At 41.1% G+C, this 110,517-nt stretch overlaps 5 protein-coding genes across 5 annotated transcripts; 2 read left to right on the top strand and 3 right to left on the bottom strand.

The window, feature by feature from the left end:
• Positions 1–32,685: 32,685 nt before the first annotated feature.
• On the bottom strand, positions 32,686–65,325 carry b3glctb (beta 3-glucosyltransferase b). Its single transcript, XM_084565393.1, has 15 exons — positions 64,797–65,325; positions 61,994–62,031; positions 61,854–61,893; positions 61,362–61,471; positions 49,968–50,044; positions 49,715–49,826; positions 49,408–49,544; positions 47,602–47,665; positions 45,414–45,530; positions 44,292–44,361; positions 43,032–43,145; positions 38,187–38,286; positions 37,640–37,759; positions 34,996–35,140; positions 32,686–34,231 (listed from the first exon to the last, which is right to left on the bottom strand). The coding sequence occupies exons 1-15, from the start codon at positions 65,005–65,007 to the stop codon at positions 34,097–34,099; spliced, it is 1,590 nt and encodes a 529-aa protein (XP_084421519.1). The 5' UTR covers positions 65,008–65,325; the 3' UTR covers positions 32,686–34,096.
• Positions 65,326–66,660: 1,335 nt separating this feature from the next.
• Positions 66,661–68,900, top strand: medag (mesenteric estrogen dependent adipogenesis). Its single transcript, XM_084564148.1, has 5 exons — positions 66,661–67,049; positions 67,131–67,258; positions 67,535–67,650; positions 68,208–68,375; positions 68,470–68,900. The coding sequence occupies exons 1-5, from the start codon at positions 66,847–66,849 to the stop codon at positions 68,482–68,484; spliced, it is 630 nt and encodes a 209-aa protein (XP_084420274.1). The 5' UTR covers positions 66,661–66,846; the 3' UTR covers positions 68,485–68,900.
• A 45-nt stretch (positions 68,901–68,945) lies between these two features.
• Positions 68,946–72,219, bottom strand: alox5ap (arachidonate 5-lipoxygenase-activating protein; the record flags this gene model as incomplete). The annotated part of the gene is made up of 5 exons (XM_084564149.1): positions 71,765–72,219; positions 71,588–71,669; positions 70,187–70,257; positions 69,187–69,268; positions 68,946–69,108 (listed from the first exon to the last, which is right to left on the bottom strand). Exons 1-5 carry the CDS (start codon positions 71,832–71,834, stop codon positions 68,946–68,948), a joined length of 468 nt encoding a protein of 155 aa, XP_084420275.1. The 5' UTR covers positions 71,835–72,219.
• A 1,561-nt stretch (positions 72,220–73,780) lies between these two features.
• Positions 73,781–86,892, bottom strand: uspl1 (ubiquitin specific peptidase like 1). Its single transcript, XM_084564709.1, has 9 exons — positions 86,736–86,892; positions 85,852–86,008; positions 85,180–85,302; positions 84,192–85,077; positions 83,665–83,775; positions 81,679–81,808; positions 78,515–78,640; positions 77,508–77,668; positions 73,781–75,901 (listed from the first exon to the last, which is right to left on the bottom strand). Exons 2-9 carry the CDS (start codon positions 85,975–85,977, stop codon positions 74,226–74,228), a joined length of 3,339 nt encoding a protein of 1,112 aa, XP_084420835.1. The 5' UTR covers positions 85,978–86,008; positions 86,736–86,892; the 3' UTR covers positions 73,781–74,225.
• A 3,487-nt stretch (positions 86,893–90,379) lies between these two features.
• hmgb1a (high mobility group box 1a) lies at positions 90,380–94,248 on the top strand. Its single transcript, XM_084564099.1, has 5 exons — positions 90,380–90,480; positions 92,717–92,883; positions 92,976–93,121; positions 93,262–93,436; positions 93,527–94,248. The coding sequence occupies exons 2-5, from the start codon at positions 92,737–92,739 to the stop codon at positions 93,674–93,676; spliced, it is 618 nt and encodes a 205-aa protein (XP_084420225.1). The 5' UTR covers positions 90,380–90,480; positions 92,717–92,736; the 3' UTR covers positions 93,677–94,248.
• The last annotated feature ends 16,269 nt before the right edge of the window (positions 94,249–110,517 follow it).

The raw sequence follows: 110,517 nt of genomic DNA, 5'->3' as shown, positions 1-110,517 counted from the left end.
CTCTTTGTATTTCTCTCTATCACACACGCACACGCACACACACACAAACACACAGCTAAATTCAGTTTAATTCACTGGTAAGGCTGTACACAATAACACTAAAACTAGAACAGCATTACACACACACACACATACACACACTCACACACACATGTCTTGCGGGGTCAAACTCTGGTACCAACATTGTGAGGCCTTGCTGCCCTTGTGTCCTTGTGGGGCCATTTTGAGGGTTAAATCCTGTTAAGACTTGGTTTTTACAGTAAACATTACATTTAGGGTGTTAGAGTTAGGAAATTGAGATGGTTAAAAGAAGGCGGTAGGGATCCCATATGTCAATTATTAAGACTTTTTGAAGACAGAAAGAGAGAGCCCAAAAAATATGACTGATGAGAAATAACAGCGTAACTGTGACCTGATCACACATTTTGTCCTGTTGCTCTGGCTTCCTCGTGAATGTTAGATTAACTAGTGATCCTAAATTGGCCATATGTGTGGACGTGAGTCCAACTCTCTCGTCACATTCTCCTCTCATTTGCATCGGTCCAAAGCAAAAGAAAAAAAAAACACAACAGAGTACTCCATTCTCTGCATGCACCAGTGTTTTGAGCAGCATCCAAAGTTGGAGACTGTTTTGGGTTTTGTGCCTCCTCGCTTGATTGGAACAGTTGCACTCAATTAAGTGCTGTGTTTCCTCCCACACAGTTGTTTTTGAATTTGCAACACGATTGCATTTCCACTTGGCCCATCAGACCATGATCAGTTCAAAATGTACTTTAATGTTGTCTAACACTATCACATATTAATGCTGGGTGTTAATGGAGATTGTGATGGTGCCTTTAAAGAGATCTGTTTATACGTGGTCACGTGTTCGACAGGTGAGGTTGAGACGAGCACACACCACAATGTAAAATATAACATTTACTTTGACAAGTTCAGCTCCAGAATTTCACATTTCATTTTTTCTCAATGACCTCCAGTAAAGAAAACTACTCCTAGAACAATGTGACATATCTGACTGCCCAGTGTCAACATGCTACAACCTAAGTGACAGCAAACGACAGCGAGGGACAATGAGTGACCTAGATACACACAGCACATGTATTGGATAGACACACGCTCGCTGTCTCAATGTACACCGACCCCCAGCTTCTTCTATCTCTTCATTCTTTGGGGATTCTTGTTCAGTTTTTTGCACATTATTTCCACACAGGAAAGTGTGAAATAAAAATGCTGCATGCATCCATGCTACAACACCTGCAGTTCTGCTGTTAGATCTTCTGTCCCTATGACAGAGAGTTTCAGTATTTGTCTAGACAGAAACTTGTGTTCAGTAAGTGGAAATGACAGCAGCAAATACAGGTTTATTTACTGCCTGAGCGAGTTTTTGTTTGACAAATGAAGACCCACAAGCAGTAAGCAGATGTGACCTGCACTTGGTCCAGCATTCAGCGGAGTTCACTGGGATCCTGTCTTGTAGAGTTAAATAAGATTGACATCATGCTAAATCGGGCCTCTATACATTCATGAATACGAAGCTACAGCAACAAATTGTAACCCTCTCCTGTCTGCAGCTTTATGTTTATAACATCTTCCAAAAAATGTTTCTAAACTATTTCCACAGTCTTAAGTGAGTTGACATTCCTTTAATATGAGTAATCCACTAAGACACCTAAAAATAAAGCTACCTTAAGCACCAAGAACACATAAATTCACAGGGAAAAGCACAGAGGCAAACTGCTGACAATGCTGACACCCACACATCAGCACATATCTGTATTTATTACAGGGAATAGTATTTTTAGGGGGGTTCTATTTCTTGCTACAGCCAAGAAATAGAACATGTGGGCGTGGTCCAGATCATAAAAAAGTATTTTTCCTCTGGTAGAAGTGTCCTCAGCAAGTGAATTTCAGTTATTATAGTGGCAGGATTGAGCTCGATTGGACAGTAACTGAATATTCTTGCCTTTTAAATACTTATGCTATCTCAGTTAAATCTCACTGAACTGCTTTCCAGGCCAAATACCTATTCTTTTACATTTTCTTTTAGATTGTCCGTTTTAGTGTCATTTCTGTGTTTGATAATATGATATACAGATTTGGCTCCACAGAATAAAGTTTTGGAAAAACTCTAAGGGTCATAAGAGACAGGGAAAAAATGATTTATTGATGTGGGAACATGAGATGATCAATAAGAGCAGGGTTTAGGTGCAAAGTGTGCTCAACAAAACTTTTTATGAGCTCTCTGACAAAATAGGACGTGAAGCAGTTTGTCTAACTATTGCTGCACATGTTTCAGTGCTGATCATTGTTTTGCTTGGGGAGGTCCAGAGCTGTCGTCGTGCTCATGGGGTCTTAGGATTTGTGTTCAGTTCGTTGGTCTTTGGATATCTAGGGAGTAAGGATCAAAAATAAACTCAGAATTACCACTTACTGGCAAAGGTGCAATCAGTCTACTTTAAATCAAGTTCAGATTTGGCTGACAATTTTTTTTTTATTTTGCTGCTGACTTGAATGAATGAATGAATGTGAATGTGATCATGTGAAATGAAAGCTTTGCCCTAACTGAAGTCACGCTTATTGTGACTGTTACTTTGTTTTTTAAAGTTTGCTTAAAAATAGGCCTTTTATCTGTGAATCTGCCCCTGGAGGCCGCATCCAACGGCCGTGTGAGTCCAATAACATCACTGTGAGGTTGACTTTAGAGTGGTCACTTTAAAGAAAGAAAAAAAGTTTGCCTATTTAAGAGTTTCACAGTTTGAAGAATGACAGCAGATACTATGAGCTTCTACTTTAGGCCAGCAGCGACATACAAACTTCACAATTGAACTGGGATTATAGACAAAGATGCCAGCAGTCTGTGGCACAAAGATAATTTGATCAGAAAAAAAAGCGTCAACCAATGAGGCTTTGATTTTCCAGCATACAGTCCCTATATAATATAATCAGACCACAGATTCCTCTGCTCTAAACTCAGATGGTGACAGTGAAGTTGATTGTCATTTTCATTTAGGTTATCTAAAATTACAGCTGCTACTTTGATGCGCATGTGAACAAAGGAAAGTGGGTTGCCAAGAAAGGCAACGCAGAAGATGAAGACGAGACCCTCGGTGAGCCAGAGTGAAAGACAACACCGACTTGAGATACTGGGAAGGGAGGACATTTTAAAGTAGCTGTGGATGGTTAAGATAAGAGGGTTAGAGAGAAAATTATGTCAGTGAGGACTGTTATATTATCATTTACTTCACAATTTGAGAAACTTTTACAGATATGAGTTTCAATATGTCAGAGAGGTTAAGAAAAAAAGAAGTCTATTGTTTTTTTTCTGACGAAGCCAAGCTGGGCTATTTCCTGCAGCATTATCCAATAAAGGAGAAATGAGTTGGCACAGTGCACCATTTCCCTGGATGTGACAATGAAGCAACAGTTCTTTTTCTTGAGCCTTATTTTTTAGTCTCACCAAGGGGCCTGGAGATAGAAATGTACCCTGTGCCTTCACACTCAGCACACAGTTTGCTATAACTCAAAAGAATTTGTACCATCAGATGACTGAAAAAAACAGTTAAACCTACGCGCTGTTAATTCTTTTGCCACTGGAGGATGTGGACTAAAGCTGTAAGCTCTGACACATAGTTGTTTCAGTGTGCAGCTGTGTGTATAGTCAATCATTCAGCAGACGCACGGCAACATTAGCATTCATTTGGAGCTGTGTTTGAATCCACCTGGTGAATGCAAGTCCAATATTCACTCCCGTTTGTCCTTCAGGAGTGTTTTTTTCCTGGAATCCTCTGCCTTTTAAATTTTAAAGGGTTGCTAAAATATGCAGTAAATTCCTTTAAAGCAGACAAGTTTGATAATTCGCTCTAAATTTGAATGTGTACTGGGTGGTTGTTTCCATTTAAAAAATAAAAATAAAAAAATAACAAAAATACTGAGCAAGAGGTAAGAAAGGGAAAACTTTCAGTCACAATATTTAAAAGATAAAAGTTCTGCTCGTCTTACAGTAAAAAAAAATTTAAAAACGGTGCTTGGTTATCTTCAAACAAACGTACGTGCGGACGAACCAACTCCTCGTTTGTGATCACAGCAGCTGCAGCACACCGTGTCTGCACAAGTTATGTTCTTCAGTGTAGCGGTCACATAATGTCCCAAGTTGTGTCCAAGAAGAACATGTCTGTGGTGATTAAAATCAAACGTGTGCATCGGCAGTGGAACATTAACACGCCCGCCAAATTTCACGGGCAACCTGTTGACATGTGTGGCAGACGTTGTTGCTTCAGAGTTGACATTTCCATCCAAAATGGAAAGAGCAGGTAGAAACATATATTTTTGTTAGAAAATGAGATCATTTCTAACCAGTAAGATTTTGATGTTCCTTGCGGTTTGTTGATTTTTGTTCAGGATGGGGGTACATGCGGGTAGACATATTTGGAAGATGAGTGTTAGTTTGTACGTTGTTCTGTTTTCTTCCTACATTTACTTATGTTTTTCTTGTACTCCACTACATTGTAGAGTCAAATATAGTACTTTTCAGGCCTCTCTATTAACTGTATATAGCGGTTTTGCTCCTTTTCATATTATCCACACAAAATATGATAAACCAATAAATGAACCAATACTAGAAATAAAAATACCTAGCAGTAGATTAAGTAGTTAAACTTAGCTGAAACCACTTTTATCAGCTGCAACATCTGCTGCACAATTTGTCATTGTGCAGCAGGAAATCACGAGTTTTTGGCACATGCCGTGTGCAGTCTAAAGTCAGATCACAGAATGATGGGGGGAAAAAGACAAATATTGTCTGGCTGATTTATTAAAACAACAATAGTTTGTTTTGTTGCCCCCAGAATTCTGTGATCTACAGTATTGAACCACATTTGCACATTGCTATGCATTTCTGGCTATGCATTTTTACTAAAATTATGACCAGACAGTGGTGCTCGATTTGCCATAGTTTTAAAATTGCACAAAAACAGGCGGTTCGTGAGCTGAAGCTCAGCACACATTCAATTTGAAGCATGTCCCAGGAAAAAAAAAATGAAATAAAATAATAACTAAAATAAATCTTCTTACTTAAAGTGAAAACTCGTAAATCATTTGTATTACATCAGCCTTTTTCATTGGACCTGACCCAAGTCAAAATTCAGTTTTAGCTTTTCCCGGACCTCAATATATTTTACATGTTTCATTGCATTCACTTTCGAAATATGTGCTGCCCTCTGCCAACTGGCAGAAAAGGGAGTGGGCTGAATTTCTATGTTAGAAAAAAAAAGCATCAGCAAAAGCATCAGATGGCTCAGAAGTACTAAAGAGACCGGGGGAACAACAAACAGCCCCTTCCTCTGCCCAGACTTAACGCACAGAGTGAAAAAAATCCCAATTAACTTTCGGCAGGGATCAAACCTCGCCATCTGCGGTGGAAGGACAAATGTATGTAACACACACGGACTAACTCGGTTCAGTGCACTCACAGCTTCACAAAGGTGTATAATCTTCTGGAGAGAGATAAAAACAAACAAACATGTAAGCTGATATTTATTCATGAGGAGTTTGTCAGTAGCTGGGCGGGAAGATTGGTTCTGTTCAGAGAATTGGAGCATTACTCTGCATCAGTGTTTGGAATTACGCCGTTTAAAAGAACGGCGTTAGGTAACGATGTTATTTTTTCAGTAACGGGGTAATCTAACTAATTACTTTTCCCGTCGTTACAACGCCGTTAACGTTACTGGAGGTTAAATGCAGTGCGTTACTATGCATTGATTGAATAAACGGTGTAATCCGAACGCACCCCTGGCTCACCGCTAGTGAGGAGGTGGGTTAATAACGAGGTAAGCGATTATGATTGGCTAAGGCAGAGTCATGTTTCATGGTAGCCAATCAGAGCCAGTGTTTTTACACACATGACAGCACACGCGCCACACACACACCCAACAGCTAAACAGAGATTCGATGAAGCAGCAGAGATGGCGAGTCAGGAGCAATCCGATGAAAAGTTGGCATTTTCAAGGTGGAGATATAAGCACTACTTCAATAAATAAAAAAATTCATTGTGGTCAAAGGGAGGAACGTGCATGTAATGTGTACATTATGTCCAGGAGCGAAGACTTTCTCGACATCCGTTGTAAGCAACTCTAATTTAATTTAGCGTCTCACAACGACACACGCATCTACAAAGCTAGTGGCCAAAAACACCGATACCTCCACCACAGATGACAGCTCGCCGTCTAAACCCTACCGAAATATAAATATTATAAAAATAAATTTAATATAAATATAATTATAAAATATATATATAAATATCGAAAGTTATGTACAAACACCTGTCTGTTCTAGTAATTTCAACTGACTTGTGAAAACTGCTCAAAAAAATCCAAATTATTTGACATATAGCAACTTTTTTTTTTTTTAACAGTAACGCAAATAGTTACTTTCCCTGGTAACGAGTTACTTTTATTATAGAGTAATTCAGTTACTAACTCAGTTACTTTTTGGAACAAGTAGTGAGTAACTATAACTAATTACTTTTTTAAAGTAACGTTCCCAACACTGCTCTGCATTTACCAACTTCAAAGAGCAGAAAACTGATGTGTCATTCGTCATCATCATGGTTCACGCAGGAAAATGTTACTGTGAGAAAAACCAGATACGTCAGGTCCTTTTATCTGGGAATGGATAGGCTAGGAAAGTTAGATCATCAATCAGTACATTCATGACGAAAACTACTAAGCTTCTTTAAAACACGTCTATGTATGGGTAGTGTTGAGACCCAAAACTGACAAAATGTAAGCGTAGTTATCAGCCAAAGATATAGATACAACCAGCTAGCTGACAAGAAAATGGAATTGAAATCACTCATCTGTTTATCTTTTAGCAGCTGATTCTTTTCCATTGCCTTAAGTAGATAGATAGATAGATAGGTTTTATTTGTCACATGCACAGTTATACATAGTACAATGCACAGTGAAATGTACTGTTGTACCTGCAGCCAGTAGTAAGAAAATATATAAGTACTACAGTAAACAGTAGTTACTACAGTAAACAGTAGTTTCACACAAGGTAAGCGATATAAGTGTAATGTACACCGATAGAGAAATAGAATATAAAAAAAATAAAATAAAAAAAAATGAGAATAAAAATAAAAATATCGACTGAATAAAAATATAGACTGGTAAACTTGGGAGGTGGGGGGGTAGTTGTATATGTACATAATTTACAGTATTAAATATTAAATATTAAGCAGCTACATGAATAAAGTGCAGTGATATTTTAAGCCCAGTTAAGGCTCAGAGTTGAGCAGGCGGATGGCATGGGGATAAAAACTCTTCTTCAGCCTCTCAGTCTTTGTCCTCAGGCAACGGAAACGCCGGCCTGATGGCAGTAGAGAGAAGAGAGAGTGTCCGGGGTGACTGGGCTGTTTCAGGATCTTTGTGGCCCTTAACCTGTCGGGGTCACATTACATTTCCATTCAATGAACTTCCAACAATTCCACCTGAGCCACCAGGAGATCGCATCAAACTAGGAAAAACTCGAGAAAAGAGAAGGTTATGCTGACTAAATATTTATCAGAACGCCAATGTTTCCATTTCTAAAGACTTTTCTAATTTATTTTGCTTTCTTGGACCAATCTCTGCCCTGCAGACATACGTTCACAGACGCTTACCATAGGAAAACTGGAAATACGTTGACTGAAATAGGAAATGCCACATGGAGGAAAACAGGAAGTAAATGTTACGTTTGGGCATAGATTCACCAAACAGGAAACTAATGGGCTGAAAAATCAAATAAGCCAGTGAAAGATAAATTAACAATACTATCAGTTTCAGAGATTTGTAGTACAGCAGTGTCTGCTTGAAAGTAAAAACACCCATCTGAGACTCCCCAGTTAATCATAAATAGTTGGAAGGCTATTCCCACATAGCACAATAAAAAGGAGATCAGGGGTTGTAAGTCATGAGGGCATGGCTTCACATTTCTCTGTCTACGTTCCTTGAGTTTTGGCTTGAAAACTAGGAAGCTCTGGCAGTTGGATGCAGCCCAACACAGGCACACACACAGAAACAGTTTAGGAACAACTCATAAAAACATGAAAAACAGCACAAGGTTTTGACCTGGCCTCCAAATTCACTAGATCCCAAACTGATCAAGTATCGGTGGGATGATCCACAGAGGCCCCTCCCCTCAACCCATAGGACCCAAAGGCCCCCACTAACAACATTGTGTTGCCAGACACCACAGGACACCCTCAGAAGGCCCATCTCCATTCTCTGATGAGTCATAACTGTTTTGGAGGCACAAGGGAGACCTACACAATATTAGGAAGGTGGTCATAATGTTATGCCTCATTGGTGTATATATACACACACTATGAGACAAGATTTATCACAGTGGCGGCTAACCTCAATCACAAGTTAATTGGAGAGAACAACATGCAAACAGATTTTTCATAGATTTTTCTGATTAAAATAATTCTGATTGAAGATTTCAGGTTAACTGTTTACATGACAAGGGGAAAAGTGATGACTATGTCATGCATTTGGCTATCTTATCTTTTTGCCACATGTCCTTTTTTATTTTCCTGCCGTCCAATAATCTTAGGGTCCTTTAATAGTTTGCATTAAACATAAACGTTCTACAGAGGACGAGTTCAGCTTGGAAGTTGTCCTTTTCGGTAAGTAGAGAAAGGGCTTGTGCGGAAAGAACGTAGCCGGAAATCATTACAGGGATCTATTTCTTTTGATCAATTTCTGTTGTGTCACTTTACTTTTGTTTTGTGCACTGCCTGTGATGTATGGGTTTATGGAGATTTACTTCTTAACGATAACTCCTTGCATTGTAGTCTTTTTAAATTTCTCTCTGGGAGAACAGTGAAAGTAAATTCTCTTTTATCTCTTATGAAAGCATTTAAAATGCAACTGATCAAAACTTCAGTTGAGCCTGTATATACTGATAGACATGTCTGTTGAAGTGCTAAATGCTCTGCTTGGGGTTTTAAATCGTTTGAAATCAGACTATTAGGCTCCATGTAAACGTATTGATCAGGAATATGTGTTTATACCTACGTACACCGACGAGTCAACACACTGGTGTTACAGGATGACGTCATGTTCGCATATGTTGCCGCAGTTTAGACTCTTTACCTTTTCTTTTTCCTGCGTCTTTCCATTGCCTTTGTACTCCAAAAACTGCTTTGTTTTCAGCCTGAACAATGTCCTCACACTAAATCCCTGCACATTTGTTAGCGAAGCGAGGAGAAAACTGCATAAATAATACAAGTAATTCCTATCTAGTCTAAGACCACAAAGATTCTCTTTTTATCACATTAGGAGCTTCTACACCTAGAAATGAAATACCGCTGACACACTGGGACTTGAGCTCAAATTCTCTGAACACCTTCTATCTCTGGCTCAGAGCGTCATCTCATTGGAAAAGAAGTCTTCTCACCAGATGGGGTGTAAATGAGTATGTAAAAATACATCTTACCAATCATGCACCAGTTTTCCCAGTCGGAGGGTGTCCAAGGTTTATTAGCCGGCAGTGCAATTTCCGCAACCGGTGGACACAAAAAGGGCCTTTGCGCACACACACTAAGCCACACAGACACACAGTGTATTGATTTTAAATGTGGAACAAGAAGAAAGTAGTGTACTTGTTATTGTAGATTGTCAGTGCACTCTACCGTGCTAAATTATTCTCACAACCACTTAAACTCCCAAAGGTTTTTCTGTAACGGCCTTTTTTGTCAAAGGACTTGTTTAAGTGCCTTCCAAAGGTTGGAGACCGCAGGTCCATGTTCATGCTCCTCTGCACCAAAAAAACCAAAATAAAAATAGATAAATTGGGGAGATAAATTCTATCAGAGCTTCTCTTTCACTTTAGCTTGTGTAATAGCTACACACAGACTTTCAAAGAGTCGTGCACGAGGAGCATGTGCCGCATGGATGCAACGCCAAGCCTGGCAGCCATCCATTCCTTTTAATGTAACTGGCTGATGCGGCGCAATATTCTCATAGGCTGCACACAAAATAGCTTTACCAGTCTCTAACTTTCACAAATATTTTGACTACGTGGAGCAAAAGAAAACAGGTCATAAAATGGTCCATGGGACCGCGGTCTGACTTCCGTTATTGAAGTCGCTGACATATAATGCAGCTGCAAGATTAAACTTTCCCTTCACTTCCTCTTAACTCCCTAAGTGCTCTTCTGCCTGATCAGTCAAACCATGTCATCTCAAAACATGATTTCTACTCATTAAAATCAGCAACATAAGAGACTTTTTTTTTGACAAAGCTTCCCTTTATGTTATAGTAACTGATACTGGTTGTCACATTTTCCTCTCTTTAAGGACAGTATTCACTTGTTGCCACAGCAGCGTAACACTGGATTCTCTGTGCGTTCATGCGAGGTTAGAATTATTGGGAAAAAATTAGTTTCTGACAGGAAGAATTTTATGTGAACACCCACCTAAGCTGGAACGGCAACTTGGTCTGCGAAAATGTTGGTGCACGACTTCAACACGAGCTGTTGACGTGAACATGGCAGACGTGAGTAACCCCGACCCAAGCTTGGCAAATGATGCACTTTGTTCACTGGCGAGCTACATGTTCATTTCTGACTAACGCCAAACTGTCGGTCCAATACAGACATTTGTTTTATGATAAGCAGCTGTTTCATGGCTCCATTGATTCTTAATTGCCACACAATTACTGCAAATAGCTATCAATGTGAGAAACAGAAATTAACACATCCACATTCCAACATTTCTGACCATAGTCAGCTCAGGAAATGTAACCATGCGTGGCTGGAGAACTATCCGTTCTCTATTCAAACACTCAACCGTGACAGCAGGAACATGACATGTTTACTTGTTTAAATGTTCCAGGAGTCTGTTGTGTCAAAGACTGAGAAGGACATAACTTGTCCACACTTGTCAACTCTGAACACAATCCAGGCTGCAATCGCATTCCCATCCAAGGTCGGGGAACAGGGTTGGGCCACCCCAGTCCAGTCTGTGGAACATCAGAGAGATACAGCGATGGGAAAGAAACGCAGATGTACACCATCTACAGGCATCATTTCTTTGACTATGATTGTGCATCCTCGTGGCTATTTAAGAGGGGGGAAAGAGCCATATTTTAACTGTTCAAACCAAAAATATGGTTGGATACACAGAGACTTTGCAATGGTTAAGAAATAAAGACTCTGTTGCAAAATTAATAACTTTAAAAGTTGGGTCTTGATGCAATTTTTTTATTATTAGTCAGAAAGTACACCATTAAACAGACAATGGTTTCTCTAAACAATAAGCACTCGTCTGGATGTTTATAGGAAAGTTAAGTTTGGTTAACAGACGTTTAGAAAAGACACAATAATTCCCAAAGTTTTAAAAAGTGGCATCTGATGTAATTCTGCCAAGTGTGAAGGACTCCATTATTAACTAAAATAGAGGCAGGAACAACCCATCTTCAATGAAACATAAAATAACAGGTACCAAAAGAAATCACTCTGACAACAAAGAAAATTATTCAAGTGCAGTCATGAATGCATGCCTTAAAGCTTGAATGAGACACAAAGCTCATGTCATAATAAAGCAGAAGTGACGGTCAGGTTTAACCGCCAGTAATAGAGTCACTCACATCAACACATCCAAATTTAAGCATTTTTGTTGCTTAGAGCAGAAAATAGCCTGCTGGTCTGAGGTCAGTCGGATCCTCTCCCCTCGCAGCAGCATGAATGACCTCTCAGCTTTCAACCTGGCCAAAAGAAATGGTTTCTCGCACTGAAACCGACAGTATACATCACATGCAGAGATGTTTTTGTGTGCTATGGCACAGAGACATGCCCACTGGTTCACACTTGTTCCCTGCATCATCCCTTCATTTATTCTTTCCTCAGACTTATAAAGTGAGGGGGAGCTGCAGGAATGAGATGTGGCAATGGAGGGTGTGACACATTTGCCACATGAGACGTCCTTATTCATTGTCTGTGCCACTGAACAGATGTGAAATTAATTACTTATGATATGTTGCAGTGTCGCCTCTCACTGGAATTTAAAGACGAACTCCCAATTAAATTATTTCTGTGGTGTAACACAGACTCTTCTTCGTTTATTAAAAGTTATTTCTTGAACTATACGCATTAGCAAAAACATGCTGTAATCTAGCTGGTATGCATCTCCAGGGAGCTGAGATGTTAAAAAACAAAAAAACTCTAACTTTGACTTTTTTTTTTTTTCTCCTGTACCTCTTACACTGGTGTCAGGTAATAATACAACACTACTGTTGGCTCAGGCCAGCTACCAAAAACATACTCTGTTTTCCACACATATTGGTCACTAGACAGGCTATTTTTGCACTATGATCCTATCTAACCTTCTCTGGAGAAGGTGGATTTTGTAGTTAAAGGTTTTGTCGTAATCTGAAGTATCCAAATAAGATGCCACCCACGTATATCTCACACAACAAACCAGATTTTAAGGTATAATATGGTCCTAAAACGCCTTTCAAAGGTGTAATATCCGTGGACTCCTCTAATTGCTACAACTTCCAGAGGGAAACACGTTCGGTAACACTATGACATCACGACAACGCAAAGCTGTTTTTACTACAGCAACAGCAGCTGTATGGCTAGATCAATTTGTCTAAAGGTACGTTAGCAACATACATTCATTCATTTTCTCTAACTTTAACTTTTCTCTAGCTTGTCCTCTGGAGGGTTGCAGGGGGGGCTGGAGCCTATCCCAGCTCTCATTGGGCGAGAGGTGGGGTACACCTTGGACAGGACGCCAGTCTATCACAGGGCTAACACAGAGAGACAGACAACTATTCACACTCACAGGCACATCTAAGCCAATTTAGAATCACCAATTAACCTAACGAGCATGTCTTTGGACAGTGGGAGGAAGCCGGAGTACCCGGAGAGAACCCACACAGACACAGGGAGAACATGCAAACTCCACATAGAAAGGCCTCGGTCAGCCGGTGAATTCGAACCCAGAACCTTCTAGCTGTGAGGCATCAGTGCTTAAGTTAGCAACATTACATTACATTAGGTAGATGTGATATAATGAGAATACAGGTGATTAAATCTAGATTTCACCTTCATTGATGCTACTTAGACGTGACCAAACTACATCTAATTATTTTATTGCACTGACGTGTTATGTTATATGTCTACTGGATAGACTGGATGGATATGGTCCCAGGGGGAAAACGAATAACTTGGGGATCCCTTCACTTGTCATTATCAGGTCAAAATCTGTGTCTTTTTTGTTTTTTTAACTTGTAAAGCTACTCACATACATCCACATCAGCCACTTTCTGTTTAGCACTAATTACCATTGGCCTCGTATGCCTCACAGAGCCGCTAGCATAGGTCAACTGTCAAAAACCTCCACACATATCAGTAAACTGCTCATACTGAAATCTACTTTTAAATTGACAGGCTGTAGGCGTTAAAATTTGGTTACCTTGGAGTACTCGCAAAAGTGCTGGTGGTTTTCACATCGGCCACTGCTGTACTATACTTTTTGTTTGCTAATCAGCATTAGCTTAGCGAACCTCACAGAAGTGCTAGCATATCGGCACAGCCTTAAACACACATAAGAAGATGCATAAAGAGAACGTGTGTTGAAATTGCCTCTATAACTTTATTTTGAAAGCATCTCTGTAGAACACAGTGTGTGCTCAGTGAGATTTGTACCGTACACAGACGGTAATCTTATCTTGAAAAAAAGCTCTTGGAATTTTCATCTTCTTGGCATTAAACAACAACAGCTGTTCCTCTTCCTCTGAGGGATTTGTAGTGTGGGATACATTTTGGCACAGCGCTCACAGAAAAGATAATTCGATACCATTTGATAAGGCTTAGAGAACTCCCAGCGCTAGGACGTACAATAAATAAATGGCCTCTGCAAAGTTGCACCGCCTACCGTCATTGCCGCACATGTGTAAACTGGTGTTAATGACTGCGGCCCATAAATGCCACCTAACTCTCATCACCGAGGTTAAATGTCATTTAAGCTGTCACAACCCATATGCACATGCAATATAATACCAAACATGGAAAATGGATGTACAACACAAACAGAGGCGAGACAGCAAGAGAGAGAAATAAAGACTTATTACATCCGTGCAGCAGACTGGCATTTTAACAGGAACTCCGTGTACTCTTTTATTCACATCACAGCATGGATTATTAACGGACCCATATGGGGCACAAATTTCCGTCCCCATTTAAAATGTCACAGGCAGGCCTGACAAAAAGCAGTATAGAATCTGTGAGATACATTATAGACCCTTTCTACTCCCAAATCTCTCAATAATTCCCAGCTTAATGCCTCCTTCAAGGCAACATCTCGACACAATGTGCAGCGAATGCCAGGAGTTATTCTGAGTTTAAGTGTTATTCAACTCATTGCTATTCCATCATTCTACTTCACCAGAACAAGAGGGAATATATCATCTCACTTGAATTTAAACTACTCTTCAAGTGAAAGTTGTAAAGGTCTGTCCAGCCGGAGGCTTGACCCCAAAGCAAGAGACAAAGCGCTGCATGTTAAAGTCAATACGATTGGGTTTATTAACAAAACTCAGCTGGGAAATAAATCCCAAAGCAAAAAACAAAAATGCAAAAAAGGTAACAAAAGGCGCTGGAAACTCCAGGGGCGAGGGAAACAAAAAGAAATCACAGAACGGCTGCAAGGGCAGGAATCTGGCTCTCTCAGGGAGGCACTGAAAAAGAGAAAAAAAAAACAAAGGAGATGAGTCTATATTTTCAACAGGAGAATTCCTCAAAAACGCAAGGCGAGACTCGAGAGCTGGCACAAACCACAACATGCAGAATTATCTGGCACTGGAGGGAAGCCACGGCCAGCCTTTTAAAGAGAGTTTATTGATAACAGGCCGCAGCTGAGGCAGGTGCTCCCGCCAGTTGCCTGCCCAGGTGAGCCTAATGAGGGAGAGAGAGTGCAGGGAATTTTACTTTATCGTAATAGTTTCATAATCGTTGGTTAATTTGGAAATATTAATAGGTAAATGCACAAAATGTATTTAATATAAAAAAAAAGTCAGTTTGGTTAATAAAGGTTTCTGTGTATTTGGTTCTTTCTTGTTTCCTGAGGAACTTAAAGGAACAGATACACCAAACTGACACGAAATCACGACTGGCAACATACACCGATCAGCCACAACATTAAAACCACTGACAGGAGAAGTAAATAACATTTTCCATCTTGTGACAATTCAATGTTCTGCTGGGAAACTTTTGGACCTGGCATTCATTCATGTGGATGTAACTTAGAGATGTACCTCCCACCTACAGTCCCTGACAAAAGTCTTGTCACTTGTCCATTTTGTAGAAACAACAGTTTATAACCTGACTTTTAATTAATCCATTGGTTTTAGAAATGGCTCATATGAAAGCTAAAACCCTCCCAAATTATGTTTGATATACTAAAATAAATTTGCTTCACTGAAGAAAGATTGATCATTTAATGAACACAGAAAGGTCAGATTTTGGCAAGACAAAAGTTTTGTCGCCTACAGAAAGTAATGTGAAAATTGAACAAATCATTTACTTCAAATACAAAAATATGATGCATAACATCAGTGAATTAAGTACTGGTGCTGTGAGATCCATATTTAATATCTTGTATGACTTCCATGAGCTTGAAGGACTGCATCCATGCGGTTCGACAATGATTCATACAATTTATTGATGAAGTCATCAGGAATAGCAAAGAAAGCAGTCTTACAAGAATAAGAAAAAGATTTGAAGAGACTGGAGATGTTTTTGACAAGCCAAGGTCCGGCAGACCCCGCAAGACAACTGCTCGGGAGGACCGTTTGTTGGCTCGAAAATCCAAGGCCAGCCCCTTTTCCACTGCAGCAGAGCTCCACCAGGCCTGGTCACTTCAAGTCCCCGTGTCAACCAGAACAGTTTGTAGAATCCTGTCTCGAAATGGCCTCCATGGTAGAATCAGTGCCCAGAAACCAGCACTAGACAAAAGGCAATTAAAAAAACGTGTGGCATTTGCCAAGGCCCACAGCCTGCTAAAAGGATGGACGCTGGAAAAGTGGCAGAAGGTGGATTTCTCAGATGAATCTTCGGTTGAATTACATCACAGCCACCGCAAATATTGCAGGAGACCTACTGGAGCTCGCATGGATCCGAGATTCACCCAGAAAACAGTTAAATTTGGTGGCGGAAAAATCATGGTCTGGGGTTACATCCAGTATGGGGGTGTGCAAGAGATTTGCAGGGTGGAAGGCAATATCAATAGCGTAAAATATCAAGAAGTATTAGCTACCTCTTACATTCCCAACCATAAAAGGGGTCAAATTTTGCAGCAGGATGGTGCTCCATCGCATACTTCCATCTCTACATCAAAGTTCCTCAAGGCGAAGAAGATCAAGGTGCTCCAGGACTGGCCAGCCCAGTCACCAGACATGAACATCATTGAGCATGTCTGGGGAAGAATGAAAGAGGAAGCATGGAAGACGAAACCAAAGCATCTTGATGAACTCTGGGAGGCATGTAAGACTGCTTTCTTTGCTATTCCTGATGACTTCATCAATAAATTGTATGAATCATTGTCGAACCGCATGGATGCAGTCCTTCAAGCTCATGGAAGTCATACAAGATATTAAATATGGATCTCACAGCACCAGTACTTAATTCACTGATGTTATGCATCATATTTTTGTATTTGAAGTAAATGATTTGTTCAATTTTCACATTACTTTCTGTAGGCGACAAAACTTTTGTCTTGCCAAAATCTGACCTTTCTGTGTTCATTAAATAATCAATCTTTCTTCAGTGAAGCAAATTTATTTTAGTATATCAAACATAATTTGGGAGGGTTTTAGCTTTCATATGAGCCATTTCTAAAACCAATGGATTAATTAAAAGTCAGGTTATAAACTGTTGTTTCTACAAAATGGATAAGTGACAAGACTTTTGTCAGGGACTGTAGACCAGACCAGGCATCCCCACCCCATAGCAATGACACTCCTTGATGGCAGCAGTCATCCCCATCAGGATGCAGCCTGACACAGGCACATACACACAAAAACAGTTTAACTAAAAAAAAAAAAAGACATGAAAAACAGCACAAGATGTTGACCTGGCCTCCAAATTCACTATCCCAAACTGATCAAGTATCTGTGTGATGATCCACAGAGGCCCCTCCCCTCAACCCATAGGACCCAAAGGCCCCCACTAACAACATCCTGTTGCCAGACACCACAGGACACCCTCAGAAGGCCCATGTCCATTCTCTGATGAGTCACAACTGTTTTGGAGGCACAAGGGAGACCTACACAATATTAGGAAGGTGGTCATAATGTTATGCCTGATCTGTGTAGGCAACGATTGTGATGTTGCTTGTGTCTAGACCAAAAAGTTGCACTTACGACACACTGCAAAGACTACAGTCAGCTGCCAAATGGCACATATGTTCTGCACTGGCATGAAAGGAAATTACTCTTTACAGCAGCAGGTGGCATCAATCCTTGTTTGTCGTGCAAAAGGGGAAACGGTAAGAGCTAGTAGTAGCTGAGAGGATAGAGAGCTAGAATCACAAACTGAGCTGGTCTCATGAATCTTGGCAATCAGTTCAACTACTGTTTATGCATTTTAGATGATGAAGTTGTTGTGAAAATAAGATGACGTAAAACGATAGTCTTGTATCAGCCTGACACCAGCATATGCCAGAACATCACAGTCATAACAGTAATGCTTTGCTGTAAATACTTCGCACTAAAGTCTTCAGGTAATTCAATTCAATTCAATTTTATTTATATAGCGTCAATAACAATACAAATCGTCTCAAGACGCTTTACAAAAACCCGGCCTGAAACCCCCAGAGCAAGCCTGAAGGCGACGGTGGCAAGGAAAAACTCCCTTTTAACAGGAAGAAACCTTGAGCAGAACCCAGCTCATATGGAGGGACCCATCTGCCTAAGGCCAGCCGGGTACAGACAGAAGAAAGAGAGAAGAGAACAGCAAAGAGAGAAGAGAACAGCAAGATAAACATACATCTGTCATAGATACACATATCTGACTAAAGCATACATGTGGAATCTTATGATACAAACTGATGATGTTGCATGACAGTTTGAAAATGTAAGAGGAATCACAGGTAGGTTGGAGAATTGTGGAGTAAAGGGTAAAATATTAAATGTACTGAAGCGTAAGAACAAAGTAGCAGAAAGTATAGCACGGATATATAGTAACTGAGTAAATGCACCTAGCTTCATGTTACCACTGTAATCACAGCTCTGAGTGTGTGTCAGGGCCTGTTAGGTGCTGGCACAGCTGACAGTCTTAGGGGTAATCAAACCTCCCTCCGCCAAACAACAAAACATTTTACAAGTATTGCTTGTGCTCTGACCTGACAGAGTAGGACAGCTCTGCAGCTTTCCCAAATCCTGTGGGGATAGAATTACTTTCCAAGGCTGCAAAAGTTGATTAACTGCTTCACTCCGATGTACTTCACTTTGAAACCTCAGAGCCCATTAGGACCAATTACAGCGTTGAGATCAACGCAGGTGTGAATGAACTGCAAATAAATGTACATGGAGTGATCGGACATGATTGGGGAGGGAGCCTCTGAGGGTGACAAAGAGTAGAGAGTCATGTCCCTGAAATATCTTGCGGCTAAATTGCTTTCTGCTCTCGTCTGAGTACTGTCATAGGACAAATTATGTGTCATCGGACTTTTAAGTGCAAAAGTTTTTGATCTTGAACTGTGACGCACTGACACCTACGTGAGGAACATATTCTCAAAGAGAATGCAAAGACGTGGTGAAGATATGTGACATTTTTAAACAGATCAAATTAAATAATATTCCAAAGCTGCCACTAAAGCGGAGAGAGCTGTAAGGAAGTAGAAGGAGTTTGGCCTTTAACAGAGACAGTGCCACGGATTAGATTGTGCAGAGATTTGGAGTTAGCCTATTGATCCTGCCTCATTATAAATCTGTTCTCATTTCTCACCCAGTAAAGTAAAGCAGTTAAGCTTTTTACTGTTTCAGTCTTTATTTAATCCTTACCAAATGTGCAAACCCTGTAAGCCAGTATAAAAGTATTATAGACAAAGCCAACCTCAATAAAGTTGTTACTGATTGCATGCTCAAATTTCAGGCTGTGGATTCTGCAAAGCACCTTGAGACCATTTGGACTGTATTTACATGCTATATACATAAAATTCAATTGATTTGAATTACATATTAAAATGAGGACTTGCCAGTATCTATTAGAATTCACCAACTCCTTGAAATAACTCCCATTTCTAGAAATCTTGGATAACTTTTCGCCCTAGTGTCAGTTTTATTGAAACACATGGACATCTAGCACAACCCTGACAAAAACAAAAAAAAGGTGTTTCATTAGCAGATGGTGTTTTAAAGCATCATGTGAAAAGAACGTGATTTTAAAATGTTGATGACTCATCCCAAACGCGGGGGCGTTTACTAACTTTGCTCTACTTAGCTCTGGTTTTACAGGAAAAGATTTAAATATGCACAAAAGAAAGGAGCGCTATGAAAGCGATTTCATGGGGACACGGGTTTTATTTCCAATCAGAGGTGGCAGCTGCGTTCTAATTAAAAGCTCTATAAATCTAAATTATCAGACGGACAACTGAATGGCCAGTTCAAGGGATCCCCTTCTGCGGTCCGATGCAGACTCTGAACACTGACAACAAACGCAACGCTCTTCCTCACATCAGTCACAGAAGAGGCTTTCTGGATCTCTCTGGATCTTTCAGGATCTTTGCACCTTTCCAGTAAGTTACAGACTGGACTGTGGCAAAGTGTCAGTGAGATGTGCCACTGTGATATGAAATAGCCAGTAGCATTCCCATCACACTAGATTTATGGAGAATTTAATAATTTCTCGCTGATAGTTTAAGGCCTTTGAACTCATATTATATTAGTATTTAATAATAAATTATAAAGGTTTGTCTTTGAGGGTCTTTGTACGGCCTTGGTAAGATGACAAAACTCAAAATCACGCATGACGTGGAAAGCATGAACAGGCCTTTAGTGACTGGCTGATAAACATAATGGAGATACTGCATGTTGTCGCTTTAGCCAGAAATTCACACCCTGTTGCGCTGCCTGTAAACTATCCAAAGGGTGAAAACAACAAAAGAACCTATGTCCATGTGCACCTTTTTAGTATGCACCGTTTTTTGTAAGCCAAACATAAAAGTTTTACTATACTCTCCTCTGTGTGCTCTCTGTTTTGTCGTCCTGCTTTAGCTCGTCTAATTTCTCCCCTGCTATTAATCAAAAGCAAATAATAAAAAAAGTGAAAGAAAAACAGAAAGGGAGAAAACACACAGGGAGTGGCATAGAGATTGTGTAACGTGTGATGAGCACATAAACACGGTTCAGAATCCCTTTCCCACTCTTTGTTCTTATGGAGACGGAAGGGGCCGCGGGTTAATTTGACTCAGGCGGGGAACCAACCTGATGAAATTACTCTGACCAGGTAGGTCTAATTCTCCAGCATCACGTCTCAAGGCTCTTTTCCGGAGTCAGTCCAATTCTCCCGGCACGCTCCCCTTTTAGGGCCCATTCTTAGGAAGTATCGGCATCTCAGTCTGCTGTTATGCGAATGATACACAACTTTAAATTTGTAGTCGTTCGGGAGATAATTAGATCTGCGTATATCCATATAGTGGGAGTGACTGGGGCACCGAAACGCAGCCTCTAAACAACGCATTATCTGCTACGAAACTCGTTCATTTCAACAAACTTTTGTTACTGTAGGCTAGTGCTATTCCCTGTTGAGTCCGGAGTTTCCTGTTATCATCATCCGGGTCGGTAGATTGACCTACAGACCCCAGATGATGTCTTCTGACCTGGATGATGTCATCTCTGAGCGCCGCGCACTCCCGCGACGGTCGGCTTGTTTACCTGTATTTTGCTACTGCTATGGTTTGGTTTATGGTAGGTCAATCTACAGACCCCGGATGATGATAACAGGTAACTCCGGACTCAACGGGGAATAGCACTAGCGTACAATAACAAAATATTGGTAAAATGAACGAGTTTCGCGGCATTTAGAGGCTGCGTTTCGTTGCCCCAGTCACTCCCACTATATGGATATACGCAGATCTAAATATCTCCCGAACGACTACAAATTACACAAAAGTTATATGGGTGAGTAAACGATCGTATTTTATGCCAGAAATAAGGTCCAGGTTGTAAAAAACAGTTGTTCCCCTTGAAACTTACTAAACTTCAACAAGCTGAGGTCATCATATTTGGACCTACGGGTGCCCGCGAGGCTGAGTTCCCCGCTTCTCTGTGTGGAACCCAAGTCTGATTGAAAGTCAGTAATTTTACATTGGACAAGATAAATTCAGGTCAAGTTTCTTCCAGCTGAGGCTCTTATCTAAAGTCAAGTCTTCCTTGTCTATTAAAGATTTATAATAGTCTCGTTTTGACGCCAGGTCTCTCTCCCTCGCTCACAAAAGTGTGCAGCTGGTCTTTTAACAGGGACAAAAATACATTTCTGTCGTACAAACCTCTCTTCCCAGTACATTTTAGGCTTGATTTTAAGATTTTCTGCAAATCACTACAAATCACTGAATGGACTCGTTTTTTTATTGTGCGTTTTGAATTGATACGGATATGTCTGCAGAGTCTTTACTGCTACATGCTGCAACACATATTACATCATTTGTACCACAAGATATTACAATTATTGATATGAGACCACATAAGTATAGTTTCTGCAACATACAGCTGTTCACATGGATCTAATCTGTGACCTTCTGGTTTCAACAAACCGCTCACAAAGCCTCTCATGTGTTCAATAATATCTCTGATTCCTACGTGAACTTTTATCAGATGTATTTCTCTGTGATCCAGGGACATGATAATGACTTTTGTTAATCATCAACTCAGCTGTGAAATGTATTCTCTCTGTAGTGCTGAGGCAGAGGAAACAAACAACAAGACAAAGGGGGAGCGGGAGGGGGAAGATCACAAATAAGGAAAGCGGGACATGCTGCTCTGATACTGTGATAATGAGCCTCCACTGTAGGCTACATGAGAGAGGAGCCCAGCCAGCTTTTTGACAAAGAATAACACACAGCCCCATTGTGGCACATGGTGCAGCACTACTCCAGGGAACAGTAGGTACTATATAAGCCAAAAGAAAAGCGCAAAGGCCAGAGATATCTACCTCCACAGCCTCATTACACACATCACATCATGTACTTCTTTATCTTATAAACGTATAGTTCCTTCTCTTTTGTTTTGGCCTTTAACAACATTTTTTATTCTTTACGCTACTTTGTCATTCAATTCAGACTGACTTCTCTTTGCTTCTTATCCCCAAGGAAATGTGGCAGCGGTTACTATATTTTTCCATATTTTTAAGACAGGACGGCAAAACCACTTTGGACATATTTTTGGAAACGGGGTCTTGGCTTCGGTCCTCTGGGTGGGTGTTTCCCTTGGCGGTTGTCGACTGACATCTCAATTCTGCTCTGTCAATGTCTGTGGTGTGTAACTTATTGGTAAATGTCAAACTATATAGCCTTTGAGTGATACAAGACTCTTTCCTTTCTTTTTTAACTCTCATATAGTAAGACTGCTGTTATTCCACTCTGAGGACATCAATGCAGTGAAAGAAAGAAAACTTAAAATGTTGTGGTTTTCATCCGAGTTTTCATCAAATATACACTCACCAGGCATAACATTATGACCACCTTCCTAATATTGTATAGGTCTCCTCTGTGGATCATCCCACAGATACTTGATCAGTTTGGGATCTAGTGAACTTGGAGGCCAGGTCAACACCTTGTGCTGTTCTTCATGTTTTCTGAGTTGTTCCTAAACTATTTTTGTGTGTGTGTCTGTGTCAGGCTGCATTCTGCTGGGGATGGCTGCTGCCATCAAGGAGTGTCACTGCTATGGAGTGGGGGTGCCTGGTCTGGTCTAGGTAGGTGGTACATGTCTAAGTAACATCCACATGAATGCCAGGTCCAAACGTTTTCCAGCAGAACATTGTATTGTCACAAGATGGAAGATATTATTTACAGTGGTTTTAATGTTGCGGCTGATCGGTGTATATATAAAATTCAGGTTGCCTTCAAAGATTTCACAACAATTCCGCACAGTTCTCGGAGAGTGCAGCGAAAAGGTACCAGGAAATGATCCAAAAAAACATCCACTCGCCCTGGAGCGTTGAAGGTCATCTGCAGGAAGGCAATCATTCAGACAAAAGGTGACAAAAGATAAAGTCTGAAAAACAAAACACTGGATGAATCGGAAGCTTACAAAGGAGGTGGCGGAAAGAATGTCAGACACAGCCTGAGGTCACACACAGGGAAGCGACTAGAAACTAGAATGGCTGCAATTGTTGCCTACAGAGTATAAAGACAATCTACCAACAGAGCAATGAACAGCCAGAGGTATAAATAAACTGACACCAAACTGGTGGGAAAACAACCAAAAATACAGGAAAAATAGAGTATATTAAGGTAAGTGATTACAAAATGGATGTAGGCTGCCAATCACTGTGAATGGCACTTGGTGCTGCAGAGTTTTAAATTGTCTGGTCTTAATTATCCCAACCTGCTTGACAAGCTTTAGAGAACTACTACCGTGATAATGCCTGGCAGTGTTGCAGTCACCTAGAAATGCAGCTAAGTACGTAGCTAAGCGGATAAAAATAAAACTTACCTCAAGGTATTTCTTCGTGTTGAAAGCGGAGTCTCTGGATGTGGAAAGCAGCTTTGTTTCCTGGTAAGGAACAATAGCACTGCCGTCTCCTTTGCCCTCTTTGAATTTGAATTAATCCTTTAGTTTCCAGAACAAAAGTGCTTTGGAGCCCTGACTGTATATCAGTTAAAGTCTTTAAAAGGTAATCCATTTATTGCAAGGTTGCTGTTAATTTGAAACTTTATCTAAATGCAGTTACTCATATTCTGTATTCTGAGTAACATATATTCTGCCTATCACTGCCTTTGGATGGTAAAAGCCTTGGACTTCCACAGAAATTGATGAGCACAGTTGCAAGCGATCCATCTGGATCTGCTGCATTACTTTTATACTTCTGACTGTCCATGACATTTTCCTCCCTGTTATAGATGTGGCTCTAAATCGGGTTGAGCACTCTTTTACTGAAAACCTGACATGTCAGTGGGTGAGGAGTCACTTGACAGTGTTTCACTGAGTTACTGGCAGTGTGTCAATGTGCATGGGGACGGACTACCATCGGAAAACGATGGAGTCATGCAGTAAAAATCCAAAATAAGAATAACCCTTTGCTCCTCTATGTCCGTGTACTCCTCCTGCTCCATCCTCCACAAACACGCCCTTCTCTCTGTCTCACTTTCTTTACATTTATTTTTTTGCTTCACCACCTGCTATGTTACTGATTTTAACTGTTCTCATGTTTCCCTTCTTTTCACTTCATCCTCACTCTGTTTTCTGGGCAAACTTTAAGCCTTTTTAGAATAACAGAAATGCACATTACGTCTTTCCCCCACAAAACAAAGCACAAACAATCATGAAGTATTCAGTAATCAGACTGTGATTCAGCTGAATTGTCTCTAAATTCTTTGTCATCATGAAAGGTGCTGAACATCTGGGCGGCATCTTTTTCCTTCCATGTGCATCAGATATGACAAATATGAATATGAATCAGTAAATTCAGTTTCTAGGAGACAAGTATCCAAATCATGGATAAAAAAAAAATAGCCATTATACATATTATACGTATGCTAACAGACAAAACACAGTGTGCAACTTTATAAATGATACAACTGATATTTAGAAGCTGTACAGCTAATCCCCAATACAGAAAAATGTTATAAAAATACGATTTCTTTTAAACCACACGGTCAAAAACCTCCTGATAATGGGAATATTTTTCAGTTATCACACTCAAAACTCATACCAAGATCATCGTGTTGGAATAGGCATCATACATTTTAAAATAAGCCGGATATTTGCAAACAATCAGAGGTTTTGCATAATTTGACGTGAATGTCTTTTTTGTTATTAATATTATGTCGAGCATTATCACATTGGCATATTTTTCTGTCATCAATTTCCAATTAGCACAGAAAATTTCACACTAAAGAAATGTTAATCACGGTTTTAGAATATAAATAGCTGAAACACTTCCAGCGAAAAATGGAAAATATCACGCTGCTTCCAAACTGTTAATTTTCTCCTCCACTTTCTTGGTTTCGTGAGCAGTAAGAGTAGACGCTACCTGCGAAGCTAGACGTAGCATTAAGCACATGGCTGCACATCGAAATACACAAAATGTAAACCTACATGCACACATGCAAGATTAAAATTCCTATAGGTTCACAATGGAAAGTTACCAAAACAAAATATTTCACCGGTTTGCTACAAGATTCTTCACAGTAATCCAGAAGAATTATGCTAATAGGTGTGCATAATTAGGCTGCATATGAATGCTGCCTCTGCATGAGTAATCAGAACCTAATGTGCCGTTTTTAACTGAATTTGTAGTCTAATGATAATATGAAGCAGATGAGTCGCTCAGGGAGGGTTGTATTTGTACCCCGACCTCTTTTGTTGCAGAGATTGGTTACAGTTTTGGAGGACGGCATGTCCTCTGTGACATGTCCAATGTGGCGTTTTAGTTCTGGTGAAACATTCCTCACTGACCGACAAAGCCAGAGATGTGGAGACTGATACACCTAATGGTACAAATTTAGGGAATGTGTATGTTGGAGGAGCAGAAAGGGACCGATGATGATGATGGGGTAAGAATTAAAGCTGAGCCTTGATTAGCTTTGCAGCAGTGAAGTGATTAGTCAAACACAAGTCTCCGCAACAAGATGAACATTGGTGGATGTGAGAATGTATCCATTCAAGTAATGCTCAGGGCAATATCCAACATCAAACATATTGGACTCCGTCAAGGTCTGCAGTGCAGCCTTGTGTGTATAAATCTCTAAAATGATTGGAATTTCACAGCAGCTTGGAGTTGAGTTGAGTTTCATAAGGACGAGACGCCAGACTAAAGTCAACGAATCAACTTCTGACATGTTGTCACAGTAGGGATCAAGCAAACAAAGTTAGACTGGGAGTTATTTATGTCAGAGAAATCTTAATAGTTCAGCATACACTGATGTTTTAGACGTGGCTTTGATGCATTCCCGTACGCTTGTGCTCAAAGCCAGGTCTATATAAAGTTTTATGGGTTTAGCATGGAAGAACTCGACTGGCCTGCCCAGAGCCCTGACCCTCAACCCCCCTCAAAACTGAGTCAGGCATTGCCCAATCTCACACCCGGCATCTCTAATGTTTTTGACTGAATTGGAGCAAAGCCCTCCAGACGGGTTTAAAAGTCCTCTGGAAAGTCTTTTTCAAGGAGAGAGGAGTCAGAATAACAGCTTTCGAAAAAACTTTTGGTGACAAAATAACCTCTTGAAAGACACAGTGTCCTCTTTGAAACACTGCTAAGCAATAGATTATCGCTATAAAATTATGTCAGTTTAAGTTGGCAGCGAGTATGGCACTGCTTATGAGAACCACAAACCACACAGCGGTTTCGATTTAAGACGTGAAGAGTGGTAGAGCAACCTGCGACATAATCCAGCTGTTTTGAGTGGAAAGACTTCTCTAATGCTTTGGTGTAAGACAGAAAATTACGTACTCAAGTTGCGATCACATTTCGTTGTTGGCAGTCATGCAGCAACTTAACTCAATATGCTGCCTGCCTTGAGTCCACGAGACGAGGAGATGAAATCTCCCTATTTTCTGCATCAAACCCCTCTATGCTTAATATCACTACTTCAGTCTCCAGTGCTCCTGTTCTTATTCAAGTGTGTGGTGGAAAAAGTGAGCGTGACCATCTATCTTCAGTGACAGAAGTCAGGTTCATTTGCACGTAAGTTCGGTATTACTAAAAAATATGTATGTGAATGGGTTGCATCCAGGACAGTCCTGGTTTAAAGCTCCTCAATACGACTCTATACAAAGCAGCGACAACAGCCTGCGAGGAAACAAGGCACAAAGCAGGCTCAGCACATTAAACGGATTTCTTAATACTCAAACATGAGTATTCATATTTCAGCACTTTGTAAATCACCCACATGAAAGCACCATAATGCATGAGCCAAAGAACAACCAAAAAAACAAATAAGCTCAGCGCAATGAGCAATGCAAATATTCCACAGAGAGCCTCACAGCATAAATTAGGAGCCAGCAGACACCATGACAGTGTGACAGTGCCCAAAAAATGATTAACCAGACGTGTAAGATTGCAGTAAATTAGCCAGTAGTGTCATCCGATATTTTGCCAAGGACAGAAACAGAGAATGACACAAGCCACAAGCTGTTGAATAGTCTGACAGTAGACATGATGAATATGTGACAAACGATTGGATTTTATCCTTCAAGAAGATCTTCTTAATTGTTGGTGGCTGAAATGAGCACTAGCACAAGTACAAAACTTACAAGCAGCAGCTTAAAGGCATGGACACACTAAAGGGACATCAAAGGACTAGCGACAACAAAGGCCAACTGTGCCGTCGCCTTTGTCTGGACCTAAGAGAAACCAAGAGCCGGAAAGACTAAAGCCAGTAACCAGCTGGTACATTTGCTCTCTGGCTACATGAAAGGAAATAACTCTTCAGACCAGCAGGTGGCATTAGTCGGTATTCCTTAAGCTTGTCACATACTCAGCGAGAAACAAGAAGTTTGTTCTCGCTTTTAGGACTATGAGATCAAGAAAAAGGTATACCGATCTCTACCCAGGCGAGATTAGCGGTCACACTGTGAATATTAGCTCACAGAGTGGCCACTAGCATTTCCGCTTTTCCGCATTAACCACACCCACTTCCAAATTCTGACCAATCACAGAATAGTTACCGGACACGACACAAGAAAAAAGTTCTGCCCGGTTGATGTGCTGAGAACAAGTTGCGAGAACTCCCAAACAAGGAGCGAGAACAAACTTCTTGCTTCTCACAGAGTATGTAACAGCCTTAAAGTGGCAGCAGTCTCGTCGCTCACAATCCAAACGGCAAACAATGCATTCAACAGGTGCACACTTCTAGAGGCAGTCCCTTCTAATGGCTACTACAAGCAGGAAGAAGTTAAAACTTTGCTGAAGTTGTCAAGTCCTCCAACTTCATGAGAAGAAACTGAAGTTGAAAGCGAGGCAAACTTGCAACTCAAAGGGGAAACAAGAAGAGCTAGGAAGCTAGGAAGAGCCACAAACCATCTGCCACAGAGAGCTGGCTTCTCTTTAGTGATCACTTGGTGTGTGTTTATTCTACTGTATATGATCATGTAAGTCACCGCTCTGAATCAGATGAAAAGAAAACTATATATATTTCAATATTCTATACATATATATTAAATGTTAAATCACAAGAAAGAACATTTGCAGTGCCGAAAACTGCCATTTGGACTAATTAAAATCTAAAGACCTTGAAAACAAACTAGTGCAGTTCTCTCATGAGCTGCAACAAAGGGCTTTCATTTGGTTGTTCATCTTCTGGACTGATTCTCTCCACCGGAGCCCTCTGTGGTATTATCTTTGTTCTCAATTTAAAAAACAAAACAAAACAAAACAAAAAAAAAGGAAATGCCAGGAAAGCTGGTAGGAGTGCCTCGTTTCACTGCCGGGCAGCCAAGAGAGCAGATGGATCTGACAGACTGAAATACTTCAGATGTGACACACAACACTTGTTTTTTGGATATAGTCAACATGACCACTGGTTCTTGTCATGACATAGATCATAAACTGGTGTTTTTCACTGCTTCTGCTTCTATGACTTATTCCTGACATTTCTTCTGACGGCCTATAGGTGAAGGTTCTTTATGCGTTTTGCAGATGCAAAAGACGGATTGTATTCCGGCGGAGAATATGCAACCGGCCCTGCAGCCACAGGCGATAAGAGGAATTGGGCCAGCCATGCATTTGTCATAGTTCTAGTTTTATCCTCCCACAACCTGGATTTAAAATGAAACAATGGTGTTGAACTGCTGACTCACGTCCATGCATCCCATTTTAAGGCAACGCTGCGGGACAGTGATGTGAGCGGAGAAGATGCCATTTGTGTTTTTTTTTTTGTTCTTTCCATAGCCTAAAAGGTAGTAATCTGTGCTCAGTGCAAATGAGGTGTTTCATTCGCAAATTCAACCAAGCAAAAACAAGGAAGACTGCAAACAGTTGCAGATAAACAAGACAAAATTCAGTTCAGTATAAAGGCAAAGCAATCCTGGGTTTTAACCATGCACAGCACCAAAGTCTAATAATTCTGACCCAGTGATTTATTTTATTTTTTTAGTGGGCACAACTTAAAGGGGAACTCCGGCGCAAAATGAACCTGGGGTTAATAACACATGTGTACCGAGTTCGACCGTTCTCTGGTATTTGTTTTCATGCATTTGTTTTGTTAGTCAAATGTGACCAGTTTTCTTGCAAACCGCTAATTAGCGTATAGCGTTAGCCTTCGGGGCACACCTACACATAAAAAGAAATCGCTATTTCTATACCACTAACAAGCCTCACAATATCACCACACTTACACGGTAGCATAACTAGGGTCTCTACATGTAAACCGAACCATTGAGAACTTTGCAAGTATACAGGCAGTTTATTAAAAAAGGAACACAGTACCGTTCATATCTGGCTCGCATATCCAGGCGGGCGCCATCTTGGGGAAACTGAACTGTCTGTTGCCGGAAGAAAGCACTGAGAGCATAGAGAAGCACTGAACGAAGAGAGTTCAGTTTCCCCAAGATGGCGCCTGCCTGGATATGCGAGCCAGACGCGAACGGTACTGTATTCCTCTTTTAATAAACTGCCTGTATACTTGCAAAGTTCTCAGTGCTTCGGTTTACATGTATAGACCCTAGTTATGCTACCGTGTAAGTGTGGTGATATTGTGAGCCTTGTTAGTGGTATAGAAATAGCGATTTCTTTTTATGTGTAGGTGTGCCCCGAAGGCTAGCGTTATACGCTAAATAGTGGTTTGCAAGAAAACTGGTCACATTTGACTAACAAAACAAATGCATGAAAACAAATACCAGAGAACGGTCGAACTCGGTACACATGTGTTATTAACCCCAGGTTCATTTTGCGCCGGAGTTCACCTTTAAGTGGAAGTACTTTAACAGGAATAATCCATTCATGCACTAAATTAAAACCTCCAACAAATACATTCTCGAGCCTCCAACAACAGATATAATGAGAGATGAAAGAACACGGTCCGATAAGAATCAAATCAAACCGCCTTCTCAGATGGCACCAGAGAAATAACCCGTTTGTTTGCTAATGAATCATATGACAAATAATTAAATCTGCCAGTCTGCAGCAGTGCCCCGAAGTCACAAGAGGGAAAAAGTGAAGTACGTAAGTTCACTGGTATTACTAAATCAGCGGGTTAACATCTTTGAGGGGATCTGTGTGTGCTTTGAGAGCGATCAATTACTCGTCTGCTGCATCGATATCTTACTTTAAAAGAAAGCTGTTTTCATCCGTCTTTGAAGCAGCATGGGGTTTACTAAATGTCAGAATTTCAAAATCGATACCCGCACAAATTCTTTTTAATTATAGTGAAATGGTGTAAAGAGAATAGAGCTTGCTGTACTTTCCATTTGGCTACACCTGGGTGGTTAAAAAAAACAGGCTGGTCAAGTTTCTGGTTTGGCCGTAAAACACCAACACGTCGCGCTCCACGGCGCCGAACAAAGACACACACAGGCAGACTGGCGTAAAGAGGCAAACAAAAGCTGCATTAGCGGCCTTTTTTAAGCAATGAGTGCATCAGGAAAAAGCGAAGCACGTGCACAACGAGAATAACCGTGTTACACTCCCAGGGTGCTTTTAGAATATCACAAAAGAGAGATCTGAATGAGCCCACTTCCGAACACATCCGAAACCATCCTTACATGGGAAGTTTAATTTGGAGATTATACGACGTGCCGTTTGTCAGCTCCTCCACCTTTTCACCACCATTCAGAGATTGCCGTTTTGACACCACTGGATGCGACTTTGATTGATGACGCCTGTTTGCTCCGTTTTCTAAAGATAAACTGTGACTAACGTTCGCCGAGAAACCCGTATCATAAACGTACTTAAAGCATAGAGAGCCAAGAATAACAGAAGAATCTCAGGAACAAGGCCCGCACTATGGAGAACATATGACATGAAGCAACCGCCGACAGCCGTGACTAAACCCTGTCTGATTTATAAACGGTCTGAGGCTCACTAAGACAAACTGCCTGTGTGTTGACTGAATCAAATCGATTTACCATTCAATGATGGAAATTGGAAGACGCAGGGAAGCACTGGAGGGAGAGTTACAGAACTTGAGTGATGCAACTTGCAGACTTGCACTCGGGTTTTGAGCAACACAGGCAAAGACTTTCCAGCTGCTTTTGTTTGGGAGCCGCAGAGCTTAAAGAGAGAGGGAGAGGGAGCGAGAGAGAGGGGGAAAGCGAGTTTATGAAATCTCGCTGCATTAATAATGGCCCTGTTGGTGCATGTGTGTGTGAATGAAAGCGCGACGGGAACACGGTGATCCATTTTTGTGAAGTTTGTAATGCTGCATTTACACATGAAAGAGAAATGCACCGATAAGCGCCGAACTGCACGACATCCCCGCAGCACAATCCTGATATGGGATTAAATATTTAACTTTAAGAAGAGGCGACTGGGGGACAAAAAAAAAAAAAGAACACATCAGTCCTGTCTTGCTTTAAGTTTTGTTCGAAACATTTCATCTGAACAGAAGCAGATTTATGTTACAAATCATGGCAATTTAACCGATATCATCAACTATTATTAAGCAATTATTCCCGGTTCATGTGACAAGGATGCATTTATTCTTTCTGCAAGAATGCTGATGATATATTTACAACAATAATTCCTAGCGTCACACAAAGTCTTGTGAAGAAACTGTTACTATGGGCATTCAATATCCCTGTCGCTATAGTAACCAGTGTCACAGTGACATGATACTAGGATCCCTATGAGGGGATGCTGGTCTCAAAGAAGGTGGCAAGCCAGGAAAAGTGAAAGACACACAGGCTAAGGTGAAGAAAAGGAAACACAGAGTCTCTTGTGAAATCCTCAATGAGTGGTATCCCCTGTGTGCCAATCAGCCGGTGACCTTAAAGGACGTCTCATTTTAGCCTTTCGTTTTGCATTTCTGTGCTTTTTGAAGCATGAGATGGAAGTGAGAGTTAAAGAAGCAATGAGGAAACTGCAGTAAAGTGATGTCGATCAAAAGCTGACGAACACCCGTCACTTGTTTTAACCGAAATGGTCCTCTTGTGATCAAATCTATTTTTTGAGTGAATATTTTCCACCAAAAATATGTTCTGTACGTGTGATTCTCACATCCTTCGCACAAACGTTTTTTTCTGATGCAAAAAATTAACACACGCACACAAAAAAAAAGATCTGTTAAACCCAATGAATATTTTATTTTGAAATGACTTTTAAAAAAGGATTTAATTCAAGGAACTGGCAGGTTTTCAGCAAACGATGCAAAAATATTCACATATTCACAAAAACAGCTGCAAAATTGCTTTTTTTAAATTTTATTTGATTTTTTATAATGCAGGCTTGTCAGCTGTGGGTTGTAATTACACCCATCCACGCACATCCACGCAGTTTTATGTTCACGGATCAAAAATAAAATTCAACCAAATTCTATCGAGCATTGCTCCTTTCACACACGATCACATTCGCATACGTTTTTCAAGAATAATTTAGTTTCCAAAATATACATAATTTTAAAAAAGCGCAAAGGAATGGTTCGATATTACGTATCTGTTTAATCAATGTGAAATAAAGAATTGTTACATACTGTTTAATGAGATAGAATATGTTAAATCAGAGCCAGGTAAATCTTTATGTTAAGGTCCGCAGACACCGTCATAGTTAGCTAACTGATTTCAGACTGGTATCGATCTTCTCATCTCAGCTTTCAGTAAGAAAACAAACAAGCAAATGTATTTGCCTGAAGCGTAAATTAACACAATGAACCCTTATGAACAGAAAAGGGGTTATGTTGTTCTTGTTGCTTGGTTGCCATTTAAAGTCAAACTAAAACAGAGGAATCTGAAAATCAGGACAATTGTGAATGCAGTGTCAAATGAAACTTTTGTTATCCTCTATACATATATAGTGAATTTTAAATCACAAGAAAGAACATTTGCAGTGCCGAAAACTGCCATTTGGACTAATTAAAATTGAAAACAAACTAGTGCAGTTCTCTCATGAGCTGCAACAAAGGGCTTTCATTTGGTTGTTCATCTTCTGGACTGATTGTCTCCACCGGAGCCCTCTGTGGTATTATTTTGTCTGCCTCTGTTCTTAATTTATCTTAGTAGCATCAGCATCTGTTTCTGTATTTTTATTCTTGCTTATTTCCTATTGCTTTGTTTGTATGCTTCCCTCCCTCCCTTGCAGATGACCGGGCTAAATAAACACTTTCACAGCACAGTTCAGTCACACGTTCAACCTCATTCAACATTTAATCACCCACCTGTTAAACAGCTTTACATTATCATAAATACATGAACACAGTCTGAATAAATGACATGTTGATTTGTGGTTTTGTTGAAATTTGATTTGTAAAGCGAAAGCAGTGACACTAAGACACTATTTGATGAATTCCCAAGGGTTTTGGCAATGTATCCACAGACTCCCCTCGCTTTTCCTCTTCTAGTATCACCACATCAGTTTTCCACTTTTCCCAAATACAAACCAGCGCTGAAGACAACAATCGTCGTCGTGTCCACATGCTGTTGGCTGAATTCAGCTCAAAGCAGTAGCTTCGCTGAGCCACTGCCGTTGTCAAACAGGGTCTACACATTGTTTGGACAGCCAAGGACAATGTAGGCCATTAAAACAATGAGCTAAATGAGGCTAAAAACCAGTGTGGCACTTTTCCATTGCACAAAATCATGCATGATTCAATGTTGGTGTTGAAATATTGATCAAAGCAGGTTATTTAGGCTTGTAAGAGTTATGTTTCAGGGCAAAACTTCCAGGTGCTGTTTTTTTTTTTTTTTTTGGATTCATTGCTTGTCTACAGTATATTTACTATATCTAATCAGTGTTTCTACAGTTCATCACGTTGGTGTGTGTCCTCCAGCCAGTATTTGTAGACAGCCATGGGATCTATATTCCAGTGCTTGTGGAAGGAGATTGCCTGCTGCAAGGAGATCAATGTCTCAGAGTAGTCATCCGGTCGGGCCTATAATATCAAAAACAAGCCCATATATGTGTCTGCAAAATGATTCAAGTTTCACTTTTTCAGGAGAATCCCACTGCGACAAACAATTTGTCCTTTGCCCGCGGGGTAGCACAGCTCAATATTCTGTTGTAATAACCTGCATAGCCCGCAGGCTTTCGTTCTGTCTTTAAACCACCTACATTTAGAGAAAGCAAACATGAAGAAGGCGTCCTGCTGAGCATCATCTGAAACTGGATAAAGGTTAATCTCTTAGATAGTTCTCCAAACATCTAAATCTGTCTGATATCAGCCCCTCTGAAACCTTAAATCTGGCCCACATCAACACTTGGGGCACTTTGGTCTTATTTAGTGTTATTCCTTGCTCGCCTCAGTGCAAGCAGGGCAACAGATGGCTTTGTAAAATGAGCAAAGACGCAGACACAAACCAGGTGAAAGTCTCATAGAGGATGTCCCACAAACTAAGTAGCTAATAGATTATTATTTGGAATTTACCGCAAAGAAAAAAGAAACATAAGCAGAGAAGTTTGTCCTGTTTTTTCCAGTATATATTTTATGACTTTTCTGCTGCATATCAAACTCCTCGTAGGAAATTAAAGGAAACTCTGGCAGCTGTAATATAAATACAGTGGTGAACAATGAGTCCTTCTGGTCTTGCTCTTTTAAAGTATATCTAAATGTTTAGGGCGTAACGGGCACAAGTGCAGTTAAGGGAGTTTGTCACAATCATGTTAAGAGCGCATACTTGTGTGTGTGTTGTTCTCTACCTGGTGAAACAGTGGACTGTGTGTGATGGGAACACGGAGGGAAGTGAAACACCTGCCCAGCACCATGTCATCAGGGGCATCATCAGTGTAGCAGCTGCAACCACTAGACAGCAGCCTGGACACCGCTCTCCTACTGAGCACCATCCTAAAAACACACACACATATACACTCATCAGGTATCCCAAACAATTGTGATTCATCAGAGAATGGACATGGGCCTTCTGAGGGTGTCCTGTGGTGTCTGGCAACAGGATGTTGTTAGTGGGGGCCTTTGGGTCCTATGGGTTGAGGGGAGGGGCCTCTGTGGATCATTCCACAGATACTCGATCAATTTGACATCTAGTGAATTTGAAGGCCAGATCAACACCTTGTGCTCCTAAACCGTTTTTGTGTGTGTGCTAGTGGTTGTACCGACTAGTCCACTAGTTGACTTTACTGCTGTGCCATGACGCACTAAGCAAGAAGTTGACTAGTTGCCGATCACGTGACAATAACAACTGTGAGAAGACAGTTGAGGAGCCCAGTGGTTCATTGCTTCACCTAGCAACAGCTCATCAAGTGTGTGGAAATACTTCACTAAAGATGAAGCCCCTTCGACCGTGACATTCAAAATATGTAAGTCAGTCCTGAATCTGAAAAGGCATCCGCTAACGCTAGCAGAGGAACGGTCCAAATCCTCTCAACAACAGTCAATTAACAACTTCAGTAACATATAAAATTTTGCCCACAAGAAAAATGCTTTGCATCTGGGGGTTACAAGAGGACCAAAACTGTCGTTTCTGTAAAACTGAAATTGAAGATATTTTGCATCTTTTTTGGTTTTGTCCACATGTGGCTATGTTTTGGATGACCCTGGAAAAATGGTTAGCTTTAAACTCCCTTGTATTTTCAATGTGCCCTCAAACAATCATCTTTGGTGAATTAAGAAATGGATGTCCAAGTGTTTTAAATACAGTTATTTTACTGGGTAAGAGATTTATTTTTGAATTGAAAGGAAAAGAATTTTTGACATTGTTTAATTTTCTCTCCCTTTTGAAACATTATTTTAAGTTAGAGGGTATTATCGCAAATAGACAGCAAAAGACCAAGGAGTATGAAAGAAAATGGTATGCACTAAGGCCTAGTTTAAAAGACTGAGGATAATGAATTGTGTCCCTTTTTGTGTGTGTATTTTCCTTTTGTGTTCTTGTGTTCTGTATTTATTGTTTCAATGTAATTAAAAAAAAAAAAAAACAACTTCAGTAACAGAGATAAGGCTCCTGCACATCAACAGTTTGTTGGTGAATTTCACTGTATAAAGTTATTAGACCATAAGCTGCTATACACGGTAAAGGTTTGGAAGATATACTGCTTTTTTTTATCCCGGGACGCTGTGAAGTACTATTAAACGCTATTGACGGTGACGATTTATATAGGCTAAACATATCTGCAGTGCATAGTATTGATAAGGTCATGTGTTTATGATCACTTCTGTTGTGTTCCATTAGTTGACATTGTTGCTGTGGTTGTAGAGCGTTTTTTTCTTGCTGAGCAAGAGCCACATATTAGAAGACGGTGTTTATGGTGTTGACGTGGTCTACAGCCAACAGTAGTTTGTGTTCAAGCTTCAGTTACCTTGCAGAAAAGCCTACATAGCTTCTTTTGTGTGAGATGCTACAATATGTATTCAGGTCAAGAATATAGATTTCATTGCTGCAAAGCATTACTTTCTACTGTGCTTTTATGTGTGACGTCATCGACTAGTAGACTTTAAAAAATCGGAAGTCGTTCAACCCCTAGTGTTCTGGGGATGGCTGCTGCCATCAAGTGTCATTGCTGTGGGACGGGGGTGCCTGGTCTGATCTAGGTGGGTGCTTCATGTCAAAGTAACATCCACATGAATGCCAGGTACAAAAGTTTCCCAGACGAACATTGTCATAAGTTGGTCAATGTTATTAACTTCTCCTGTCAGTGGACGATCGATCTATAGTTCTCCAAACATCTAAACCTGTTTGATATCATCATGTGTCAACCCCTCTGAAACCTCTGTGCAATGGGTTATTTGTCGTTCTGAAGAAAAGTTTTCCGTAATTCAGTATATTTCATTCAATATTGGTATGAAAGGTCACATACAAAGTAAAGCTTTTTCATTTGCTTTCCTGTTTCACTGTTAAAAACTTCCATAGGAGCTTCACTCCCACTTTAACAAGTTGCGGGTTCAGATAAAGCAGTAGTTGCCTCAGATAGAGCCATAATCCAATGTGGAATTAAAGTGCAATGTCACTTAACTGATAGATGCTGATTCCAAAAAAATATTTTCTCAAAGTGACCAATTCATTTCTCTCTAGAAGAACTACATTGTTTTCATTTAGTCATGGTGGTTTCAGTTGATAAATTCAGGCATTGTCATTAAGTCTGCCAGTGGATATTTTGATGAAATTTGGTATTTCTCTGACACACCCTGTCTCAGACTTTCAGAGCTTCTTTTTTTTAGAATGAGCAATCATCTTACCAGATACATGTTTGCGGTTGAGCTGAATCACAGAGTACCTCAGAAATGATGGTTAACTTCCAACCACTCTAAAGGGTTTCAACATTTTCGCGTTCTATCTGAACACATTAACAGCGACAGCGCAACCGTATTCCCTTCACCCCGCAACCTCACCCTCCTCCTCCCGTGGTGTAGCTGTATCCGTTCTGAGCCAAGCCGTAGCCGTATCTCTCCCCGAGGCTCACTGCTTCCTTTGGGTCGTAGCAACGCAGCAGACGCCGCAACCGGGGCAAACTGTACACAGGCAGATGATCAGATGTCAGCATCCAACAGGAAAAAAAAAGGCACACTTTTATAGACCAAATTGGTTTATGAACATGAGCAGAGGTGAGCAAGTGAAGGCACCTGTGTGAGCGTCTGCAGCAACCTTTTCATAAATAACAAGAAGAAACGTGAAGAAATTACCATTTAAATGTTCTTCATTCACTCTGAGGTGAGGAGTACAGGAAATTACATTTAAATGTATTGAAAAACTATGTTTAGTCAGGTGTATTAGTTAAGACTTTTTCTTATTTTCATTCATGCGATGCACCAGCAGCACACATTTCAACCTCACGATGTAAGTCAAGGGCATATTTAATTTCCGGTTTGTTTCATAGGTGCTATGCTTATGCAGTGGGCTAAACTAGCAGTGGGTAAAACAAAAACGGTTTTAAGTTACCTGATGAGAGTATCATCATCAACAATGAGCAGCCAGTCGGTCTTTGGCACAGCGCCACTCATGAACCGCCTCAGGATGGCAAATGTCTTCCCACAGTGTCCTTCAGGAGTAAAACACGCAGACAAAAAACTCTATTCGAGCAGCGGATCTGTGGTCATACTCAGGCATGCAAACTGGTCAGGGGTCAAAAAGGTGAGAAGAGTGTGAAGAGGGAAATGGCCACGAACACCCCCCCCCCCCCCCCCCCCTTGGTAAACAGAGATTTACAAAGACAACAGACTACAAATTCACTAATTTTTACCAAAAAAAAAACTTTTGAAACTGTTTTTCCTCGGGCCTGAAGGGCATATTTCACTGCCGGGCCTTTATTTTACTCAAGCACATCGCGGTCCAGGCCTTTATTGGAAGGAGGCCAGAATTAGAGGCAGGCCTTAATTTCTATTTGAGCAAAACGAACTACGAGTAGAATGAATAAAAACAAGATTTTGTGTCTATTTGAACCTATAAAATACTAGGTTCATTTATTGAAAACGTACCGTTACCATAACATGGTATGCATACAGAATATTAACAACAAATGAGCGGCGCGACGCGGTCGGAGCGCACTGAGGACAGTGAGTCCGCTGCCGGTCGGCAGTCGCGCCGGGAGCGAGTGGGACCCGTCCCTCCCCGCACGGAGAGAGGGCGCAGTGAGCACTGATTCCACGACCCCAGGGACCCCAAGTGAGATGCGGGGGGTCGCTGTAAAGCTCGCGGCCGGAGCCGACGAGCCACCTTCGCCCCGAGCACTTCCAGGTCGACCCAGAGCCGGTCGCGGCGCACCGCCACGGAGGAAATGCGCCCGGCGGGGGCCGGCCGACGCCGGGGAGAGGTCCCGCTGAGGGGATCCTCCCACACCGTGCCGCCGAAACCCTGACCCGCCGAGATGACCGGCCTTTATTTACCTCCGCTGACAGCGAGACCGGCAAATGTTGGAGACCCGGCCGCTAATGGAATACAGGCCAATATTAGAGGATTTACGGTATATAGAACATTATATTATTATATTATTAAAATATATTAAAATAAAAGTCAACGAGTAGGCTACCCCCCCCCCCCCCCCCCCCCCCCCCCAAATATTTTCTCCTCGGATTTGCACGAATCACATAAGTCACCCAATTTGGATTGAAAACGGCGAATTTCGCCGAAAGGTGAGGAGTTTGCATGCCTGCATACTGAAAAGACGGAGTATAAACACGGCTGGTTTTCTCATGCAACCATTCTTTGTTTTCTATCAGCCAGCGGAGAGCTTGTTACGAGTCAAGAGAAGGGCCATCTGATAGTCTGATGGTGAGAAATGTGTATTCAGCTGGCTCTGATTCATGATCATAAGCTGTTAGATTCACACAAACTTTCTCACAAAAGCATGATCTGAGAAAGATTGTTTGAAAAGTCAATAAACAGTACAGTACAAAGATATACACATGAAGATAGGAGGAGGCAGAGGCATCGCTTTTGCTTTTATTCCCCTGAGCATGCAACTAATGAGGTGCTTTAACAAAATGGATAAAAGTACACAGGATGTCAAACTACAAAGAAAAAGATGCTCTTCGCTAGTTGTGAGCACAGGTGGGTACACCTCCCGGGCATTTCTGCCTGGTTCATCTCCAACTGTGCCACTGTGTCGACTGCAATATTGTTAGCCAGGAGCCTTCACTGATGTTTTGCTCCTTTAATCCGAACTTCACGAGGTGGCGTAGCGGCATTACAAACGTATGTCTACCACCCCCTGCAGCCAGCCCCATGCTTTCTCTTTGCTTTTTCTCGAGGCAGAAGCTCCCTTAATTTTTATTTTTTTGCACTGCAAGTTTTTTGAAAGCCTGTCTCAGCTTAGAGCTTGTGATCAGAAGACACTTCAGGAGCCGCTGGGTGAATGTTCCCGTTCCCGAATGTCCTCCTCTGAAGCAAAACAGAGGTGAAAACTGCTAGGAGTATTATATGTGGGCCCTGAAAAAGTAGCTTGGCCTTGTATGGTGCATCCTCCACATAACAGGTTGTTCAGCTTGCCGGTCACAGCTCTTCTCTTACATGCTGTTCCTTGTCTGAAACCAGACGTGCCATCTCCTGGTCCTTCAGTTGACTGATGGCCTCGTCTCCTCTGTATGTCTCATTCCACTTGAGTCATGTGGAAACTTGGGCTTTGACAGACAGGTCAGGTCCCACAGGTTGGTCGGCCAAAAAAGGGATGTTCTTGCTGTCTACAGGGAAAGTGATGTTGTCATTCCTGACTCCTTTCCAAGTTGAAAGAGATTGTGGGATTTGGCAGATTTTTACTTTCATCGAGGCAGCAGCTACTCAAGACTTTTCAGCAGACTGGGAGTTGATGCTTCTGTCTGAAGGACGGCGGTGACGTCTTTCAACTGAGCTCCGTAAGGGTTGGAGTTGTTGACCTGACTCCTTAGACCATCTGTCCTCCACCAATTAGGAAGATCTCCAACGCTGCAGTTAAAGGATAGGAGTGAACTGCTATCTTTTTGTCCAGCAGATGCCAGGAAATTGAGATCTCCTGGAAGACCTGGAAATTGTTAAAGTAATTTGGGACTAAACTGGATCCACAACGGCATTTGGAAGAAGCTGAGAGTAAAAGTGATGAGCTGGAGAGGGGCAGACATATGGGCATTCCTGGGATGCAGCCAAATTGTGCGGAAGTTATATTTACTTGGCTGTCTGGATTTCTTCCCAGTTCATGGACAAGTGCACGGGGAAAAAGAAAAGTATAAGAGAGTGCGGGGAAATACAAAAAAGTCAGGACAGAGCATGTTATAGGAAGAATAATAGAATGAACAAGAGGAAGAGATGGGGGTGTGGTTGACACTGTATCAGATCCCTGTTGTGTGAATGGACTTCAAAATGCATGAGACAGAGTGACACAGACACATCTGTGATGTAATCAAGGGCGTCTCAGATAAGAATAAAATCAATACCAAGATAAAACTGGTGTCCCTCCCATTGTACCTGAAGCTGTTTTTTAGTGCAGTTATTGTTTTTTTCGCCCAAGTGCCTATTACAATCAAGTGTCATCTCTTCACTGGAAAGAGAAATTGCTTTGCAGTTACTGAAGTGATTTTGTTGGACTCCCTCGTCTTTTGAGTTGTTTGTCCATACACTGTGGTGCGCTTCAGAAGGTGCATGAGGACAAAAGTTACAAGCGTTATACCTCAGTCCTCGAGAGGTAAAATGACTTTCTATTTCCTGTGAGTTCACATTAGGAGCCATGCTTCTTTCAGATTGTCGAAAAGCTTTGGAAACCATCCTCCATATAACCTCACCACGTCAGATTAGGACATCAGATTAGAGCGACAAACCACTATCTGACAGACTGGGATATTTTATGTTCTGTCTGCCGAGCTGAGTAGCAGAAACACAGGAACCGGCTGCTTAAACTTCTTCTGTTCGTTTTTCATTCTCAACACGTTTGTCACTTTTCATGTCAGCAACTGAGCGCAATAAAATGAATGCCTTCCTAACAACCCACATTTAAAGGATCTCACCACCCACTGCAGTGTGCCAGTTTTTCACTTCCCTTCTCTTGCCACTGTCAGATTTGTTCCTGTCCACACAAATCTCCTGAGATCCAATGGGAGTATTTTCTTAAGTTGTGTCTCTGTGAAACACACAAAACCGCACTGGCTGTAATATGCTGCATGATTTCGCACTAGGGCCTTTAGATCATCCATCTTATTGTTCAGCTCACACTGCCCGTCCTGATAGAAGGGATGTACGGCTTATATCTCTTCTTCTCCATCAATCTCTGTGATCTGTACCCAGCTCTTTCCCCTCATCGTTTTATTACACCTCTCGATCTTCTCCGTCTCCTCCTCTGAATTTTGCAGGAACAGTTTTTCTGGTCCCTAGTCTGGCTGGCTTCAGAGTGGTCATCTGGTCTTCTGTGTGAACGATGCGAGCGTTGAGTTGTTGAATAAAATGGTCACAATATGGCAGAAAACAGAAAGTTTCCCACTCAGCATGTCAAGGGACAAAGCTGACCTACGCAACCATGCATACATTCATGTCAGCATTTGCAGGTCTCCTCAAGCTACACATCACCTATAGGTGATTTGTCTGCTACCGTCCACCAACCCATTTTCAATCTGCCTCTTGTGGCCAGTGTCACCATAGCTACAGGCGGCCCAATGTCCTTTTAGGGCCAGTTCAGACCTTGCATTAAAACCCAATCTGGCCGATCCGATCACGTTTTAGACAGGTGTGGACACCCCCGAGATGTAGTGAGATTGTATTTTAGAGATCCGATCTCTGACCACATTTGGAGTTGGTCTGGGTCGCCATGTGTCCAGATTCCTTTGGTAGTGTGAACACAATGCTTCCTGAGAATTTATAAATGAAAGTGTTTAATATGAGAACATGTGTGTGATTCTGTGTTAATTACTGATCTAGTCATGTTGATGTATGAGGAGAAGCGTGTTACGTATTTTCACAATCACTGATGTCTTTGTTTAACTTTATTACTGGACATTACGGTGTGTAAGGAAACTTCCAGGGTTGGCGTTATAATCTGAATTTTGTGCACGTCTAACTAAAGTCAGGGCAAAGATCAATAAATAATAACTTTACACCAAGGGTGTCAGCGCTGTTCTGGGTTCTGAAGCAGCAGTAGAGATCCATTAGACAACCGCTGCTGTACCAAAAAGGTGGTCACTTGCGATCGGATAGCCCAGATTGGATCTTAATGCAAGGTCTGAACCTGCCCATAATCTACAATTTCTTTCCCAGCTCTTTTCGGATCCCCATATTGCCCCCTAGATCTGAAAGTCAGTAATCAGTAAACATTGCTGCTGATAAACTCACCTCTCTCGGTATTGGGCAATCCCAGACTGATTGTAGGTATGGAGGGATCAGTGATATCGCTGTAATACTCTAAAAACCCAGCGTCTTTCTCCCAGGTTGCCTTCACGACTGGTACTGCCAGGGCAAAAGGGAGAAAGGTATAAAGAGACATGAGTGGGGATTCAAATTTAAGCTCAAACAACATCATCTCTGTGCCGTACAGAGCTGTGGTTACTGAATCACAGCTTGATAACTGCCAGATCTTCTAATTAAAAATGTCTACCGCTTCCAGCCAGAAGAGAGGAAAAAAAATATTCCAAATATTCTTCAACCAAGACACTGGATAACTACATGATCCGTCGCTGCAGTTTGAGCTAGACACTGTAGCTACAAAATAGTTATTCCCAATTACAGCTTAATCAAACTTAATTAAATCTGATCGAAGACAAGTGGGACAAACTTTGTATTCATTTATTCTGAAACGCATCCTTTAATTAATCAGTTGTACAGAGCACACGGTGACACCTTGCTATGCAATTCTAATAACCTGAATTTAATGTAACAGCCAAATCACCGAAAATTTAATCACACACTGTTCTTTCCACTTTTCATTATGTTCATTGCTTAAACAAAAAAATAAATAAATAAATAACTGGTCCCTAACTGCCGGCTCATTTTGACCTTAAAGCAGACATCAGTGTTTTGGATAATTACACAAACCATTGCAATTTCAGCAGACAGTCTAGATGAGCCTGTGAATTTAAACAGGTAGTTTTTACCTGACAGGTTAACTAGGACTGAATGACAAGCAGACTGTTTAGCAAGTAGACGGTGAAAAAGGCAGTGAAAAATATAAGCAGTGTAGTAAAACTTTTGCAGCTAAATGTCCTGCAATCTCCATTTTAATTTTATTCTCATAATCATCTCCCTCTCTCTTTATAGAGATCGTGGTGGCAACCAACAACATCAGAGGGTGCTTTTACAGTTTACACTAGATGACAATGAGGTAAGAGGAGGAGAAAGTGTATATAAATGTGAATTATTTTCTATTATTTGACAAGAATAGTTGAGTTACACTTCAGATCTACATCAGTAAAAATGTGTTTAATTTTTGAGCTCATTTTACTAATAATACTGCTAATTATCAGCTTAAGTAGGAGCATAAATCCATAAAATTAATTAATTTCACATTAATGGATTCATGCTTTTCAAATGCAGGTTCTCCCACCACAGCATTTCATAATACGTTTTAATGAGTAATTCAATGAGTGATACACTCACTTCGCGCTGAGTGGAATTTTTGGCAGGTTTTCACTGCAACAAATACATCGTTCTTCGACACTGGATCCCCCTAGAGAAGAGGAGAAGAGAAAGAGTATAAACTGTGACTGTAAAGGGTTGCATTTCAACAGGAGTGTACTACTGGATGAAATAGGCAGTTTGGTTTGAACTACATTTGATCTTCTCACACCGCTGATGAATTCCAAATACAGGCTGCTCAAAAATAGTCATGGTCAAGTCATAAATTAAATCATGTTCTGTCATAAGAAAGAATATGTGCTTCATGATGTATGAGCTCCAAACATAAGATCTACCTAGCTTTACTAAACATAAATCTTGCTTTCATATTTAAGAAGAGCAAAAATCAAGATTTTATGTATCAGTCAAGTTTGTCAGACGATCACTGTGAGCCCACTTCCTTTGTTAGCCTTGTGTCATTTATTCTGAAAAGCATCCGTTTGTATTTGCCCTGTTCCAAGTCAACAAACAAATGCTGCAGTCATCTTTCATCCCACAGTGCGGGGGACTGTCTACTCGGTTTCCGATTAGCCTCCAGTCTGACTCAGCTCAGTCATCCTTGCAGTCCCATAGGATCTTTCTATTAGTATTCCTGTACAACAGGCCTTGGCTGTGGCACAATGCTTAATGTGCTCACTGTTATAGATTTATAACTCAGCTGGACAGCTGAGTTATAAATCTATAACATTTAATGTACAATATTTAATGTTGTCAAATGTAGTTAAAAGTCGAATGTGGTTAAATGTGGTTAAAAGTGACTATTCCACACTAGAAGGATGACTAAACAATGTGCTCAGCTGACAACTGAAAACAAACAAACAGCATAAAATTTTGTGGAAAACACTGCGATGATCTGAGGCAATTATTGGAGACAGTTTAACAATTACAAGCCTCAAAACATACTCTTGCCGGTGTGAGTTGTACATCTAGAGTCCAGAAATACCATCACTCACTTTTAAGCTATTGATTAAAAAAATAATCTGAAATGAGGAAATGTCATTGTAATTTCATTCAGTGGTCACTTACACCCATACTCAAATACACAATTTAATGGTCATGTGCGTTCACCCAAACACACAAGAACTTAGATTTGATTATACATACACAGTTGGGCATGTAGTTCGTAAATGTGGTAGCACAGTTGTCTTTCGGCTCAGTGCAAAACTCTGGAACTGCTGTCAGCTGTGGACCATTTCCTTCCTCCCAAATATACAAAGCAACCTAAACAAGGACAAACATGAAGACAAACATGAGCTTTGCGGAATACCAGCTGTAGCTGTGAATCACAATATTTGACTTTTCTGAAGTTAAAGAAAGCTCAACTTTTACAAAAACTAAGAAGTTGCAAAAATACAGTTACATCTCTTACACACTGAGATAAAGTGCTGACATTAGTGCTACAATGACGCGTTGAACGAATCATCAGAAGTGTAGGAATTCTTTAAACAGAGACATGATAAAATTCAGATTCAGAAAAATGTATTTGTCCCCATGGGACAATTTAAGGCACAAGTGAGCAGCATGATCTGTACAAGACACTTTTAAGGAACAAAAAAACAAAAAAATAGAAATACAAAGTATATACAAAAAAAACTATGCCATAAATGTATTAACTATCCAAACTGCCCATGGACAGTAATCAGTAAACAGTGGAAATACTTTGTTCGGAATGGACTTTGTGAAAATGAAAAGGCCTACTAGGGCAGCACAATCACTACACAACAACATTTCTACAGAGACAATCCCCCAGCTTTGAGACCTCCGAACAAGACAGCAGTGTCAGTATTTGGACTGGTGACTTTTGTCAGATGCTTGATTGGTAGTCAGTGCCTGGGTGTAGCAGTTGTGTCCTCATCATTGTTTTTCAGACAAGAACTGAACAAACACTCCCTAGAGAAGATGCTAATGGATACTGCAGCAGTACTGCTCTCCGGTGCATTTGTAAGTTGTGAGCAGCTTGTTTATGCACACACACTCAGCTCCAAGCCAATGTGGTACAGGTGCATTTCCACTTACAATCAGCACAAATGAAGTTGAAATCATACTCAACACAGCGCATGCTAATTATTGGCAGAATGTAGTAAACAACATATTTCCTGATTAAATGACTTCTTAATTACTATATTTCGTGAGAAAATGTATAAAAGGCTGACGCTAGAACTTGTAGTTATTATTTATTTAGCAAAAGGATTTATTGACAATTTAAATCCAAACAAATTAATGGATGGAAGAAATAATCATTTGTTGCAGCCCTGACTGTTAAACTTATGGTCAATAATGTGGTATAGAATCCACACACACACAAGTTTTTATGGCTATCTTTGTGAGGACATCCATTGACGTAATGCATTCCTAGCCCCTAACCCGGACCTTCTCAATGGCGAACCCTAACCCTTACACCAGTCCTAACCATAACCTAATTAAAACCTTTACCCTTAAACCAAGTCTCAACTCTCAAAAAGCCTTACAAAGTAGTGAGGACAGCCAAAATGTCCTCACTTTGCACAAATGTCCTCATTTGGATAAAACTTAAACTGGTCCCCAGAAAGATAGCTGTACAAAAACACACACACACAGCTGAATCCACATACATTCACTTAAATGGCAAATGATTTAAGTTCTCCAAGTTTTCTCTAAGACATTTAAGAATTTCCAATGCACAGCTCAAAGTTTAAGACTCACGTTATGCATTTCAATGATACCAGTTCTTCTCAGTTTAATGAAAGGAAGAGTAACGGTGTGAATTCATGTCTGTAAATAAAAATACAACTTTACTTTGACCTTGAGTTTACTCTAATGTTAAGACAAACCTTCAAACACTAAACATGAGAAAAAAACACACAAAAAAAACGCACATAATCCTGTGCTTTTTAAAGAATGAATTGCTGCTTGTGCTGCAAAGGAGTGTAACTGACTCCTCATGCATATTCAGCCCCCTCTTGACGCACACTCACACTCACACTCACACACATACACGTAAATGTTTAGCATTGATAACATAATAACAGATCTATCAACAGCTGTAGGCAGAAAAAGCTGCAGGGAGTCAGGAGAGCTTTTCAGCTAAAGACTAGTCAGTCGCCAGGGGAAAACTGTCTGTCATTATAAAATATCCAAGCATTTCTGCTCAGCAGGCAGCCCGTAAGATGACACGGATGTCAAGTTTCACAGCAGATGTGCCGGCAAAAAGTAGAACTGAACCAAAAACACTGATTAACTGCAATTATCTTGTTATAGTGATAGACAGGAGATGAAAGATGACAAGGATTCACTGGAAATTGTTTCAAAGTACCTCATGTTTTAAGTCGATGGTAAAATCTGACTTGAGATTCTCGTGTGGGATCCGCTCAGCCAGTCTGAAACACATGAGAGTCAAAGAAAGAGAGGAAAAATTGTGAACTTTCCAATATCATATAGGAGCGTCCATTAGCAAGTTGTAGAAGTCTTATCAAAATTTATGTTTTCTGTCATTACGGTGGTGTGATGGTGCAGTCATTGGAAGATTCAGGTGATTTAAAAACTGTTTACAAGATCTTTACAACAAAACTAGATATGAACTTAAGTGACGTCCCATTCTTAATCCATAAAATTTAATATGACGTTGGCCCACCTTTTGCAGCTATAACAACTTCAACTCTTCTGGGAAGGCTTTCCACAAGGTTTAGGAGTGTGTTTATGGGAATTTTTGACCATTCTTCCAGAAGCGCATTTGTGAGGTCAGACACTGATGTTGGACGAGAAGGCCTGGCTCATAGTCTTCACTCTAATTCATCCCGAAGGTGTTCTATCAGGTTGAGGTCAGGACTCTGTGCAGGCCAGTCAAGTTCTTCCACAACAAACTCTCTCATCCATGTCTTTATGGACCTTGCTTCGTGCACTGGTGTGCAGCCATGTTGGAACAGGAAGGGGCCATTCCAGCTGTTCCCGCAAAGTTCGGAGCATGGAATTGTCCAAAGTCTCTTGGTATGCTGAAGCATTCAGAGTTCCTTTCACTGGAACTAAAGGGCCAAGCCCAGCTCCTGGAAAACAGCCCCACACCATAATCCCCCCCTCCACCAAACTTCACACTTGGCACGATGCAGCCAGACAAGTACTGTTCTCTTGGCAACCGTCAAACCCAGATTCGGCCATCAGATTGCCGGATGGAGAAGCGTGATTCATCACTCCAGAGAACGCGTCTCGACTTTACGCACTGTTCTTGAGCCAGTCTGAAGTTCACATGAAGTTTGGAGGTCTGTAGCGATTGACTCTGCAGAAAGTTGGCGACCTCTGAGCAACCACTGTCATTTTTTTGTGGCCTGCCACCTCGTGGTTGAGTTCCTTCCACTTTGTTACAATACCACTGACTGGTTGACTGTGGAATATTTAGCAGCGAGGAAATTTTACGACTGGACTTGTTGCACAGGTGGCATCCTATCACAGTACCACAATGGAATTCCCTGAGCTCCTAAAAGCAACCCATTCTTTCACAAATGTTTGTAGAAGCAGTCTGCATGCCTAGGTGCTTGAATCTATATACTTGCGGCTGTGGAAGTGATTGGAACACCTGAATTAAATTACTTGGATGGGTGAGTGAATACTTCTGGCAATATAGTGTACATATTTATTCCTGCCGCTTTGCCCTTTTTATTACCATCGAGTATTTATTGAGTGTTGTCGTTTCTTTATATATTTTTCAAATTTTTTATATTTATCTGCACCTTCATAATGTTTGTTATAGTGTGGTTTTTTTATACTGTCTTCTTTTGCTCTTACACAAAACAGGCATTCTGATTCTCATTCTAATTCTGGTTGGGACGCTTATTTGGACGCTTGGGCTAGCAAACAACCAGATTACAACCAAGCATTGTCATTATTGACTGACTTTTTAGAGTTAGCAAAACGTAAGGCTGCTAAATGTAACAACTAACCATGAATTGAAAACACACCGTAAAAATTTGTATTTAAATGTGCACTAAGAAAATTAATAACAAAAATGAGAAGTAGGGTCATTTTCCCAAAAGACTTCTATACAATCAGTCTTCCTTTTGCACCCTGCTGTCCATTAGAATGAATACAGTATATAGTATAATACACAGCCTATGATCTATACACACACCTCTTCTGCAGTGGCGCACTGACAGCCCAGCCCGCTGCAGGGTCAGGGTAACCAAAAGAACTGGGGTCTTCAGAAAAGGCGTAGTGGTGAATGATCGAGGGCTCGTTGTCATGGAGACGCTTACCCAAAAACCATTCCTGTGAATTTTGAGTACAGTGAGATAGTTATTTTGACCCATTTTGTTTAATATGCACATCAGTGGTGTAAAATAGATCACTATCATGATGTTCATAGAGCACAAAAGCATCAAGATTGTATAATAAAGAGTACCGCTGCGTCTCAGGGTGTGAGTGTGTGCAAATCTTACTTCTTGGACTGGATATCTCTGGAGGACCTGCAGCAGGAGAGGCAGTGTGACTGTGGTTTCCTCCTCCACAAAGAAAAACCAGGATGCTATTTGGCTATAAGTGGCAGAGAGACTGGAAAGATCCACAAGAGGCCATTAGCTTTTTGCCTTTCTTTCCCCACAAAGGAGTCATTAAGGCTAAATTAAATCACACCTCACTGGATCTGATTCACTTGATTTGTTTATTATCTCAATATGTCTGCTCAACACTCACCGTGGAAGCGCAGGGAGGATACTCCAGTCCCCTTCATACTCTGACAACTCATGGAGTAGAACAACAACTGGGAGTCCCTGCACGAAATTAACATTTTCAAAAGTGTATTTAAATCAGTTCTCCATTATCCTGCTGTCACATGAAAAATACAGTAGAAGAATATTCTGAACCATTTATGAAGAGTACAAACTCTGTGTGTCTACAAAGTATTTGCTACTTGAATATACTAATGATTCAATAGTACTACACACAACAGCCTCCAAAATGCTTTTGTTTAAACACATTTAAACAAATAATGAATCCCATAAACTTCATGAAGGTAAGATTTAGTGAAAGGCTGTCATATTAGAATGCATTCATCCTCACTAGTGTACCTAATGAACTGGCATGTTAGTATACTGTTCAAATCAATTACTGTATTTTATCACTTGGAGGCTCTGTATTGTTTAAAGGTTGGCTACAAAAAAAAAAAAGAAATGTGTAAAACAATTATCAGCAAAATGTATTTGTGGCATTAAAGATAAAAGCCCATGTTCTGCAGAAAGATTCTCATTATTCATTCACTCATTCATTCATCTTCTGTAACTGCTTGTCCTGTGAGGGGTCACAGGGGAGGCTGGAGCCTACCCCAGCTGTCATCGGGCGAGAGGCAGGGTACACCCTGGACAGGTCGCCAGTCTATCGCAGGGCTAAATTCTCATTATTTTGTATAAAATTTGTTATATTAAGCTTAGTGCAGAGGTTGCAAAACTAGGTGTAGGGCGCTCTCCAGAGGATCACAAGAAACAACTGAGCAGCCATGAGATAAATAATAAAGTAGGAAGATCAAAAAAACAAAAAACAATCTTCTGCTACACGAATCTTTTGAATGTGACGAGTAAGCCCAAACTATAAGTGTCAACTAAGTAAAAGAACAGTATCCTCTCTGAAATGTTGAGGAACGCAAACAAATATAAAGCAGCATGAAAATACAATATTTAAGTAAATGTACTTTGGACGTCCCTGACCATTGCAGTCATCCAACAAATGGTGAACAGGATTAAATGAGCCGAGATGAGTCACGCTGCACTGGCACTGATAAGTGATCTACTGCTTGTACCTGGATATGCTGCTGGGTAGCGAGGCCTTCTCAGCAGCATGTTGAGTATGAACATCTGCAAATACTGCTGTGCGAGCTGTGTGAAGTTTTTATTTATTTATTTATTTATTTTTGACCTTTTGTGCCTTTATCGGAGAGCTGTCAGATGAGGTAATGGGGTGAGAAAGATGGGATGGCATGCAGCAAAGGGTGCAAGGTGGAATCGAACCCATGCCACTACTGTTTATGCTCAACCGGGTAATCCATAGGAATGCCCCGGCTCTGTGGCATTTTATACAGTTTTGATGATTACAGCTGCAAAGTGGGAACACAACAGGAAGACCAACCAAGTGAGTCATACAGGAGGACTCACAAATCTCATCCATGCAGCTATTCATAGCAAGGACACAGACACAATAAGAGGTAATAATGTAAGTACAGCCAAGAATAGGTAGACACTTAGAGTCTGTCACATCTTTAACGTCTCGGTAGAAATCAGGTCCTTACTTCCACAACTGAGTGACAACACATTAATGCTCTTTGATTTAAGTTAATGAGGACGCTATTCCACCCGGCTTTAGAGGTGATAGTATCTGCCTAATATTGTGTAGGTCCCCTTTTTATAATCGGCCCTAAACCGCTGAGGCACAGACTCCACTAGACCCCTGAAGGGGTGCTATGGTATTTGCACCAAGATGTTTGCAGCAGATCCTTTAAGTCCTAGAAGTTGCGAGGTGGAGCCTCCATAGACCAGATCTGTTTCTCCAGCACATCCAGCTGTGTTGTGTTCCTCAGCTGTTATTGCTTTTTGACAGGGTGCATTGACCTTCTGAAAGAAGCCTCTGGCACCAGGGAATATCGTATTCTTGAAAGAGTGTACATTTTTGGTGGGTGAGTGGGGTAGGTGGTATGCGTCAAACTAAATCCTGAATGACATAACCCAAGGTCTCCCAGCAGAACATTGCCCAAAGCATCACACTGACTCTGACAGGACACGAACCCGGGCATCCACGTGACCCGTCTGTTGGATTGGACCACATGGACCAGCCTCCACTATCCCATGTGCATCAATGAGCCTTGGACACCCTGTTGTCGGTTCACTGAGTAATCTAGCCATCACACATCTGGCCCTCCTTATTGTACTTTAAGGAAATCTGTTGCCACAGTCTGTACAGTGCATGGTATATACATACACAGATACCTATACAAGACTGCACCAATGCACACTTAACAGGGTGTTTTGGTCAGTCCCCGCTATAGCAGAGTTGAAAAAACTCCTACCATAATGTGCCTGTTTCCAGGCCAGGGATCTGTATCTGCAACCAGATGGGAGCAGTGTGAAGAATAGGAAGAGGGGGTTATGGCACGTGTTCTGCCTGTGATAGCTTTATTGTTGAGGTCTGAGATGTTGGGCGTGGGGTGGCCAATGATATTTGGAGGCATTGTGTGTAAAGTGTATGAATTTGTTCCAATTGGATACAGTTAACAAGGTGAAAAACACTGAACAGAAGAGGAGAATGGGTTGAATTATATGTTTGTAAAATAACAACAGAAGTTGGGGGGGCAACAGAAAGTGCTTTTGAGTTGCGGATGGCAGAGAGTGAGAGAGTCTTTGTTGGCAGCGTTTGTTGATATATGTGGTGTGTTGTTCAAAGTTCAGTTTATTGTCCAGGGTGAGTCCAAGATACTTGAAGCAGTCCACTGTCTCAACATTATTGATACAGGTATGGTTGTGGGTGGAGTTGTGGGCTGCGCTGTGTGTCCTGGTGAAAATGTTTCCTGAACATCTAGTGGCGTTGCATTGTGTTAAAAGCAGAACGGAAGTCAATGAAGAAGGGTCTGGCGAAGTTATCGGGTGATTTCAGGTGTTGTAGGAGGGAGTGAAGGAGGCATGCCACAGCATCGTCAGTCCCCCTTTTGGCCTTACAGGCAAACTGATGGGGGTCAAACTGTGGTCTGACAATTGAAAGGATGATATAGAGCACCAGTTTTTCTGGCATTTCATTATTATGGAGGTAAGTGGAACTGGACGGTAGTGGTTTAGTTCTAAAGGGTGGGGTTTTTTGGGGACTGGTATGACAACAGATGTTATCCACAGGGTGGGCACTGACGCTGTCCTGTAAGATTCCCAGAAGATAGTGTGAAGAATGGGGTATAGCTCCAAGGCACAGTCCTTGAGCATGAATGCCTGGATGCCATCTGGCCCCAGAGCCTTGCCCGGTTTGCACTGGTTCAGGTGTCGGCGTACATCCTCTACTGTAAAGGGAGCATGAAGTACTGGCTCCGTAGATCTTCCAGTACTGCCCTGCATTCCTCTGAGCAGTTGATGTTGTCAAACCATGTATAAAAGGTGTTCAGGTCCTCAGCAAATGAGGCAGGGTCAGTTATTGCAGATAATCTGGATTTTGGATCATAACCAGTGAGTGTTTTTACTTTCTGAAAGGCTTGTTTAATGTTCATGGAGCTAAATTCCTGATCAAGTTTCTCTTGCTGTCATGCTTTACTTGACGGTTTATGATTTTGAGTGAAACCCAGTCCTGCAGTTGAAAGTCTTTCTGTTTTTCTCTTAAACGGTCACTTAAATTTGCCCATTCTTCCTGCTTCCTTACATAGACTTTGAGGAAAAAACTTAACTTACTGCTTATTATATCGCGCCGACCGACAGGTACCACGATAATGAGTTAATCACTGTTATTCTCTGCATCCACCATAGTGTTGGTTGATGGGTGTATATGATGGCTGTGGCTTCAAATGAAAAGGACACATACTGTATGAGTGCAGCGTTCACCTCCTCATACAACTCCTGATAACAAAGTGCACAAGCCTATTTCCAAAACTGCCACAAAGGCACTTCGCCCTGCGTAGGAGTGGGCCGCTCGTTAAACGTGTCAATTTGAGAGAGGAACATTTTCCCTTTCAAAGTTGGCTCTTCGTTCTCAGAATTTGAATGCAGGGCCTGAACTTTTCAATTGCAGCGTCTGACCTTGCAGACGGCCTTGGAAATGCTCGGTCAGATAATAGTACTAAATTGCATCGAGCAATTGATGTAACGTTGCATTGTGGTGGGTTTAGTCTCGACAAACAGACAAACACATTGTTGAAAGTGAAGATTCTGAAGGTGTAATTCGTTTTTCAACAATTTCTTGAAGGTGGTGAGAAGCGGGCAAAAGGCCAAATGACAGCTCTGTGATGATGATAAAGCTGAAAAGATGAAAAAAACTGACGTCTTGGATTTAAAGCCTGCAATTAAAGCAATAAACAACTGAATGTGATGTGATAATCAACAAATGTTGTGATGCTACAGACCATAGTTTAGTGACATCTTGACCACAGGTGTGTCACTACTGAATGTCAAAACCCATTAAATGTCACCACACAAATGAGAAAACAAGCTGTCAGGAAGCCAGAGTCTTAGTCACCTTTAATCCCCGCCTTCACTCTAAATAAACATCTGGTTTTACGTCAGTCTACAGAAATGACGCACACCTTGCCCCTATTCATAGTAACCTGCTACAATCAAGGTCTGTTTGGCTGTGATGAATGTCAAATGAAGACAGACAACACACTCCCATCACAGCCCGTTTGTGCGAGCTCACACGCAGAGATGATTGTACACGCATGCATCCAAATGTGCTATTTATAAAATATGGAAGGTAATGATGAGAGCTTTCAGAGGATGTGGTAACCCTTTCCACAGCATGCGAGTCTGGCTTTGGATTGATTTTAAGATTTGAGACAACCTTAAAGAATCTCTGTACCCGTATTCCAGGTGCACAGCAGATATTTCTTTGAAAGTACGAGCGGGTGCAACAGCAAAAAGATTTTTTCCCATCTTGCCGGTGTGCATTGCAGTCACATCACGCTTCTCTTGAACATGGCAGATGTCTCTTTTCAACTATTTTCTTTCATGAAGTCAGGGCTCTCATGATAAAACCATTTGTATACACAGTATAAAAAGCAATACATTATGATAAAGTGTTTCACGCTACAAATAATAAAATACTAAAGACATGCATCCTCTTGTAATAAATAAAAATCTTCTTTTTCTTAATGTTTTATTCCTGCTCCTTTCCTCAAGGCAGTAAATCTAAATATAAATAGCAGTACCTTTACAGAAACCTTTAAGAAGTGTCTTGAGACTTCCTCTTTTAGGGCACTATCTTCTTACAGGCGTCCACAAAGTGCTCCACATAATGCCACGGGGGACTGATTCCTAATTCCTCCAGTCTGAATGTGAATACCTTCGAGTTTAAGCTGAGAATATGCGCTTGAAGTTCCTATTTATTATATAACTGTAACTCTCTTGAGAATTGTGGAAGTCTCTGTTCAGTCATTTTTATTCATACCTCTCACTCTCTTCTCTCAAGACGCACTGCAGACACGGCTCTCCCAAGCAAAACCCCAACAACAACAACAACAACATAGAAAACCTACATAAACTGATATCGATAAGGATTTAGCACATGACACATTATGGTGGAAATATTCTTTCAGATAGCTCTGTGCCAATTAAACTGTACTCGACTCCCTTTTCCTCATGTTTTATTCAACTTTCTTTGAATGAGAATACAACAGTAAATCGATAGTTAGATTGCAGTGCTACTGTAAACCTTTAAATAGTGTCTGCAGATTTCCACTCAGACTGTGTAGGACCCTTAACTCTGTCTCCAAAAACTGAACATGACTCTTCATAAAACCTCAGACATTCTCTTAAAGACATCTGGGCTGGTATATCGAGTATCGTCTTATTCTTGGACTTACGAGTTCACAAATTGAGTGTCAATGTGTACACTGCAGAGAAGTCTCTATTAAAAAAATCTTCAAGCAAAACAAACATAAAAAAAACTAAAAAGAATATTAGATTTGTGTTTCATTACAGCTCATTTCTATGAGAATATAACAGTAAACCAAAAAGTCAGTTACATTTTACAAAGAAAACATGGGCTCATACAAAATAGTCTCAAAAATGATCCCAAACTTCCAATTAAAAGTTTATAAAATCACACACTTAGTGTATGCTGCAGTATCAGCCAATAGCGGTGTTGAGTAATGGCTACTTCACAGTTTATTGACATTCTCATCAGACATGCAAACCTTCACAGAGCACCGTAATTCATTATAGTACACACAGTATGATATGAGGGGCCGTCTGGGACATTATTCAGAATTAGCTTGCATATACACAAGTGAAACCAAAGTCATTCACACACTATAGTGAAACCTCGCACATACACATATGAAATGCTCTCACGCACTATAGTAAAACCTCGCACATACACATATGAAATGCTCTCGCACATACACATATGAAATGCTCTCACACACTATAGTGAAACCTCGCACATACACATATGAAACCATTCACACACTATAGTGAAACCTCGCACATACACATATGAAACCATTCACGCACTATAGTGAAACCTCGCACATACACATATGAAACCATTCACGCACTATAGTGAAACCTCACACACACACATATGAAACCATTCACGCACTATAGTGAAACCTTGCACATACACATATGAAATGCTCTCACACACTATAGTGAAACCTCGCACATACACATATGAAATGCTCTTGCACATACACATGAAATGCTCTCACACACTATAGTGAAACCTCGCACATACACATATGAAATGCTCTTGCACATACACATATGAAATGCTCTCACACAATATAGTGAAACCTCGCACATACACATATGAAACCATTCACACACTATAGTGAAACCTCACACATACACATACCGTAAATCCTCTAATACAGGCCCGAGCCTTTATTTTACTCAAGCGCAAATAGAGGCAGGCCTCAATTTCTATTTGAGCAAAACGAACTACCAGTTGAATGAATAAAAACAAGATTTTGTGTCTATTTGAACCTATAAAATACTAGGTTCATTTATTGAAAACGTACAGTTACCATAACATGGTATGCATACAGAACATTAACAACACACTGGTAATTCAGGCTAAATTCCAGTGTAGAAATATGGTAACAAAAACGTAGCAAACATACCGGTAGTGCATTGTAAACACTTAACCATACACGGTGATAATTAAGTTATTGATTCATAACAGAAGACAACAGACACCTTACGGCTCCAAAGTTTAAACAATCCTGTCTCGTTTGATTTGAAGTTCAGTACGCTCAAAATGTCCAGTATAAGTCCGGTGCTCAGAAAAGGAAAGAAAAGAGGAGAAGAGAAGAGAAGAGAAGAAGAAAATAGAGACCTTAAAGATTTTCTTAACAAATATTTAAAAAAAGTTGGTGACGGTGAAGCTGGGACTAGTAAAGTGAACGTAGAGCAACAGCGCAGCCAACGTTTACCAGACTTGTAACGTAACCTAACAGGCTAGCTCTAATGTTAACGTCCATTAGCTTGTATAAAAGCCTGACACAACACGTTATCTTTGACAGAAACAGTTGAGTTTGGTAGCTCCGTCAGAAAGGAGAGAGATCCAGCTGCAGTCAGGTGACAGAGAGAGTGATGCGGGAGGGGCCCGCTGTCCCGGGACGGAGTCAGGCTACCGGTGAGAGAGAAGAGCGCGATAGAGAGAGTCACAGTGATGCGTGCGGGGGTGGGGTGTGTGTGTGTGTGTGGGGGGGGGGGGCATCTAAAACTATCTCGTCCAGGGCCCAGGCAAGACTGTCAGCTGGCCTGGTGAGGCCTGCCCAGAAAAACGATGGTTCTAATAATAGCCCCGGCCGCTATTAGAGACCGGCCTTTATTTACCTCCGCTAACAGTGAGACCGGCCAATGTTGGAGACCCGGCCGCTAATGGAATACAGGCCAATATTAGAGGATTTACGGTATGTAACCAGTGATCAATCTGCTGAAAAGGATCTAACATACATTGCTGAAAAGTTGTCAAGGAAACCAATTACAGCGTGGGTCCTCGTTCAACTTCCTTCCGGTTCAACTGAAATACCTTCCGTTTACACTTAAATTGTCATGCATACACACTAGTGAAATGCTCACACACATACAACTGAAAATGTTGAACTCGCTAGCGTTTTTCAGATGCGTATTCACATTTCACTAGTATGGGTGAGCATTTCAATATTCAAAAAGGTTTCAGTAGTGACTATGAATGGTTTCATATGTGTATGTGCAAGGTTTCACTATAGTGCGTGAGAGCATTTCATATGTGCATGTGTGAGGTTTCACTATAGTGTGTGAGAGCATTTCATATGTGTATGTGCGAGGTTTCACTATAGTGTGTGAATGATTTCATATGTGTATGTGGGAGGTTTCACTATAGTGTGTCAATGGTTTCATATGTGTATGTGCGAGGTTTCACTATAGTGTGTGAGAGCATTTCATATGTGTATGTGCGAGAGCATTTCATATGTGTATGTGCGAGGTTTCACTATAGTGTGCGAGAGCATTTCATATGTGTATGTGCGAGGTTTCACTGTAGTGCGTGAATGGTTTCATATGCGTATGTGTGAGGTTTCACTATAGTGTGTGAATGACTTTGGTTTCACTTGTGTATATGCAAGCTAATTCTGAAATAATGTCCCAGACGGCCCCTCATAGTATGACACGACATGTTGAAGCGCGCAAATGGAAACTTCAACAATTACTTTATAGAGTTTGATATATTAATAGACATGTCAATAGTCTTACCACCAACTGACATGAAATCAGTCTAGGAAGAACATAGTAATCATATACACCAATCAGCCACAACATTATGACCAACGAGAGCTGGAGAAGAACTCAGAAGAACCACTGACACAGGAGAAGTATGTTACTTAGACATGTAGCACCCACCTAGACCAGGCCAGAGACCCCCACCCCATAGCAATGACACTCCTTGATGGCAGCAGCCATCTCCAGCAGGATGCAGCCTGACACACATAAGTTTTAGTAAAATAACAAACATTATGTCCACACACATATGAACCTTTCTAGCGTCTGCAGCTAAGAACTCAGAGGTGGATGCAAAACGTATCCTGGCAAGTTTATATATTTACAAGCAGTTCAATTTCTCATTTGTGTTTTGTTGTTTACCTTTTTTGTGTTTGTTTGTTTTCTATTCACCAGAATTCATGCAGCCGAGCTGATAAAAGGATTACAGAAGGTTTTACGATTGATAGAGATGTGGTTCAGGATGAATCCATCATGTCGTGAGCTCTTGTTACGTTGTCAAAGTAAAATGGGAATTTGGAGATAATGTTTGGAGCTGCATCTGTTCTAGTAAAAGATTCTGGTGGACTGTTTTAACACTTTCAGGGCATTAATGGATGATTCATAAAAATCAGGGCACGGGAGGGGTCTTTTTTTTTACCGTTTTGTTGTATTTATTCCTTTTTGTGTGTGTGTAGTAATGTGATGCTTGTTATACTGGCTATGCAAACTTGATGTTCCGTCTGTGTTGCCCCACAGCAACAATCCTGAATAACAACACAAACAAACCAGCTCTGGACAGTGAGATACTTGTTCACAGAGATATTTCTGAAGCAAACTGCAAAAGTGAAAGTTCTCATCTCGTCTATCCTACTGTGGTACATCTCTTATATATACTGTATATACTGCATACACTGTGTGATATACAATATACAGCACATCCACGGATCAAAACCCTTTTCTGTCCATTTTCTGTCGGCGTCTCAGGGAGAAACCGGTGCGTAAATCAAGAACAACAATGCAGTTTCAAAACAAAGCAATCATAGATGTGGCAAATCCAATCACTGCTGGCAGCATCTTCCTGCTCACAAAATAAAGATGACACGCTCAGAGAGAGGCCGAGACAAGCCGGGACCTAATTCGTTTTTTTTTATTTATTTTTTTATCCCAAGCAAATGTAGTGACCTGCAGATAGCTGCTCCAAAGCGACACATAATGGTTTGTTAATTAGAGATCAACAAGTCTGTAGTGGTGACATGATGCTCCATAAATTGTGTGAGGTTTTCATATTAATTTGACTATAAACAACTACTGCCTTGACCGTACAAACTTTTTATTTGTCAAGAAAAATAATTACCTTCTGTTCTTCACAGCAGACAAGTCTGATTGTTCACGTTACAGCAGAAATCTGCCCACTGAGCTCCTGCTGACTCCCTTCTGCCAATTCTTTCTCCCATCAGTGATGCTAGACTGAAAACGAATCAAAGACTTGTGCATGACCGGCTCTTTCTTCCACAAAACCATTTCCCTTCAAAGGGAAATAAACAAACCGTGTCTCGGCTGCACACCGCCATGTCCACACATCTGTCATCTCATTCCAATGAGGGCTATGACAAATTGGTTTCCACAGCCGACCTGCAGGCATTTATTGTTAAATAATTACTGTGCGAACACAGGGAGCTCAGGTTGACAGGCTCTATGGCAAGGAGGACACCTATTGGCGCCAGCGTAATACCACAGCAATGCAATATTAAGAGTCACTGTCATTACCCTGTAATTGCCAGCACACTGCATCGTGTTCATACAGAAGGAAAGCCTTTTGTGGTCTTGACGATTATAAAATTATTTGACTCCTACTGAAAAAAATCTGTCTCGGTACGAACTGCAAATAATAAATAATTCTTTGTTGTATAAAAAGCAAAGGAAACTTTGAGCTGAATGATGAACCTCTTTTCAGAAGGAATAATCTCAAATTAGAGTTTATGATTGCCGTGAATCAGACTAGATCAGGCAACATTCATGAGGACGAATCGTCCTTTAAGAACCTTTTTTCATCAAGTGATTAGGATGATTGATCTCTGTTGAGGACATTTCACAGCATCTCTGTTGGATTAATGTCAAAAGGTGAGCTTTCTGCGAACCCATCCTGTATTTAACGTTGAGGGTCACTGTCCCGCTGCATCATCCGACTGAGCGTCATCTGAGAGAAAGCCATCCCGACATCGGCTATCCTATAATTGGATTAATGGGTGAGATCATGACGAGAGAAATCCAGACCGAGGGATGGCAAAGCAGCTCCGAATGACGATGTCCCCTCCGTATTGTGTTGTTGCTATGCAAGGCTCTTTTTGCAAAAAAAAATAATAAGCCTTGATGATTTGTGTGTGATTAGTCAAAACAGACTGTGTTCGTTCATAATTGTAACCTTACTTTCAAAGCAAACTTATCCACAGGTGCAGATAATTCTTAAGGGTTCACTCACTATTTTTTCTTGCATATATTATGGAATTATTTAATCTTGTGCTAAAACCTAACTACGTATTTTGGGGGTTGCATCCATCTCATTTTATCTTCTGTAACATGCATATGCGGAGTCAAACGGTTCACCAGAAAGACCACAACAAAGTTTTAACCTCAACACAACGCCAGTGCCTAGAATCCTGCTTCATGTTACCTGTCCGAGTTTAGCTGCCTGTTGCAGAATCTCCGCCTTCCTCTGGCTACCGCGACGGGCATGGTAGGAGTTCCTTTGACTCTGGATCACAATCACCACTTCCTCCAACCCTGGGTTTAAGAAATGGTTTAGGGATGACAAATAATTAAAAGCAGAGAGAGTTTTTAGACTAAACTAAGCCATGTTGAGGTTGTGGCTTTATATTTAAGGTACAGATATAAGAGTCTTGTGAATAATCTTATTTTCCAAATTATTAATATATTCCTCAAACTCATACCCAGTCCCCTCCTCACATCAGATTTGTTTATTGTAATGAGATTTTCTTTCACATTCTACAGCTGTGCGCTAATGAAGACTTCAGGTGGCAAATATACACAGGGGCGGCGTGGAAAATCAAATCTCATCAATATGCACCGCAAAAACTGATTCGCTTCAGCCCCCAAATGGCTGGTAGCTAATATCAGATCATCTGCAATGAAATCCCTCACTCACCGACAGAGGCGTGCGTCGCTCGCTCCCCGCGCTCTGCGGCCTGCGGGGGGTCGGAGGGATTCTCATTAAGTTTGACACACACCGCTGAGCCACATGATGGAGCATGATAACGCAGAAAGAATCTGAGGGGCAGCACTTACGTTAGCAGACACTGGGTGTTTGTCTCCAGCAGAGGGTCCTTTACGTGGAGAGAACAGAAAGGGAAAAACGGTGACAACATGTTAATAAAATGCAGCAATTAGCCGAGTAGCCAGTTAAAATGGAAGCTGAGATGTCAATCAAGGGGAAATTAGTCTGGTGGCTTTGATGATAGACAAAATGTTCTGTTTCAGCAAGGTTTATTCTAAATAGAACATGTCACCTTGAGCTAATAACAATTTTCTGGCGCACATTCTTTTTTTTAATCAAAAGTAGTATTAAAAACACATGAATAAATGTTAAATACTTGTTAGTTGGAGCCTTGAGCAAGCACCTAAAGCCCCCAAGTCTCCCCAGGCGCCTTGCATGGCTGCCCACTGCTCCAAAGGTTCTCACTTGGAAAACTAGAGAACTCATTTCTTGTAGGTGTGTACGTACACCGATCAGGCATAACATTATGACCACCTTCCTAATATTGTGTACATCTCCCTTGTGCCTCCAAGACAGTTGTGACTCATCAGAGAATGGACATGGACATTGTTAGTGGAGGGCCTTGATCAGTTTGGGATCTAGTGAAGGCCAGAAATACACCTTGTGCTGTTCTTCATGATTTTTTTTATTTTTTTTAGTTGTTCCTAAACCATTTTTGTGTGCGTGTGTGCCTGTGTCAGGCTGCATCCTGCTGGGGATGGCTGCTACCATCAAGGAGTGTCATTGCTATGGGGTGAGGGTGCCTGGTCTGGTCTAGGTGGCTGGTACACATCTAAGTAACATCCATGAATGCCAGGTCCAAAAGTTTCCCAGCAGGGCAGTGAATTGCCACAAGATGGTCAATGTCCAAATTATCTCCTGTGGAAGAGTTCTGAAGGATCCTATAGTATGTTTGACCAATATTATACAAGATCTTATTCTAAATTTTGCAGATGATCAGTATTACTTGATATTCTTGGCCTTTTTGAGCACCATTTTTGTGCAGCTCTTTGTGACACGGAACGCTCATTAACACAAAAAAATGTGACAGATGTTGTAAATGAGGCTGTGAATGATGGACAGTTTTTTTTTATCATCATTCAGCATAAATGTGTTCACACCAGATCTGGAAAAGGTGCCACTGGTGAGTCTGCCTCAAAAAGAACAAATGTGAATCTGGAGGTGTTGAATTACTCGTAACGTGACAAACATTGTCTCATTTTACCCAATGCTCATGGCTCTATTACTCACACAGGTGACTCTGCAGTTTTTTTCCAATTAGTCTGACTAATGCCGTCCTCGCTATCTATATTCAGCAGTAGGTATGAGTAAACAAAATAATAGTAAATCACTATAACAAACCACCAACAGGTAAAAAATAACCAATACGCACCGGCTATGAAATGATAAAGCTGCCAAACTAATTTAAAAAAGACTGATTAATAGACTGAAAATTCTGTTTATTTTTTTAAATGTTGTGGTACAGTGTTATTGGATATGTCAAATAAATAAATAAATAGTCACACAAATCAGCCTAATGAACACTTCTACAGCTAAAGGAGCCAGTCAATCCAGGAGCAGCCCCGGTGTAACTAACAACAGTAAGTCTGCAACTGTATCTGTATTGTTATTAATTCAGTTGTTGACTGCTGGTCTGTATTAAAGGCCCTGCATACCCACACTTGTCCCCACTTCTTTTGTCTGATTGGATTTCACCAGAGTTTGGAGTTTCCCTTGATTTATTATTAGCTTTATTTATCTTCAAACTGTGCTGCAGCTAATTCCAGTGGTAAGGTGCGTGGTATTGGAAACCAGACTACCTCAGTTCAGAGTTGGGACTTTTCAAAGCCAGCTTCTACTGTACATATAATCTGGTATCATGGCTACTTACTCTCAACTTAGACAACAAAGCCATGCCTTCTCAATGCAAGTAATGATCACCACACCACTGATATGAAAATGTATCACGTCCGAGCCAGATATTCAATGTGAGTTTTGTTTGACAATCAGCTCTATTACCAAATTCCTATATCATGTTCATCTGCAGCACGTACAGACTGTGAAATGCATTTGTTGAGTTTATGGTTTATATTATTTGTATTAAACAGGGGGTCTGCAGGTCTGTAATCTGAAGAATGCCTGGTGGCATAGAAGATATTACCGTACACATAGGAAGGAATAAAATATTTTGTACATACAAAGTACAGAGTAGTGGGCCAAACACTGATCTCTGGGGGACAACTTTCTCAACAACCAATCAGAGAAGATGACGTGACAAACCCCTTGAACAGATAATCATAAAAGGGGGACCAACATGTACAAACATAACAAACTAGGGTCACTCCTGTCTTACCATGTAATGTTATCTGTGCAGATAATCAAAACAAAGTAGCTTTATCATCAGACCAACCTGAGGAACATCACTGTACTTATTTTAAACCGTTTCTCACTCATAAATCCCAACAGGTTCACCTGTTCTGGCCTGTATGTGCTCAGTGTATGTCAAGTTGTATAAAAATCAACATTTCCGGTCTGGAATTTCAAAACAATATACCACAACATTTTTTTTCTTACACCGGGAATAAAACAAATCCAACAATGTCCCCGAATAATGGGTTAACATGATACCGAGTCGCTTAATAAATTATTTCAGATGTGCTTTCCGGCATTTAATTTAACTTTAAAACAGTTTTATAATACATGAACTATTATTCTGAGGTTCCGATTTTCCTAACTTCCGGTCGTTAGTCGCGACTCTAACGGTAGTGTGTCCAGCTTTGTTTAGCGGATTAGCTAACGGTGTATGTGTCTCGGTGGGACATTCAGCACACTTACCAAGCCAAATAAGAAGCACAGCGACCAGTTTACATGCGTTGAAGACATTGTAGTGTAACATGGCTGCCGAGGCTGCTGGTTTAATCACCGTCTTTTCATGGCGAACCGGAGAAATTGGTTGACTACATTCCTCTACTAGCTGTGTATACTGGGGTAGTGGTAGTGGTAGTGCGGGGCTGTAGCGACCTCTAGCGGGCAGTGAAATAGGCATTTTTAGGCCCACACATACGCCTTAATGTAGTTACACACAAATTTGAGCTGCATTACTTTTATTTTCTGCTTATTTTTTTACTTCACGACAGGTAGAAACTGACTGTTTTACATATTAAAACCAGCCAAAAGAAAATAATGCAGTTACTGATTAGATAAACCTGGAGATCACTTCAGGGACACTCTGTTAAAACGATCAATGTTAGTTTCACATGTAATGCTACTTTTACTTCAATTAACAGTCAGTTTTGTAAGGCTGACGTGCTGCAGCAACACAATGCCACTCAATAATACTACAAACCAGTTGAATCAACATCTCTCTCTGTTATTTTAAAGAAATTCTGAACAACGTAACCTTCACGAATCTAAGATACTGTTATAGCAGTATCAATGCACTCGTTTTCAATAGTGTTCCTAATGAACTGGCAAGGGAATGTGTGTCTGCATTTCCTCCACAAGTAGGTTATAGGTCATTTAAGCATGAGAAACAAAGAAAGATAAACTCCAAGAATAGGTCAACATACCAGAAATCTTTGTTTACAGTGTTTCAGCTACAGTTATGGATGAGAATAGGCTGAGAGTAGGCTGAGAGTATGTTTTCTGTTGTAGGCAGTGACTGCAGACTGGTGGAGACTTCAAGAATGAGTGAGTCAACAGTCTCCCGACCGCAGAGACAAAACTTGGATGCCTTGGCCACAAAAATTAAACTGGTTCAGTTGTGAGTGTTCACATTTTTGTGCAGGCTTTGGAGTATCAGGAGAGTGTTTATGTGCAGATATAGGCCCCTATAAGTCACTGTATGTCTGTGAATTATCACCTAATCAAGCTCTAGGCAGCAATAAAGCCAGAGCTATGTGTGGTTTACGAATGTAGCTTTGAGAAAAGAAACCCATGTATGGATAAAGTGAAACAAAGGCTCTAAGCTGACTCATAGTTAAACAAATTAAGAGTCTGTCTGAGCCTATTTTCCAGAGCAAGACTCAGTGCTGCCTTCACATGGCTTCCAATAAAGTCAGAGATTCCAGCATCGTTAAATATTTTGTTATGGTTCTCGTTTATTTATAAAGTGACCTCGATCAGTTGGTTTTTAGTCTTCAGTGTCTGGAATATATTGGTCATGAGGATAGGTCAGTCATGCTGTTGAAACAGGAAGCGAACAGGCGTATCTTCAAAATAAAAGTACACTCACTCTAAGGGTGGCGACATTGAAGGAAAATTAAGATATTTAGCACAACTATCTACATATGATTTTAGTTCATTTATACACTATACGAACCAATTGCATTGTATGTTTGATCTGTTAAAATAAACGATTCATGAAAAATGTAATTTACACTTTCTACAGAGATTGGCATCTTCACAGCTGTTCAACCCACCCCAAATTATTTAAATAACTTTGTTATTCAGTGTTTTATTTTATTTATTTTTTCTTTTCCGTTTTCATTTATTCAGTCATGATTATTTACTTATTTATTTGTTTATTTGTTTTACACCAGTTAGACAAAAGCAGCCAATCTTTACTGCTGAACATCTGAAATCAGCTGTTGTTATTTTATTTCAGTTATTCCCTGTTTTAAAATAATAATAATTATGACTTTATTAATTAATTTTGTGTGGCTTCATCAGTAGATTAATTAACAACAGCTATGAACCCCAGCTACACACAAACGGAGGGGTTTATTTTGTCTGAAAAAGACCGGAAGTGCAGTCACGTAAACGCATCACGCTTGACTTCAGTCTGAGGTTATTAAAGCCGCGTATGTGGGACAGGCGGTGTAAACAGCAGCCGCCACAGCAGCAGCAGCAGGAGGAGGTGCCTTGAATAAGAAAGCCTGACAACATGACAATAAACAAACTGCCCCACTGCGGGATGAGGGTAACAGAAGTGGGGGAGTTTCTGAGAAATCCGCCGGCAGGTTTCTCCGTGGAGACTCTCGGCTCTTGTTACCGAGTCCACAACAACAACAAGGAGAACAGCCTGGTGCTCATGGACGATCTCGAGTCCTGCATGGGGAAAATAGTTTTCCAAAACTCCCTGGGAAGGTGAGAAAAACTCACACACAAGCATTGCATGCGTGTCTTTATGTGGACAAACAAATATATAACTCTTTTATTTTCACGCAGAAAAGTAAAAATGCACAATCTGTGGGAGTACACCAGCATGAGGAAGAGCCTCCTGTCCAAGAGGATTTATGTTCTGGTGTCTGCCTGCAAAGAAAACATCTCAGTGGCAAACAAAAGTGGAGCCGGAGGTAACTAACTCTCTTGCAAAGATCTTAAGAGTAATTTATGTGTAATTATATGTTGTATTTTATAGCTTTAGGCTGCTAACTGCGTGCAGATTGGTGGCATATAGGTGACTCATGCTGCTTGGCTTCCAGACTGTTGCAGCTGGGTGTGGTGGAGAAATTACAGTGGCAGCCGAGAACTGAAGCCACATTACAGCATGTTTTTTGTTTTTTCTGTTCTGCAAAACTCGCCTCTCGTCTCTCTTCTTTCCTGCTGAATTGGCTTTAACCCTGTTTCAGTGCTGAAGCAGTACGTGGTGTCCATCGATGGCAACAACCCTTTTATCAAGTGGCAAATGGAGAGAGGCCTGGACTGGACTATCTCCTCTGTGGCCGGGGAAAGCTACAGAGTGGAAGTAAGGAATTCATGCAACCTCCCTTTTTGTGCTGTGGTGTCTGGCACCGAGACGTTGGCAGCAGATCCTTAAAGTCCTATAAGTTGAGTCGACTTGTTTGTCCAGCACACCCCGCAGACGCTTGGTTAGACTGAGAGCTGGGAAATTTGGAGCCAACATTTGAACTTGTTGTTATGTTCCTTAAACCATTCCTAAACCGTTTTTGCTTTGTGGCAGTGAGCATTATCCTCCTCCTGAAAGATTCCACAGCCATCAGGGAATACAGTTTACATGAAGCGGTGTACGTGGTCGGTAGATGGGTAGCGTAGGCGAATAGATGCCAAAGTAACATCCACATGAATGTCAGGACCCAAGTTCTTCCAGCATCGGACCACACGGGTCAATAAGCCTCGGCCGCCCACGACCCTGTTCTTGGTTCACCGCAGTCGTCTAGCCGTCACAGTTTGGCCCTTGTCAAAATCATCCTTAAACTTACCCATCAGTGGTCATAATGTTAAGTTCAGTTGGTGTACATTGCTGTCAATTTCGGGTTTAAAATGTATCTTTCCCTATTTCAGATTGATTTGACTGAAGCGCTGGAGAGCTGGGCAGCAAAAAACGTCACCACCGACGACCTAATTAAAGCCAGACCAGTGTGGAGCGACGCCTCTTTCACCCTGAAATACTATTCCGATGCCCTCTTTGACTTCCCACACTGGTTTGGCTTCAGCAAAAGAAAATTTAAGGTCTGTTACTCTAAATGAATCCTGTCTTGTTATTGTTTATTCGTCATCAGTCGGTCTAACATGTGTTCTTTGCTTGCGTCTCTTTCCACTGAAGCTGAGACTGACATGAACCAGAAGAAAAAGAAAAAGAGGAAGGCGAAGTTGAGTATTTGGTGGAGTCTGCTCCTTCAAGAAAACAGGGAAAAAGGAGTTTCTCGATCAACAGATGAATGGCTGTAATGCCATCCTGTCAACGTTAAGGACTCTGAGGACTGCAGGAACTTCCCCACACCAGCTGTTCGGTTCCAGATGTGTCTTCTGTTCGGGGTGTGGACACCACCGACAAGGACCAGAAAGGAAATGCAATGACGTGCATGAACATATTTTTCATCATACACATATATCACATGTTTTTCTTTAAGGAGGTAAAAGGATCAAGTCTTTGCTGTGTTTGCAGATTATTCAACTGAAATGAATCATCATTTGCTTATGGGAAGCTTTTATTCATTTATTTTCTTTATCCAACCTCCAATACAATAAATGCTTTTACAAAAGTAATGCAACGGGTCAGGTTGTGCGGCACACGGCGAGCTAAGGGAGGAGGAGGAGAGCGGATGCAGCGCTGGTGATGGTCTCTACGTATTCTTTGTAGTCGCTGCCGTAGTAGCGCGTCAGCATGAAGTTGAAGATGCCCACGACGCACATCAGGAACAGGAAGCTGATGATGCGTTTTCCGAACAGGTAGCCTGGCGTGCTGCACGGAAATGCAAAAAAAATAAATGAGTTGTGCGACGCTACGGAGCAAAACATAGATTTGCCTGGATTAATTTACCTTTGAGAGGTTTGTCCCAAGTATCCGATGAAGTACTTCTGCCTGACCATAAGGTAGATGATCCCGGCAAAGGAGGCAGGAGCTTTAGACAGAGGACGCACAGAGAGAGAAAGGTTATTTACATAAACTGACTATGGTTTACATATATAGTAACAACACATGCAACTCTGTCCGCTTTTGACCACCTGTGACTCACATTGTTAAAGATTAAGTTGGTGGTGTTGCCAGGGTCACATTTGAGACGCCTTAAACAACATGGAAACATTTATTCATCAGAGCCTTTCCTTCTAATCGACCCCTAGAATTTATCTGCCATCCCTGTATATAAAACTGTCTCCACCTCCAGCCGCTACAGCAACAGAAATGAGTCACACAGGATGGCTTTAGTGTTTAGTAATTTAATATATTAGTCAGAGAAACCAAACATATCTACAGGTCTTTCCCTTGTAAAGGAGCGTTTTACGGTGATTCAGGACCTGACTGCTGCTTTCACCTCTGCACAGATGTTGCCAGAGGGCCAGGAAGTGGATTTAAAAAACAGGTTTAAGTAGCTTAAAGCGCTGCTGCTGATAATCTTGTAGAAGGTTAACTTCCCTGGAGAACACATCTCTAATGTGGCCAAAGTGGGTTTTAAACGGAAATGTTTCAGTGAATATGTCAAATTCACAGTCTCCTGCCAAAAAGTCTGTGTATTCTGATTAATTATGCGCCGGTCCCAAGAGTCTTTACGTTGCACATGATGTTAAGTGAATCCGAACATGAATGTTTTATGTCGGCTAGATTCCCGCTGAGAGGGATTCCTCAATAAGCAAATAAGCTCTGTCGTGTTAAAACAGGACATCAGCGTCTGGTTGCGTGACCACAGACGATCTGAAGATCTGTATCTAAAAACATATTTAGTCTTCCTGTCTTCCCTCAGCTGAATTGACTCTGTGTGGGTGTGTGTATCTGTGTATAGGACAAGAGTGCGAGTGTTTGGTCGACACTGATTAATGATTACCTTGACTGAGACACAGGCCGGCGCACCACATCACTGCCAGGAAGGTGGGATAAGCATCCATGCAGTTACGACTGGAAGAAGCAATCATTTCAAGAAAGTCAGACTGTGAGACAATCGCAAATGGTTTTTTTTATCAGTATAAAAACCTCAGAAGAGAAGGTGCTAAAAAAAAAAAAGGGAAAAAAAAGAGCATGAGCTGTAAAACACTGTGTGGCTTTCTGAGCGTTAGAGAAGCAAAGCCAGGAAAAAGTGAGCCCACTCTTAAGAGTCTGCACGTACTGCCTGTTGCAATACACTGCAATAGTCAGCTCAGTGTGTTGCACAAAGGCATAGCCCTCAAACCTTTTCCAGTCGCACATTAAAAAACACATTAAAGGGTGATGAAAGGAATTAGAAAATATATACGGATCTGAGAATAAGCCTTTTAATTTAAGTATTATTTTCCTATAGTATAATTAGGATATAGAGCTGAGAATTACTTTGGGTAAATGTTCAGCCAGGAAGGAGCTGTTGAGGCCATGTGTACTGCACTCTAACCATTTAGCCATCAGGTCGCCCTGCTCCATAAATTATAATTAGGTAATTTGAAAAATCAAGTTGTTTCAGACGTTTTCCTGCTAATCTTTGACATACTGTGCATGATAGGAAATGCTATGTTGTCACTCTGTGTGACACACCTGCTCGTGCCTTTTGACATTTTAATTTTGAATAAAAATCTCTTGAGAAAAAGAAAATGCCAGTTGAATCAATAACGACAACAACCATTTAGATGCAGGCCTGCTTAGTCAATAGACTCTGCATCAGTTTAAGGTCACATTAAACTGTGGGCGCTCTGTAAACGGGCCCCGCTTCGTTTTCCACAGGCGGCCGAATGGCTCAAACTGTCACCTAACGATTGCGTCACAATAGAGATTCGCAATTTTTTGGAAACTTTCACATTACCAACAGGACAGGATGTGGCTCAAATGTTTCCAAACAGGAAGTGCACTGTTGCTTGTGGACTGATAGAGCGGTCGGACTGAATGCGAGGATGTTTGTCAGTTAAAATATGGTGGATTTGGATTTTTAGCTTCAGATTTCTGCTGCTGGTATTATTATCTGTAGGGCTGGATCTAATTATGGCTTTTCCGTGAATCCACTGACTGGTCTGACAGAATTAATATTTTCCTATTGACTGTTGGTTCTTTCCCAACAAGTATTCAAATGAGCAGTGTACCAACAACTTTTCCTCAGTGCAGAAGCGTTCATGGAAATGAGGACTCTCTGTCAAAGGACATAAAGTACGCTGGGATATAAAACCAAGAGGAAATCCTCGCTGTATGAGAAAATTAATATAAAAATCATCCATGGTGTTTCACAAGATTAAAAGTGAAATCATTGTGTAGAATAAAGATCACTTACTTGGCACATGAGACTCGCTCAAAAGCAGATGTGTGGGTATTCTTACTCTGGCACTCCCTCTCCACCTTGTGAGCAAAGAATGCTTAAAAGACAGAGACAAAAAGAAGTGAATCACTGTCAGAAAATCAGATGAATCTAATGCCATTATTTCACCAAGGGTTAACACTTTTATCTCACCGTTCTGGAGTACGCTGATGAGGGTGACGATGACCAGGAGGTAGATGTTTTCCACCACTATGTTGTACATGATGAAGCTGGAAGCTGTTGGAGCAGGTGGATGCTGACACTGAGGGGGAGCGAAGCTTGTCTTTCACGTCCAGAAGTGTGCACTTGCTCACGGTCAGCTGCAGATCATAAAACCTGACCTCACCCTCTGTGACATCATGTACTCCCCATCCCACCTCCATCCCACACACACACGCTAGTGTGTGACTTCCTCTTTATTCAAATGATGCTTTGGCACAACACAGAGGGGGGCAAACAAGTTGCGTGAGATTGCCAAACAGCATGCACACACACAAGTACAGCTTCGTGCTTTGCAAATTTGAATTTACATCAACATTTCATCGGCCTTCAGTTAATTCTGGCTGTATTTCCGATCAAGAGCAATGTGTGGAAAGTCTGTTATAGTAATATTCATGCAATAGTAAGCGCCCGAGACAAGAAAGCTTTATTATTTATTGCTGCAGACACTGAGGAAAAAACACAGGTGCAATTATTCAGTTAACTACACCTTTGCTTTTCCTGATATGACAAGTGTGCTGTGACGTTTTAGAGAATGAAATCTGTTGGAAATGCACTTTAAATATACCCATTCACAAGTAAAAGTGCAAATATGTGCAGCACATATCATATGATTTGTATGGCAAATCTTTATCTTCGTCATGAGCAGTAACAGAAATGATGAGATACATGGAGTCAATCTGGCATAAAATTTAACATTTAAGCAAAGCTGTGACTGGTTTAGTCTGATTTCATCCACCTACAGTCAAACAGCACCTGCATGTGCTTTTGAATGGTAATGCAGCTTCCCATAATGATTATTTAATATTGTGGGTTTTTAATCTATTCGTAGTTATTATTATTATTACTATTTTTATTATTGTTTATATACAATTTTAAAGGACTGAGAGAGAATTTCACTGCATTTGAATGTATACCTGTACATTTATGGATTTTTTTCTTTAATAATTATCTTTGAATTAATTAATTCCATTAAAGCCACTACACACGCAAGAAACTGTTCAGTTATCAGTTATCAACTTGATCAATTATCTGCGTGTGCCGTCCAAAAATAATCAAAAATAAAATAAATTATTTATTATTTATAACTGAATTTTACCTGCAGATGTATCTGTACCTGTATCTGTCTACGTATAAGATCTACTGAAAGAGATATAGTATTGATGACGGAATAAGAACCGTGATAGTCACACGTTCTCATAGGTCCCATATGGTCTAGCGGTTAGGATTCCTGGTTTTCACCCAGGCGGCCCGGGTTCGACTCCCGGTATGGGAACAACTGTTTTGTCACATTTCTGAAGGGGGAAAGAAAGTCATCTACTGGAAATTGTTGTGCTACATTTATACGTGTAATTTACTTAATTAAATTATTGACAAAATATTTACAGAATTGTGCACAGATGGTGCACAGCTGCCACTAGGTGGCTAACCAACCGTGCATTGAACAAATAATCCTATTTATTTTATTTATAAAGGCTGTACAGATTACCGTTAGGTATTGTTGCTTTGTGTGTGACTTTTATTTATAAAATTGCAAACATACAAATAAATTACGACAAAACCATTATTAGATCATGTTTGCCTGCCAATAACTGGCTTATTTTCCGCTAACCAGCAAAAGATCTGGTTGATCAGTAAATTGACTTTTTAGTACTAACAAATGGAATATTTATTAGTAAAGTTTATTCCACCACCACACTATATACAGAATGTCTTTATATTTCTAGTTTTTCTATATATATTTTTCAGAGTATTGTTATTTTTGTATATATTTTTCAAATTTGTATTGTGTTTTTGTTAACTCTTTTCCCCGTCGAAGTCGTCATTGTTTTCTGTATATATATTTTGCCAAATTCCGTGCTACTGTGACAAGGAAATTTTCCATACGTGGGATTAATAAACATTTCTTATGCTGGAAATGGAAAAAAAGATAAGTCTGTAACATATAAATAAGTGCAAACAATGATTTTTAATATCAAAAATATGAAAGTAAACATTTTATTACCACATGAGGTCAAACGAGAACAGGTTTTGTCACATTTTATTATAAATCTGATATTTTGTTCAATAACAGAGTCCTTTAAAGTGTTTATTACACTAAAAAAGTTACACTTCTTCAGTAGTTTCAAGTAATTTGCAAAATCAGAGCGAACGGCCTTGACTGTAAACGCAGTAGCTTCAGACAACCAAGTTACATACAGTACACAGATATTTATACATGAACTTCAAAGTGCTTAAGTTGGAACTTTTATCCATGGTTGCTGATGCACATACAAACTTTATTAATCCTTCTGGACAGCCACACAAATAAAACAAACCGTTTCACTTCTAATTTGTAACCTACAAACAGATGACAATGCTCTGCGTGTGCCGTCTACAGACAACATCCACCAGATTAAATGAAAAGTTCTAGTGCGCTGAGAGCCTCGGTCTCCATGTCACTCTGTCTCTGATCCGCAGCCTGCGAGAGAAACTCATCCAGAAAGTTTTCGCATATGATCACTCCACTGTTCGTCTGTGACGCCGCACCGCCAGGGGCCCTGACCGCACAGTCCACCCGGTCGGCTCCATCCTGCCCGTTGGCGATCATCTCCAGGAAGCCGGAGCTGTCCGGTGAAAGGTTGCTGGCTGTGGTCGCTGGCGAGAGCAGGTCTGAGAGGAAGTCGTCGCAGGTGGAGCTGTCGTAGGTGCTGGAGGTTACGGTGCTAGGAGAGTCCAGGTGAGTGCTGTCCGGTCGGAAGCTGGTACCCAACATCTCGTTGAGCTTAGCGAGCTTCTTCTTCTTTGCTTTCAGTTTCTTCAGCAGCTTGTATCTGAGGGCTTCGGTGCTGCTGAGGCCTGCAGGAATCTTGGAGGAGTGTTTCTTTGAAGAGGAGACCTCAGTGGGAGGCGACGTACCAGACATCACTGTAGTGTTTGATAAGACTGTGATGGGTTGGAACTCTTTTGGTTTACCACTGAGCAATGATGGGGGTGGCAGCGGATTTATGGTGTTTGAGCTCTTGGCACCGAACGCCCCGTACTTTTCCGCTGCTTTCAGTGGGAGACCCTCACTCCCCTCTGTCCTGAGCTGTGGTTTAGTGTGGAGTAAAGGAGGGATCTGCTGTCTTTTCACAGGGTTAGGGGTGGAGTGGACCGGAGGACTGGGCTTTACTCGTGGGACTGAGGTGGGTGTGAGAGGGGGGGCGACTTTAGCGATGGATTTGTGAACTTGGCTCATGGGGAGTTTGCTGAGCAGGAAAGACCAGCGAGCGTTCTGATCTACCGTTACTGGCGTTTTCTGATGTGTGGACAGAGACGATGCCTCAGTAGAAGACACGGGGGATGTTTGCTGTGTAACTTCAACAGCTGATTTGTTATGTGGAGCAGCAGGACTCACAGATTTGGAGGGTTCTGAATTTACATCTTCTGAGGTATGCGGAGCCGCTTTTCCCGCGGCGGCCTTTTTACCCCTTTGTCTGCCTGCGGTTTTGCCACTGCCAGCTCTTCTCCCTCGTCCTCGTCTGGCTCCAGGCACAGACGTCGGGTCAGAAGAGGTGGTGTCGGTGGGAACCTCAACCTCAGGGCCTTGACACGTTTCACTCCCTAAAACAGTGGAGGAGCTGTCTGGTGCAGAGCTTTCATTAATGCTGGTAACCCGAGTGTCACTTGAAGGCTGAGTTTCTGCGTCAGCTTTCACCTCCACCAGAGTGAGCGTAACGATGTCGTCGTGGGTGAGGCCCTCGAAGGTGTCGAGCAGCGTCGCTCCACCTATCGACGTATCGGCTGCGGCCGTCGTGTCCATGATGTTTTCAGAGAGTGCGCAGAAGATGTCGGTGTCGTTGTGAGGAATAACAAGAGACTGATCCGGAGAGCAAGCCAACACTTCATCTGGCGTCAAGTCTCCGTCAGTAACGGTGGGAATTTCAGACGGGGTAGAGTCGACTAACGTGCTGGAGGGAGAGCAGACACGAGGCTCTTTGTCCTCCTCCGCCTCCCAGAAGACAACATGCATCTCCTGAGCAGGGACCTGGAGCTTGGGATGGGTCTTGCAGTCGGGGTGTTTCAAGTCGTCCAACTCCAGCCACGATCCTGAAGGTGACAGACACAATGATACACGGTTACAGAGACAACAGCACATGCAGCATGAATGTCTACTAAGGCCCTTGACCTATTCAACACGTTGCTGTTAACATGAGTCCTGACTGATCTGATCGCAAGGGGGACAGGTTTACGTACAGGTGAGACAACACTGAGAGGACACCTTTCTGATCTGATCTGATCTTTTAATATAGTTTGTCCTTGTAGCTGCATCCTTGTTAAGGATGCACCGAATATTCGGCCACCGGAAATGCACTTTTGGGCCATTTTCGGTTTTTTTATCGTCGAAACAACACGGCCGAAACAGGATGTTGTGACGACGCAAGCAACAATCGCAGCCAGCAAGGGCGTGTCTGCCGTGTGGACATATTTCAATATATAAAGTATTATATAAATATTATATAAAGACCCACTGATAGCGATTTGCAAAACGTGTGATGCTGAAATTTCAAGAGGCGCGCATCTGCAAAGAATTTCTCCATGTCGGGTTTAATTTATCACCTGAAATCCAAACATCCAAGCAAGGAAGTTGGTGATGGTGACGGTGCCCATTACGTCGATCGCGAAGGCAGTGCGGGTGGATCGCGTGCCATTGGAAAAAATAAATAAATAGTCTAATCATTTATCTGCTGCACTTCCAAAACAAACAGCAAGGCAAACATTCATCTTTTTGTTTTGTTTCGTACACAGCTTCAATCAAGACTACCGTCTTTCTTAAAGGGACAGCGCTATTTTTCTAAAGGTGCAGTGCACCAATTTTTCATTTTAATTTTTCATTTAAAATGTTTCCTTCTTTATTTGAATCCAGACACTTTACCTAATTTTTACATATTCTTTGTGTTGTCTTACTTCGGCTTCGAATGTGTGAGCACGTGTGGAAATAAAGTGGTTCTGTAATGGATCTGCATGTGCTTTATTAGCAACGTGTTTCATGTTGATGCACCTGATGTTTATTTACCTTCATTACAAGAGATTCTTCCTTCACTGCTGCAAACAGTGGAGACAGACCTTACAGCTCATAGTGAACACACCTACTTAAAGCTGGATACTTGTGCCAGGATCACTCAGCACTTGAGTTAATACCAGGTTTGAACCATAAAGACCATCTATGCATTCATAATTATCCTCTGACGAATAATAATAATCTCTAGAAATCTCTCTTTTACAGGTGCACAGCTGCCAAGACAGCAGAGAGCAAAGATCAAAGAAAATAACACAAAGCAACACGACACAGACTAATATAATAAGGTGATAAGTAAAATCATATGCAACTAAATAAATTCCTTATCAACTGGCAGCGCTCCTTCCTTAGTTTACACTACATGAACCGTCCAGCAGAATGTGCTGTTGGCAAACTACAGCGCAGAGGAATCAAGTATCAGTCTTCAACTATGTGACTCAACTATGAACAGAAGTGGTTTCACAAGGAGTGAAGAGAAGCAAAAAATAGTTCTGAGGACAACTGACCTCAATTTGTTCACTGGAACATATTTACAGACCGATACAAAGATGTCTGGCTGCCATAGGGAAAGGCTAATTCATTTATCTGCACGTTTATGCGCGCATGAATACTATAGCAGAATCTTAAAATACCTACCATCCGGATTAGAAACCCAGGTGACAAAGTGCTTCAGTTGTTGGTTGTACTGTATGACAGTGGAGACTGAGTAGCGTTTCCCCTTGAAGTCGAATGAGTAGAGACTGACATCATTGGTAGGAAGTCCCTCAACGAAGTGCAGCACGAAGACTGGAGGCAGGCTACACAAATAAATAAATAAATAAATAAATAAACACATGAGGCAAACTCTGGTTTAATAAATGAGTCAAGTGAAAGTCTGTGTAGGACGTATTTAGAAGATATAAAAAATGGCATCCATAAAACTACAGCATTAGTCTTTGCAGGAATGAATACATTCTCTATGAGCTAATATTAATCATTATTACAATGGTCCATTGAACGGTATGTTTCCACCACTCATCCTTCTTCAGTTCTGTCATTGAGCAGCTGTTCAGATTGTGATTTAAGAGCATTGAGCTCCTCATTTTTGACTCTAGGATTTTTTCTCAGCTCAGTGGCCCCTTTACCCTGGAGCCTAGGAATAACTGGTGGGAAAGATCTTATATTGAAGCGTGAGTGGTTTCTGTAATCTGCAAGTTCACCTGATGTCCTTTTATACTTGGATGGTTCTTAATCCAAAGTGAGGTAATATGTCTGGGAAAGAATCTCAAGAGTCACCCAGGTTTGGAGTTTTTATCTGAACTTGAATGACTGGTTAAACAATTTTTTTTCAGCTGTATTTGTTTTAGCTTTTTTTTAAATAACTCAAACGATGCAGCTAATATAAATGAGTAATAAACACTCTCTAATTTAGTCTTCTGTTCTGTAAAGACAGTTCCCAGTCTCTCTCTCTCTCTCTCCATCTTGGATTTCTGATTTTGCATTTTTCTATCCAACAACTGTGGATATTCTGGGCACCCTTTGTTGACATACAACCTGCTGTTCTTTAATGACTAGAGTACAATCCTTTACTGTATATTAACTTATTTGAAGCCAATCGCACAAAATACAACAATCTCAAATATTTTTCTCAGTTATGTCCTTACCTTTCCAGCGCCATAGTCCTCATCTGATTCCTCTTGCGGCACACGTTGCAAGGGGCCAAGTGAACCGCGTGAAGCGGACGCCAATCACGAACAACGTTTGTGAAAGTGGGGAGAGTTTTCATTACCCTGAAAAAGAACAACATGGAATACATTTAGGAGTCAGGCTAATACAAAAAGAACATTTCAAAAGGAATAAAAATAAAGCAGTACTGACATTTTCAATTATTTTACAAATACAGAGCCTGTGATAACGATGTTAACTTGTGCACCATGTCTCTGTTTAATATCGTTTTGGGACGGGGCTGTGACTAAACCAGGGGTGTCAAACATACGGCATGCGGGCCTAAAACCGGCAGGTCAGAAGATCTAATCTGTCCCACGGCTGTGTGAAAATTACACAGAAGACTACTCGTATCTGTGACGGTACATGAAGTATCTGGAATGTCAACATGGTTCCTGAACACATCACTGTCTCATGCTATAAATGGTATGTACAGGTATCAATCTGCTTTATCAGCCAATTATTAGTGATGTTCAAGTTAAACTACCAGGTCTCCAGGTGGGTGGAACCGAGAGGAGAGAGACGGAGCACCAAACCGTGCCTGCCTGCTGGACGAACTGGACCATCATTGCAGCCTAGTTCCATCGATATTTCTACTTAATAGATGCTAAACTGTGACCACACTGCAGACTGTTGCTAGTTAGCTCCCTGGTGCTAGCAGTATGAAAGACTGTGTGTGGGAAGCACGTATTGCGCCAAGCTGCTGAGAACCTACTGGATGCTTCTGAATGTGGACGGAGCCTGTGTTTCTTCACCACAGTGACGGGACACTGCTGTTGGAGGGGTTTGCCAAACTACATCTAATGGCACTCTGCATCCCAGTAACTGGGTGTACTGTTCAAATGAGCTCCAACATGCTTGCCAACAGTTTGGTACCGTGGACTAATTAACTAAGGACCACCTGGTCATAAACTAACGTTATGGGTGCTTCGAGAAGCACCTTTGTGATGATGTATTTTCTGGTAATGAGTACGGAGCTAAAGGGCTACAGTGGTTTTGTTAACCAGGTGTCTCTGCACCCAAGAAAGAGTCATACTTCAGTAGACCCGTCAACTGTTCACCTCCATTTCAAAGAGTGATTTCTCAGAACTGGTTTGAGGTGGGTTACCATCAGTAAGAGAACGGAGTGGGTGGCCAACAGAAGTAATTGCTATTCCTGATTTGTTCACTGTTTTAGTCAAAGTAGCCAAGAGACCACAACACCCGGAAAAGACGACCAGACAGCAATGAAACAGCACTTATTTCTCTTAAGAAATTTCATGTTGTTCATAAAATGATATTTAATTAAGTGTAAACATTATCATAATGTACTTGTATTTGATATTGGAGTTATTTATATATTTATTATGCTGTTAGGTCACTGATCCAGGCTGCTTGAGATCAAACTGTTCTGTATGTGGCTCCTGAACTAAAATGAGTTTAACATTCCTGGACTAAACAGTCAATGTGAGGACTTTATTCAGTTTTATGGCATTTTATGCACTTAAGATAAGATGATCCCTGTAATGTATCCCACACTGGGGGATAGTCATAGTCATAATAGTCAATTATTCATCACAGTAATTCTATTAGATTAGTTGACGATAACAAACGGTGCTAGAGTCTCACACTATATCTGCCAAAATATTAGCGTCCACTAAATGAGATCATTAAAAAACAATACTTAACTTGTGGTAGATTAGTCTGACATAATAATACGATCGCGTACTCTTACACTGAAGAGAATATTTCCGCAGCTAGCCAGAAACTAGACGCCCCTTCCTGCAGTTACTGTACATGTGCTGAATCACTTTAGAGGACACGTTTGTCTTCGTGGCACTAATAACCACAACTTAATGAGCTAAGCATTTTAAACCATTACCAGAGTCCACAGTGTGAACTTAAATTGTAAATTAACCAAAATGTAAGAAAAAATAAAATTATAAGAGGGGATTAGTACCAATTTTTCTTCAATGATGTATTTATATAATTATATCTATATTTGCCCCCTTCAATCACCAGTGTGGCTTCACTAAAGCATGTTTCTAAAGGATTATCTTGAAGGTGCTTTCACACCTACATCTCATCCCGATTCAGGGAGTAATATGAGATAATATGTCACAATGGTGCATTACAGCTCCATTTGTTGTGTGTTCAGGGGGCAATCGAGACAAACGCTGTGCACTTCCAAACGGCAAACAATTTTGTGATGAGTCATAATTTTGCAGGAAAACTGGATGAGAGGGTAAAAAAAAAAAAAAAAAAACAATCAGGAGAAAATCAAATATAAAATGGAGCAATCAGCAGAGAGTCTGAGCTCTGGCATATATAGCTGCTCTGTGGCTCATGTACCAGAGTTCTGTAAATGAACATGTGCAGTCTGAGCATCTACACCGATCTGGCATAACATTATGACCACCTTCCTAATATTGTGTAGGTCTCCCTTGTGCCTCCAAAACAGTTGTGACTCATCAGAGAATGGACATGGGCCTTCTGAGGGTGTCCTGTGGTGTCTGGCAACAGGATGCCGTGAGCGGGGGCCTTTGGGTCCTGTGGGTTGAGGGGAGGGGCCTCTGTGGATCATCCCACAGATACTTGATCAGTTTGGGATCTAGTGAATTAGGAGGCCAGGTCAACGCCTTGTGCTGTTCTTCATGTTTTTTGAGTTGTTCCTAAACTGTTTTTGTGTGTGTGTCTGTGTCAGGCTGCATCCTGCTGGGGATGGATGCTGCCATCAAGGAGTGTCGTTGCTATGGGGAGGGGGTGCCTGGTCTGGTCTTGGTGGGTGGTACATGTCTAAGTAACATCCACATGCAAGGTCCAAAAGTTTCCCAGCAGAACATTGAATTGTCACTAAATAGTGAATGTTATTTACTTCTCCTGTCAGTGGTTTTAATGTTATGGCTGATCGACATAATAGTCATACCAATCTGTGGGTAATGCATGCTCATACTAGGCTAAGACAACCCTCTCCAACTGTTCTTCTAGTTATTTATCATAGAATGGGGTGCTATTGCTTTGTTCACACCAAACCAAACGAACCAACTTGGGGACGCGATGCTTTGGGAAGACAACAACAAAATATGTATTTTGTTAACCTCTTACAATATTTTAGATCACGTACCTTTCTTCCAAATCAACTTTGCACTCGCTGCACCTGAATTGCCAGTGAAAGGTCGACTGGAAGAGATTCTCCACCCAAGAATCCATCGTGAGCAGAAGCGGCAAAGCAAATACAGGAGTTTCCTTACGACCTGAAAAACAAACATTTAGACGTTTAAGCGCCGTTACAGATTCCAGTACGGGCTAGGGCTAGACTCTACACGTCCAGGTAATTTTAAAAAACATCTAAACTGTGGATATGATGAGGACTAAAAGCAGATTCATTGCCTGTTGGTGTCCTTTTGTGTGATGGATTATGGGAATTACCCAATGAAACTAAAGAGACATGCTTGAGTGCAGTCCTACAACAACCTCACAGCGTTTTGCCCACTGGTGATGAAGCTATGCACAGATCGAGCGAGCACTAACACCAACACAGTACCAAGCAGAAGCCTTACATTATACATAGCACATATGTAGTAATCAGCCTCTTCTTCCTCTTCTATCTAAACTGAGTCTGCTTTGCTCCATCACCTCATTATCCTCATCGGGTCTTTGTGTTTACAGCACGTTTTACCAGTTTCCCATAAAACAACCATTTGGCAGCATTTAGTCGAGTAAAATCAAAGGTTTGCAAGTCTAAACCTGCTACTTCCAGATACCATCGGGTGATACTGGCTCCAACGAGCGGCTAACACCAGGTTTGGAATTCATGACTCAGTTCTGTTTAAGTGGTTTGTGAGAACGATGGGGAGAAGATAAAGGATAGTTAACGTCACAGTAGAAAAAAAAATAAAAGACGTTTAAGGTAATTAAGTTGTTTCAAGAGCTTACGTGGAGGCCCACACATGTGTGTATAAGCAATGCAAGGCTGTAACATGTTAGGCAAACACACGGGATTATATGAAGCTATATGAAAATCAATATTCACCAGCAAAAGGCTCGAGGAGCCCTGGGAGCATTGTGTAGTCGAGTCTGAACAGCATTCACTCAGACGTCTCCCTTTGTTCACAGTCACTTGGTGTTATTTGCATATTGGTCCTCGGTGGCATCTTATCAGTATCAACTCATTCAACTGTGTGCCTTCACCACAACCGTCGCCAAAACACGGCGCTCCAAACATGGATTTGTTAAAAAAAAATTTATTTCCACATTTTTTTTTTTAAAATGAACTGGTAGTGAACAGTGAACACTTATGCTTACATTAGAGTTTCAGTATCATCTATTATACTGAATAAACCTGCTTATTTAGTTTCAACCTTTTTTTTTTTTAATGTGTGCAGAATAACATGATCCGTCATGCCTTGGGCTATATTATAATTATAGCTTTGGCTGAAGTGTTACATTTAGGATCAGCCTTGTTTCTGGTTTGACTCTGCAGATGTGTGTGAAGATCAAACACAACAACGCTCCAAACAGACCGACATTCATCATGGGGCTTTCAGCAGAGCTGCACCATCGCTCTGAATGTTCTCATTGAACTATGTGACTCCTGCAGATTCAGATTCACTCTTGAAAGCGGACGTTTTTTGTTATTTATTTATTTTTTTAAATGTACCTGGAGTGTTTTGGCTGCTGTGCCTTTGTAATTTTTATGTAAGCACTTTCCATTTTTGGCTTGCAAGTCGTAGTTTAACGTTCACACATGAATTAACATGGAATACGTTATCTTTCTGTACTCTGCAGAGATATCTATTATCGTTGAAGCATTGTGTATAAGCATGGCAGAGATGCGCTTTATTTTTAACTATAGGTTACAGTTACAAGAGCACTGAAAGAAAAGAAACTGAATGCAGACATTGATGTTGACAGGTTGGTATTTGTAACATGTCTGGAGTAGATTATAAAGCCATTACATTTACCAAATAATAGACCGTAATGGATTATTGTCTGGGGAACATTTCTCGGTTTAAGTCTTGTTCTCTCGAGAGTAGTGATTTGACGGCGCTCTTTAAGACACACGCAGGGTCGCAGCAGGTTAATGACAGGCTAATGGTTGGGAACTCACCTAGTTTGCAGTGCAGTTTGGGCTGCAGTAGTTTGAAGACCGACATCCTGAGACTCTGTAGGTCTGCATCGGCCTTTTGGAGCACGTGTTCTGGCACCCTCACCACACCATCTAGACAAAAACAACTTCAGATAAGTAAAACAAATACAAGAAATAACATTTTCTTTCCTCAAATAACCCCTTTAGGAGTGTTTCAGTTTTATGCACCCAGGTTTGAACGTATCCACCTTGCAAACATCTGCCGCCACTGCAATACAATGGAGACAAGGAAGGCTGCTAATTGTGTTTTTAAGCTTCCATTAACCTCCATTAAACACAGAAATTGGACAGCTTAAACTTGGAGGTAAACAATCACTTTCTGGGCCCACTAGAGGCACAGAAAAAAGAAACTGGGGAGCTCCATTTAAAGTGCCATTAGTAGTTTAAGACAAGACCCACTAAAGCAAAGAGGAAGTTAAATGTTACTAGGTTGTTATCATTGGAGAGAAAATAAAAAGTAAATATGTATAATGTATATTTTAACTCACCTATGCCTGTCTGTTGGTGGACTTGGATGGCAGCACAAACGTCCTCATATCCTGTCATGAGCTGCCACACAGACGATCGACGAGGCTCATCTTTGGGTTTAAGCTTTCTTAAGCTCTTACAGTTAACCAATGCAGCAAGAAGCGAGTCCAGCCAACACAAGTTGTCACGGTTTCTCCAAAAAAGATGCTTTGGAACAGGTACAAGATTCTCTGACTCCGTTAGTGAGATACGGGACTCAGTGTCTTTGCATGTCGTGATGTCTCCATTCAGTGGCGTCGGTTCATTTTGCATAGTATCCAGCAAAATATCTTCATTTGGACGAAGGGACTGATTGTAGACCGGACTGTGGACACTGTTGTTCGGCTCCTCAGGAGGATTCCTCTGCTGCCTAACGTCGTTCTCTGATATACCAAGAGCACCACCATGAGGAGAGAGCGCATCAGAAATCGACAAAACTTCTGATGAATGTTCGACTGTAGCAGGACGTGCAGAAGGAGCACGACTGTCTGCATCCCCAGCACTGTCTGAATCCTTCCCTACAACAATATCCTCATCTTGTAGTGACTCCAATCCTGTCATCTCTGCAACGACACAGTCCATGTGGTGTCCATTAACCTCATCACCATCTTTATTGGATGCTGCGAGTTGGCCATCTCTGACTGCGTTTTCAGCACCATGCTCTGTTTGGATAACAGGCGTGTCAGTAACGCCCTGCGGCCCGACATCTCCACGTTCGTCTGGCCGCAGACGTTTGACTGAAGGTTTCATCAACTCTTCATTTTCCAATGTAATGGTATTTTTTCTTTTGTTCCCAACAGCGGGCTCCACGGGATCCAAGCTAGCCAAAACATCCTCCAAAGGCCGGGTGACCAGAGGGAAAAGGCACTATAAGATGAAAACAGTAACGTCAACAAAGCAGCCAGCAAAAAAAAAAAAAAAAGATATGAAATACTGACCCCTGTGCGTGACAAGAGCGATTGGACATACCTGTGGATTTGTGCAGAGGGTGACTGACTCCTGAAGGTTGATGTGGTAAGAGCGCAGAGCATAGGTGAAGCCCTTCGACGTACACCAAGGACAATACTCGAGCGAAGCAGCTCTTTCTTGAACCTAAAAAACAAACAAACAACATTTTAATTAAGTCCAGAAACTATTCAAATGTAAATTCAATATATTGGACATTTGTTAACCTTTGACATTAATGCACATTATAATTTTTGTTCTTCTTTTCATTGGATAAATTACCTCCTACAAACCTCAGCCTCCACCTTTGTCATTCAAAATGTATTAGTACACATGCATTAATAAATTAAAAATGTTTTATTTGCCTTACTTTGCAGAAGTGGAGGATAAAAGCAGCAAAGAGAGCTGCTTAAAGTAACTGTCTGGCAACTTTGTTTTGTGTCCAGTTTCAGTGATCAGGACCAGGGTGAATATCGAGTACCTGAACGCACACCGTTTCTCATACAATAGTAAATCAGATATTTAGATGTTTGGTTTTTTTTAAAAAAACACTTTCGCCTTTTACAACCAAAGATTTCCTTTTGTTTTTTTTGTTGTTCAATTTGGATTGGTACTGCATTGTCACAGTATTTTTTCAAATGAAATTCAGCTTTGCGCAAGTGACAACTGCGAGAGGAAAGTATGAGCTCTACTGACTTTTCCCAAATACCCCGCCAGAGGTGAGGCCAAAGCCCCCAAACCAGTGTCTTCGCCAGTCATTGGCAAAAAGCTGCTGCTCTTCGGGTCCACGGCTGTCTGGTGGCATTCAAAAAACATTACCATGTCACTGCAACCTGGCTCACCTCCAAACGAGCTACGGAAATAAAAATACGTGTCACAAAGTTATGAGGGGGCATAGAAAACACTCTAGATTTTACTAAGTCCAAGATATTTTCTAAATATCCATTTAAATATGTTAATTATGATGCAAGCAACAGCTCAAAATCTTTTCATATCTTCTACAGTTTAACATTGCCATTGGCTTGTTTCGCTTTAGTTTTGTGACTGTAAGGATTAAAGATATTGTTTTAAAATGCCAGTAAATTTAAGTCCCTCTCGACCAAACCACCTTTAAACCATTTGTTTGCAGGCTCACACGTGGGACCTCCAGGTCAGCTACACTGTGCCACCTGGGCTGAAGCACACGAGTCCATACATTTAACTATGAGCACACAAAAAGGTTGGTGATACGCATTATAAACCTTACATAACTTATTGTAAGCCATTTGCACAGAAAGGCATGAACCAAACATATAAGATGAAAGGATATCCCCAAAGTTAACACATTTAAGAACTGTATGTCAGTTAAGGAGCAAAAATACTTAACAAGATACCTAATTATCATTAGCTAACTACAATAGATATTTATTTAGTTTTTTTCTTGCCATACAGTTGAAATAAACCCCATTAACAAGCACTGACGGAACTATCAGACCATGCACCTAGCGGCTAGCATGCTAACATGTTAGCCGAAGGCCGAGCAATAATTTAAGTCGCTAGCGAGTCTTATTTTCAGTTTTCGTGAATAAAACGATACATACCGAAAACAGTGTTACATTAGATTTGATACTGCGGCGATAAAGGGTGAAATCCATCCACGCGGAGTCGTATTTATAACCCGCCGCCTGTGGAGTCAGTGCATGTGCATCCTTTAGCGAGTTCGTGTGAGAAACGTTCGTTTTCCTGCCGCCGGTTGTGCAGCGGCCTTTGTCTTCCCCCTCGCTCTCCGACACACAGGATGGTTCCGCTGGCCCCCTCTTGGTAGTTCAAGTGAACTGCAGCCGCCTGTGCTCAAGTTATTGTTCATGTGCAGGTTAGAGCGGCACAGCCCATCAAACCAGTGCAAACCGGTGCGAGTAGACTGACGTGTTTAAACTAGCAGGCCGCATTTAATCTTTGATTAATTATTATTATACTTAATAATAATAATAATAATAATAAATCGGTGCTACTATATAGATAATTTTATTCACAGACGTTGTTTCTGTGTTGTTTATTTTGTATTTTGGAAATATAAACCTTGCATGTCATCTTTCTAAATGTGAAATGAACACTTTCATTATCTTTAATTATCTTTTTCCAAATCTTAAATTATTATTATTATTGTGATGATTATTATTATGATTATGATTATTAATTAGATTAATATATGTATACTTTTAATAAATAAATTCACAGATTTTGTCTGAGTAGAGGCAAAAGACAATAACATAAACAAATATAGATTAATCTAACAGTACATGTCTCTCGTATTTATTATGTATTTATTTGTTTTTTGTGGGCCTACTGAGGAGTATATGTGGATTTTTCAGAAGTAGAAAGGGATGGCTGATTGGGGGGGGTGGGTGGCATGGGGTTTACATATGTCCCTCAGTTCTGTTCTAAAACAGCCCTCACAGCTCTTACACCTCCTGCTCTTGTACCCCCCCCCAGCCCACGCACATTCACAGACGTGCACAAACACACACATTTCCCTCCACCCAATCCCGCCTCTTGCATGTGCCCTCCTCCCTGAAGCCCCTCCTGTATCTGCTGCTCTCCTGTCCTCTATTTTCCTCTTGATGACAAAATGAATTTGCATATTTTTCCCAGGGAGCGCTCATTAGAATGCATAAACCGGCCGCCTCCTAGGCTCATGAGCAGGCTATAGCTTTCTGCTGTGGCATCTCCTGATGCAAAATGAGGCACAGACAGGCAGCATCACAGGCAGACATGTGGCCCGAGTCTGGGTTGTGATTGGCATTTGGAATCAGTTCATCCTTCCCATTCCTAATTCAAGGATAAGAATAAACTCTGTGTCAGCCATTTTTCTTTGTTTCTATACCAGGTTTTAAGAAGATTAATAATTATTAGACTGCGTCACTAAATGTATGGAGAAATAATTCATAATTTGTGAGCACATGTGGTTATGAGATCAACAGCGGATATATAACTACACTTTGTAAACCACAAAAGAGAGAGGACATTGTCTTTATATTAGCACCCCACCCCCACCATCAACATTTAAATACTCACACAAGCCTTTAAAGTCAAAGCACATTAGTGCCTTTCTGCTTTGTGCAAAAAGCATGTCATCTTAGGAAAGGCCTTCTTTCACGATCTGAAATCCCAGTCTTGAAATTTTTAAGCAGACCAGACCATACAACGGATGCTCGTAAACACCTCTGTTTATATTTGGAAGTTTTGCCTAATGGTGGCGCTAGAGACCACAGGTCACTGGGTCCCAGGATATACATTTAATCTACTGGAAATGCTACTGTAAAGACTGGATGCTTATACACAATGCTTCTATACTAATAATAAATCATTTAAATTCTTAGCTTTAATCAGTAATAACCTAAAACAAGTTCTGTGTCTGTATAAGTTACAAGTCCGGGTATATCATAAGGGCACAGTTCATGGGAGATGCGCTTTGTAAATAAATTATAACCTTTACCTGATGGTGGCGCTAGAGCGAGGTCACCAGACTCACTAGGTCTCCTTTTAAGACGACGAACGTCCGCCCCAAAATCAGTGCGTACAGTTTTCGAGAACTGTTCAGATCTGATCGGACAAACAGCTACACGACCTCCTGACCCCTCTTAACTGGGCAAATGAGCCAAATTACTGAACTGTAAAACAGCAGCACAGAAGATGTTGTCAGGATTGTTGATGAATTTCTAACAGAAACTTTTTATCGAGAAAAAAATGAGAAAACAACTTATAAAATTGCTATGTGATAATATTTATGCGACATTCTGTATGGGAGTGTGTATAAAATGATAAAGTATGGGGGTATTATCATAAAGTAAAGTTAATCTGGACCAAACCTGGTTGCAAATTTATACCAAAAACATATAAACTAGTTTAAAAGTAAATTCACCCTCATCTGTTTATATAATACGGCTATAATACAGTGGGTTGCATAGAAATTAATGGATTTCTGACTGGGGTCTTTTTCCTATTTAATTATGTCATAATATACTAGTCATGTTTGTTTTAACAATTATGCTGAACAAAACAACATGCCTGGTGTTGAGTGTAAAAAGTCCACTGCTATTAGGCTATCACACAGACCTGTTATATGTGAGACCTACAATTAGCAAACAGGCTTGAATAAAAACAAAAGGCCTTGAAGAAATACCATTCTCACTGTAAAAATAAATAAATAAATAAATAAAATGAAAAATTTAAAAATAATTACTTTTTCATTTATACTTTTCAATTCTTCTAACTGTGCACTGCTTTATTCACTAATTTAAAATGAACCGTCCATCTGTGATCCTCTCAGTGCTGTCTTAATTGCGAATGAGTACAGTGTCGTTATCAATATCAGTTACTGCACCTGGTCGCTGTAAATCTGAGGTGAAAACAATAGGGAAAAAATAAAATGATCAAATTTGAGGATTGTCACCCATTAAATGCACTGATCACGATTTGATATGTGTTGCTACATTTTAATCCTAATATGAGTGCATGGTGATAAGTAAACAGTCAAAAGCACAAAAGTTAGTGACTAGTAAAAGTGTTTATTATGCATACTTGTCAGAAAGAGTAAGAAAACACTTTCTGGTATAGTCAGTGTGGTGACTTTCTCCAAATAATGGGGTTAAATGAAAGATATGGCTTATACAGTAATCATAATGGAGACCATTGACTGAACAGTTATTGTGTTTTCATTCTAACAAGGAGCCAAATCCTTTTAAAAATGTCATATCCGGCGTGCACCTATCAAGTATGACACGGGCAGTCGTTTCTCGCGTCGTTCACATGTGAACACGCCATGCCCTCCGTGTGCTTTTTTAAAGGGGTAATTTGCAAATAAACTCACGTGTATAGAGGTGAATGTGGACTGGAGGCGGTTGATGAAGAGAGGGGTGACCCGTCCGACCCAGCCTCACAACATATTCCGGCCGCCTCGTCCACTGCCTACGAGCGCTGCGCGTTGTCTCATTCATTTAACTTGCCTACTGTACACTGTGCTCAACGTAGTGAATTCAATACTATGGCAAACACACTACACTACTACCAGCTCCGGCATGCTCGGACAGAAATATTTTTGTATCCACGCGCCTCGGAAAACTTCAGTGACGTTTCACAAAAGGCAGCCAATGGGACCTCGTCTTCTATTAGGACAATGAAAAGCCTCCGACCAATCAGGGGAGCGCCAGGCCGGGCGCTGCCCAATGGCGTGCGAGCCCCGCCGAGAGTAATGTTAGAGAGCTGAAGACTGAAGACACTGCGTATCGCCTGTGCTCCCTCATACACAGCCATTGCAGAGCATTGAGATCCAGCGATAGTCACTAGGTAAGTATCACACACAGCAACATTTTAAGTGTCCGTAATGGCGAGAACGGCGATAACAACCGAAAATATCACACTCATCTGTTAGCTATAGCTGAATGTTAAACCTTTTACTGTTTGTGAAGATTTTTAACGTTTAAAAAAACAACAAAAAATAACCGGCGCAAAAGCAGGTAACGTTACATTACTCTTGCCTGGGAGTGAGTGGACCAGACGCGCTGTAAAAATGGAAGAAATATATATTAACCTTGACGAAATTCGACGAAAAATGTCGATTTCGTCAAATACGAATAATTTAGTATATTACTGTTGTGTCGTTTTCGCAAAATAGAGTCGAATCAATCGGTAGTTATCGCGTAAAAATTCAGGAATGTCTAGCGGACAACACGGTTAGCGACAATGGTAGAGGGCTTCACCGTTAGCTAGCCGTTGCAGTGCATTGCGAAGCCTGAACGGCTGTCATGTGAAGACTCTGTGAGCGTGCGGGTCCGGGTAGAAACGTGGGGAAAAAACCACGAAAACACGAGAAAAAGAAAAACCGTCTCGAAATACATATATATACGTGTTTGTTTGCCACAGTTTGCCAGATGAGACGGCGAAAAAATTACCTCACGATCTGCGCTTTTACTGTAATGGCTGACTGTATTCGCATAGGAAACAAGGCAGCGAGGCGAATGGGAAGCCAGTGACAGAGGCGCAGTTCGGTTCAACTTTTTCTAACCGTGTTTTCTCGCGAAGCAAACCCGCAACTATGCGATGTAACGACGGCAAAAGAAAGTTCAATCTTCCGCGGTTCGAACGGCGCCCTTTGGGGATTTTTCCGCCGCTTTTAAAGGGTTTAAATCGGGGCTTGAAATGAAGTGGTCGCCGCGGTCGCTCTGCCCTCTATTGCATGCAGTGCAATGGCTGTGCGTTGACACAAAGAGAAGGAGCCATATTCTCCATGTTAGTGGATGAAGACGAGCGGCCATTAGGAGCTCATAGAAACCAAGTCAGTAGCACAGCCCGCTCATAGACACAGCACAGACCCAATGTATTACTATACAAGGCGGCTAGTGCAATAGGAATCAATCGGGGAAATATTTTGTCAAGATCGCCGGCTTGTCGAGCATATTTGTCGTGTTGCAAAGCGAACTGGGAGGCGGGAGGAGACATTTGAGGGGGACTTTCTTTCATGAAGAAGGCATTCTCACAAAATGGAAGAAGAAATATTGCCGTCGTTGTTGACCTCCTTTTCCTCAACGAGAGGCTATGCGCCATTACTACTTCGGTCGACGCAGCTTACTTGGGGACTTACAGTAGCGTTTAACGGGCGAATATACAGGGGAAAATTTTTGTTTTTGAACGCTTTAGCAAATTTTATCAAAAATTTTTACCGAACGTTAGAGAATAAAGACTTAACATCGCGGGAGTGTTACATTGCACAGAATCGACGTTTTAAAGTGTTTTAATTCCAACAAACACAGAATTTTATATAATCCGTTTCCTTTTTTGTGTCAAAGTTGTTAGTTTGATGAAAACTTAAAATAAATAAATCTGAAGGTTTATAAACGGCTCATATTTATTTTTTTTCCAAAATAAGATTTAAAATGTAATTTTTTTACATTAATATATCAAAAAAATATATAAAATTTAACTCTTTTAGTTTTTAAAGCCTCTGTTTTAGGATCACGGTTGTGGTTTATGTTGTGATCTTGAATGAAGACTTTTTGCACTTTCTTGTCAAAAAGTCAACAAAACACATTTCTGGTTTTCCTCTCTTCAATCCGCAGCGATTTGTTTTAGTCAGTTTTTAAACCTCCCTAATGGGAGCCGACCGCGGACCACTGACTTTTATGTAAAGGCCACAACAGTTTAAAAAAAAAAAAAAAAAAAAAAAGGTTGCACCGATAAAATAAAGTCCTTTTCATCGCATCAGCTCCGATCGTGCTGGGCGGTTTAATTTTAGCGTTCAGCCTTAACTCGTCTTGAACTTAGCGCAGGTTGACAGCAGCGATGGGCGGGGGGCTTCAAATAGTAGCATGGGGTCAATAGGGAGACATGAAAACACGCCCTCATTATAGTACAGCAGTATTGTAGGCGACTAAGATATGCATAAATATAACTAATTTTAGATGATTATTTAAATTAACATTATTTTCAAAAATTTTTTTTTTAATTTTTTGCATTGTTCTAAACAGGATGTATTCTATCTATGCAGCTGCACTGTTAATTAATTTATAGTTTGTTTAAATGTCAGTTTAAGATTTTGCCATCAAGATGGGGAAGGATCCGACCAAGCCGAGGGGGAAGATGTCCTCCTATGCGTATTTTGTCCAGACCTGTCGGGAGGAGCATAAGAAGAAACACCCCGAAGCGTCGGTTAACTTTGCAGAGTTCTCCAAGAAGTGCTCTGAGCGATGGAAGGTAAAGCATAAAGCAGTTTCTTTTAATTTGATATTGTGTACGTCCAAGCTAAAGTAAAGTAAATGCTCATCAAGTCACCTCTTTGTTCTCAGACAATGTCTGCCAAGGAGAAGGGTAAATTTGAGGACCTGGCCAGGCAGGACAAGGCTCGCTATGAGCGGGAGATGATGAGCTATGTTCCAGCCAGGGGAGGCAAGAAGAAGAAGTTCAAGGACCCCAATGCCCCCAAGAGACCCCCGTAAGTACTGCAGGGCAGCTCTTTGTGATTTTACCATCTCTGCCTGTTTAAAACATAAAACAAAGCTGAATCATGCGCAGCTGAGTCATGTTGTGTAAAACGACGAGCTTTGTCTTGTTTTGTTTTTTCCCCTCCCCTAGATCCGCCTTCTTCATCTTCTGCTCGGAGTTCCGCCCGAAGGTGAAAGGCGAGACCCCCGGGCTGACTATCGGAGATGTAGCCAAGAGGCTGGGCGAGATGTGGAACGGCACCGCTGCAGAAGACAAGCAGCCCTATGAGAAGAAGGCAGCTAAACTGAAGGAGAAGTATGAGAAGGTAAGGAGCACGGATCTGGTCTGAGCTTTCATGACGTCCTTGTTTGTGTCTCAGTGTTGGTATAACACGCTTTCGTGCTTCCCTCCGTAGGACGTCGCCGCATACCGCAATAAGGGCAAGACAGGTGGCGGAGCGCCGGGAAAAGCCCCCGCCAAGGCCGAGAAGAAGGATGATGACGACGATGATGATGATGATGACGACGAGGAGGAGGATGACGACGATGACGATGATGATGAGTAGACGGCGAGCAGCATATATAGTGGTCATTTTCTTGTTTATAAAGCATTTAACCCCCTTGTACACACTTCACTTACTGAAAGAAAATACATTAGTATCCAAGGGGTAAAAAAACAACAAAAAAGGCTGTGTATATCAGTTGTTTTTATGCTGTACAGTTTTTTTTTTCCTCCTTTTTGTATAGTTAACACTACACAAGTATCGTGTCTGTATCTTTCTGCCAGTCTTATTTTTTCAGTGGTAGTTCCTAGGCCACTATCCTGCCTGATACAGTGTAAAGGGGTGGGCTTACAGTATTTACCTTTAGCTAGAGGTGCACTGCACATAAATAAATAAAAAAAAAAATGACAAAAAAAACTTTTCTGAGTTAGATCTGAGTGTTTCTTCTTTCTTTTTTTTTCCTCCTTTACCTGTGTGTTTTTATTTTAAATGACATGTTATCAGAAATTGACGTATCACGGTTGTTTTACTGATCTTTATGTACCACTGTAATAGCAAAATAAGAAAAAAAACCCGCCTTGTTTATTGTTGAAATTTAAATTGCTTCTGATGTCAATAAACATTTTTTTTAATAAGTTGGATTTGTGTCGTGCTTTGAGGAAATATTGTATAATTATGAAGTAATGGTAAGAAAAGAAACCCGTTGTCCTAATTAATCCAATATAATCAGCGTGGCCAGCAATTAAAAAGCAAGATTAAATGTGCAACTGATCAGTCATAGCTTTACATTTCCAGCTTTTCTGCTCTGCAAACGTTTAAGACTCATTGATTTTACGTTTGTGTCGGCGAGGCTGACGCGTTGCACTACTGTCAGCTCGGTAAAGTCAATCTGAGCTGACACTACGATGCCCGAAGACAATTGAACAGAGCGGCAAAACCATCCAACGACTGAGGCCCTGATAAGCTGTTCCTATGAAGTATGAGTCACGGCCACAACTGTTTATACATCCTGTGTATTTTTTTTCTTGCCGGCTGTGGCTGTATGCAAACAAGATGTGTAGTGGCGCTCCTTGCTGTGGCGCTGAAAGTTGTAGCATAACTGCCTGCTCTGCATGCCAGCATGCATCACTGCCTCTTCCTGTTTTATTTAGATACAGCTGCCTCATCTCTCACGTACTGTCTCTCGGTCCCATTCAGGGTAAAAAAATAAATAATAATAAAAAAAAGACCATTTATATAAGAAGGATTATGTGCTTTCGAAACCCAGTGACATAAGAATGTGGCCGACGTGTGCTGACCGAAGCTGAAAGAGCCACACACATAGTGTACGTTATGGTCTCAGCAGCACAGTTACCACCCCCCACCCCTCATGGGAGCTCGTTGAGATAGAGAGGGGGGTTTACCAACTCCCGGCCCGAGCATGCACAAAGATTCAGACAGCAGCACAGACATGTCTCTGACCTGTGGTGTAAATTACCAGGATGTGTCGTCTTCTTCTGCGCTTGCATATCTGGTTCAGCCTTGGTCTACATAGCGAGCCTCGGTATCAAGCGAGGCTAGAGGACAGGCAGACACCGGGCAGCAGCTGACCTCTGCACCGCTCTGATAAAGCACAGACAGTCCCTGAAGGTGACACAGCCTCCTGCTATCCCTGATCACTCCTCACACAATCCACAACATGAGCACGGCCATTCCCTAAACCCCCCCAACCTTGAATCATACAGTTGGATGTTAACGCTGCTCACATCTAGGAAAGCTCTTTTGAGGATAAATTATAAAACATTATCCCAACCCTGTTTTGAGAACAGCAGGCATTATGGCAGACTGAGGGAGGCAGTTAAAATGGTGACTGTTTACACACCACATCCACAGAATTGGCCAAGACATTGTCCTTTTTTCTTTCTTTTTTTTTTTCATATGGCAGCGGAGCATGTTGCAGGAAGGGGAAACTATGCTGAAACAGTTGCAGCGCCTCGTGGCTGCGCTCAGCTGTTGATCGGCTCCTGTGTGTGGGCCTTTTCAGGCCAGAAGTGCGCATACAGTAGAGCAGGCTTTAGCTGCACAGCGCCACTGCTGGCTCCAAAGCCCGTTAATCCCGGCCACCTGGTGTCCACTGTACGCACCCAGCTCCATCAGCGGTCTCCGTGCGACACCTAGCGGTCAGAGCGCGCACCTGCAACCCACGCTGGATGGACAAAACCAGAAATTAAATCAGTTTCCAAAATCTGTGCACGTTTAAAAATTTAAATGTTAGATTAGATTTCACAGTTATGTTTTATGTCTACACAACATTTATCGGTTTTTAAATGTCTTTTTTTTTTTTTTATTGTGTCCACCTATGGTTTAAAACAGTAATGCATATTTTTGTGTACAACATTCAAAGGATCCTTCCACCTTAATGAGTTTCTTTAGTCGTATAAAGGATTCTTCACTGGCCTTTCATCCTCTGTGGTAGAAAAACAAGTTCCTGTCACGCTGTGTACCCAACTCTTGCCTTCAAATGAAGCATTTATATTTTTCTGTTGACATTTTTCTGGAGTCGGTCCCAGAACTTCAGCCATATCTAATTTAAGAAAAGAAAACAAGACAAAAAAATTTCAATCACAAAGACTCCAGACGTTGATGATTCTGCATTTCATTTATGAGAAACCTATTTGCCATTGTGTTTTATCATCAGCTGCTGCATGTCTTCTACACTCGCCACTAATATGGACGCTAAACAGGCACATCATTCTCTCTGCACAACCGTTAACCTTTTACTGGCATCATGACTAAAGCCTGATACTAAATAAAGGTTAAAAATGCATTTTATTTAAATTATAATTTAGATCAACAACAGAAAAAAAAAAGGCTTTTCCTGATTTAGGTGTTTGTGGTTGTTGCACATTTGAGCTAGACCCAAATATGTAGTGGGAACTATAACACTGTTTAGGATCCTACTACCGTAACTACTCCTGCCCTAACCAGATAGAGGTCTTGTGAGTGTAACCGGTTAAGTAAGACATGACCGACCCGCTCAGATTAATTCATTAACTATTGAGAGTATTTATATTTTTAGGCTCATGATCACTGATCCTACATATTTTGCCGTGGGTGTTCAGAGGATTTACTTTACTGCTGTACATCTCAGCTCTAATACACCATGAAATATTCAGATCAGTCTCCCAGGAACAGTTTAAAGGCAAATGTAAAGTGTCCTGCTTTGTTTTTCAGCGCTCAACTAAAAAAAAATAAATAAAAAAAAAAAAGCTCACAATGCCAGATCATCTGCTTTCATCTTCTTTTTTCTTTTTGTCCTTGTTTTTGCTTCTCTTTCTTTTATTCTTTGTTGAGCTGTCGTGATGCCTTGTGATTGTTTCTTTTGTCCTCTATACATTTACGCTGAGATCTATTGTTGTAGGAACTCAGTATGAATGTAAACCAAGCATTCAAGTAAGAATTTTCATATCATCATTATTCTTCTTGGGCAGACTGGATTGTTTGATTCCCGTTACTGTTTAACTGTCTGAATGGGTTAGATCTGCTGGCCCTTTCCTTGTTGAAGCATTTATTTTGACCTGTCCACGTAAAAAAATAAAAATAAAAAAATCATCTTCTCATTTCTCTGTGCATCCAGACTTTGCTTACTCCCGGCCGCCACTGTAAGCTTTAACTGGAGGTGACCCCAACACTGACACAGAAATGAAATATGTCAGGATTAATTGTTTTATTTTAGTAAATAATGCTCAAGAATAGTTCAATTTGATGTTACTGTAATAGATAAAACTGAATTATGGTGTTCCTGACAGAGAAATATCAGCAGTCTCGCCGTCTAAGAGCTGTTAGGAATAAGAACATTTTAACAAAACAAAACTAAATATATTCATTTATGATTTGGGCGAACTACTTCAGCTTCTTCTACCTCTTGCCAGTCACTGTTTAAAGCCATTTAACATTGCATTAACCTTGCCGTTTAATATATTTATCTGTTAGTTTCAGCCTTCTGGTTCAACCTCTCAACTCATGTGTTTCTTTTTGATATTTATTCACGCTAGTCAAGCCAGTCTTTCCATATACAGTGCCTCTTGGAAACTGCAGACGTAATCCCTGGAACAAAAGTACCCCTGGTTGGAAATCACTGTGTTAAACATCACCTGTGATCCCAAGGCTGAGAAATGTCAGTCACCTCTTGATGTAGATCCGGACCTGATAAACATCATTTCCCCCCAAAACAGCAAGTCTGTTCTTGAAAGGCACTTTGAACCGACAGAAGCCTGCAGCCAGCAAGGAGCATCACATCAGAGCTGTGCATGCACCAGCCGAGTTCGTGCTCACTGCAGTGTGCACATCAAGGCTCTGCAGACGGAATTGTTTGACTGATTGCTTTTTCTTCTTCTTCTGGATGACAGAGAGTCATCCCAAAGGATTACGAGTCAATTCTCTTTTAAAATATTCCGTCTCTTCCATGTTAGATCTGTATCCTAGAAAATGTTCCATATGAGGGGTATATTTTTAGTGGAAATATAGCATTTCATGTGATTTCATGTGATTTCATGTGATCATACTGGGTCTGGACTGGAGAGTCCTGTATCGCCGGCCGTCCTTCTCTCTGGGAGGCAATACATGACTCTCCAGAACCAGAACTAGCACTCAGGAACAGCTTCTTCCACACAGCTGTTTCCTTGCTGTGTATATTAGATTAAATTAGATTAGATTATATATATGCACCGATCAGCCAATACACTAAAACCACTGACAGGAGAAGTGAATAACATTGACCATCTTGTGATAATACAATGTTCTGCTGGAAAACTTTTGGACCTGGCATTCATTCATGTGGATGTTACTTAGACATGTACCACCCACCTAGACCAGACCAGGCACCCCCACCCCATAGCAATGACACTTCTTGATGGCAGCAGCCATCCCCAGCAGGATGCAGCCTGACACAGGAACACAAAAAAACTAAAAAAAAAACTAAAAAACAGGAAAAACAGAACAAGGTGTTGACCTGGCCTCCAAATTCACTAGATCCCAACCTGATCATGTATCTGTGGGATGATCCACAGAGGCCCCTCTCCTCAACACATAGGACCCAAAGCCTGATGAGTCACAACTGTTTTGGAGGCACAAGGGAGACCTACAAAATATTAAGGGAAGGTGGTCATAATGTTAAGCAGGATGTATCCTGTTATGGGCCTCCACCTCCACTAGATGGTGCTATTGCAGAGGACAAGGCTGCCCTGTGCTAAATAATAATAATCACAACCCTGTTTTAAAAGGAGTAAAATGTCTCACTGGAATATGTGCCTCTTAACTGTGTGTTTTTCCTTCTCCTCAGGGAAGCATCAGGAAATTATTACACATGCAGATGTTTCAGGTCTGAGTCCAGCGCTACTATATTTCACATTTATGCCACAAAAATCTACCAGATTTAATCCCTGCCTCGACAAAGAGCCGTCAGTCAGTAAACTCTCCCTAATCTTTATTGTCTCCTGTGGTTTATCTAAAATGATCTGATATATATTGGCAATACGGAGGCAAGACATTACAGCTGGGTCATTAAATAAAGAGGACAGATGGTTTGAAGTCAAAACAACATTTTCTGCAAAATATTTTTTGTCCCTCAAAAGGAGATTAATATTATTATTGTTCTTTTTTTAATCCTATTAGATAAAGTCTTTACTTAACTTGATTAAAAAAATAACAACAGTGTTTTCTTTTCCTCTGTTTATTTTTATGATTCAGGAGAACATGATGCTGGTTAAAAATGTATATAAATTAAGATTGTTATTAAGTCCACAACAAATCTGTTGTTCCAGATCTTATTGTGAAAGCAAATCGAAGTGTTTATGTGCTCGTACATGCGCAGCTGTGCTTGTAAAAGTCAGCTTCAGAGCATTTTAACTAGAAAACGTGCGGAAAACTGCAGAGTAGGCGGTGACACAAATGTTGAGTTCTTGTGAAACCGTATTTGTCATCCTGCACTCATGGTTGTATCGCGTGAATCATCTCACACGTCTCTTCTGCCATCACTTCGCATGAAACAATATTTATTTTGGCAGTGAATGTACGTGAAATGTGACTGTGAAAAATGTGTACCAACTGCATATTTACTTCTATCCAGCAGGGAGGAGGAGGAGAGAGGATTGTGTTTTGTATTGAAGAAAAGAGAAAAAGGAAGGTGGAGCGTTTTCTGTTGAAATGAAGAGAAAACAGAAAGATGTTCTCTTATTCCTGGATGATGGTTGAGAGCAGCTCAAAATCTGCAGGAAGAGTTAAATCGGGTGGAGACCTAGCGCTGAACATCCTGGGAAATGTCAACGCAATCAGGAATCAGGAACAGTTTCATAGCAGAATAAAATTAATGAATCAGAATAACTTAGCGTTAATTGTCAGTACTCTCTTTTTTTCCTCATGACTGAGTGATACTCTGACGTTTCCTCGAAAGGGAATTACCGTTTTTTACAACCTGGACCTTATTTCTGGCATAAAATACGATCATTTACTCACCCATATAACTTTGGTGTCATTTGTAGTCAATCGGGAGATATTTAGATCAGCGTATATCTATATAGTGGGAGTGACTGGGGCACCGAAACTCAGCCTCTAAATAACACATTATCTGCCGCGAAACTGGTTCATTTCACCAATATTTTGTTATGATACGCTAGTGCTATTCCCCGTTGAGTCCGGAGTTACCTGTTATCGTCTGTAGATTGACCCACTAACTTCTGACCTGGATGATGTCATCTCTGAGCGCCGCGCACACCCACAACGGTCGGCTTGTTTACCTGTAATTTGCTACTGCTACTTTTTTGCAACATGGCTGAATATTTATCCGATTCTGAGGTTGTGGACGACGACTTTGTTTATGATGGACGTCCTTACCGTTTTGAGCCAGAGTATACGGATGAGGAGCTCGTTAAAAGGAGGATGCGGAGGCAGAGAGAGGAACAGCTGGCCAAAGAACAACAAACTGCTGCACGTCTGCGAATAGATAACAAGTAACTCCAGACTCAACGGGGAATAGCACTAGCGTATCATAACAAAATATTGGTGAAATGAACGAGTTTCGCAGCAGATAATGCGTTATTTAGAGGCTGCGTTTCGGTGCCCCAGTCACTCCCACTATATGGATATAGATCGACCGAATGACTCCAAATAACACCAAAGTTACATGGATGAGTAAACGACCGTATTTTATGCCAGAAATAAGGTCCAGGTTGTAAAAAACAGTAATTCCCCTTTAAGCATCACTAGCGGGTTAATACTTGTGCTTTTTATGTGGAAATGTCTGAATGAATCCGAACATCTTTGCTGGTGCCCTTTTGTTTCACCCGGAGCCTTCAGCCTAAGTTTGTCTAACCCTTTATGACCATGGACACAGAAACTCCTAAATCATCTCAGCTGGGTCTGGTGATTGTGGAGGTCTGATCATACGATGCAGCACTCCAGGTCAAATAGTACTACTGTAGGTGTGAAAAACCACTCACAGTGTTTGATTTCTGTTGTCTTGTTGCCATTTCTGACATGTTGTCTGACATTTCATAGTCTCCTCACTCACCTGTTCAGTCCATTACTCGAGCTGTCCATCACTCATAGCACGTTTTTTGACCTTAGACAGTTCTGTATCTGAACCCTGATTTCTTTTTCTCTCTTTCTCTCTTTGTCTTGTTTGCCAGGTAAATGCAAGTGAATCCTGGCAGGGTTATGAAACAAAAAAGAAAAAAGAAATAACAGCATTGTTAAACTTGAGATCTGCAATCAATACCCGCTTTTAACATTCATCAGTTTGTATTTCATCGAGTGGATAATAAGCATGTGCCGGCGCTTTTTCATTCAGATAAACAAATCAAGCCTGAGATGAAAGTGAAATGTCAAAGGAGTTGCTGCGTGTTGTCTTTCATTTAAAACCGGGGGACAATAAGGAGGAAAAAAAGAGTCGATGAGGGACGTGAAGAAGGTGTGAATTAGTTATATATGTGTGCAAAAAATCAAAAGTCTAATAAAAGCAATGGTGTGCTGTTGCCCCAGAAAAGAATGAATAAGCTAATCAGGTCTTCACAACGCAGCTTTGATTTACGCTGATCATATTGTAAGCACGGAGCTAATATAAAAAAATATTTCCTCACTGGGAATTGCAGATGAGGCAAGCGCTGCACACGCTCTAATTATACAAATGGCTGCGGTGGCTTTCTACGTTTGAAAGACTGAGTAAACAAGCCATCAGGGGAAGCAATGTTTTAATCTTCACGCGACCTTCTCTGACAGATGCGATAGTTTACACAATAAACAGCAAAGCCATTTCTAATTTGTTACTCTGAAAACAAATCAAACCATTTACTGGGCAGTACATATAACAAAATCATAAAACTCGAAATTAAACTTAACACTGAATAACATTGGGTGTCACTTTAAAGAACTGCAGAGAATAAATATACAGCAAACCTCAGGTGAAGAGACGAGTTTCTGGGAGAGCTGGACAGGCAGCAAAACAAGAGCAGCTTGAAAAGATGAAGGAGGATGGAGCCAACGTGGGCAGCATGAACGTGAGTCAGTGTTGGTCATCGTTTTCTGTTAAATTAATTCAGTGTTATCAATAAAGTTGGGAAAAAATCATGATCTTCTGTTGTATTTCTGTCAGATTTGAAGCTCATCAGCGTGAAGAACCACTTTGTAAATGACAAAAAAGCTATTTCTGCTCAATCAGACACTTGATATAATGGAGCAATTATTATGCAACACAGATAACTTTCCTTCAACAAATTAGTACAATACATGTCCTGTTTCGGTTTTGTGGGCCAAGGATTCAAGTATTTCTGCCAATCCTTGGATGTGCTACTTGTCCAAACAGATCAAATTAAAGGTTAGCTAGTGGAGAAAGTTATTGTGAGAGTTAAGCGGTGTTTATACCTCTGCAGGACATAGACGCCATAACCTGCGTACGTAGCCTACGCCGGGAGCCATTTATACTTGTGCTTCATCAGTCTGGCTTCCTCTGTAAAAACACCACCCAAACATTAGTTGGCGCCGTGTCTTTTTTGCCAGTGGGGTTCATTTTTGTTTGTACTTCCTGCTTCACTTTCGCCAAAATTACGCAAGTCATACAAACTTTTGTATCTCCGAACCTCCTCAGTTGATCTCTCCTCGATGTGTTCCATCTTTATCGATCCAGAACAAGCAATTCAAGAATTGCGAAGATGGAGAAGCAGCCGGAAATACTAAAGCGGAAATACGCTACTACCAAGCGGACCAATCACAGCTCTTGCGCTCTGCGTCGTTGTAGTTAAATTTCTGGGGAAGTGCAAGTCAGCTACGCCGCTAGGGTCTGCGTAGGTTTCTGCGCTGTCGCTGTAGTCTCTGTGTCAACTTAACAAAGAAGTATAAGCCGCTTGTTAATTTGAATTGAACAAAATTGTTATTAATTTTTTTTTCCCAGCAGAGATTCGTCGATTTAATTTGCTGAAGAAGGAAAGTTATTAGTGCTGCTGACAACATTAGAAATACAGCGCTGAGCTGTAATATGAAGCTTTTAAGCTTTTAAGTCTCCTTTGGTTCCTGTTGTGGTTTTGTGGTCCACAGATTCAGTTTCACTACTCTCAAATCGTGATCATTTGTTGCATATAACATCAACAATATGGCTAAGTGTCTGGGTAAGCAGAAAAGTAGAATGTTTTTGTCATGTGCAAAGAGGTTTTCCAATAGAAAAAAATGACCAACACCGTCTCATGTTTTAAGCTATGGCGCCCGTGTGTTTACATGGTTGTTGGACGCTTATATTTTCCTATTTAGCGGATTATCGACAGGTTATGCCACCTCTCTCAATCCAACTGACAATTCCTTCCAGTCGAGTCAGTCTGTTCTGGTTGAGGAGGTTACGTGAGTCAGTTTCATTGTAGCTGAGTTATTATTCTGATTGTTAATGGAATGCTAGCGCCTATTTAAGTGTGACAATGACCAGTGTGAACAATACCAGAAACTTGTGCCTTCCCTCCTGTAAGTCGTCTGACACGTTTGCCTGCAGAACGTTATAAGCCAATGATACACACAGTGGGTGGTTTGTGATGTTTTTCCACCCCCTGGTGGCCAAAACTCAACGCCTGCAGCTTTAAAGAAACATTGTGCAAAACGTGTACATTTGCATGCATGATGACAGAGCAGCAGCGGAGGCTTTGATCTTTCCCCCGTCCAATCCCGCGTCCATATAGATTCAGTGCTGGAAGTAGGTCACCTGTGTTTTGGCAGGGCTCAGAAGCTAATTCCTAATTGCTGCTACATATGTTAAACAAAAGAAAATAGACCTGAAGCGTAAATGTCGGCTTAAGGATGTGTTTACATGAAGTATAAGGTATTTGAGATAACGGCAAGCAATGAAAAATGCCCCTGAAACTCTTTGTTCAGACCGACTTTAGCCCTGAAGTAGAAACACGGCTTCATTTATTTTTTTAGGGTGTAAAAGAGAAACACACCAACCTAGATCAACTTCTGCCACGACTTAATACCAGGCAAGAAAGTGTGTTTGCCACTCAAATATGTGCATAAATGCATTCCTTGGAGTTAACTGTGAAATGTTAGCTGGATATTTATAGCTGCAGAGTTGTAAATTCCCCACTCGTGGCATTTTAAACAATTGCGCAGTGTTTTTGTTCCTGTGTGACCTTCAGTTTTGCGGATCCGACTGATCTCGTCAAATCTGAAGACCTAAAAGAGGATTTAAAAAAACACAGATATGGATGTTGTTTTCATGAGATACCGTGTTTACTGTAAATGACCAAGTTATGGACCACAAGTATAATAATAATCTTTCGGGGCAGTTTGTGGCCTGAATGTCTTTTAATCTCCCAGGCTGAGGGCCAATCTAGTTAGCTGGCAGGAAGGCTGAGGATTTGGGCGCTCTCACAAAAAAAAAGAGTGTACTTTGAAATGATTACTGAGAGTAAATATGTGTCAGTGGGTCACGTTATCAGACTAAATGAGTGTCTTCTGGCTAGGATTAGGACGCTGATTTGGCCGATTCATAAAATTAAAGCCAGTATTATTACAGCAATGCAGCTTCGCTATGGAGATGAATAATTAAATCCACATATTATAATAGACATTAACCCGGAGCAAACGTCCGCTGAGCCTCCTCCTCCTCTTGTTGCCTGAAATAAGGCGTTGACATTAATGCAAGACGTTAACGCGAGACAAGCACGCACAACTTTCCGAGTACTAATCCAGGTTTGTGTTTTCAGCAGATTTACAGCCGCCCACTGATCATTCTTTTTATCATGAGGAAACAATCATTTAATTTAGGCTGGCTCTCAACGGCAGTAATTTCATTAACCTAGCTTAAAACACAATATGGATCCCCTTGCAGCTGAAAACCTAAATCACTCGCCTAATTGGAGGCCATTGGTCCATGATCTACTTTGTGTGTGCGTGTAAAGGGACACAGACAGACACATACATCCTCCCTTGAATTAATGCCAATGAATTTCAGCTGATGGAAACCAAAGCAGGAAGTGAGGCGCCAACTACAGCAGAGAAAGGACACCCAACCCCTCCTAACAGAGCACCGACTGTCTCATCAGAGAGGATTATTTAACACACTTCACCATAAGTAGTATAACGTCTGTTTTCATGTATTTAAGTGTGCTTTTATGGCGCTGCTGTCTCACTTGTGTGGCGCTCAGGGTACAGGCGGTGGGAAGGTGAGAAATATATGTGTTAAATGTCAAAAGATGTCGAAACCCTAAATCACGATAAGATATCACGGGTTCATGTGTGTCTTTCCCACGCTGTCTGACGTTATTTGATGTGGGAAACGGTGATCTGAACCAAAAGCTGAAACGCTGTTCTCATCCCGTATCCCTGCATGACCCTCTTGTCACCGTCGGTGACTTTCTTTCTTTCTTTCTTTCTCTGACTTTTTTCTTTTAAAGCTCTGCAATCTCATGTTCTGCCTGTGATGAAAAATAAATAAAAAAAAGCTCATCTCAACTGAGCCAGTGCAGCGTCCCGGAGCAAATCACCTTAAAGACAATGGCCACTTGAGGACTTGAGCCCACAAAAATAACATGCAATTCTGTTATTTGCTCGCTACACGACCGCATGAGGCAGATGACACGATCCCGGTTGTGTCCGAATGTTATGCGGGCATGGAAGGGAAGCTTTTGTTCTTGCAGGGACGACCGCCACTCATCTAACCGCAGCTGTTTTGTCCCATAACAATTTTTACATGCCAGACATGATGGCATTGAAGCGCCGCTGATAACCACGGCCCCGCCCTCTGCTTTACACCTGCATAGTCATCGTGAGACAAGAGGGGAATAGAAAGAGGAAGAGACAGCGAGGGCGGGGTGGAGGAGGAAGTGGAGGCTGACTCAGGTACGCGGTGCTTGGCACAGTCTGTGGTTTGCATTGTAACCACAGCAGGGTGGCCACACCCAGGCAGCGCGTGTGTGTGTGCCAACACTGTCTGACTGTGACTACATCTACACTGATGTGTTTTTGTTTTAAAAAGCATGACTTTTTTGGATATTTTTCTAAATGCTGCAGGCAGTCACAAAGACACCAATGCTGTTTTGTAAGAAACTCCACCTGATGTGTTTTCATCCTTTGTGTCGACCTTACCCGTTGTCATGGATTCCTCTGGTGATGGATGCCCTCTAAAATACATCGCTGTACGTATTCACTTGGCAAAGACTCCAGATATCCACGTGGTGCTTTTAAACACCCCTCACAAAAAGAAAAACAGTAGTGGTCAAAATCATAAGGTCATTAAATGCATGCAAATACAGTCTGACCAGAGCTGGACATCACCATGGTAGCCAAGAAAATGGCTACTTAGCAACCACCCTTCCTGTTTCCTGTTTATGCCGGCTGTGATGGCTGCAGCCACACAACAAGATGAAAAGTCAGTAACCACCTGGCACTGACACCTTTAGTTTATAGCTCATTTGTGTTCTCAGTTAATTTGCTTTAAATGGTTTACTTCATTTTACACATTCCATATAATTTGCAGATAAGAGACATGGCACAGGTTTTGTTTCTCACATTACATTTATATTTTATGTTGCATTAGTTCAATTTGTTTGTACACGTTTATTTAACTTTTGTGCAGATTAACCAGTTTAAGTTTTGTGTTTATTTCTACCTCTTTTGGGAGTTACCAGTGCTGGTGGGGTATGCTTCCTGTGCTGCATCTGGAGGCCTGGAGCAAAGGGGGTGGGGCCTGCTAAATAGGATCCTTGGCTGATTGGACTGCACCAACTCCCCAACACCTCAGGGGGAGGGGGATTTAACTCAGTTTGGCTATTTTGTTTATTTTCCGCATAGTATATAACATTTTGGTATTTCTTTTTGTTATTAATGGATTTATTTGATTAGAGAAGATTTTTCAGTTTTTTTTGTTTTTTTATTTAGATGTTAATTGTCAGTGTGGTGTGTCTCTGTTTCCCCTAGTATGTCTATATGGTCTGATCAGCCACTATATATATGTGTGTTCATTTTGTTAGGTGTGTTTGTTGAGTTTGTTTCAGTCTCTTCTGACTAGTTTTCAGTTACAGCCTGAGTTGTTCTGTTAATTGAACCTTAATTTGTCTTTTGTAAATTGCTTCTTTTTGCGTTTTGGGTAAATAAAACCCTTTTTTCTTTAAACCAACTGAGTATCCTCATGGTCTGGACAGCTCGGTCCAGCAAATGCATGCACAGCATATGTAAACGTCACGAGACATGTTTAGGTTATGTTCATAATGAAGTGGTTTTTAGAGATTTTCTCTTCTCTATGACCTTCCTGCAGAAAATGAGTCACACTTATTAGTGTGGAGGCAGCCTAGAGTGAAGAAGATTGAGACAAATCACAGTTTAGGAAATCGCTGTCTGTAACAGTAAAAATGTCATAAATCTTCACTGTGAAGAAAAAGAAGTATGTGAACCGCCAGAGAGTAGTGTCAGTTTAAAGGTCTATGGTAACACGATTCAAGCATGAACATTTCAATAAAATTATCTTCAGATTTTTGGATAATGTCACACTGAACCCAAACAGTCTCATCTTGGAGATAGATATCGAATAGATCATAATGATATATCATCTGGGAAGCATGAATATCTGATTTAGTAGGAGTTATTATGAGACATTTACAAGAAAATGCTGGCAACCAAGTGAAGGAGACTTACCATAACCATCTCTACTACTACTTTCCTAAAACAGAACTGACTCTAACCTTAAATGATTCTTGAAACAGCATTTAAATAAAGATGCTATGGAACGTGCCTGTGTAGAAATAACTTTGTTCATATGCACCTTTAAAAGCAAAGTGCTTTACAATTAAAATAGATTAAAACCTGATCCAAAATAAAGCCCAAGACAATAAAAGTAACAAGATAAAGATAATATAATTCAAATAGTTACAACAATTACCAGCTCAACCACAAGATAAATATAAGTCAGAAGAAAAGATTTACAAGACAATGCCTGATATTCTCAGACAGGGAACTGCAAAAGGCCTGGTTGCTATTAGCGGTGCAATTATAATCGCCTCTGTTTTTACCATTAGCGGTGCAATTATAATTTACTCCTGTTGCAGGAAATTATTTGGCATCCAGATTTTAATTTCGACGAGGTGGGACATAATTCAAGAAGCATCAGTGCGGTCAGGCTTTAAATGGACGTACAATCGGGTGTCATCTGCGTAGCAGTGACATATCTTGGCATGACTTGCCCCAGGGGTAGCCTGCATGATGGTGAAACCCGTTGAACATAATTCCGTCAGGCAACACCCGACATGCCTCTGCACATAGAGGGACGCAGCCTTGTTTGTTGTACTGTGTCGGATGTTGCGCACATCCGCTGCCGAGGCCCGTGTGCGGGCTTGTCAGCCGAACAGGTTGAACAGAGAATAGAGTAAGAATCCGGTCGGTGTAGACTGAAGAGAGTCTCTCTGGGAGGTATCGCTCTCAAACAAATAGAGAGGCACATTAAATGGTAAGTAACTCCCACTCACAGGTAAACAGAAAGAGAACAGACGAGAATCTAAACTCCCAGCGGCGGCCAAGTACAAGCACTGAGCTTGTACTTTATTCCCCTTCTGTGGCAGACAGATGGCAAAAACGTGAGATGATGACAAATGATTTCGCAGTCAAACGGGGGAGGTTTTGATGAGTGCTGCTTCTCAAACAAACGCTCAGCATAACTTGTATCTTAGATTTAGCCCCAAGCAAAAGGTCTGTGAGAGCGATCTCGGGACAAATCCCTGTGTAGATTTGCCTCTGAGTGTGTTAGACAGGTGGGGAGATTAGCAGAGCACCCACCTCCACCTCCTCCTCCTCCTCCTCCTCCTCCCTCCGATCCCCCCACAACAACAGTTAGTTGTAGATAAGCCCAGGCTTAGGGTGTCTCCTGGTAAGTCTGAGCCAAATCCAACTCAGGTTTGGACTATCGCTTTTGAGAGGGGCCTGATCCTGCGTAATAAAGGCAGCTCTTTGAGGATTGGTGACATTGTACCAGAGCTGTCAGTCACACGAAAAAACAAGAACGAGTTCACGAGAGAGTCTTTCAAATGCAGGTGGAAGACAAATCCAGCGGCTTATTTATGTGGCTATAAATCATCTGGGCACTGTGGATATCTGTTCCAAATATTATGGCTAGAGAAAATAAATGGGAAAAAAAGCCACAAACAAAATTAATCCGACTTCTGCTCTGTTGTTTGGTTTTGTTTATTATCTTTGTCTGAACTTATCCTTTCAGATTAAGCTAACCAGCAATCCTGCGGCTGATCTCTGTCAGTCAGGGAATGTCGGGAATGAGGGAGACTGTAGACGAGCAGGAAGCCGACACAAAACACCACGCTCTGGTTACAGTGGAGAATTAATGGCTTGTTCCTCCTCTGGGAGAGCCAAACTGGATTGTCCTCTTGGTCCAAGGGTGTCAAGCGTCACACTGGGTGTTGTGTTGCGTCGGTGGCTCTCAGCAAGAAAACCTTTGTGCCACAGCCCAATTTCAAAGCCTACCTCAGGGTCTAAGAATAGCCGATGACACACGGTGTGTGTTAATAATCTGTGGGAAACATGGCGCGGCGGCAGAAGAGGAATATCTGTCATGCTCAGAGTTTAAAAATGGAGCAGTGGTGACCACCAAGTGTGATGTGTGTGCCGCCCTTCAAAGTCAAAAACAAACTGTTCTGCAGTGACGCTGGAAACAGAAAGAGATCTCGTCTAATCGTGACCCTTTTGACCTCAGGAGTAAACAAAACCTAGTCAGAGACGCTTCTTGTTCAAGTGTTGCTGCTCTGTAAGTGCCTGTGTGTGGTCTGAGCGAAACAGCAGGTTTTGAAACTCTGAGGACACCGACTAGAGGCTCAGCGAGGTACAGAGGTGTATTGTCTTTACACTAAATGTAACATTTATATTTGATCAGCAGACCTGAAAGAGAGCAGCCGAGGGACTGTAAAGGTGACCCAGGGATTTATATTACACAGACCTGCGCTGTCAAACAAGTCCAGACAAGTGCTGAGGAGGAAAACACACACACACACACAGACTGTGAACACATGCACACACTTGTGTTTATTTCCTCTAGACAGCTGGAAAATATGAGAAATCCAGCAAGCATGTTGATGCATTTATGGGTAAATGTGACGTCAGGTGGGAAGACACACCGAAGATCGGCCCCTTTAAACTCAAAGTTTGTGTAAGTTTTTTAACATAACAAATCTTTTTACCCTTTACTGCGCTACACCTATTATAAAATGTCGTTTTTTTTATTAGAACCTTAAACTGGACATTTGCTCACGGGAAAAGCTGTAAGATACTGTATATTTAAAGCTTCAATCACATTTTATGTTCACATTTTACTATTTTTTAGGTAGTTCAGTCTTCTTTCTAGCATGATGCTGTTACCACCATGCTGCAATCATTTACAGTTATGGGCGATTTAGGCT

This window comes from Chelon labrosus (genome assembly GCF_963514085.1).
Source record: "Chelon labrosus genome assembly, chromosome: 17".
Lineage (NCBI taxonomy): Eukaryota > Metazoa > Chordata > Actinopteri > Mugiliformes > Mugilidae > Chelon > Chelon labrosus.
Note: the sequence above shows the minus strand (reverse complement) of the source record. Positions and strands in the feature narration are given on the sequence as shown.

Excerpts from the sequence above, each read along its gene's own strand:
- hmgb1a (XM_084564099.1), top strand. The coding sequence starts at position 92,737 with ATGGGGAAGGATCCGACCAAGCCGAGGGGGAAGATGTCCTCCTATGCG. Across the intron at positions 93,122-93,261 it reads AATGCCCCCAAGAGACCCCC|ATCCGCCTTCTTCATCTTCT; the intron begins GTAAGTACTGCA and ends CCCCTCCCCTAG. Across the intron at positions 93,437-93,526 it reads TGAAGGAGAAGTATGAGAAG|GACGTCGCCGCATACCGCAA; the intron begins GTAAGGAGCACG and ends TTCCCTCCGTAG.
- b3glctb (XM_084565393.1), bottom strand. The coding sequence starts at position 65,007 with ATGCCTATTTCACTGCCCGCTAGAGGTCGCTACAGCCCCGCACTACCA. Across the intron at positions 62,032-64,796 it reads TGTGCTTCTTATTTGGCTTG|GACCCTCTGCTGGAGACAAA; the intron begins GTAAGTGTGCTG and ends CTCCACGTAAAG. Across the intron at positions 47,666-49,407 it reads AGTGCGCCACTGCAGAAGAG|ACTGGCTGAGCGGATCCCAC; the intron begins GTGTGTGTATAG and ends CATGTGTTTCAG.
- uspl1 (XM_084564709.1), bottom strand. The coding sequence starts at position 85,977 with ATGGTAATGTTTTTTGAATGCCACCAGACAGCCGTGGACCCGAAGAGC. Across the intron at positions 83,776-84,191 it reads CCACCAACAGACAGGCATAG|ATGGTGTGGTGAGGGTGCCA; the intron begins GTGAGTTAAAAT and ends GTTTTTGTCTAG. Across the intron at positions 77,669-78,514 it reads AGGACTATGGCGCTGGAAAG|CCTGCCTCCAGTCTTCGTGC; the intron begins GTAAGGACATAA and ends TTATTTGTGTAG.
- medag (XM_084564148.1), top strand. The coding sequence starts at position 66,847 with ATGACAATAAACAAACTGCCCCACTGCGGGATGAGGGTAACAGAAGTG. Across the intron at positions 67,050-67,130 it reads TTCCAAAACTCCCTGGGAAG|AAAAGTAAAAATGCACAATC; the intron begins GTGAGAAAAACT and ends ATTTTCACGCAG. Across the intron at positions 67,259-67,534 it reads AAACAAAAGTGGAGCCGGAG|TGCTGAAGCAGTACGTGGTG; the intron begins GTAACTAACTCT and ends ACCCTGTTTCAG.